Source organism: Calonectris borealis, chromosome 2 (genome assembly GCF_964195595.1).
Source record: "Calonectris borealis chromosome 2, bCalBor7.hap1.2, whole genome shotgun sequence".
Taxonomy (NCBI): Eukaryota; Metazoa; Chordata; class Aves; order Procellariiformes; family Procellariidae; genus Calonectris; species Calonectris borealis.
In genome coordinates this window covers 56,668,998-56,813,176 of record NC_134313.1, presented here as the reverse complement: position 1 = coordinate 56,813,176, position 144,179 = coordinate 56,668,998, and the positions used below count along the sequence as shown (strand labels likewise).

The window sequence follows — 144,179 nt, the reverse complement described above, 5'->3', positions numbered from 1 at the left end:
ACACACACACATGCTCAGAGGGATTTTTTGTTTAATAAATTGAATTCAATTTGTAGCTTCATTTGTATGTGGACAGAAGACACTAACACCACATTACAATCTGTTCTTAACAGTGTTATTTTCCAACTGGAAAGAGAAGGTAAGTGTACTGAAAAATATACAGGACCCTTGTGCACAGAAATGGCTATGGAAAGGCATTATCTTAACCAAGTCACACTTGATTGAATGAATTTCCCAAAGTGAAGGTTTTATTCTTCTGGATTCGTCAGCTCTCCCATCAGTGCCATTCACAGGGCACTATATTACTCTATGCCAGAGAGACTTGTCTGCTTACACAGGCAAAAAATTTAGGAACCACCAATAGCCTCTGTTGTCTCCTATATATGTATACATGCATGGACTAATACAAAACCCCATATATACACACAGAGACTGCCATTAGGTTTTTAAAAACAAAAAGGACAAAGAACAAGCAAGGAAAGTATAACGAAAATAACTTTGTTTTCTAGATGGAAGGGATTTTTTTACTGTAATAGTTTGCTGTTATTCACTTGGTAATTTCTTTTAGCTGATTTTGGGATGCCGTTTCTAAAAATTACAGAGGCTTCTTTTAAATGTGTCCTGCTTACCCCCGTTCTGAGGTGCAGCATTTTAATAGCTAGGAAGAAAGGATTTTCTGCCATTGAAAGCATTTGGCACAAGGCATTGTAGGTGTGTTGGTGTTTTCTCTGATGTGTCTTCCAACCCTTCTCAGCAAGTCTGAATGTTATACTGTATTGAGAGGTAGTGCTTCGTGTCCTGTGCACGCATGCTGCAGAGGCAAGGCCAGGGGAAGGAAGGTATTTGTCCCCTACAGCTTCACTGACCTTGCTTCAGATGCCTAAATTAGACTGCAGATGTCCTGGGGCTCTCTCTGGCCAGCGGGGAGAGACCCTGGGACAACACGGGGCACTTCAGCAACACTCCTTTCCTGCTGTCTCCCGGGAGTAATGCCTCCATCTCTCTCTATCAACCATGGAAACAGTGTCTAGAGACTAACCACTGTCTGAAACCTCTAAGGCAGGTGCATGAAGTTGGTGTCATGAGCACAACAACCTCTTTTGGGTAGGTTACCTGTCTCATGACCGGTGGTTGTGGAGCCTGACAGCCTCCCCCGTCCCGCCCTCCTTGCCTGGCGGGTGAGAGATCGGACCCTCGGTACATTTTCACGCCCACCCACACCTGGCAACACTGGCTTTGCAGGAGGGGAAAAGCAATTTGTTGCTTCTGTGAATACACCCATGACGCAAAGGCTGGAGATCAGGAAGAAAATGGAGCAACATATATTTCCCTCAAAGAGTTGTATCAAAAAAGAGAAATTTTTTTTTTTTTAATGCCTGGGAAGTGGAAATTAAAAACAGGCTATCGATCAGTGAATTTAGGGTATCTGAAACTCCTCTGAGCCCTAGGAAAGCATAAAGCTCTGCCCTTTGGTCTTCTTTTCAGTCTGCCTGGGTAAGCTCACTTTATGAGGCAGCATAATTTGCAGTTACCTTTTCTGAAGCTGTTGCTACACTTCCTGCTTCACTGGAAACCACCTCTTTAGTCATGCATGACGTGACTCCACATACATTGGAGTATAAATTTCAGGCTTTGTTGCTAAACCCTGCAAAGTAGTCCGGTGCGGTAGGCAGCTGTGCCGGTGCAGGACGCTGTCGGTACTGCTGGGCTGCAGAAGACAGTGCTGAGGGTTGGTTTTTGAAGGCTGGTTGGCCCTTGCTGCACCACAGATAAATGCATGGAATCAATGGTGGCAGGGGATGAAAGAAGAATTTAAAACTAATAATGTCAGCAGTCTGCTTTTCTCTGGATTGCAGGGAGGGAGAAAAAACATTTCTTATGTAATTCCCACTATTAAAAAATCTTTATATGAATTAGATTTCCTCTTGGGATATTCAGGATGTTCAGATAACCTAATACATTTCTAAGGAGAGCTGTTTCAGTGCCTCTTTTCTCATCTTTTATAATTATTATTCTGCCTCTTACTTGTACAGAGGAAGGATTATGCAATTTTATAAAAGGATTTTCAGATTTACTCCACATGTGAGTATTAAAGTGTACCTCTGTCCCAATATATCTAGAGGCTCATATCCATTTAAATTTCTACTGAGTTTTTAAATCTTGTTTTTGCCATATATAAAATGGTAAATGTATGTATTCTCATATAAATGCAGGCCCTTCTACAGTCAGTGCAAGTCTTCCTTTGGCTGTAGCTGTTTCAGGTTTTCAGCTCCCATGTGTGTGGATTGCAGAAGCACATGTGACATAATAATATGCATATTTTCTTCATATTTTAGATATTATTATATACTGTTATTTTTATATAATTATTTTCCTACATATTAATTATACTTAATAAAACTGTGCAAGGCAGTCTGAAACACTCCTTGAATCAGAACTGCCGTCTGAGGGTTGTGCAGCAAATTTACCTTTGGAATGTGGTGAAACCATACTGACCAGATAATTAGTTCATTTTCTTTGCTTTCTTTCTTTGCCTCTCTTTATTTACCTTTATTTATCTCCCATGTGGCTTTGAAGCCTCTTTTTTTCGTTGGTTAAGGAAATAAGTATCAATGCTTTTTCTACTTGCGGAAATTATATGCTGTGTTTTCAAGTAATGTGCTGGCCTAGTAAAGTAAAGAATGTATTCAAATCTCTCCAGGATCAACACAATACTTTTTAGATGCATCCTCCTTCACTTAAATGATGACTGTAAGGTTCTTAAAAATATTAACTGAAAGATATGGTCGCCCGAAGATACAGCGTAGTAATAGGAAGTGAATTTATTTATATCCTGAAAAGCTTAAACTGCAGAATGCATATTCTTATAGTAAAATTGTCCATAAACTGTTCTTGAGTTTGACCAAAAAAGAGGAATTTTGATGAAAATGAAGAAAAGTACGGAGAAAATATTGGCAAGTTAGGAAAAAAAATGTTGACATATTTTTCAACCAAAATAATAATCATAAAACCTTTAATCTGAATTTCAAGAGCGTTCAGCTGGAATCTGAAAAAATCTATTTTGAAATGCCACCCCAGTGCATCTTGGAAATTGGTCTTTGTAGGTTCTTGCTGCTTCGCTCACGTAACGGGCTGGTGTTCCTGGCCGGATTATGTGCCCATGGGCGCCCCACAGGGCTGCTGAGACATTGGAATGGATTTTGGGAAGCCACCAGTCACAAGCGGAGTGAGGAAGTTTGCCCACGTGGCAGGTTTGGCCAGTAGCCCCAGAGCAGGAGGTACAACACATTTCAGCTTTAACTTCCAGTGAGGTGTTACAGCAACACTTCATATTAAAATGTTTTCCTTTCAATCAAAGGTTGAAGTCACTAACTTTGGTTAGGCCAAAAAACCTTCCAGTTTTCAAAGGCTTTGCTTGTTGACTAGACTTCAAACTTTTCACAGAATGCAGCTTTCTTTTTGATTTAGAATAAAAATAGATGGAATCTGTTCACCTCACCAAATGTAGCACCAGTGTATTTGGTGATAGCTGGAGAACAAATTGTATAGTCCTGTTGTATATTACATTTACCCCAACCATTTGACCCCTGACTATGTTCTTTCTACTTTGTTCTTGTGCTTTGCCCTTTGTTTTGTCCACATCAAGAATTTTTCTAAGCTCTTTGAGAGCTTCTCTGAGCAATAGCCATAGAAAAGTCACCCTGCCAGGAGAGTATCCTTTTCCACAAGTGGGTCCCACTTTTTCCATTCCTTTCAAGAATGGAATAACCACCAATAACAACAAAAATAATAGATGCATCAAAAGTTATGCTGCTGTGAGACTTAGGATGAGAAAACTTCAGTAAGTACTAGAAACAAGTTTAACATTCTGCATACAGTTCTCTGAAAGATTATATGTCAAAGTCATATCATTTAATATACACATAGAAGTGGTACTGTCGTCATATATTATGAGATATGACTACAGTCCCCGCAGTGTTTCAGCTCCTTTTTTCCCTGTCGTCTGTACAGCTAATATCAGATGACAATGCTGACATCCACCAATTCTTTGCTAATGCCCTGCTCAAGACTAGGGCCAGTGTGTGACATCAGGCTTTCTACCTCCCTCCTGCGCCTCGTGCTTGCTTTCTCTGTCTGGCTCCCTCTCACATGCAAATACATATATCTTTATTTGCCTCTCATGCATATTTCTATACATTCACAGTGATATACAGTCTTTTCTTTTACCAGGAAGAATTCAGAACACCACCTTTAGTCGTGTGAGATAATTTTCTGTATCTCTGAGAAAGCTATAAGGGTCTTGATTGGGGAATGAAAGAAAGACTAAAGCAGTTCAGTAGAAATTCAGTAGAAATTATCTTCTTAATGGTAAAATCTGAATTATACATTAAAGTACCATTTATTCAATGAATTTTATTATTCTGTTTAAAAAGGCAGAGACTTTTATGTGTTTCGTATGCTTTAAAGGCTTATTAGCTTGAGTAAAAGGTTATTATTATTCAATTGAATAATTGAATAATTTTAAATTATTGGTATTGCACTTCATAGTATAACTGCTTTTCCAGATGCATTTGATTATGTCAAACTTGCCTTTTAATCCTCTGTCTGGAGACCATTTTCTTGAATCCTGCACTGTTTCTCACCCTCCGTAGTGGTCTCCTAATGAACACACAGAGTCCAGTCTCACATCTTCCATGTAAATTACTGTGCATACCTCTTCTAGTCAGATCACATCGGAGGCTATCTGGTGTCATATAATCCTGGATACTGATATGTGGAAAATCTTTTCAGGTGATTAATACCATAGGCATCTAATTTTCCTGCAAAGCACTATTGTGGGACTGTAGTATTTATGTGAATGCCAGACTTAAGGATATGAAATCAACATTTAGAAAAGTTAATAACGTGTGCCTAATCCCCTCCAAGAATTATCTGATGGTATTTCTATAAGTAATTGCAGCTTTATTTCTTGTCGCTAATTGAATCACATATTAATTTATTAGACATATTGTTCGTTAAAAAACTTGGAACTTTGCTATAAATCTCATTGCATGGGTGAAATAAATACATGTAAAACTACACATAAAATATCTTTGCATTTGAAACACACATTAAGTAAAAAAAGTCAGAAAATAACTGTGCTTTGGTGTTTTTTACTTGCTTTGTTTGTTTGTTTGCTTAATGTTCCCGCAAACGTGCCCTTCAAAAAGGTTTCTCGTTTGCTAGAAACATAAGATTTGTCCTTGACTGCACACTTGGAAACTGTGATTCCTGAGTGTAACACTGAAATTCGCAATTAAGATAACAAAGGATATGCAAAACAATCCAACATAACAGAATATCAGGCTAGGCAGCCCCGGAGAGGAATATTCTGCGAGCACCGATTCTTCATTGCTGCGTTCAATACCGCACTGATAATGTTAGCGTGGCCAAAGGTGCTGCGTTTGCTTGCATGTCCCTATGAATTACATAATTGTCCGCTGTTACCAGGCTGCTTCCACCTCCGCCGAAGAGTCTTTCCCTCAGCCAGGGGTTGTCCATTAACTTCACTAGAAGCAGGATCAGCCTTCCACAGCCTTCCATAATTTTGAGCAAATTATGTTTTAGAAAGTAATCATTGATTCCTGAGATTTGACATAGGATAGGAAGCAATTTAAAAGTGGCTTTGAATACTCTTAATTAGCTCAAGAATTACAGGCTCATTCCTCTTTTACACTGCCATTACAAGCATTTATCTCAACTAATTTCAACAGAGTTTCTTCTGTTTTACACTGGTGTGAGGGAACAGAAAAAACAGGTTGCATAAATTGTTAACAGCTCTTTCATACTGCCTCTTTATTACCAGATAAAACTTTGATGAAGGACATTCACAGAAGATCAGTTTGAGAAACCACATAGGACCTGACTTTTATGCTACTGGCTGATACTGAAAATCATAGAAATAAGTATTTGTTTTTGAAGCTCTTACTTAAGCCTATGATTGGTCTGATGCTGCTTTTCCTGAAAGAAATATTTCACTTTTAGGAGACGTACTGCCTCCTGAGTAAAGTTACTCCACGGCTCCGATTGCAGGGATGCGGGAAGAGGGAACGGAGTGCAGTTGTTCATCTAGTAACGAGCAACTCCATCTGACAGCCTTCGTTTGAGGGAATAAGGACCCACGTTCGTTTCTCTGCTTTGTGTGGATGCTGCTCCCGGCTGATGTGACACACCGCTCTCGGCATCCTAGGAGGCTCCGCAGGAAAGGCTGCGTGTCTCAGGAGGGGAACTAGGGGCTTTGGGGAAGTTTGGGGTCTTCTTCCAAAGAACTGGGAAATTGCCTCATCGACAGCGATCTTCACCTGTAATTTATAGAGGCCAGCGCACAGCTGTGGGGTAAACAAATGGTATTGAACTGGCCAGTGATATACTGTCTGTGAGCTAATATAGCCCAGGATATATTCACTGCTGAGAGTAAATTAAACGTTTTCCTTGAGATTCACTTAGAGAGCAGTGTTTGTTTATGTAGTGGTTTATCTGCGTATGAAGAAGTGAGCAGGAGTTAAAGTGCAACTGCAATCACATATAGTAAATGCAATTTATATTAATATTCCTCCAACCTAATAGCTGGCAAATACACGTTTCTGCACTTCTAGCAGTCTGCTTTAATTTGTTTCTGTCAAACGAAGAGCAAACATTTTATCACAAGTTTGTTGGGCTTTTTTTCCCTAAAAAAACCCAAGCACATCAACACTGAAGGTTACAGAGGTGGCTATTTTAGAAAGTTTACTCTTCACACACTTAATCAAGACCACCATACTTTACTTGCTTTCCTCCAACCGTTACTAAAGCCATCCACAGTCTTCGATATCCGAGCGTTATGAAGTGGAGATGCGTGGGCAGGAAAGCGCTCCGGTACGACTGAGTCTTGATGACAGGCTTAATCCTAAGCTCAGCGGAAACTCAGTTGTGCTCTTTTTTCTCCCTGAGGTAGTTGAAGAGGACGTCCAGCCCCCCCTCGACGACCTCAGGCAGGGGCCGGGACAAGGGGTTGTGGGCGATGTGGAGGCCTTTGTCCATCGGGTTCCACGCGATGCGTGGCAGCCGGCGCAGCAGGTAGAGGTCGTCCGGGAGAGTCTGTATGGCGTTGTAATCGACGTTTAGTAACTCCAGAGCGGTGATGAAGCAAAGAGACCGTGGCAGGGTGCGTATGTTGTTATTCTCTACGATAAAGATTTGCAAATTGACCAGATACTGGACACTCTCTGCGATGTTTTCAAGCCTGTTGGACCCGAGGTGCAAGAAGTCTAAGCTCCTCAGTGCGAAAATGCAGAGGGGAATTTGCACAAAGCGGTTGTTACTGAGGTTCAGTTTCCTCAAACTTGTCAGGTCGGTGAAGCTCAAAGGCAGTTGCGAGATGCAGTTGTGAGAGAGGCTCAAAACCTCCAGCTTCCTGCACAAGCTGAGCTCTGCTGGCACTTCTGTCAGGCAATTCATATTGACGAACAAGACCTTCAGGTTCCTCAGCAGCCCGATCTCTTTAGGCAGACACTTGAGGCAGTTGCCACCCAAGTTCAGCACTACCAGCCTGTCTAGTTTCCCCAGCGAAGGAGGAATCACCACCAGCTGGTTGCGTGAAAGGTTCAGTTTCTGCACCTCGGGCAGTCCCCACAAGAAGTCAGGCGCGCTGGTCATCCCTTTCATTATGAGGCTCAAGCTGACATAACGTAATCCCCGTTTCAGCAGTGACTTGGGCTCTTTCCCCGAGAGAAGAGCATCTTCCCACGCAGGCAACTTTGGACCTTTCCTCAGAAAAACCATGCTCCTTCGCCCCTCGTTCTTCGAGTGCTCAGTTCCCATAACACCCTGGATCCCTCCTGAGAGATGAAGTGAGGTTTCCTTTCCTTGCAAGTGCTACACCAACATGCAAATGCCAACAGAGGATGACAGCTTGCAGGAGGCGGGAAAGTCAAAGCAAGGAGACAAGGAGGAGCCTGTGAAGTGCATCTCAGTCCACCGAGGCAGTTTCCATAGCTGCTGAGGGAAAGTTTCACTTTTGGGGGCTTATGTTGGTCTTGGTGCAGAGTCTGTAATGAAATACTTGCTCCTGACTTGTGAGCAAACCTGTTCAATTCAAACTGAATGCCACAAGGCAGCTGTCACTGTCATTTGGCCTGGGCTTTATTGGACAGATATGTATCTTCACTGCAAAAAGGTCACAAGGATGCTGTATATAACTTCACCATGTCAGCTTTCTTGGCTATCTGGTACATACCATGGCTGCAGGACAATTAACAAGAATGACTTCAAAAAACAAACAAGCAAGCTGTAGAAGAAAACAAGCAAATGAAGAAGCCATCATTTCAATTCAGATTTAAAGGACATTTTCATGTAATTTTTATTTTTGTGTTCCTGATTTCACTGAAATAGTTACCAGTCCACCAGAAATGCTGGTAAAGACTTTTCATGTGAGTCCTTGTTTTCTGTTTAGTTAAAAAAAAAAAAAAAAGAAAACGTTAATGCTCATAAAAAGCGTTAGCCTTTATATCCCCTTTGTGGTGAAGATAAGCCTCTTTCTTTTCAGAATGGGTACCACCTTCACTGCAGCAGTGACATTTTCCAGTGGTATCTGCGCCCACTTGCATGATTGCTTGCTACCCACGTTGCCAAGTGTGAGCAGTCATACCGCGCAGTTCTGCCCAAATTACTCTGTCCTAAATGTCCTGTGCTACTTTCACACTTATCAGCGAGTTTTTTGGGGTCTGGTTCTTTTGTACTGCAGAAAATGTAGCCACTTGATGTCCCTTCCCCTGTGAACTTTCCTGTCTTTCTGGGCTATTCTGGGGTACACGCAGTCAACTAGCTCGAACTATAAATGACATTTAACTCCGGGATAGAGGGACTGATGGGAGAGGAAGGAAGCAGTGAGATATAATAATACCCGACAACAGCTGAAGCTAGCTCTGCTGATGAAAGGAAATTGTATTGCTACAGGAATATGCAGTGAGTTTAAACTCAAAGGGACCCTAAAAAGGATACGCAAAAACTTCAGGCACCATTTAAACTAGGTGAAAATTGCAGCAAATAGTACAAGACTTTCACAGCTTTTCCTCTCCAGTGGATCTGTGGTGATGGAGATGCTTGGCTGCTGCCTGAGAGATTTGGTGATGGGTGTACCCTCCCCACCACCTCATTTCAGAGAGCCTCACCTTAAAACCCTGCATTAGCTCAGATGCTAAAGGACTATGCATCAAGCTGCGGCTGGGAGTTGGGGTACTCCAGCAACCTCTTTGGAGTCAATCCCCGCAGGCCCTTCTTACTGCCAAGCACTGCTCAGTCTCTTTTCAGTCTTGGGTACCTCATAGAGCTGCACCTGCTTGGGAGGAGAGGGGAGAGAGGGGGTGTCCCTGCGGTTGTGTCTGGTGAGCGGGGTCCTACAACAGGAGACTAGCCAGGACCACAGCGCAAGATGGTGGCAAGCTGAGCGAGCCACGCAATTAAAACTTGTGCCTTAAAACAACTGGACCTGAGGCTGAAATATTGCATTCCCTGGGGTGCCTGGATGAGCCTGAAAAGGGCTGAGGCCAGTTGTAGCTGTTTGGTTAGAGCGGGTTGGCAGCCTGACCGAGAGTCACAGATCCCTCCCTCGCAAGCACTTTGTGCCAATATTTGTCAGTTTACAAACAAACATTATATTAAATCCCACCGCAGCCATAAGCTCTGACTCAGTGTTCTTGTTAACCATCACCCAAAGGCGCTGCCCAGCGTGGCAGAGTGAACCCTGCCGCTGTAGGCAGAGGAGCTGCTCCACGGGGGAGAGGAAACCCAGCAGCAGGCCAAGCTCGGGACAAATCTGGCCTTGCAGGACAGGGGGACCTGAGGCTAAAATGTGGCCCTTCAGCCCAAGCAGGTGGAGAAGCAAAACCGAGAGCCTTTCACGAGTCCTGACTCTGGGTTGTCTGCCCAGCTGCTGTTAAAAATGCACCTATTATCAGACAGCCTAAATGGATTTGAACAAGGCATACCCTTCTGCAGCGGCAAACGCGAAGAGAAGAAAAAAGCCTTTTAGAGAGCATTGACAAAGTTAGGCATTTCCCTTCTTTTAGTCACACTGCTGGAACGAGGAACCTGCCGCAGCTCTGCCCAGCGGCCAGCGGCCCTCCCCTCCCTCACCACGTCCCCACGGTCGCTTCAGAGTGCTTCCTTCTGGAGGTCACTTCTAGTAACACACGAAAACAAAAGACAAAGGAAGCACAGTCTCCCTCTAGCCACAGTCTGGCCAGATATTTTTGGATGAGAACGTCGTCCCCATCTCCAAAACGCATTAGAGTTCACTGCCTGGGGACTTGGCAGGGCCCAGTCCGGCCTCTCACCACAGAAATCCCCATTTCCTAACAGCGTGACTCAGCCAAAGTGCTCTGTACCCTTCCCTGCTTTTGCATCACGCCGCCGATTTGAAACTAAGCCTGTACAGTCTGGGTCGGGCTGTTGGAAAGCTTCACCCGGGGCTCTCTACCAAACGAAAATGCTTTCGTCTCGCAGCATCTCCTGCTATTGCATTGCCGTATCTCCACTGCCTGTCAGGCGGCAGCAGCAGCAGCAGCAAAGAGGATTTATAAAAGAAATTCCACATCTTCAGCTTCCATCATCCAGTTCCCTTCCTGCCTCCGCGAGTACCGTAACTGCTGCGTGAAGGAAAAAAAAAATAACCATTTCCTTTTCTTTGTTCTCCAACAGAAAAACAGGCTATTGAGCACGCTTGCAGTTGTGGAGACGGGAAACTCTGAGGTAACCAAATCCAATTCCTCTCATGAAATCGGGAGAATAAAACCACAGTGGCCTCATCTGGACATCTCAGGAACTAAATTTCTGAACAAAAATAGTCCCTTATCTGTTGGTGTCCTGGACTGGTTTTGTTCAAAGACTTTTCAGTTCCCTTTTCTCTGAGTTGCCTGCTGCCCTGCCCCGCCCTGCCCTGCCCCGCCCTGCCCCGCCCTGCCCTGCCCCGCCCTGCCCTGCCCTGCCCCGCGCTGTGCTCTGCCCTGGGGACAGGTCCGTTCCTCTGGGCCTCCCTTAGGCAGCTGTCGACACAGCCTGGCAGAAAGCAGAAATGAATTTCACGCATGCAAGTTTGGCAGGGGAAAAAAAAAAACCCAAATCGGTGGGATCTACATGATACAATGTAGCTGATAATTGCTTCGCGGATTAAACAAAACTGTTAGTGTGCTGGGGAAAAAAAATGACCTAAAACTTGTTGAAGAACTTTGTAGTCTAACTAATGTAATAAGAGAAACTACACTATTAGCAATGATAGAAAACTGTTAAGCTGACAAAAATGACAAGCTATATTTTCTGACGTTCTTTGACAATGCAAATGATTAGATTTTTTTTTGAAGGAAGCAGGATTGTCAGCCCTGAAAAAAATGTAAGATGAGTTCACAAAGACCTGGAATTTTAAAATCTATTATCTATGGGTTCTTTTATTTGCCTGCAGGTTTGGAGTCTCTAGAATACACTTGGGAAGCATTTTCAAGCTTTTCTCTGCAAGCTTTTTGCAGCTGGGCAGCGGGGCTGGACAATTACATTGTTTTTAAATAAAAGTTGAGATCATTACATAATTACTTTTCCATAGGATTTGAGCTTTTAAAGAAATATCCGATAGCATCAGGCTTTTAATGAAACCATAGCCATCTTGACACACTGAATTCAAATTTTGTTTTCCTGCAAAACCAAATTCTGTCATTGTCTTTTAAATCGGTGAGCATACAATAGATACCTATAGTTTCATCAGCATATACCTATAGGTTCATAACTGATTTTGAAGCAAATTTCATGTTCTCTTGGAGTCAAAATCTTATATAGTTCCTCTGGCTCAGCTTTATTAAAAAATATATTAATGCAACAAGGAATAGTTTAAATCTTTAAGCATAGCCTTTTCTAAAATGCTGGGAAGTCCAACCTATACCCTTTTGGAAGAAATTTTCATTTTCATTCATTATCTAAGTGTTATAATAAACATCTGACTAAACAAGGATGCAGCAACTACCTAACACTTCACGTGACAGGAAGAATGCTTTGGCTAAAAAGGGTTAACTTGTTTCAAGTTCAGCAGAAAGCAACAGTCATGCCGGAGAAATATTCACTACAAATACAACTGCAGCCACTGAACCATCTTCTCTTGTGCTGTTCCTTTCCTCTGAAGTAAATAAAGGGTTTTAAAAGTGTCAGTGCCATGCAGACTGTCAAAGATATCCTCTGGTCTTAGTGCTAAGGAAGCAAATTTTGTAGGTTTTCAACTACTTTGTACTGGTTTGTTGATCTTGCAGCTATTCTGAAATACTAAGTCAAATTTCAAAGGTAATTTGAGATTTATGAGAAGTGACACAAGACAGGAACAATTCTTAAGGCAATTTCAGATTTCCTGTTAATTTGTTTTTAACTATGGTGCTGTTAACAGCCTTTAATGCCTCTGTGTCCCTGGAGCTTTCCTGGAATGTTTTATTAAGGTCCCATGTGGAGCTTCTGGATCGCCTCACCCATGAAGAATTGGACCTGGAGGTGAATGACTGCCTGTGCAGGGCCTCGCTTAACAAGAGCTTTGGCAAAGTTTTTCTGCAGACCTCTTGACAGAAGACAAGCTCAAACTATCCATAGTACAGAATAAAAAGAGAGAGATTTGGTTTTGTGTGTGTATGTAGATTAGAAATGACAGGCTCTATTCCTCCCGATAGTCAGCGGCTAGCAGTGACTCTCATGTTACATGGAATTACGGGAAGTTTTATTTCTTTTCTGCAAACTTGCAGTAGTATTTTGAAATTCCAGAAAATGCATAAATGACTGGTTGGTCAGCTCCTACTCCTGCCACAGCCAAACAGGTGATCTGTCTGGCTATATTAAACAGAGGCAACCCACGATCCCGCACTGCGGTACCACCCGTGTCCTCTGGGGCGCCGGCTCATCCCACGCCCATGATGGTTCTCCTGGGCACCACCAGAAACAACTTGCCTTAGGTGCTTGCCCACTCCTCTGCAGGGAAAGGAGAGTTTAGCACATGGACGTGCCCTAGGGCACACCATCCCCCTGCAGGAGTACGCCGAGGGCCCTGTCCTGCTTTAGTTAGGCATCTGTGCACAGCCTCCGTGTTTCAGCCTTCTCTTCCTCTTACGGCCAGTGTGGTGACAGATTTGACACCGTTTATAAATGTATTTGAAGTCATTGCATGGAGGATACCACTGCACCGTATAGAAAGCATTCACTGTTCTATTATTCATCACTACATTTATGAACAGTCACATCTACATTCATAAACACCCATAAAATAGCTGTACCTGCCTGTTAGCAATATGGACGTTTGCTAAGTGCTACTTGTGGTCTGTGGCTTTCTGAATCAAATTGAAAAAATTTGGAACAGATTCGCCAAACTGGACAAAGCAGCTTTTAGTATAACTGCTGCCACATCACCTCTGCCACAGGTACTTTTTTTTACAGAGCTCTTAAAAGTCATTTTGTTACATTTTGAATGCATTATAAGAAAGAAAACAGCAGTTCTTGGGAAGTAGAAGAGAGAGCCTGAATTCTCCTTGCCTAAATCTAACCTGATCCAAAAAGAGGTGTTTCTTGGCCTGTCTCACAGAAGGAGTCAGATTATCTAAGTGTCCACCACATGCTTATGCGGTTGGCCTTCATGCAGAACGCATCGATACTTTCCTTTCTTTCTTTCTGTCTTTCTTTCGGACTACAACTCCTCCCAGACTTATTTCAGTGCCCGGAGCAGACTGAGTTCAGCTGCCTGTGGTGCACAACCCCCAGCTCTCTGAAGCATCCTGTGACCAGGGGCTACATGTCACTCTGGGATAAGGGAATATCCCCACCTCTCCTAAAGCCGTTGCTCAAATTAGCAGGGTTTTCTTAAACATCCGTGGGTACAGAGTGTCCAAAAATAAGCATGACTCTGTGGTCTGCTGGCAGAACTCCCAGTCCCTCCTCCAAAGACTGTTTAAGTATTTTGCATTTAATGGCTCACTGTAGTTACCTACTTTTCTGGAATCTGAAAATCCATGCTCTGTTCTGGAAATAAAAGGCAGAGATGACGCTGAGGGTCCCGAGCAGAGCAAAGCATTTCCATGGGGTCCTAAGTGTAGTACCTGTAGTTTAGAGACAGATGGGATTTAAGCTAGACCATTAATTCAGCATTATCTAGTAAGAGTCTTACAGACTCTCCCTGCTCAATCTGCCAATATGCTGATTTTGATAGACTGTTTTTAAAATAAGTAATTCTCTCCAGGCATTGTTAATGTCAATGTGTCTGTGTCCTGGCTCCATGGGGTTCTGCATGCCACAGTAAAGACCAGGCGACTGAACGTTACGTATTGCAAAGTTCATTGCGGCTGTGCCAATACCCCTCTTTTTTATTCTAATCGTTTAAGTGTGTTTGAAAATACTGTTGTGTCATAAAGTCTTAAGGGACAAAGCCAGAGGGAAGTTGTAAACTTATTTTAGAAATAAAATCAAACACCAAATGATCCAGTTTTTCATACCTGATTTTGTGTTTAAAATAAATGCATGCTTCTCCAATTGAAAGCACAAGCCCTTTTTATCTTAGTGCTCATGAAATTTGGCAAATCAGTACTGCAAATCAACGTGACCCAGTGTGAAGGGGTTTAGGTATTTCCATCCAGAGTCCATTACAATAATGATTGCAAAAAAGAACTTAGGAAATAATTCAATCAAAGCTGCTGTGGAGCCTTAATCCCAGATCCATGACTCTTAGACAAATTTTACTGATGATAGAAGAAACTCTGCATTTACCTTCATATGCCTGATAAATGATAAAGCAGAATCTAATTAAAACTCCCTAAAACACATGTCTCAGTTTGGGAGTTATCAGAGACATTATCAAACGAAAGAGCAGACATCCCTCTAGACATTTGAAGACTCAATGCTGACAATTAATAGGCTGACTTTTAAATTTCCAAGATCTAACTTAAGGAAACATATTGGATGCTTAGCTTCAAAGGGCTTGAATGAACAAATAAAACTTCTCAAGCAATCAGTAAAGCAATGCGTCTAGGTATTATTCGTATGATAGTGATATTTGAAATCCTATGAAATAATATGGGTCACTGCACGGTCAAACAAAGGCTGGTGAGATCTGAGTCAAGTTGCATTTAAGGGGAGCTAAGGGCATCGCACAGAGCACAGCCCAGAGGCAGAAGATATAGCCCAGTAGGTGAAAAAAGCACACGAAAAGCAACTTGCATTAAAAAATTACCTTAAAAGTAATAAAATAGAGCAAATCAAAGGGAAAATAAGATCTTCGAGCTCAAGTGCAGGCAAAAGAAAAAAGAAAGGAGAAGAAAGGCCCACCCATAATCATCATCCCTCTTATTTTACAACCTCTAATGAGCAACTTCCCAATAGAGAGAATCAAACATGAATCTGTTCTGTACCTGAACGTCACAAGACATTAATTGTGGTGTACAGCCACGGAGTTTCAGCACTCATTGGACTGTGGGAAGACAGGATATTGTAGTTAATGATTCCACCTGAGGTGGAACAATGGCACATTCGGCAGCCGTGGAGGTAAGCGGAAGGTGAGCACCGATGCTCTGATGTGTGGCCAGGTCAGATAACAACAAGGCAAGCTTTTCCAAAAAGGCAGAAAATGATGTGTGGCTTGAAAGGAACGCAAATGGCAATACTGAAATTTAAGAATGAAATTAAAACAGGAGGTTGGATTGGGGTGAGCAGGGCAAGGGGTTCAAGTACTCTATTTTTAATCTTATCTTTCTGGACCAGGGAAGATGACAAGCAATATTTGCAGAGGATTTGAAACAACAGTGCCAGCCTGTGCATTTGTCATGAAAATTTACTACACGCAGAGCTCAATAAACTGACGATATGATATCATATCATGCCTATGATACGGTTGCTTGTGAGATCTGGAGACTAGACCTGGTGACCCATATTGTCTCTTCCCATGCTGTGGTCTTAGATCTGACCTCCTCTCCTGCTGTCTTCCACTCCCCTACACGTGCGAAATTCAGGAGCCTGGGTTCACAGGCCACTGCGTTCACATTATCTTTGGTGCTGATCTACACGTTTTCCGCCTCACTGCGTTTCATTTTTAGTTTATTGGATTTGAACAAATGTAGGCAATCAGAGGAAAATGCAATTATAGCAGAGTTGCAGCCAGTTGTTTTCCAAGTGATAAGAAATCTTATCTGTAGCCAGGGCTGGGTGCAGACATAACCTGGGCTGGCGGGCTCAGAGCGACGTGCTGGCAGGTGCTAGCAGAGGGTTATAGTCTATTTCCCTCCCTCATCCATGGAAATGGATTCAAGTTTTCCAAGGCTAATGAACTTTGCTAAGCCATTTCATGAGTCCAGGCTGAACGTACAATGCGTTACAAATGTCTCGAGTCAGTTCGGCAATCCAAAAATGAATATACACGCACAATCTTCCTGAGGTATATTTAACTAGCAGCCTGGAAACCACCAGTGCTCTATGGGTTTAGACAGGTAACATTTCAGTAATATAGACTTTGGCAGCTTCACTTTAAAAGCCACTGGTGGAGAGCAGCAAGAAAAATATTCCTTAATTGCTGTTTTTACCTATCCCTCAAATGATGGTGTCATGATACTGGAGTAATATTGGGTAATATATGGTGACAAAGGAACGGTGATATTCCCCCAGTGATAAGGCAGGGCGAACATTTGCCTGCAGCCACCTGTTCTTGAACTTCTCTAACTGCACTTTTTCACTCTCACTCTGGAGCAAACTACGTGCAATACAAGTGGAAAAGAGAAAGTGCTCTTCCTTGGGTGGAAACCGATACGGAAATACTGAACATTGTCTGCTACCTGACATAAATACTGATCTAAAAATACACCACCTTCCACCCAAACCCTCACTTTACATCATAAATGAAGTATAAGCAGACGCTAGAAAGATTGAAGCAGAATGTCTACTGAATCTATGATTAATAAGCATGTCAAGTTTTATAACAGCATCCTTATGTGGACACAGCTAATGGCCTTAACATTGCTTCCAGAATCAAAATTGAATGGTTGAGCAGACTTAGCCTCAGGAAGGCCCATGGTGATAAGGGAACCATCACAGAAAATAGGTGTACACATTTTTCAACCTGTCAAGTGAAAAAAATCACAAATGATGATAAGTCAAGGATATGCCCTCGCATATATGAGCTGTACGAATGTTTGTGCCGAACAAGGCTGCCTCCTAAACAAGAGGGAAAAGGTGAATGTAAGCAACAGAAAGCTGCATGATTATCCCATAAATTACATGCACCCAAGAGCAATAATTACTCTGAATCAGCATTTAAACAGGGAGGGCATTGTTTTGTGCTGCTCAAAGCTGCTGTAAATTGCTAACTCTGTAAGAAGCACAGGAAGAAAGAAGCCCACAGGTAGGCGCGGCAAAAAGGAAGCCACAAATTTGGGTAGAGCAACACACGGACTTAAGAATTATGTAGATTTTTTGGCAGGATTTCACCTGCCAGTGTTATCAAAGGCTGTAGAAAACACCTCAGGCCAGGCAGGCTGTAGCTGCTGAGGATTAGGAAACTAAACTGGAGGAGAGCCTAAGGACCTGCCAATCTGATGTTAGTTTGCCTTCCTCTGAGGCACCTGCTGCTACCTTGCTGCGGAAGACAGGACTGAAGGGACTGTGCACCAGCCAGGTCTCATACAGAAAGACTCAGATGCCAAGTGTATTTTTTTCTGTTTCTAATTAGCAAAACGATGTGTACAAGTATAGACATGGGTAACTTGTGAAGCACTGGACATGGCACGTCGTCTTTTAATATTGATAAATCACTGATGTTCTCCTGGATCAGTCTTCTGAGAAGGACAATAATTGACTAGTTATGGCTGTTATTTGTGTCAGCCCAAACTCTCCCCAGTAAATCTCATAAACAAATCTTAGCTATTACTATAATGCTTACATGCTTTATTAGTTTTCAAATAAATGCTTTGAATAAAAAAAAAAGCTGTAAAGGTAGAAGTCATAAATTAAGAGGAATTCTCCATTAGCGGTGGTATTCAACCATAACATGTCCTTGCAAAAGTGGTATCCGGATAACTTATTGAACTATCCAGGCAATCACTGAAAAGCATTGGAAGAGGAACTGTCATTTGAGTTGTCTATGTGCAGCATGAAACATCTGCTGCAAAAATGATAACTGAGATTCTGTTGCTATGTAATAAGCACAGCTCTGCACCACTGATTTGTGAGAGTATCAGCTGTGATAGACTAACAGTCTCTCTCATTTCACAGCCTGGCAAACTTTTTTCCCACTTTGCTTTTGTTAGGAAAGCCTTTCCCATTCCCTCTGTGTTTTTACCACAGGACAGAACCAGCGGCGTCCGACAGCGCTACAGAGGCAGTATTTTCCTAACTAGCTTCTGAAGGGCGGTTGTACTCTCTGATGCAAGCAGGTCTGTATTTCTTCCACTGCTATATGTACAGCTTGTAGGGAGTATTAATTTTCACTCTTACAGCTTTAAAAAAAAAAAGGAAATAGAATTAGGTGCGACACAGCAGCAATAATCCTCAGCCTCCTCCTGATGTGCTCCACGGGGAGTCCTTCTCAAGCCACCCATGACCATAACTTCCACGGCACAGCTCAGCTGAGGCGTAGGCTTTGGCAGCACCGCATTTGTGACGGCAGGGCTCCAGTTCCTGCTCTGTGCTGACTCGAAGGCAAGAGAGGCCCCTGATGAAGACTTACTCCCTGAGGCATTTAGGCAATTTGGGGGCTTCTCATACAAGTGCTGACAGATAAGCTTTGTTTCAGACATGAAGGATACAGGCGATACAGTGATACAGCGAAAAAAGTTTTTTTTAAAACAATAAACATAGTGCTAAGTATTACTATGATCTCTGGTTATATCTCTTTGTAGGTGGCCACTATTTTCATAAGGTATAGAGCTACACTGTGTATTTCCAGCACAATTATTAAACTTCTTATGTTCTAGACTTAAATAACATTTTTATGCAATCCATTGCATTTAGATAATTTGAGAACACCTGTGACTGTGTGAAGGTATTTTGTATTCTGGGGCGTTAACCAGACAAAAATATTTTCTAAACAACGGGCCAAATTCAGAATAAATGTCAGTCAACGTTGTTTATTTTGGAAGTCGCACCTGTTGATTCTCAGCTGGAATGTGACCCTCTGGCTTTGCATCTTAAACATCCACACCTATCTCAAAGTCAAAAATGAGGAAGCTTTCTTACAGTTTCTTATAATAACGTCATTGCATCCCTTCCCTACTTCTGACACTAGAAAGAGCTCTGTCTACTGATTAATAGAAAACTATGCCTGAACAGCTAATTTCCTTTTATTTAAACTCTCTGTTGACATTTTAGTGGCAAATAACTGTACAACATCCATGGAATTTGTTCAGTTGTTGTGGCAGTTAAGACAGAAATGTATGAGTCTCTACATCTTCATTGAACAGAGATTTGTACACACTGCTGAAGTTATTAAACGTACATGATATAATTTATTAACTGAAAGCCCATTAGTTCCTGACAAAAGCTAGGAAAAGGAGTCGCAGTATAAATATTTAAAATATTAATTCAAACACTTTTAAGGAACATGCAGATGACACTGGAGTATAGGAACCAGGCTTTGTATAAGGCAAGATTTGTTTGTGACATTTCTCTTCTCTAAACCATTGAGCATCCTAGCAGAGCATAAAGGAGCCATTGAAATACTTCATCAATTATATAAGAATAGCTACTGAAACATATGTACAGTTCAGTAGTTGTGATTTTATTGATTGCCTCAAATGATGATGTGATTAAAATATGCCAATGATGTGTGTTTTCAGGAAATACTCAAATTCTGCTTGCATTCAGATTAGAAAAATGAGACTTGAAGCCAGTTATAATACTGTGGCGCATTGTGAGAATATCTTTTATTCAGAGAGATGTTGAAACTGGGATCTTTAGCATCACTTAGTGGCTTAGGGTACTGCCCACCGTTGGCTCTGACTGTGTTCCTTTGCTCTTCCAGCTGGACTGGGACCGCCCAAGAAGCATGGCCACACGCCTTTTTTTGAAAAGCTAAAAAGCCACGGCATGTGCTTACTTTCCTGTTTGCAAAACAGGTGATGCCATTTGGAAACATAGAAATAAAACATTCATCTCTCTGCGAATGAAAGGTGTTGAGCGGGTGTGCTTTGGCCAGAGAGGGGCATTCAGCTCCACAAGCAGCATCTGGCCTGCCTTTAAATCACGTCCTGGTTTCAGCTGCCTCTTCCTCCTCTGCCTCTGGAGGTGAAGAAGGCAAAGCCTGGGCAGAGAGAGACAGGCAGCGCAGACATGCTCTGTCCGGTGGCACAGACGTGGTTGGGAACCTGGTAGGTGGGAGCAGAGCCGTTGGGTACTTGTTGTGACCTGGAGCTTTTATTTCGGAGGCGTTACTCCTGGTTTAGCCGTGCAACTCCCAGTTTATGTTCCATGTCACACTGACGGATCCCACTTTGGTTTTAAACTGGGTGCATTTCTGCGTCTCCAGCATTTCATCTCATTCCAGAGGCGTTTAGTTGGTGTATGGCTACCACTACCCCGTACGCTAATCTGCTCATCGAGGCATTTTCTACCTCTGCCCTGTGAAATCTTGTCCATAAAGTAGAAATTTGGGATGTTGACTTTTCAGAGAACAGGGGGAATCATGATAGCAGAAATATAAGTGCTCCAAACCCATTTCCTCACAGTGCCTCAGTCCTGATTCAAAAGATCACTTTTAGAGATAAAAGGATAATTCAGTCATCATTTAGTTTTTCTTCCTCTGAGACTCCCAGTCAGGAATGATTTATTGAAAGTTGTCATGATAGCTGTTATGCTTCAGACATTCTTGGAAAGGTTGTTTCGTAATGCGTAGCCAATTCGCATGGGCACAAAAATGAACTTTATTTTAAAGACAGGTGTTTTAAAATATGTATCAGAGAAAAAAAAAGACACTTGAATTTAAATTGAACAGCAGTTAGCTTCTCTAGATAGTCTTTTTTTAGTAACAATTGCCTATTAATTATTTACTGCTAGCAAAAGATTTGATCTCAAGCAAATTCTTTGAATTTTGTTGGCTTCGCTGCAGTTGCTGCTGCAAAGTCTGGCACGTAGTAATTCCAAATTCCAGGCTCAGTTATTCACTTTTTTTTCCTGTGGTAAAGTTCAAACCAACTTTAATGAGAGATTTGCTTTAGGAAGGGATGTGGAATTTATTATTTTGTCAGTATTACACCATATTACACAAAATATATAAAAGTTAAACCCGTTACCTTGGCAAAGCAATTAAACCCATGAACTTTGAAGGCGTCCTACTTGTCAAATGCAAATAAGCTAGTTCAGTATGGTACCAGGAGGAACTCAATATCAGAAATTTTCAGGGAATAAAAGGCTCCAAAAAAGTTGTTTTTCTTTGTTTTTCAAAGAGATGAGGCTAATGTGGCATTTAGATGAAGCAAAAGATAGATATTATGTCCTTAAATGTAGTGAAATGCTATAGCCAAGAAGTACCCGTTGTACTCGCGTTAATTTTCAACCTCGCGCATTAGCTCCTGCACCCACCCACACCTCTCTCCCACCCACACTTCTGCAACCTCCTCTGGACTCTGCTTCTTACAGAAATGCTGTCAGGGGAACAGTGTGTGAAATAAGCCTGATACTGTCAATCTTCAGGCACTATATGCATGCTGAGGACATTCATGCAGCCAATAAGTTACATAAGGCAGATGCAAAATAAACGCATAAAACTCACGCTTTATCAACTAAGCTAATGCTAAACTGTTCAGGAGCAGGAAAACTCCCCTACAGACAGCCTGTCTCATCATTTTTTCCATCAGAGCGACTGTTTTGTCCGCCTGAAGCATCCGGAGCTGGCCAGCCTCCCGCCGAGCACCGTCAGCAGCGGCCAGCAGCAGGGTCTGTGTAAAACTGAACCTGGGTTTCCCATTTGCTTTGTGAAAGGTGTGAAAAATGCAAAAAGCTTCCAGTAAAGAGGAAGCTGGTGGGCTCTGCTTTGCGAATACAGGTTGCATTGATTTCATTAGTACGTTAAAGTGGGTGTTAGTAGGAAAGGAGTTAAGGTTTTGACTTGCAGTTTTACAGTGCCATCCAGTGGCTATTTTAAATGACTGCAGAATAAAGTCAGGAAAACTTGGAGCTTACTGAAGATTTCACTATGTAGAAGATTTTCAGATTTGAATGAAACAGAATCATAGAATCATAGAACAGTTTGGGTTAGAAGGGACCTTTAGAGGTCATCTAGTCCAACCCCCCTGCCGTGGGCAGGGACATCTTCAACTAGATCAGGTTGCTCAGAGCCCCATCCAACCTGGCCTTGAAGGTTTCCAGGGATGGGGCATCTACCACCTCTCTGGGCAACCTGTGCCAGTGTTTCACTACCCTCACTGTAAAAAATTTCTTCCTTATGCCTAAATCTACCCTCTTGTAGTTTAAAACCATTCCCCTTTTTCTTGTCGCAACAGGCCCTGCTAAAAAGTTTGTCCCCATCTTTCTTATAAGCCCCCTTTAAGTACTGAAAGGCCTCAATAAGGTCTCCCTGAAGCCTTCTCCTCTCCAGGCTGAACAATCCCATAAGAACATAGGTCTTAAAAGTGAAATTGCATTAAATTGATTAACTATAGTTTATATTTGCTGTTTTTAATAATTAACTTTTTATTACAAGTATTTACTCTTTAATACGTTTTAAGTACTTACTTCTCTACTTTTAAAACAAATGTATTATTTGTATTAGTATTAAAAAATTTGATTAAAAACCCAATTAAATATCCTGTAAGAACACAATCCACCAAGGCACAGCCTTGTCACAAATAACTTAGCAGTGTCTGAAAATTGAACCGGTGCTAAAAAAAAATCTCATTAGGAAATTCTTAACCTACAAGTTAGTGATCTGGTTTGGGATTCAAAGTTTGTTTTTTTTTCCTGCAGGGTCTTGTGTTTGTGGTTTCATTGTCATGCCAGTTAATTGAGTCTTGTGTGTTGTTTGTGTCATCAGTTTACAGAGCTTATAGAGTACTTTGGAAATATTATAATATAAAGTATTCACCAAAAATCACTGTGTAAACTCTATGTGCTGACTAGTTTATTTTATAATTGGCTCATTTTCAGTCACTCTTTGATACAGCAACTTTCAATCTTCTGTAGTTCCTGATATTTTATCAAAAATCTTGCACCAATAATAGCTATTTCTTCTGTTCCTTGATAGCATTTATAAAAGAGTCTTCAAAAAAAAGAAGTTTGCTTGGTTGTACTGTGCATGCGATACCAGTCAGGGTTTGGTTTTTTCCCCTATTTTTACCAGTGAGAAAAACTGAAAAAAAGAGAGAAACCGATGGCTTCATGGTCAGCTCAAGATGAGATACAACTGAGAGATCTTCAGGCTGATGGTGCGGCTTGCCAGAGAGGTGCACGTCCCTGGGAGTACCTGCGGCGGGGTCACCTCGGGCTGCACGATAGTGGAAGAGAAAGGGGAAGAAGAAGGGAATTTTTGCAGATGGGGAAGAATTTTAATTGCCGCTCACAGGATGGCACCTTTGCCTGCTCCTTGCAGATGACCAGAAACGTGCAGGGAGGAATCCAGGAACGGTAAATACAGCGCTGCAGTGTTGCTGCAGATAACCATTGACTAAAGCTTGATAATGTTTTCATTTGTTTAACCACAGGCATTTCTTGATTGAAGTCAGTCCAAGATGAGTAGAGAGCTCACCTCCTAAGCTCTCCCATCATCAAACTGGTCGGCTTTGTGTTCGTTCTCCAAAACAAACCTTTAATTAGAATTAGCAAGGGTGTTTACACAGAAACACTACCTTAGTAAATACAACCTGATGATCCATCCATCATGCGTATAATATTTACGTAGACACAGTTGTCTCTTCTTGCTATGCAATTCAGATTCTAAACATTTCCTGTATCTCATGAATTTTTAATTATAATTCTTTTTAAAGTGGAGCTGGTACCTCGCTAGATGTTAAAAAATGTTAGACTGCTTCTTCACTGAAGAGCGTTTGTTTACGCAGCACAAAAGAGACAGCAAATGCTACTGTCAGGTTCAGTAGCATTTAACGCTGACTTCGCTACGTAGATAGCTACATAAGTAGAAAGGGAATCAGAAAATAAGTTCTAGTCAGTGCAACTTAACTTGACGGTAATTAAAATAAGATTGCCCCATAAACTTTGTCCTTTTGCCCATATTTATTTATTCATGAATTAATAGGGCATCTGATTTCCCCTATTTTCCAAGTCAGGCTATTCGTTCAACACAACTTAAAGGCCGATTCCATAACTACCTGTCGTTAGTTCAATGTAAGTGTATTTAATTTAAAAATCATACACTTCAAATAATGCAGAGTTAGTTTTAAAGATAAAACATAAGTGTTACCTCAGCTTCCATTCTATATATTAATGGTAATGTTTGAGTAGCAGAGGACCTGTCTAAACAGCATTAGAAAGGTGAAGCACAGAGATTTCTAGACTACATTGTCCATTTTTACCCACTTGTGAAAATTCAGTTGAAATACATGTAAGAGTACTCATCAGGTAGTAGGAAGGCACATTCACCTGCTTTTATAGACAGGAAGAGTTAGTGCTGGTTTTGAAATTATGCTCCCTAAACCTCACATTAGGACACTCTTACTGTTCCTCAAATTAGGAACCTGACATAGTTTTTTTGATTATTATTTTTTAAATGGCTTCTGGTTTCAGTCTTAGGCAGGGCTAATTTCTTGAAAATTGGAAGCAATATATTATTCAGTTTGCTAATAATGGCTTTACAGATAGATGTAAGGCACTTTCTTGCAATAGTAGGAATGGCAGTTAAGATTAAAAAATAGCTCGCGTTATGCACAGATTTCCTCCCACATTAATAAAGTTAAATTGCCTCTTGAATTAGATTCTATGGCAAATTTCTATAACAGAAGCTTAAAGCTGACATCAAATTCCTGTTTAAGTGTATAAATAAATGACTTCATTTTAAAAGCTACAGAAGACAACTGGAGATGTTCATTGTTCCACAAGTTGGACTAAGGTCACGTATTTAAGCTCTTGGCTTTCATCTTCTGCTTTCACGAAGTTTTGTTTCTTGCATTATCTCTAGATATTCTACAAAAAAAGGTGATGAAACCTTGCTAATCTCACATCAAGATGCCTTCTTTTAACACAGATTTTGCATAGGCAGGTATATGTCTCTGGGCAGCAAAATCTTGGCACTTGCTGTTAAAAGCTCAACCACTGGAACAACACTGACGTCCTATGGATCTTTTCCCAGCTGCATACCCGACAACACTTGAGAAGAAATGCAAATTCACTGAAGAAAAGATCAGAGGGTATGATTAACTGATTAACTTCTATTTAATATTTTTTGCAAAGTAATAAGGAAGCAAAAATTAGTCACAAACTTTAATCTGCTCTCACAAATTAATTATGGTTTAAAAGTATGAGCTAAATTATTTTATAAATTATCTATCCATTCAGAACTATCTGAGATGTTAGGAGCACAAATTAAATGCCATTCAGCTTGCACATCTCTGTGAGGGCCAAGTTATATTCTCTCCCCTTCCTAATACAAATTTGGAAGTGATGGGTTTGGATCCTTCAAGTCCCACAAGTCCAAGATCAGTTTGAAGATGATCAGTAAGATTTTTCCTGCTGTTAACACTTGTTCTTCATGTTATAGATGTCTGTCATGAACTTAGCTGTGGCTGTTCTTTTGGCTGCATGGGTTACTGGAGCCTTCAAGCTCTTGCAAACAGTTCAATCAAAATGTAAGGAAAAGTCCCATGCCCAGACTGGGAACAGCATTATGGAAGGGTTGTTGCTGATTACCAGCAGTGACGGTATTGTATTCCCTATTGCCGATAGTTCCATTTTTTCAACAAAAGAAAAATTAATGTGAATTCACTGTGATTTTTGGGGAGGAATATATTCGCCATAATACAGTATACCATCCAATCATTCCTGTTGGACAATAATCACAATTTCCAGCCTGTGAGCTGTTCACAGAAAACATGCTGAGTCTTGCCTTTGACACTATTAGTGTCAAACACTATTAGTAGGAAAACAGCAGAAACCAATCAACAGAAAAACATCACCACTTATTTTGCAATGTGGAACCAGTACAACTCTATTAACCTATTTCCAAACCATGCCACCCTTTGCGGGCATGGCTTCCTGCTACCTGGTATCTCTTGCTACCTGCATCTCCTGCTTTGGTAGCCGTGAAGAGACAAGAGTTACAAGAAGTGTCTTCATAGTCAGGTGCCTAGGCACGATCCAGGCATGTGATATATTTACTACAATATAATGAGATAGTTCTGTATTTAATTTCAAAACAGGGGGTCTGGGGCAACTATGCTGCTTGCATTGAGCCTATGTGATGCTGCATGAAAGCAGGATTCCCAGGATGAAGAGATCTAAGAATTACTATCTATATTCCTCTTCTTATTAGTATCTTATTATTAAAGCACTTTTATTACACTATTTGGTGTTGTGCCTTTCTTTTTGAGATCAGGGAAGGACCCTGCACATCCCCTGTGCAAGAACAGCCAGTGATCGTGCTTCTGTGCTCTCCTAACTCCTGCCCACATCTCCTTGGCAGAGCTTTCAGCCTCTTTGCTGCGGCCCCCAGTGCCTTGTCACCAGCAGCCTGGCAGGAGGCGGCTGGACCCACTGCCTTTAGCAGCAGGCTACATTATGGCTAGTAATAGGAGGGGGTGACTGGGTATTCACAGCCCCTTGAAAGCCTGGAGGGAAGGGTATCACTAAACCTAGGTGCTGTCAGTGTGAGGGATGTGGAGGTGCATGAAGGTGGGGGCATGTGCCAGGCATGCGTGATAGCCCGAGCATTAAAAACCCTCTGTGTTATGGGACTTACTGTTCTGGGAGCAGAGTAGGAATTTACGGTTTCCCATTTTCTTTCTTCTACACCCCCTTTTTAGCATCCAGACTGTCCTAGAGAGCCTGCTTCTCTCCAAAGCCAGCCCTCCTCTCCGGTGAGCACTTAAGTCCGGGCAACTCCTGAGGTCAGCAAAGCCCGTACGGCAAAGCAGGCAAGCCCTTGAGGGACCCTGCGCCCAGGGGCCAACCTGCATGGTGCCTTTTCTGGCCAGGCGGGAGGCATTCCACCCACTGGAGCCTTTTCCCCTGCCCCATGACAGCTCCATGCAGGCTGCTGGAGCAGCTGTTTCCCAGGTTCCTCTGAAACAGCAGATTTCCTTTAATCCTCGTGGAAGCCTTTGTCATCTCAGAGCCAAATTACCGTAATATAAATTTCAAGTTACAGCTTGAAATCACTTTCAGGAACAGAAAGGGCAAAGACTTTTGCTGCCACAGCGGAGCATCAGGCTACCAGCCGAGGAACACCAGGAGGGACCTGGGAGCTGCCCTGGCCTACACCGCTCCTTGGGTTGCACTTCCAGCCCGTCAAGCTATAGAGGTGGTTTCTCTGTTGAGAGGAAGTTGTGGGCAGGGTGTGCTGTGAAGGGCCTTTTGCTTTGAATTTACTCCTCTCTTTGGTCTGTCACAGCTCAGATTTATTAACCTCTGGACGTACTTTTCTGAGGGAGGGAGAAAAGCACTTGAAGGGTTCTGAGGAACAACTGAAGGGTTATCTAAACCAGCTTTTAGTAGCAGCTGAATGTTTATTAGATGCAGACAGGCAGTTTACTGTATTGGTTTTTTCCTCCGATTACAAGTGATAATTATTTCCAGAATGCTTTTTCAGAACACTTGGGTGGTGCTTATGAGATAATGAGGCAGAGATGCAGAATGGATAACAAGTGTGTGCAAAAAAGCCCAACAAAAACCAGCTAAAAATTAGAGACCCCTTGTTGTACAGTACAGCTATTGATAAAAATCTTATTTATCCATTAAATGTAGTTCTGGGTGGGATTATTGACTGGTTATACCAGTGTACCTCCTTCTGGTTACTATTCCAAATCCCCTACCCCGCTTCCAGCAGATATTGCGCCAATGGTGTTCATAGCGTAGAAATGCCCCAGTAGGCAGCGAGGAGAAAGGATCATTGGGTGGTAAGGTGGGATGGTGGGACATGCAAGTTATTAAATGCTATGGATGAGGAAAAACACGGCACTGCTGACAGCGATGAGTGCCCCTGCTGCCCTCCAGGGTCAGGAGGTGACCTCATGCTCCTGAGGGGCCTGAAGGGAACCTGCCATTAACACAATAGCTCTGCCTGAAGCACAGCAACACAGACAAAAGCTGAAAAAACATATTTGGTGTTCACTTGGAGTTTACTTAGGTGCAGGATAGCAGAGCAGTTCCATTCAGACTCTGTGTATTTGGGCTTTCTCCAGTTTGAATTCTCCCAAACCTCTGTTTTTGCCAAAGGCAATGTTTTTATCAATAGGTTGTTATGCACAGATGGCTAGATTAACATATTCACTTTGTGCTACATCATCCTAAATATTAGGATTTTCCATTCCTTTGCAGCTGAAACACTTAGTCCTTAAGGCAATTCTAATTCATGAAAGTTGTTGAGAGAGAAAACAAGATTTTAAGAAGTTCCCTATAACCACATCTCTGAGTATTTTCTGGGTATTTAGAGATAACTTTTTTCTTGTCTTACATAGCAAATTTTTTTTTGCTTTATTTTTGAGTAAATTTTAATTAGCAAAACAAGTAAGTGTGAGGTATTCAGAAATTATCCTTCTTAAAGTTTGTGCCATCTCTGTCTTTCTTTTAAGTGAAGTTGGAGCAGTAGCAAGTTAATTGTTTTACAATGTGAAAGTCTCCTGTGCTATTTTAATTTGCATTGCTACTATCTATGTTAAGCATATATGATACAGTAGCGCTCAGAGTTTCAGTTTATGCAGATGGTTTTTGGGGACTGTATAAACATGCACGAAAGTGCAGTGCCCTAAAATGCTTTCATTCTCGCACACATTTCTTGACTCATTCAAGTTCTTGCTGTACCACAGCATTCCATTTTCTCATTGGATTAGTTTGTCAAAGACTAAGAAATTTCTAATCTTCAACTTATAATACCTGATGCACTTGCTCGGTGTAAATGTGCAGTGGAGTTACACTTGCTTAAGAAGCTGAGATTCTCATCTAATGGCATAATCATTCAAAGCTCATTAGAAACCTAGATCAGGAAAGACTTATATTAACAGTGCTATGTCTTGAACCAGGGAGCGTTCTGATTGCCTGGTACTTCACAATACCAGCAATGAACTGTGGAAAAAGGAACGATAGAAACCACAGTAATCCTCTTCTCCAAGAGGTATATCCTCAAATGAAGTTTTAGGAGAGTTAGTTTTCTCAGGGAATGATTATAATGGACACTGAACAACTGTGATGTAGTCCTGCAGACTAGTTCAATGTATATATTTCATTTACAAGTTGTATAGAGATGTTTAGTTAAACCATAATAATCGAGTCAGATGATAAAGTCCAGAGCTGGATCTCAATATACATTCTCTAGCTCTTGTGCAATATTCCGATGAGGATGAATGCGTGTAATAATGAACTGGCACTTATTCATTGCATGGATGTAAGAAAGTACTCTTCAGCTTGCTGTAATTTGAAGAAACATTTAAACCGATTATAAAGCTGTAAACTGGCAGGACTTTATGCTGCACAGATGCTCCCTCTTTCTCTTTCCTTTGTACTTGGCTCCCAACTGGTACTTGCGATCCTGCACAGAGGATTCCTCAACCTGACCTCTATGATTTTAGAACAAATGATACTTTGGCTCTTGAAATTTGTTGACTTTTCTCTCCACAGATGTTTTGCTTTCCTCCTCCTTGCCTGTCCTGAAATTTAAGAAGTTCCTGGTGTGAGCAAAGGACGGATCTGTTGGAAGGGACAGATGTGGATTGTTATTTATTTGCAGGCTTGAAGGCCTTTGATAAGGTTTTATGGCAGAAATTTTTCATTTATCTCCTTGACCCGTAGATTTTTCCTGCTTGTCTGTGTTTTGAATGTAAACATTGCTATGCCTTCTCAAGTATAACTCATAAATCTGAGTTATATGATAAGAAATAGCTTTATTTTATATAAAATATGTAAATTACTATTCTCCTGAATTTCTTTACCCCAATCAATAAAAACAACTGGCCAAGCAAGCTGAAGTCTGAACTCCGCAAACAGCTGCCCCCAATTTGAAGAACGCACTTGCAGCCTAACTCTGCTCATGTAACTCGTACATATTATTGTATTTTGAAATATGGTTTTAAATGCAATACCATACAGAGCAGCACAATGTTTTCCGAAAAAAAATAAGCAGCATGCATTCTCAGCAGGGATTCGCATTTGAGAGACAGTATCTTTTGACTAAAATTCCCCCACCTCAACCAACTTATTTTGGGCATACAGTCCTTTTCCCAGGAAAACATCGTTCCTTGCTGCAACTTACTTGAAATATTCGTTAAGGAGTACAGTAGATATGAGCTCTGCGACCTGACAAACCTTAAAATAGGAAAGTCTAATGGGAATGAACTTTCCTGAAGTATGAAAGAAACATCTCTCATCTTGAGGAATTTCTACAACCAGTTTGTTGTGTTTTATGCTAGTTTCAAGAGGTAGCTGATCATTAAAAAGTTGCCAAGACTTCCTATGGGACAAAAGTAGTCAACCTCTCAGTTCACCAACTGGGGAGAGAACTCGCTTCATTTACAAACATGGCTGATTTGCTGTGTTGATGTGGAGCAGAGGCTCGAAAAATATCAGCACGGGCATGAAGTTTCAAAGTTAAGGATGACAAATTTACAAGGAAAGCCTCAGAGGCTGATTTTTTTTTTAACACGTGAAAATACCAGCCGGCTGTATAGGAAAGCCGCATATTGAATTAGCTTAGTAATGTCTTCTCTCCCCACGCACTTCTACCTTCTTATTTCGCATATTCACCTTTCCCTTCTCCCCCTCCTTGCAAAAAGTCCCAGTCCATTAATTACAGCTTTCCAGAACTTTTTAGGCACCGGTCTCGGGCTGGTCGCACCCCGCGCATCACCCGCAACGCGCGGCCGGGGCTGCAAGTGCTTCGGGGGCGGTTTTGCGGGGACGGACACGTGTGGTGCGGGGTCCGCGAGCGTGTGAATGCGTGTGCGTGTGCGTGTGTGTGTGTGTGCGTGCGTGTGCGTGTGAGCGAGCCCCCGGCGGTGCGGGCGCGGGGCGGGGCGGGCCGGGCCGTGGGCGGCGGGGAGCATATAAGGCGGGCGCGCTCAGTGGGGCGGGCAGCGTCCCTCCCGGCAGCGGCAGCGGCGGCGGCAGCGATGGGCAGCGGCGGGCGGCGGCGGTTGCTGGTGCTGCTGGTGGCGGCTTCGCTGCGCTGGGAGCTGGGGCAGGGCCAGCCCCGAGGTGAGCGCAGCGGGGTGCGGGGCTCGCGGGGGTGCGCACTGCTTGCAGTGCAGTGCAATGCCTGCAGAGTTTGTTTGCAGCCGCGTCCCGGGGCAGGCTTTCGCCCCCGCGGGGTTAGGGGAGCCTTGGCGGCGTGCCCCCAGCCCCCGCCGGGCAGAGCCGGTGCGGGAGTCGTGCTGTGCTGCAAGGGGAGCCCCGCGGGGGGAGGCGGGCTGGGGTCCGGCAGTGCTGCCCGCCTCGCTGCCACGCTTTTCCCTACGCCCCCCCATCCTTTCTCCCTCCCCTCATCTCCGCGCTGTGCGGCCGCCCTGCCCCCCTTTCCTGGAGCCCTTTCTTCTCCCTCGGCGGCGGGGGCCACTCCGCCCGGCCGCCTCCGGGGCCGCCCACTCCCTTTGTGGGAGCCGAGAGACGCCGTGGAGCGGCAGAAACCCGGGGGAGGGGGCGACCCCGGCGGCACGGCCGCTGCCCCGCTCCCCGGGACAGGGGGGAGGGCTGGTGGGCGGCCCGGGCCCCCAGCGCCGCCCGCCCCGTCGCGGAAGCCGGGGCCGGAGCCGGGCAGGGGCCGCAGCCCCGGGGGTCCCGCTCCGGGGAAGGGAGCGGAGCAGGCAGACCGAAGGATGCCTCATGCTGTCGCTAATGTAAACCAGATTAAGGTCTGTTATACGGGGCGAGAGGGGATCAAAACCACTTTCCAGGCATGAGACAGTGGTAGCAGGAGGATGTAATAGAGATAATTTACGAAAGTTTTCTTCTCTTTTTTTGCACGTGGGGCTGGCCGGTGTATTGCAGCAGGGATACCGGAACGCTCCGCGGCGAGTTCTTGCTTTGCGAATAACTTCTATCACACGCATCCTCTTTGTTCGAAGTGCAGTAGCTTGTGTTTTCCTAGCGAGCCTGAAGTTAGCGAGCGACTGCAGCTCACTCTTCGTTACTGGGTCAACAGTAGTTGACTCTGCGGCGTGCTGGGTTACGAGGGAAAGCACTGGTAGACACCCGATGCTCTCACCTTCGGCTTGATTCAGCTCCTGGTGGCGTCAACAGCAGAATTTCTACTGATCCCTACTCCCTGCACACTAGTCCCCAGCCGCATTAGGTCTCTATTAAAAAACAAAAACCGAGAATGGAAAATGGTTGGCATATGTTGTGCAGATGCATGACTTGGTTTTCTTTACGGTGAAGTGTGGTGTTCAAGATGGATGTAGGGTGGCAGATTAGCATCTGGATGTTTACACGCTGCAGTAAAAGTGAGTGTGTTTATTAACATCATTATGTGTACAAAACTTTATCCTTCAGTTAAGGAGGACAAAATCAAGCCCAAGTAAACTGCTGAGTCCATATATTTCAACTTGTAAATAAATACGCTTCACCTTAGTTATGAAAATTCAGTCTTAGAATCAAATAAAAAGCCAGACAAAATGATGCAAAATTTACTTTTCACAATTTTTCTTTGTAAGGTACCATCTTACACACACCAAATAACCTTAATTCACTATTAACTCCTATTTGAATATGTATGTTAGCACACAGTTTAAAAAGGTAGGAATTTTCCTAAAGCTGGTCAAATATAGGTCAAGAGTCCATACCTTTTTTTCATAGAAATTTGCAATGACCACACTGCAGTAATCTGCTGCAGCTTTTGCAAATAGTTTAGTGCTGATATTCCAGCTTTTATATAGCCTCACATTGTTAGAGGCATCTTGATAAAATGCATATTTTTACATCAGTGATGGAAGATACCAGTATATTTGATTGCTTCTAAGCCACCCCTCCTGGGGCTATTTAAGTTCATAATTGTATTTTTCTAGTTGAAAGATCAGGTCAGGAGACCATTATTCCTATTAGATGAAGTTGATAGAATTTTTGAAGGCACAGTCATCGGAGGAAGCAGTGAGTATCAAACCCCCCTCGTGGGTAACTGCCTTACAAAAACCAGAACTCGAGATAAGTGATCCTAAAACAATGTGAAGAATGTGATGCAGATTAGAATAGCCATGTTGCTTTTGCGGAAAGTAAACAACTGAAGCTCAAACTTGTAAGCATCGATGTAAAAATACAGTTTGTGGTGAGGCTGGAAAGATTTCTCAGAGCCGTTGCAAGAGCATTGGAGAAGTTTGGGGGAAAGGTATCTTGGCATGCCCATGGAGAGTACCTTGGTAGAACTCTCAGCATTTTTTGTTTTTCTGTTCGTTCCTGCTTTTGTCCTGTCAGCAGATGAGGAAACTGGAGCATACAATGGTTGCAAGGGTCTGTCAGAAAGTGCTGAAGTTCGATCTAAGAAAGAGAAACACAGAATAGTAAAGTCACTGCACTGAACAACTTTGAAGGTTAATGATTGGTTCTTTCAGCCTAAAGATTAATATCTACATACCTATAAAATTTAGTTGGTATTTTAATTGCAGGTGTTTTGTTAACGTGTCCTCATCATGTTGAAAAGTTGGGTTTTCAATTGAGTCTTTTGTATCCACTAATGGAGTAACTCTTCATGAAGCATGTATCGCTAGTGTCTGGACCCAGATGAGAGTTATTTTACAACCTCAGAAGCAAATAGCCATTTCAGAGGCTTATGCAGCAGCTTTGCTCGGCTGGAATGCATTCTTAATTATACTGGAGGTAACAGTGATACAGATCTACAAAGTAGAAAGGGAAATCAGTTAATGGTTTTGCACACTATTGCCTATATTTCATGAATTTGATTCTGCTACTGTCAGGTGATTTTTCCATAATTAAAAAAACATCCTGTAAATGTGTGGTAATGGTAACTTTCAAGGCTGTAGTTGCAGACTAAATGTTTCTTCAGCTGCATCTCGCCTCAGCTTGTTTTTGTAAGCTGGTGTGCGGTAGTAGCCTGCTCTGTTGTTCCTGCCTGGGGTTTTGGAATCAATAGTCTTTGAGTGCTGATGCTCAGGGGATTGAATGGGCCCAGGAAGGTGCCTGGGGTGCTCCATCTTGGCAGAGCTGAACACAGGTATTTCTCACGCCTATCATCATTTGGATTTCAAACCTACCTTGCATTAAGAATCTGGTTTAGTAAGTATGCTTAGGCTATGACCAATACACGAATTATGACATATGGTCAGCAACCACATTTTTTGCTGGAACATAAGTGATATGGTTTGCTTATAAATCAGATTGGTAGAGCACTTGCCCAGGAAGTGGGACATTAACCTAAATCTCCTTAGTTTGAGATGGTTTGAACCCACATCTCCAATTTCTGAATAGAGTGCAGTATTACCAAGTTGCTCTGACAGGTAATGCAGGGGAGGGGGAGGCATGTACAAAATCTCTCCTAAACCTCTGTTTGAAACTGAGCTACTGTGCAGAGAAGAATGCACATTTAATGGGTGCAGAAGGAAAATGGGCAAGAAAAAAAGCTGATGTTGTAGTTGAATCATTAGGGCACTCAAAGATGGAAGGAGACTCAAATTGCAGGCCTTCCTCTTTTTTATTTACTTGTCGCAAGCAGCAATCAGGCATCTGAATTCAGGAGAAAAACTTTTTTTATTGTACCTGTGTCTGCTGGTTTTTTTTTTTACTGGGTCACTGTCCTGGTTCCGGCTGGGACAGACTTAACTTGCTTCCCAGTAGCTGGGGGTGTGCTGTGTTTCGGGTTTGGTATGAGAGGAGTGTTGATGGCCCATTGATGCTTTGGTTGTTGCTGGGTGGTGCTTGCACCGGGGACTTTTCGGCCTCCCATGCTCTGCCAAGTCCAGGGGAAACTGCGGGGCGGGGGGAGGATAGCCAGGGCGGTTAACCCAGCTGGCCAATGGGGTATTCTGTACCATGTGATGTCATGCTCAGTATAAAACCCGGGGGGGAGGGGAAAGGGGCTTGCCCCCCCCAGTTTGCGACACGCGGTCGGCGAGTGGTGAGCAGTTGCATTGCGCATCGCCTGCTTTGTATATTCTGTTATTGTTGTTACCATTGTTATTATTACTGTTCTACTTCGTTTTATTTCCATTATTAAACTGTTTTTATCTCAACCTGCGAGTTTTTCTACTTGTACCCTCCCGATTCTCTCCCCCATCCTACCGGAGGCGGGGGGGTGAGCGAGTGGCTGCGTGGTGTTTAGGTGCTGGCTGGGGTTAAACCACAACAGTCACTCGAGCCTGGCACCACTCGGCAGGATGACTGTGCATCCCACTTAGTGGAGAAGGACCTTTTGATGCTTAACTGAGGATGGCGAGTTCCACGTCAGAGGTGATGTGCTTTAATTGTAGGTGTGACAGCATTTGGCAGGAAGGCACTTCAGTCTTTTTTTTTTTTTTTTTTTTTTTTTTTAGATCTGGTCGTTAGTCTACAAGCCTGGATAGGTAGATCTTACTTGCCTCGCTACAGCCTCACGCATTCAAAAGTGTTTTGTGCGTTCGTATAGTTTCCTCTGACACTTTTGAAACTGAGAGCCAGACTTCCAGAATCTACTTGGATAACCATAAATCTTTGAAGAAAGTCTTCTTACACTTTCAAGATGAGCTGAATATTGCATTCCCAGATGCTTTCTGCATGGGATGAAAAAAACGTCATAGGTACTTTGCTATACTGCATCGTAGGTTGGTGTATGCTAATGGCTTGAATAGAGCTTTTTTCCATCCATCTTAAATACCAGACTTTTCATGAGATCTGCCACAAAGAGTTAAGTGATATGGGAAATGGGAAGGTTTCTATCCCCTGCAAAGTTTGTCTTTATTTTTAAATATTTTCCTGTAACATTTCTGCTGTGCTTCCACTGGTGTGAATATTGTTTCCTGGTAAGAGAAACCTAAAGTCCCTTGAGACTTGTGGAAAACTTAGAGGCAGTGCTGTTTGCAAATTGCAGTGTGAGGCAGGAGGCTGATGAGCTAAAAATATGATAGGAGTCTGAGGCAAAATCACTTAAAATTGTGGTAAGCTGAAAACTTTAATTTTTGGCAAAAATGGGCAGAATGGTATACTTGGCTTAAGTTCTCACTTTTCCCCTGGGTTGGAAACCTCGGTTACAGTAAACCTATACACCCCTTGTGTCTTCATCGGGTTAAGTAGCAGGGCCACGAGATACTTATTAACTGTCCACGCTCTATTTAACTTGTTAGATGATGTGATAAGTCTCATGTCCACACACACAAAGGAGCACTGAGGAACAAGGTGGAGCAACGCCAATAATGAATGCAGAGAAATGAGCCCCTGCCAGGGCTGTCCCAGGACAGCCATCACTGACTTATGGGAGCAGCTCTCCAGAGCTTGTGGGGTGGTGGTGGTGGCTGTTTACAGAATTATGGGACTCATTATGGGATGCAGGGGAAGAACATTTTGGGATTGCACAAGACTTGTTTTGGGATGAGTAGAGGAAGTGTCAAAGACGGAGGTGGGGGGAGAGATCAAGGTGGTCTAGGAAAGAACAAGTATGAGGGAGAGGGGTAAGACGTTAAAGGAGGCCAGTTGGCTGTAAACAGGTTGCGGGTCAGTATGGTTGTCTCTCCGTGCCCCGTACCTCATCAGTACATGTCCTGTAATGATGTACCTCATGTCCCATCTTCTTATTAAACTCTGTTTCTAACTCTTCTCCTGGGTGAGGGAGTCTCTGTGCTGTGTGCATGGAGATGTAAGTGCCAGCCACCGGAGAGGGGACCACGAGTCACAGGGGCCTGCATGTCTTGGGTGCCCGTGGCTGGAGAGACCGGAGTGTGTGTGTGTTGTGTGGGTCTGTGTGTCAGTGTGCGATCGCCAGCAAACATCAAGCCAGACCAGCTAGCCAGCAGGACGGGAGGCTTGGGAGCCAGGTATCAAATCAGCCGTAATTTTGGGATGGATGCTGGAGAGACCAGAGAGTGTCCAAGTTGGCTGCTAGAGGGAGCAGGAGATCCAAGGCAATTACGGGGTAGACCATGGGATCTGGGGGCCAGCCAAGAGACCCGTCTGCATGCGTGTGTGTCTGCGTTGGGCAACTGGTGACGAGAAGATCCAGGGCCAGCTACAAGGTAGGCTGAGCATCTCAGCCAGTAACTGGAGGGATCCATGGTGGGTGTGTATTGGGTGCGATGGGGGTGGTCGTGTGTGTGCAAGGCAGTCTGTGGACCAGCGGTTGGAGTGGGGCTGTGGGCCTCGGGGGCTCACATGCCCAGGTGCCAGCAACAGGGGAGATGTGGGATCCAGGGGCGGGGACAGTTACTGGATAGACTGAGTGTCCAAGTCCAGCTTCCTTCCAGTGAAGGAATCCACATTGCATATATATCTGTATATGAATATATATTTTCTACTTAAGGTCTTTAATCCTGATCAGCTGGAACAGGGAACAGGATGAGACCATTGGTGGTGGTTGCATTTGTGTGTTTCTGTCTTTGTTGATCTATGCTGGCTGTATGTATATGCATATATGTGTTGCATTATGTGTGTGTGTGCGGCTATGTATGTGCCCGTTGGGAATACACGCTCAGCTTTACTTCTGGGAACATGGAGCTGCAGCAGCTGCCTCTCTGTTGGGCTGCAGGACTTGGCACACCCCAGCAAAACTCTGTAGAAGAGCAGATGTAATTCTGGAGCTCTGGGCTTTTGTTTTCTCTGACAGAGTTTGGCTGTTGAGGCCTTAGTGTAATGGACTTAGTTCTATATAGTACTCTATAAAAGTCAATTTTAGGTGACCTGTCCATGAAGTTACCTCAAACAGAGGCCACATTGCATGTCCCCAGGAATGCTGACTTTGTGGGTACCATTGTGTTAAAATGATAAGGTTCATAATAAATTCATAATAAGCAACACATATATTTTGAAACCTTTCTTAAATAGAAATGGGGCTCCATCATGTTAAAAGGAATTTGTAGTGTAAGAAGAGTAACGTAAAAGGTAGTGGATCTCAGCTAGGTTTTGCTAATTGAGGTCTGACTTAAGGATTGGGAGAGAGGCAGAAAGAACCATGAGAAATTTCAGTTTTTCTAGTGGTCTGCAAAGAACATCTTGGACGTTCTGTGCGGAAAACGTTGTGTTTGGCCTTGATTAGAAAGTCCTAAATTTAAAATCTGCTTTGTGGTTTTCCCTCACTTATTTTAAAAGAAAGTTGGCACCAACAAGCCACAGACTATTTTGTCTTTTCTCAGAGTACAAAGGTATGTGACAGAGAAAAATTCCATGAAAGCATTCTAAGTAGACTGAAGATTAAGATAAAAAAACATTTGTCTGTCATAAATATTTTCTCCATTCCCTGAGGGCTTAGAAAATGCATCTCTGGAAATTCAGGACTATCAGTGTGTGTTGATCAGTTGTTGGTATTTACAGCAGTCTCACACAGGATCTTCAGGTGGGGTTTGCTGCCTTCTAGGTCTATTTTTCTGTCCTCCAGGCATCGCTTCCTGACCAAACAGAGGAATACTGTGTTGGATACGTTTTGCAAGATGAGATTGATTAGGTCAGCTTTCAGGAATTGTGATTTGTTAGTTGGCATAAACCTTAGGTGCACATCAATCAAACTTCCCATTTATATATGCTTTTAGATACTTAAGTGATATCTCAGAGGCTGTGTACAGTGCCTCTGGGCACTAGGATATGGGTACAGCTCTCTGGCTTTGATGTTTGAGGTGAGTGCTTGGTTTGCTTGTGGGTCAGAGCAAAAAAAGATTAGGTATATCTGTGTTCATTCTTCTTTACTTACTTTGCTATTTAAGGACTTTATTTTAATGATTTCTCAATCATTCTGTGTTTTTTAGAGGGGAAAAAACTGCTTTTGCCCTGAGATGTAATTATTTTATACACATTTTTGCATATTAAAAGCTGTATACATCACAATTTTACAGGAAAACTAGAAGATTTATTTTGTAGTTACAGTAGATATGCATAGAAGTGTAAGACTATAAAAATACTATCAAAGTATAAGCCTTCAATATCCTTATTACAAAGATATGTAGATGCACATAATTTAGACTTCCCCTCCTGATGTGAAACAGCAGTTACAATTCCCAAGAAGTTTTCCCTTGTGTTCCTGGCAGAGCAAAACAGACTTACAGGATGCTTTGGTTTTACCCAAAATCTGATTTTTTTTTTTAAGTCTCCCTGGAAAATCGCTGCTGCTCTAATAGCCATGTGAGCTCAGAGGGCTATTGGAAGGGAGGGGGGATGCGTGACAGGCAGTCTCACCCACCGCCCTTTCCGCAAGTGGTCCAGCCTGCAGTGGTCCAACCTTGCAGGCTGTGTAAGGCAGCAGCTAATGTGGGTTGAGGGGACTGAGTTGGTTTGTCTTGTCTTTTCTGGGCTTTTCCTACCAGGCAAGGCCATGAAGATCCCACTGCTGCTTTGTGTAGGCAGAGTAGATTTCAGCCTTTAGCAATTCCTTCTGTTTTATCATCTTTAACTTGTTAGCTTTTGATGATTTTTTTAAACTGTCATTTAATACAGTAACAACTCCGTCAGAGATATTCCCTAACCAATTCTTTAAGATTAAAGTTTCAGATTTGAAAGTTGTTTTGCAAGCATAATGTAATTCCTTTCTGTGAGCTCATTTATTGTGCTGTGAGATCCAGCCCCCCTCTTGATTCCCGCATGAGAATAAAGGTTAAAAAGCTGTTTAAGAAATGGTCTTCCTGAAGTGGAAACTTTATTTTCCCCTTGGCTCTGCCTGCATTTTACTGCTGTTTTGCTCCAAAATGACCTTGAAGATAGGCTTATGTCCACTGCCTGCTTTATCATATTTGTATAAGCTTTTATTTGCTGAAAGGCTGAGAGGACAGTGCAGGACCTGTATAGGTAATTCGAAACAACTTCTATAGTCTTGATTTGATTATTGGATTACTATTTTTTTCTTGTGGACCTGATGAAGCAAGAAGTTTTTAATAGCAAAATCCTACCTCTTTACAAATCAGTGGCACAAGTCATGCTGACTATATGGAATTCAACCGTTAAGCATAAATGCAAACTGGAGGTAGCACTGATGCTCGCTTATATTAGTATTGATAGTTTTTATTCAGTTTTCTGAAAGCGCAACTGGCATTTTGCCTTCTGTCACAAAACTCATCTGATCAAAGAACTCTGTAAAGAAATGTTTGTGTGGGAAGGAGAGGAAAAAACCCAGTAGCAGCTGGCATTTCCAGTGCAGTTTGATTGTGGCCACATGCCACCCTTCCAGGGAGGACTGGAGCGGGGGTCCGAGTTGTCCCTCATTTTGTGTATGTGAGTGCCAGCAGAATGAGCTTTGCAGCCATGGCACAAGGCGGTGGGCAAGCTGGGTGCCCGGGAGGATGGCAGGCTGGGGAGCCTGGCTGCACCCGCTGCTCCTCCGCCACTCCCTACCCAGGGCGGAGCTGCTGCCAGGCTGGATGGAGCCTGGCCAGTCTTCTCTGACTTCTCAGGGTTATTCCAGATCCATCCAGAAGTATCGAGACAGTGAGTGAATCAATGAGAGTCTAGCACAAGCTGTAGGTCTGTGCTTGAAAAAAACAATTAATCGAATTATACCTTCCCTGTTTCTGGTTGTTGCTTTATAGAAGTGAGAAAACAGCTCCTGAAGGCGCTTTGCTACTAATAAAACTGTGGAAGAGAGTCCACTGTTTTTTTCTTGTCTAGTTTTCCCTTACAAACGTTTGTCATTCAAATGCATGAATAGCTAATGTGTGTTTTGTTATTCTCCATGCCACACCATTCATATATTTTACTTGCCTTTACAGTGCTGCCTTTTGTGCATATCCTGCACTATTGTAAGAGGCAGGGCAAAAAAGGCTTGTAACTGTGTGCTAACGCCTCTGATGATTAGGTTGTTTCTACTTTATTGGCTGAGAAGGGCTAGATAACAGAAGTTTGAAGTGAAGGTTCTTTGAATTGTCAGGATCTGTGGAAACCCTGGTTTAAATTGGGGTTGTGAAATATACGCTGTTGAAATTTCTAGGATTCCTTTTATTTGCTTTAGCCTGTAGAGTCTCTAAAATGTGTACTCAAAGACTTCTACTAGAAAATGCCCTTTAAAATATGCCGAAGAGAGAAAAATTTTGATGGGAAAATGAAGGATCAAGTGAACTCCACTGACTTTGGGAGAATTGCTGTGAATTTACATTTGTCTACAGACAGTTGTTAATTTATTCCTTCGGTAGTTGCTAACTAATGCGTTGGTTCGGTAAGGCTCTTTTTTAATTGCCAAAGTAGCCCGATTTGCTTTTATGGGGTAATATATCTCATTTACAGGATTAGGAAAAACGTTTTTACAAACAGAAAGCAAATCTGCCATCTATCTTAAACTCCATGATTTGTGAATAAAACTGGGTATTATCTCACTAAAAGTTGATCAGAATTTTACAAACCATATTTTTTTTTGCTAATGCAAAAATGTAAGCTTGTTACTGAAATGGACTTTAGAAGTAAACATGAATTTTAAGCTAAAACTTACAGGAATAAGTCCTTCCAAGCTCTATCCCAATTTATCTTCCCTGAAGTAGGTTTACAGTGTGTCTGCCAACGTCCTCCAGGGCAAGTTTATCATTGCTAAAGGCATGCAGCAAATGCAAATACTAGAGTCAAATGGATGACTGCTCTTTACTTGAGAGTGGTCACACAAGGGACAGCTTAGTTTCTTGCATATTTGTTAATATTGTATGGAGGACATTTCTAATAGAAGAAACAATTCTGCAAAGTACAGTGCAGGTTTTCTGTGAGGTGGAGGAGGCTGCTTTTTGCAAGCAATGAGAAAGAGATGTATGTGGCTGGGCAGGGAACTTCAAGATGAATTGCATGATGACTGAATGAGAATAGATCTTTCCATAGTGATGAGTGATAGTATAATATCTGAAAGCAGCAATGAAGCTCTGAACCTCTGTACCGCCTTTGACACGGTCCCCCACAACGTCCTTCTCTCTAAACTGAAGAGGTATGGATTTGATGGGTGGACTGTCCGGTGGGTGAGGAATTGGTCGGATGGTCGCATCCAGAGAGTAGTGGTCAACGGCTCAATGTCCAGATGGAGACTGGTGATGAGTGGTGTCCCGCAGAGGTCCGTATTGGGACCAGTACTGTTTAATATCTTCATCAATGACATAGACAGTGGGATCAAGTGCACCCTCAGCAAGTTTGCAGATGACACCAAGCTGAGTGGTGCAGTTGACACACCTGAGGGACGGGATGCCATCCAGAGGGACCTGGACAAGCTTGAGAAGTGGGCCCGTGTGAACCTCACGAGGTTCAACAAGGCCAAGTGCAAGGTCCTGCCCCTGGGTCGGGGCAAACCCTGGTATCAATACAGGCTGGGGGATGAAGGGATTGAGAGCAACCCTGCTGAGAAGGACTTGGGGTACTGGTGGATGAAAAGCTGCACATGAGCCAGCAATGTGCGCTCGCAGCCCAGCAGGCCAATCCTATCCTGGGCTGCATCAAAAGAAGCGTGGCCAGCAGGTCGAGGGAGGTGATTCTGCCCCTCTCCTCTGCTCTGGTGAGACCCCACCTGGAGTCCTGTGTCCAGCTCTGGAGCCCTCAGCACAAGAAAGACATGGACCTGTTGGAGCGAGTCCAGAGGAGGGCCACAAAAATGATCAGGGGGGTGGAAGAAAGGCTGATAGAGTTGGGGTTGTTCAGCTTGGAGAAGAGAAGGCTCTGGGGAGACTTATTGTGGCCTTTCAGTACTTAAAGGGGACTTATAAGAAAGATGGGGACAAACTTTTTAGCACGGCCTGTTGTGACAGGACAAGGGGTAATGGTTTTAAACTAAAAGAGGGTACATTTAAGCTAGATATAAGGAAGAAATTTTTTACGATGAGGATGGGGAAACACTGGAACAGGTTGCCCAGAGAGGTGGTAGATGCCCCACCCCTGGAAACATTCAAGGTCAGGTTGGACTGGGGCTCTGAGCAACCTGATCTAGTTGAAGATGTCCCTGTCCATGGCGGGGGGGGTTGGACTAATGACCTCTAAAGGTCCCTTCCAGCCCAAACTATTCTATGCTTCTAAGCAGTAGGTACAAATCAGACTGCTGGTGGACAGCTATATTATTGTGTATCTTGGCATGGATCAGAGGTTGCCACTCTGATGTTTAGCTCCAGTGGATACGTCAAGTTGCTCAGAAACTTTTTACTGTGGGTACTTGGTGTAAGGATGTGCTGTTGCTGTGCTGCCATGGCTAATGGTGGTAATGGACAAATCCAAGTTTGGGTATCCCTGGCAGGCTGAAAATCCTGCTGTAGTGATAGGAAAAGAGGGTAAGAAGGGGCTTCTCAGTGGTGCAATGTCAGGGAAGAGGTCAGGATGTTTGCTCCAAAGAAGAAAAACCCTTCTGTATGCCACAGAGTACCGACTGATGATACAGTTTCTCTCTAAAACTTGAGCAGCCCTCCTCATCTCTTCTGTTCTTAAGGACAATGGGAAATAAGCTGCCCACCCTGGAGCTCTACCTATATGATCGCTGCATTTCCCACAGTAATCAGCAAAAACGTTTGGGGTGTTTCAGCGTAGGATCCAAAATGTGCCTTGCAATTTTTTTAGTGTCACTGTAGCATTGCTGAATTTTAAATTAAATTACTTGAACTCTCAAGTCCCGGTCTTCAGGCTGTTAGAATTTTCTTTAAAAATTGCCCTTTGGCCTGAAATGCATCATTCTTGTTTTCAGGCCAAAGGCAAAATACTTTCAGGACACTTGATTAAAATTCCATGCGGCTGGCTGAGTTACTGAGCATTGATGGCAATACAGAAGAGAACTTTTAAAAAAGTTTGCAATATTGGTTTTTTTTTTCCCCTCTTTATTTTTGTGTCCTTAAAATTACACTTTTTCCAGAATTTATCCTATGTGACACAAATGCCTTTGATTTTCATGAAGGCATTTACTGTGAAATAATAAAATGGGGGTTTGAAAAAGTGATGAGGATTTGAAACACAGAAAATGAGCAGTAGGTGTAACAGCTATTAATATTTTTAAAATAGTTGCAATATGTGCCCTGTACATTTGTTAACCTGTATGCCTGGAGACCAGCAGGTGTAAGTAAACAAAGCATGGTGATTTGCAGTTTTACTTTGTTGCCTAGAGTAAAATGCCTCGAAAAAAAGTAGCAGGATATATTTTACTTTTTGCAAAGGGCAGGAAGCCACCTCTATAGCACGTTGAACAGTTGGTTGTAACTGGAAAAAAAACCTACAGAGGTTATTTCCCAATTAACCATTTAAATCAGAGATTGCAAAATCTTGTCAGTAGAGATACGGGAATGATCAAGTTTTGCATGTCTTCAGTGTTACACAGTTGCAAAGCCTTTCAGCTCCATTCAAGCCGGAGGAAATGCCCTCCCTTCTACCCAGGAAGATCTGGCAGTGATACAGGGCTGTATGTGCCCTGATAATGGCTTTGTGCCTGCTGGAATGAAAAAGTTTTTCTTCTGTGTCTGAAAAAACCACGTCTTTGTAAAACGGGAGAGCTGCTAGTTCTGAGATGCCAAAAACTCTTCAACTTGAAATAACTTTTGTTCATTAATGGAAAATTTCCGCTTACTTTAAACAGAAATTTGACTTCATGTAAGGCAGCTGCAATTTGTAATGTTAAGATAGTGCATTGATTTTAGGAAAGTGAAAAAAAAATCATTTTTTGAAATTGGGAAAGTGAAATCAATTTTGGTTTTATATATGGCTGGTGAATAACAAGCTTAAACGAGCTAAGTGAAAAATACATTTTCAAGTTCCTTTGTAGTACAGCTACTTGCTGTAAGACTTCATTTATGATCACAAGGAGATGCCAGCTGCCTCAAGGGGTCCTTCTTTATGTTTACACAGGAAAAGAAGTCGTAACATTTTGGTTGTGATACTGAGTCACAGTACAGAAGTGACTGGGACCACTAAACCTTTAAAATTCTTCTCAAGCTCAGGTCTCTTAGACTTTGCAAGTGATAAATATAAATTTAGAATCAGGAGAGAGCTAATAGATACTTGGGTCATAACTTCCTACTTACTATAATAAATGATTCAGTGTGAAGCCTAAAGCTGCACATTTATGCATGCAAATTCAACTAGGATTAAACCCAGACAGGATTTTCATTTGCAAGGAAGACGACTGCCTCAGGTTGAAAACTGGTGATAGGAAAGAAGTGCAGGGTGAGCTGTTATCTGTTGAGGTAGTCATAGTAAAAGTGGTGGTGGGGGGAAAGGCCACTTTAGATCCAACACCAGTAAGAACAAAAATGTTCTGTCTTGTTGATATTGGGACACATCATAAGTGACAAATGACTGAAGTTCCTAGTCTTTGACATGCCAGTCACACTGCCAGTACTACTGTCATATTGATCTAAGCTAATACTGTGTCTTAGGCTGCATATAAGCAAAACTGACAAGATACTGAAATATTTAATAGCTGTGGTTTGTATTTACGTCAGGTTTGAGTGAAAATCGTCCCCAAGATTAAGGTCACTTCAGGGGAAAAAAGCTAGTGTAATGCTAAAAGAAAGAATAACCCCCAAACCAACAAACACAATGATGTAGACTCCTCAACATGTAGAAAAAGCTGTGGGTGAACAAGAAAGAACTCATTTCATGGTCTGGCAGGTTTGTTGTTCTTTGGCAGCCTGCCCATCTGTCAACTTTCAGCTCTTTTGCTCTGGTGTAAATGCTGTGATAATTTCTAGGCATATTCTTGAACAGGCCAACACCATACAAAAAAAATCAATATGTGCAAGACATGACTTGATGGAAGAAATATTGATTATACTTTGAAAATGCATGATATATAGAGAGTACTCACGAATTACCCACCTCTTATATCCGGTTGTACTGTCTATTGCTGAAAACTAGCATGAAAGCTAGTTTTCTTCTTTTCTTCCTACTGCCCCTTAGTTTGTTCTGACTGAAAGAAAGCAGCAAGTTACCGCCAATATTGAAAGTATTAGAAATTCCTGTGATAAAACATTTGGTCCTCTTTTTTTATCCCCAAGAACTCAAACTTAAATTTTTTTGCCTCAGATCCCTGAAATTTGTGAAGGACCAAGCCGTAATACTAGAAACCACATTCAGGGATGTGATGTAAGCTATTAAACCTATTGTATTTACCAATGATTTCTATTCTCTCAAAACATTCAGCGGAAGGCTGTCAAGGGTGATGTGCCCTCCTTTGGAAAACAAGGTAGCTCATTTGTAAGAATTTCTGGATGGGACTGAAAATCAGTTGCTCAAACTCCTTCAGTGTTAAGAATTTGCATGCTGACTTATGTGTTTGCATCCTTATCCTCTCTACTTCCAATCTGAGTACCTGTTTTGTGACATAGTCTCTATATGATCTACATCTATGTTTGCAAGCTCTGAGCATGAGAGGGACTCGGAAGGTGGGACATTGTAGAGTTTGCATTAGCTAACTTGTTAACACTTAGCTTCATAATCTAAACAATATTGTTTTAGTGTTAGTATTTAGTCTAAACTAGTATCTAACCCATCCATGGTGTTAAAAACCTCAAGGCTTTGTGTAAGAAAAAGTTAGTTACTGTGTAACTAACAGAGATGACGGAGCTTCAGTTTCTTGTGCAGATGTATTAGTATTGCTTGGCCTTCCTTTTTTCTAAACATTTAATTTGGAAGTCTGGGTTTTTTTTGTTACAGACATTTTTCAGTGAGTTTAATAATTCCCTGATTTTAACTCTCTATCCTTCCAATACTGCATATCGGGAGATTTAGCATCTTGCAATTAAGAGTTAATTAAAGACTGTAATGCTTTCCTCCCTCTTCCTTTACCTTAGTTTTCCATTGCCTTTTATATTTTGCATGCTGCTTCTTACACTTTGAAATTTAAAATCTTATTAGGATTCAGGTTTTCTGCCCTTTTTTGGAAAAAAAATATTTTGCCTTGTTCAAATTCTCTGCTACATTCTGGCCATCAACCTGGCTATTTGCTGATGTTTGAGAGTTTTAAGGAAGACATGCAAGTTATACCAGACTCTTGCTCTTTAACATTCACAAACTATATGGAGGACAGCCGTGGTGGGAGAATAGTACAGCTGATGTTCATTCTTGAGTGAGCAAACTTTTGCCTTCTGTGTTTCCAGTCTGAATTTGACAGAATGCATCTTTATTAATTTGCGGTGTTATACTTCTCTCCCATAAATTTCTAAGCACTGAATGCTAATTAGCCCATCATCTAGCCACAGGCAGACCACAGTAGGTAAATGCCTGTTGCTGCGGTATCCTGTCTCCATTAGGCTCTCATTAATGCTGAGTGCCCAAAAGCAACAGCAGAAAATGTTTGGCACAGAAGCCCTTTGCCGTTTGGACAGAGGAAGGGGCAAGGTTTGGTCTTCTGTTTGTGCTCTAACAGCTTGCAGGGTTCAAGCAGAATGGTTTTGGTCACATTAACTGCTGTAATGGATTTTTTGTTGTTCTTTCTTCTGGTGCTCCAGTTGGATTGTTTAAGTGTGATTTGCAAAAGCTTTACAGAGTCAGAGCTGTAAAATAATCAGCAGATTGTTCTGAAAGCAAGTGTTTGAGTATTCAGCAAATGGCTGCAGTGTAATCTGTTTTACAGATAACCTGAGCTCATCCCAGGACCTGATATGGAGTATACTTCTCTTTCATGATTGACCAGGCTGCAGTATAACAGAAAAGGATCTTTTATTTACCTTGGTGTGAGATGCAAACCGAACTGTAGTGCCTTGAAAAGAAAGCAAAACTTTTATTCTCGGGTGTGTTAAGAAATTATTCTCCTCCAGTTGGTGCTGATGAGATCTGAGGAGCTGCACTGTTGGAGAGATGCAAACTGCCAAGAATTCAGAAGGATAAGAGGTTTAGAAAATTGACTGTGGAAAGACTGAAAGGGTTGTTTACTTAGTCTAGAAAAGAGAAAAGAGTGTGTGGTAACAGCCTTTCAGGTAATCAAAAGCTGTAATCAAGATCATGAAAGATTATGAATGCAGCAAAGAGGACTGACAATTTGTAACTTCTAAAGTGATAAAGCACCAGAGTAGACTTGTCAGGGATGGTGAGGAATATCCTTCATTGGAAGCTCTTGAGAACAGACAACTCAGTATGTTTTTATATTGAAAACTGATTGAATTAAAAAAACTTAATCTTGCCCAGCTAGTATTTCTGATTGACACATTAGTCAGCTTTGCTCTGCAGTATGAGAAGAACTAGAAAACAGGTTTTAGGAGAAGGTAGTGGTCTGTCACGGTAATGAGGTTTCATTTTAATCTGAAATAGCTTAATCTAAACATTGCAAATTAAAGTTTGCAGAGGTTCTGCTAATAAAACCATACCCCTTAGTTAGCTCCTGTAAAGTTTGTGTTGTGCTAGCAGAAATTCTCCTCTGTGGGGCTACAGAAAAATGAGTGATCAGTTTTCAAAATGATTTCTACCTAGTGGCTTGCTACCTAAGCCTATTGGGTAAGTTGTAGCTTTTCAAATGGGTCAGTGCTTCAGCTAATGCATATTTTTAGGCAACATCTCCACAAAATGGATTATAAAGTGGTGTTTTACCACAGATTTCTTGCTGACTCTAAGGACAGGGAATTAGTACCTTAATTCCTGCAGTTAGAAGTTAGAGATTTCAGCCCCTTTATTTTAGGGAAATCAGCCTGGATTTTACTGGTCATTACAGGATAGGATTCTGATGAAAGTGCATAGAAAAGGTTAAGCTAGGGACATTCACTGGTGAAATAAAATGAGAGTATATCTGTTAAGCAGGCAAGCAATCTAAACCTAGGCCCAATAATTTCAGGGCTTTTATTTAGTAAACTCATTTAGTCCAAAACTTGAGCAAGACAGAACAACTAAAACTGTGCTATTGAAAACTGGCTGAGAATGTTATAAAGAATGTGACATCAACTTCTGAAATACTGTTACATGTTTTATACATTCTAATACTCTGTGACATTTTATTACAGTTTGTCCTTCAACCTTTGCATTGTCTGAAGTGCATCGAACTACCCTGAACAACTGTCACTGTGTCCTCTGTAAATGTTTTCAGTAAACGGAGAATCTGTTGCTTGTGGGCAAACTTCAGTGTTGCCCGCTTGTTATGAACCTCTTCCGTTTTTAAAAATGCTAACTTGCAAATGAGATTAGACCCTTTCAAGTATTTCTGTGTTCTGAGAAATGGCACAATAAAAAGCTCATTGTTAACTGCACACATCAGCTCTGTTTTTTAAGTTGCATCTACTTTGTTCACTTGCGAATTACTGCTTTATTACCCTCAGCACAAAAAAGCCAAAATACTTAAGGAAAAATCGAGCTGTTGCTTTGCTGAATGCCTCAGAGTTGCTCACTGAAGTCTAGTTGGGAGTCTTCATTTTATACACTGAAGAGCAATCCAGAAAACATTATGTCACCTTCTGGACTCGGTTCTTGGCTTGCTTCAGATAATCTTTTGTCTTCATTTCCCATCAGTTTTTGTCTTCTGATTTCTTGGGGGAAAAAAAAAAAATCACCTCCCTAATTTATTCAGCTTTCTGGGATATCAGATAGATTAATGAATCTGGATTCAGAGGGAAAGGTGTCTTAAATGTGGCCTTCCTGTAAGAAGTTTTGCCATCCTCACTGTTGTTGATCAGGATACCAAAAACTATTATCATCTTTATTGTGCTTATTGAACATATTGCTGGCATAGTGACGCCTATGTAAAGCAGAACTCTCATATGTATCCTTCTGTTTGTACAACTGTGTTTGTAAAAGAATTGAATTTAATCAGCTATGCTTTGCTAGGAAGATTGTTATTCTGAGGAGTGTCTCCCTTCACATGCCATCTGTAAAAAGTGAAGAAGTACAGTTTTACCCTCTCGTCAGTCACATTGTGAGAATCCATACAGTCAAACATGGTCAAAAACACAGACAATGTGTGGATTTTGCCAAAACGCCCAAATCCATTTTCCTTCCACCTGAAACAGAACAGTGATGAAATACTGTTAATTTCCTGAGTGAAAAAATCATTAATCGGGAATGGAATTGGGGTTTCATTCAGATCTAGCTGTACAGAATGCAGCCAAGGGTCCTAAACTGAGGATACTTTTTAAATAAGGGAATAAACATGTCTAAAAAGCCTTTGATAAATGGCACACAACTGCATGTGGTTTTCATATTTCCATTAGTGATGTGTATGTGCTGTAGTCTGAGCATGGAGAGTAAGTCTAATGTCTTTGGAGTGCACTGATGCTTCTGTACATGGTCAGGCTATCCGAGCTAGGCAAAATGTTCAACAAGTCCAGGACGTGTCAGATCCACAGTGCAAATACTATAGAATAGATTTGCTCATGTGCAGTAAATCACATATATCCAGAATGTATGACAGATGTGCACTGGTCACAGTTGGGAGTTGCCAGAACCCTGGAAATGTCCCAAATCCTTGAAATTCTTGGTGAAAACTTCAGGGATGCTTGGTAGTCTATACGTAGAACAAAATCAATTAGCTGAAAAAAACTTACAAAACTATGTTGAATTAAATTGAGTCCCCAGGGAAGATGATGGTACTTATCTCTGTAACAAGGAGCTTGTGAGGAATTCTGTAGACTTGTTTTCAGGTAGAATAATTCCCAAAGGAGTGTAGGCCACATGATCAGCCATAAACTTTACAATAGAGGGATAGCTCTCCTGGTTGCAGACATCTTTTTACTTATGCAATGATGTATCTTTATCCATGACGACTTCGTGTGAATTGTCAGCACTTTGAATCTGCCCAATAAGCTGCATGCTCCAACTATCCCTGTTCATTCTGAAGGATTAGAGTCGATAGACATATTGAAGCACATAAAATAGAAGTTGACTGCCTCATCTACCTAAAAGCTCTTTGCCTGTCTTCCTTTTCCCTGGCATACTGCATGCTGACCACCTGTTCATCATTCAAATACATTACAACTGGCTTCATTATGAACAAGAGTGTTCCCTGACTTCTGGTGAAACATTAATGCTATGTCCTTCACCACAAGGTCTGCCTGCTGAGCTATACATACAACAAATCCATCTAACATTTGAATTCTTCCTTCTCATCATTTCTTTAAGAATCGAACATTGTAGAGTGTGAATGTGACAACATTCTGCCATGTCCACATTGCAGACACCCTTATTAGGGATTTGATTCCCTCTGCTTTCTCTGAGCTTGAGGTGTTTTGCCCCTGTAGGAAAGCTCTGAATGACATAATTCTGACAGTACCCACTCAGGCTTTCAGTTTTCCTGTAGTGAGTTTTGGTCATGCATCTGGCTAAAACCAAGCCCTTACAAACGAGAGCAACTTGCTTGAACATCTAATGAAAACATTGTGCTCCACTTTTGTGCTGAGCTATAGTGAACTAGTTGTTATTCTTTCTTAAGGTCAAATTAACATCTATACACTATGCATTTTCTGGTATTGGGCGGTGTGTGAATCTCTGGTTTGGGGCAAATGGGCAGCTGAGTAGCTGGAAAAAATCAAGTCAAAAGAGTTTACCTTGCCATGAAAAGAGCTGGCCAGCAGTTAGAAGTAAATGAGTTTAATTTAAAAATTCTTCCAGCTTTTCTCAGGACCACCATAATCTCTTGCAAAATGCTGAATAGTAATTCCCAAGCAGAGATGGGCTCGATGGTGGAAAGATGAAGTAGCAAGCACTTACCTGCAAAGTTGGCCGCAAGATATTCTAACAAATAGAATATAGTCAAGGAAACTAGGTTAGCAAGCTGAGAAGTCTACTACTGAACTCTGTACGGATCCATATGGATCTGTTGCCATCCATATGGAGAGATCTCAAGGCTCATTCAAAGTTACGATTGCCTAATGTGATAATGGAGCTCAGTGAGGATTTTGTATGTAGCACTTGCCTTGCTTTCTAGTGGGAATAAGTATGATAAATCCAATTCAATCAATCATTTGTGCTGGACTTCAGCTAGCAAACTGTAAAAGTTACATCAATGTCTTTAAGAATGCAAATATCATTTGCTAAAAGTTCAGTTTAATAATATGTGGTATCTTCTGCCGGAGTTTTATGTCTGTTATGGCTACTTGGATTTTATAGCAGGATATGATGACAGTCACCTGTGCATCTGTAAATGGCTCATTTAAGTGATGATTCTGTGGTTGCTCATCTTTTTCATACCTACCTCTTCCCAAGAGTGATAAAAATATATTTTACCAGATGGTTTTATTCTTCTCTTTGTGTTTTTTGTTGTTGTTGTTTTGTTTTGGTTTTTTTTTGTTAGAGGAGCATCTAAGCTCTTGAACGCACAATTCTGAGTACCCAGCTTTTCTTAAGAGAAGATTTTGCTTAAGAACATGCTGAATGACTGAAGAGGAACAATGTTCTGTAAAGATGCAATTCATTAAATTTGCCTCTATTCTTCCATTTTGTTTATCGCAGAAACTTATTATTTCTTAATAAATCAACTCCTACACTAATCTCAGTCTCCACTGAAATCAGTGGCCGCACCTCTGCAGATTGCAGAATTTGATTGCGTTAAAGAGAATCAGAGGTGAATGTAATCAGGTAGGATTTGCAGAGATGCAGTACCTTGCAGGGTGACAGCTAACAACCTCTTGCTTTTTATTTGGACCTGGGGCAAAACTCCAGTGCAACTCAATTGGATTGAAATGGTCCTTCTTATCTCTGTGGGACCCAGAAAACTCATCATGAGACCTTAATGTTACCATACCATTATTCATTTCATTATCAATCAGTGAATTTATTAGAAGGCAGTGAGATGCTTGGTAACGAGCAGACAAAAAGGCTGAGTCCAGGATGAATGGTACGGTGACTTGAGTTTGGGGTTTTGAAATGAAGCTTGGCCAGCACAGCACAGCACTTGCCATCAGCACTTTTTCTTCAGAGCTTCGCTATTCCTTTGGCACAAGTCCGTTGACTGAAGGTTATTGTAGGCAAATTATGTCACTGTGATAAACGACCCTGGAAAGAAATGGCAGGGCTACTGTGTAACGTGAGTGAAGGTAATGAATGACCTGGGAAGTAATGGATAGCTCTTGAAGACTGGCTGATAGGCGCCTGCGTGAACAGTAATGAATACTGAATGCAGAAGATTTTATATCATTGGAGAGTAATGTAAAAGAAGGTACCCTCTTCCACCAGTGAGCTTTCTTGTCCAGTAGGAAAATGGAGGGCAGCATTTCTGCTTTGCCTTCAACTTTAGGTCTGGAGCAATGCCCCACCCATGCTGCATGAGGTGAGAGAAGGCTGCGCAGAAAGCACGTTACTGGCAGAAGAGCCTCACCAAAGTGGTCAATCGGATGTCTTCAGCATCCTCGTCTGCCTCAGATTTACTTATAATGAGAACAAGGCATCTGAACTAGTCTGGATTTAACTTAAATAAAGTCAGGATTCAAAAAAATAAAAAGCTCCATCTCCCTCCTGTTAAGTTTTGAGTGTAGCACAACTGAAAACACACAGTTTGTTATTTATACTGTGGTGCAGAGGGTAGGATTTAGCCACATTTTCAATAGCTGAAGTCAAGGTTTAAATAGCAGTAAAACTTTTCTTGAGGCTTTCCAGGCTAATGCAATTACTGGGCAGACAAAGACACTTTAAATTAAAGGAATATTGAATTTTGCCTGGTTGAGATGGACAGCTAAGAAAAATGAAATATTAAAATTACAATCTTTTATGATGTATGTTGTAGATTAACGAAGTAAAAGGATCCATATAGTTTTACTAGTGAAAAAGGCATATATTTTCACAAATATGACTGGAATTTTTTTTGTGTTCAGAATTCCTTATAACAGAAGAAAAATATTAAAAACCCTTTCAGAGATGTGATTTTAATACCTCACTATTGCAACAGTAGCAATTCTTGCGGCACTGTTAATATGCCATACCAAGGCTCTAGCTTTGATTTCAGCCCATTGTGTTTAATCTCTACAGACAGGACTCTCTTTTCCAAAATTGTTTCTCTTTTTCAGAGTTGCTTCTGAGTGGAAATGGAGTATCTCTGTTATACCATAACCATGCAAGAGATAAAAGCTTTTTAGCTCAGGAGGGAAGGCTGGAAACTGATAACCATGTTGCTGAGAAGCTGTGCTTAACTTCTTTCTGTTGCATGCAGCATTCTTTAAATTTTATTGGTAGCCTTGAAGCCAAAGTAAAACTTTACTCCTTTTAGAAAATACTAAGGATTCCCAGTCCGGTAGCAGTAATCTTGAAACGCTTTGTCTGTGGTTTCGTTATTCCAGCACACAAGAGCAACACCGTTTGAAAGTTCGGTAAAGCGTTTGTGTGAAGATTAATAAGTGGGAAGCAAAACATCCCTTAGACTTTACACTGGCTGCAGAAAAGCCCAGAGCAAAGGTCTAAATCACAGTCCTTAAAACTTGTGAGCCCGGATCGTGTGGTTCGGGGTGGTGGCGTTGCTGCCTTGGAGAGCTCCAGTTAAATGTCGTTTTCCACACCAGCTGAGTGCGCGCTGTACAGTTCCTCCTCGCTTCTGGCAGCGGGCCAGTTGTCCTCCTGGTTTTGATCAATTCACAATGTGAAGAGAAGGTTTAGTAACTGGAAGAGTTATTTACTAACTCTTGCGTTCCTCAGCAATACAGCGTCGAAAGGTGGAGTGAAATAACAGGGTTATTGCGGTCAAGGTGCCACGAGGGCCGGGGGCACCTTGAGGGCCATGGGGGCTCCCCGTGGGGTCTGTCAGGGCAGGGCCTGGCAGCCAGGGCCTGTCCCACTGCCCCAGCCAGGAGCAGGGCAGCCGGGGGCACCGGGGCAGCGCTGGGCATCGGGCACCTCCCTGGGGACAGGCTGAGGTCGGGCAGGGACGTGGGCCGGTGGGTGGGCCCAGCTCGGGGTGGGGGGAGCCCTGTGGGGAGCTGGAGACCACCCCTGCTGCGGCCTTGCTGAGGTAGGGGCTAAAGGCCCCGGGGGGCTGAAATGGGGTCCTGGGCTGTGGCGGGAGGAGCCCTAGGCAGTGGGCAGGGACAGACAGGGCTGCGGTGCCCCAGGGCCATGACGATTGATGTGCTGGTGTCAGTGTGGTATGATAATCTTTTCACAAAATAAATTGTTTTCATTGTATTTTTCTGTATCTCTGACTTTAGGCTAGAAGCTTGTCATGAAACCCTGTAAGTTCAGAGACCTGTCTCATACCCATGTCTGTGTTGTGCTTGCCTTACGATGTGGGTGATAATTGTTACTTCTTTCAAGGCCTGTTCCCTGCCATTTTGAACCTGGCCAGCAACGCTCACATCTCCACCAACGCCACATGTGGGGAGAAGGGACCGGAGATGTTCTGCAAACTGGTGGAGCACGTCCCGGGACGGCCCCTGCGCAACGCGCAGTGCCGCGTCTGTGACCACCGCAGTGCCAATCCCAAAGGCAAGTTTCATGTGGTTTTGTTTTGGTTTCATTGGCCTGTGTCATTCTTTTTGACTCTTCCCCATGAATACAGGGTCAAATACTTTTTACTGTTAGTCTCTCTACTACATGAGTGAAAGTACCTTTGAGCAAAGGGCTGACAGAAAGCGTGAGCACCTTAAATCACCGTTAAGCACTGCAAAGTCCAATAACAGCCTATTTGTCTGGGAGTAGATTTCAGCTTTTACTTTATGACAGGAAGAAATTGTGCTCAGTGTGATGTAAATGTGCTGGGTCAGAGAAAATGCAGTGAGATGTATTTTCAAGAGATGTTTAATTTTTGCTTTAAAACAGAGCAGCACCCAATTTCCAGTGCAATTGATGGTACCAATAACTGGTGGCAAAGTCCCAGCATTCAGAATGGGAGGCAATACCACTGGGTCACCATCACCTTGGATTTAAGGCAGGTAAGTAACATTTAGGTGAGTGTCATTTATTGTATGTACAATATAAGCTAATGCAATTTATTGCAGTTCTCCTGTGTTTAGATGGTAGGATATTTAGCAGTTAGCCGATTAGTAGCACGTAGTTAAACACAGAAAGTTAAAGCTAATATGAACTGATTTTAAACAGATGTGTTTTTCAATTGTTGTTCTAGAACATCTTGGAGATTTCATTCCTATCAGACTGGAGTGGAAGTGACTATGTTTGTAAGCATATAGGTCACAGGTTGTTTTAATTCATGGCACAGTAACAATTTATATGTGTGGATGAGTGTTTACACACGCATTCCTTCTGTCTTGGTAACCTTCCTTTGCCTGACCCTGCTTCTTTTCCCCAGCAGTCCTCTGATACTGTTTTCCTCCACCTTTGATTTCATGCAGGTTACTTGAAGTCTGGATTATCAAAGACTTATTTCAAGTAGCAAACAGTGGTTTCAGGGTATTGTCGGAAGTGCAGTTTTTATATGTGAGGATGCATCTGTTTCTGTTTATTAACTATAACTATCAGCCTGTCACCTGATCATTGTACAGTTTCTTTGTAAAAGAGTAAATGATTTGGAGTAGGACATGATAGAAACATTTGACATTTACTGTGAGAAAACAGAGCACGATATACTTCCAAATATGAACTCTTTTGATCCATAGGTATTGTAACTCAGATACTGAGTTTCAGAGAAGGAGAGAAAGGTGACCGGAGGATTATTGTATTAATATCAATTATCTCACAGTAGATCTCAAGTTAAACTATTCTGTTTAAATTTCTCAGTATTTTTTCATATTTACATTAAATATGTAAACCTGTTAATGCAACGTAACGGTCAGATTGAAGTATAAAATGTCAGAAAGTTCAATTGCAGGCTCTCCAGAACCCTGGAAACACAGACTTTCCTCAGTTGAGGGATATCCTTCAGGACTAGAAAGCAAAACATGCATAAAATGGGGCAAAGTTAATGTTGGTGAAAGAAAAGTTGATTTGCCACTTTCTGTGCTTTCTTTCTGACTGATTCTGATTACCATCTTGTTGGAAGGAGCACTAGGAAGAAATGTTCTATATTGTATCTTCTATGAACTGTGGTTGGAGGTGCACAAGAAGTTGGGAGGGGACACAGCTGGGACAGCTGACCCCAACTAACCGAAGGGATATCCCATACCATATGACATCATGCTCAGCAATAAAGTAGGGGGAAGGTTGGCTGGGGCCGCTGCTCAGGGACTGGCTGGGCATCGGTCGGTTGGTGGTGAGCAACTGTTTTCATTTGCATCACTTGCCTTTCTTGGGTTTTATTTCTCTCTCTTTGTTATTTTCATCATCATCATCATCTTATCATCATTATCATCATCTTATCATCATCATTATCATCATCTTATCATCATCATCATCGTCTTCCCCAGGGAAGTGGTTGAGTCACCATCCCTGGAAGTATTTAAAAGATGTGTAGATGAGGCGCTTAGGGACATGGTTTAGTGGGCATGGTGGTGTTGGGTTGATGGTTGGTCTCGATGATCTTAGAGGTCTTTTCCAACCTTAATGATTCTATGATCTTATTTTATTTCAATTATTGAACCGTCCTTATCTCAACCCACAAGTTTTCTCACTTTTACACTTCCAATTCTCTTCCCCCATCCTGCTGGAGTGGGGAGTGAGTGAGCAGCTGTGTGGTGCTCAGTTGCTGGCTGGGATTAAACCACGACAATAATTTACTAGTTTGTCTGTTAGACATGGAAGAATCAGAAGTCCTCTACCCTGCTCCAAGAAAAGACAAAATAATTTCTGAAGAAAATGTGTTTTTCTTGGCTTTTTCTTGTTGTTTTGCTTTGAACAGATCTATGCGTTGGCCTATCTAAGCTGTTTGAAAATCATAGCTCAACAATCCATTTTTAACATGGGGATGCTTCGAAACTCTGGAAGAAGCTTTGTTACTAAGAAATGCATACTTGAGGTGTACATTTGGTAACAAGCTTTTGCAAGATCTCTAGACCCTGCTTGAAAGTTATTTTAAAGATTAAAACAGAAAGTTTATCTTTGATGTTTTAAAATGAAGCATAGGTTAAATAAGTGCCTAGTTTGCTCTTTAATTAGAAAGCAGAACTGTTAGGAAAATAATCACAGGGTATCTTTTGTCAGTGACAGAAGATTTGGATAGGACTTTCTTGTCGTTTGAAGAGGTGGCTTTGTGTTTGGTTTGTAAATGGACAAACAGGAAGGAAAAATGAAGGAGGAGAGAATGCCTTAGTTTTTATCGTCCTAGAACATTTTCACTTTGGAAACAGACCAGCTGATCTGCCCTCTAAATCTTTTATTCTGCAGCCTTAGTGCTGTTGATGTTTCACCAAATACATATCTTTCCTCTCCTGATACACGCCCAATTTCACTAATTCGATTTGAAAAGTTTCCCCCAAGGGGCCTTTCTTCTGTGTTTTCCTTAGAGAGTTTGAGAGAGAGAGAAGGCATCTAGGACTATGCAAACTGAATGTAAATTACTGCTCTGGGAGAAAGGATTTGGTTAATAGAGATCGCTTGAAGTCAATATGTTATTAGAGCTGACTTGGTGTGCTTACTTTAAGCGAGTCAGCACAAGTAAAAAGTAACAAAAGAAAAGCATATGAAGGACCTTAGTGATTTTAGTAACTGTTTACTTCATAAATTTGCTTGAGAATGAGTTAAAATACTCTTCTAGGACCTTTAAAAGTATTCCTGAAAGTCAGTACCTGGAACTATATGTGTTGCAGTATATCTTTAGCATTGGTACTTTTTATTACATTTCAAGCTTTGTGCATTAAATCTGTCAAGTAGCATATTAAAGTAAATATGTCCTTTAACTTTCCTTGCCACAATATAGAATATATTCACACCCTTTTGTGATGCGAAGAATGATCATCTAGTCATTATTTCTGATTTTTGAGTAATTACCAGAAGTTCTAGCAGTAAGAGGAATGGATTGTTTCTTGGTATTGTTACCAATGTACAGTTTAGAGATATCATCCAGTAGTGGGGTTGGTGAATGCTGGAACATAGCTTTGGCTAGCAAATACGGGGAAGCTTTCCTTAGCTGGTGAAAACTGGCTCCACTCCAATTTACCTTAAGTGAAATTCTGGCCACAGTCTGTGTCCTGTGTCCTGTATTTGGCTGTATGCATCTCTTGGCTCAAAGCTGAAGGGAGCAGAGGATATTCTTTCAGCTAATATCCTACCTTGCACTTAGTTTGTTTAGTCTAAAAACAGCTGGACTGAAGAGCAGTTTGATGGAATCTCATTAAGAAAAGAGGGCTGGCTAATGAAATCACTATCGAAATTACTGTTTTGATCTTTCTCCTTTGCAGTTTCTGTGCTATTTATAACTAATGCTAAGTATTTTGTAAGGTTAGCCAATGGGTACGTCATGATTTTTTAGCTCGCATGGATCATAAGAACTAGGTACATATATTCTGGTGTGCCTTTCAGTATTTCCAGGACCTAGATGTATGATAGTCTTTCCTTTTTTTTTTTTTCTTTTTTTCCACCCTTTCCATTAAATGTATGGCAAAGATCCAGAGCTGGGGAAACAGTAGTTTAGCAATGAGGTGTACTATTGATGTACAGGATACCAAGATTTGATTTATGACCTTGCGCTTCCTACACTGGCAATTCTACAGAAGCAAAATGTGCAGCAGCAGTTTTAGATAAAAACAGCATTTTGCCTGAGTTTGACTCCTCTGGACAGCTACTTTGTGAAATTATGAATTGAAATAAATGCTGACTATTATAAATGTCAGCAGTGTGCTCGAGCCAGCTGTAAAATATTTCTCTGTCACACCATTAAATGAAGAATATTTTCCTCAGTTTTATTACCATGCTTCACACTTTTAAAGATATTTAAGGGTACTTTGTACTAGACATAGCAGAAAGGCACGACTTTGTATATCACAAAGTTCTTGAACTGTAAAGCAAGACCAGTTGTTCTTGGAAGACCCATAGTATCAAGTTGAGGAAACATCTCCACTTGTGATTAAGTTGTATCTCATGAATATTTCATGAGTACTGGATTACCACTCAGAGGTTGATGTAAGAGTAATTTGTAGTTTCTGCTATTAGAAAGTAAAAAATATTATAATATGATTTGTACAGAGCTTTTATCTTGAAATTAATTGGCAAGAAGAGATTTCTGTAAGGACAAATCCTTTGCTAATGTAAAAAGATATTATTCTGTTGACTTCACTGGACCAATGCTAATTTATTGTATGTGGCAGGCTTCCTTGAAAGCCTTTTGTGGCTTCGTAAAACTGATGATGCAAGATTCAGGGTGCTCATCTCTACATTCTTACAATACGCTTCCTGAGTAAAATGAATTTTTCTTCTATTCCAAAAGAATGGTTGCACATAACGAATCAAAATCTTAAGATAATTCAGGAGACTAGAAATTCTTCTGGGTTTAGTGTATTTTGCATTTTTAACATCACAGACTCCTCAGAGCAAAATATCGCAAGCAATTGCTAGGTCTCACAGTCTCTAATAAGAGCCTGAAGCCATCTTTATCCCTTAAAAAGACATTTCTGTGAACAGGATAGGCTGATACTCAGAATGTCCCTTTATGTAGCCTTCTACTCTTTGAGAGTTTGCACAGATTAATTTTAGACTTTTTGGACAGTAAAACGAAATCTGAGAAAAAGGGGCTTTTCTGGTAATCAAGTTTATATGTGTTGACAGCACTGAACAGAATGGATTTTGCAGTTTCACTTAAAATGCGGAGTATTTTGACAAACATACTCGGCTGTTTTTTAGATTCCCTTTCTGCGCTCATTCTGAAGGAAAGATTTAGCTGAATTTATAAAACTAGGAGGAACCAGTCTGCCAAGAGCCTTGTGTTCCTCCAGGCTAGTTCATTTTGCAGCCTTCTGCATTATACGGTTTACATTATGCCAGTGTGATTTCAGTAAAGTATGCAATAAGACACTGAAAGTGATCCTGAGGTCCTAAAATCATACCCTTCTTTCAGGTTTTTTCAAGGTCAGATAGAGTTTGGATTTGAATTGGGGTGTAAATTTGAAGTAGCAGTTGGTACCTCCATTCTAAATAGGTTAAACATTTCTGAAATTTAGGAAAAAAAAATGTGTTGGGACTCATCTTTAACTTCACTTTTGGAGCCTGGGGCTCAAATACTCATAGATACGAGAAGACAGAATCTTCCCTTATCATTGTCTCTGTTCATGTAAATTGAAAAGTATAACTGGGAGTCTTTAACCAAAAAGACTACCAGGAAAACTGTGCTGCCAGGGCATGTATCTGTGTGCATTGTAGAGCACTGACCATGCCCCTGGAAACGGGGACTTTTGGCTAGCATCTGCTGTGTGGCCACTGCTGGCTGAGTTTACAGTCTTAGGCAAAAAAATATGCAAAATTTGCTGATGAATGGGAAGGAAGGGTTCATCTGTAAATCTGTTTCAGGAATAATGCACTTGGTGTTGCTGGACCTGCATTCAGGTAAACAAGGTCATTAGAAAGGCTAAATAAAGCAGAAATGACTTGTTACGTTGGTATTGCTGCTACGAAGAAGAGGTTCTTCAGTACAAGTTTATTTGGCTGGTCTTTATTTTACAGTCGGGATTGAAATGCCTGTAAAATGACACTTTTAATCTATGGCTGCTTGGGAATTGCTAACTTGCTTTGGCTTGCCCTTTTTGAGCCCTTGTAGCTCAATAAGGAAATGAGTTCTGGGAAAGCTATACAGTCAAATTAAAGTGTACAAATCATTAGCTCTTGCCCCACAGCTCAAGGATATCACGTGGCTGGTTGGTGGACACTGAATGGGTGTGGAAAGTGGTAAGAAACAGCCTTTGGTGATGTTCAAACCTGAAGAATTTATAAAAATGAAAATCTGTAACAAAGTGCTCTGAGGATGTTGGAAAATCAGCTTTTGCATTACATGGAGTTCCTGGTTCAGATCCATTTTGGGTTGCAGAGGCTGTGGGATATGAGGTATGCGAAACCTCTACCTGCTGACATTCCTTAAAACATCTTTGTCTGCAAACACTGGGAACACCTTAATCCCTTCCTCCAGATTTATTCCCTTGCTTGAGAACATAATCCCTGAGAATATAACTCCTACTGATAGGTTGTCTTGTGACTTCTTGACTGCAGGAGCATTTATACAAAATCCTTTCATTTCTGTATTTAACTTAGAGTATTTCAGGTGCTGACAAATTTTCCTGGTGTGGCTGATATTCATTATCCCGTGAATTTAGCTATTAAGTATTTTTGGGTACCTGTGGGCCATATGTGTAAATGGAAGAGAGTTGAGAGGATCTGGGGGGAAAAGGCAGCAATGGTTTTCTGCACTGTGCATACTTAAATGTTTATAGAAGCATTCACTTATTTTTGAATGCCTTTTTTAGGTTTATAGTGTCAAATGTTTTCATTTCAGCTGTTGGTGAACTGTAGGCATGCAGGAAAAATCAGTCCCTAGATGTCTTGAGTACCAAACATGGCTGCTATTTTTCTGGAAAAATGTTGACTTGAAAAGATTTAATTTGCTGAATTGTGCATTGAATATATGCACGGTTGCTGTGAAAATTTTTATCTTTAATTGGCTTTTCTCTTCACTCCCCCCTCACTAAGAAACTTGATATTTAAAATAAATTTAATTTGCATACTCTTGTGAATATCTTTTATTTCTGCAGCAGTGGCTGCAGTTAGTTTGTGATGAAGGATAGCTCATTGTTCCTAGCTGGAACTGGATTTAAAACTAGCTACATCAGCTGCAGACTATAATGGGTCTTGAAAAATCTCAGTGTAATCAAAAGTAGTCATTTGTTGTTCAGCCGACTGTGTAATAAGTAGGGAAGTAGTTTAGTTGACGACAGCAAGCAGAGAGGAAAAATAAATAAATAAAAGACACTGTTATTGAATACAGAAATGAAAGGATTTTGTATAAATGCTCCTGCAGTCAAGAAGTCACAAGACAACCTATCAGTAGGAGTTATATTCTCAGGGATTATGTTCTCAAGCAAGGGAATAAATCTGGAGGAAGGGATTAAGGTGTTCCCAGTGTTTGCAGACGAAGATGTTTTAAGGAATGTCAGCAGGTGGAGGTTTCGCAGACCTCATATAAAAAAAAAAAAAATAAAAAAATCACTGGCTGGGGGCCAGTGACTCCCCGTCTCTTACTCTCACTGTATTTTGTGATCTGCCCAATTGTATGATCATGTTTGTCTTGACTCAAATCTGTGCAGTTGGGGGGTCTGGAAGCTTCCAAAGAGTTTTTAAGGAAAATCTTCTACCATGGCATTGGGAAAAATTGGGGTTCCAGTCTTGCATCTTTTATGCATTTGAGAAAGATGATTGACTTTAAAGGAACTTGGTGGTGCATAGCTGTTCCTAAGCTCCGTCAATAAAACTTCCTTAGTTTTAATAGTTTTCTGCAGTTCTCTCCTGTGTTGGAGAAAATACCCATACAAGTGATTCTTGTCACACACAAGTGTCTTCAGTTTAGGAGTACTGAAATGGCGATACCCCAGATTCTTCTTGTGCAGTGCAAAACAGGTATATAACTCAACTACCGCTAACTGAATCAATGAAATCAGGTTGTATTTAGGCAATACAGTTGCTTGACTTGCAATCTGCCCAAATTCTGTTCTTTTCCCTTTAAAAGCATGTATTTTAGCATTTTTTTCAGTTGGAGCTTGTTGGCATAATGTAAGTTTTATTTAAAAGGGGCTCTTCTCTTTGTGGAAGCTAGATTATAATTCTTGGTATTCACTTAACTTTGATCAAATCTTAAGATTGTGCTGAACAACAGAGGATTCACAGACCCCAAAGAAATTTTATTTCTACGATGTAAGTCTGTGACTAGACAGTGGGCTGGCTTCTCTTTTTGTTTACTTCTGCTTGCATTGCTGAAATGTCATATAAATCAGTAAACAAAATCCTCAGTTTGTGTAAATTTTCATATTTATTGAAACAACTGGAAATGTTCTGTTTGTATGTACTTGATGTCCCAAACGATAAAACTGGAGTGCCTGAAAAGAAAATCAGACCAAGTGAATATCATGTTTTAAGTTACGTCTGATTTTAATCAAAACTGAGGTCATTTGACTTTTTTTAAGGTATTAAATCTAGTAAGTCAGAATTTGAAGATAAGTATCACCAATTTTTTTTCCTTCTCAAGTCTGCAAGATCTCCTAAACGAAGCTCTGTTCACTTAAAGAATGTTTTGTTTCAAAAGTAGTTTCCTGAATAGCACGCACAATGCAATTACTGTTTATCTCTGTGTGTTTATTTCCCCATTTGACAAAATCAAAATCTGCTTTTATGTGGCAAGTGCTATTCTTGCTCTGGCTTTAATCTGTATTGTAAAAAAAATCAAAAAACAAACAAACAAAAAATTAAATCTAAAATGTCTGAAAGAACTGATTGTGGCCAAATTGGAGCTCAACACGGTATTAATACCTCACATTCAGACAGGAATTATGATGATTATACCAGCCGACCAGGCAGTCTGCTCCAGTGAGAATACATACCTCTGAGCTGGTTGAATAATACAGCATTTTTCTTTCATCTAAATGTGGCTTGATATAGTGCATGTAAAACATTAAACTCCTATAAGAAGTCTTATCAAGTTGCAATGACAGCCTTTTTAAGTGAGGTGATGTAGTAGGTATTAGGTAAGGAAGAAGATAGTAGCTTTGCAGTAAGTGCACTTCAGTGTTAGTGTCTAATGGTGTAGCTAGTTGGGGGCCAGTGCAGGTTATCTAGCTGCCATGACAAGGTCATTTAAAAGATGATATAAACTTAATTACTGCCCCACCTACTCACAGAAGTGCTGAACAGCGCTGTTGTGTGGATGGGGATTTCACTCTGGACCCAGGACTGTTAAAAAAATAGTCAAGATACCTGTATAGCTTAGAGAGTACACATCTTAAGAGTTACTATTCTTAAATAAGGTTATCATGCTTATATTTGTTGCATTCATCTTATTCATCTCTGTGTTTTCAGCAGTGTCTGTAAATAGTCTTCTGCTTAAATAACTTCAACACAGAATGAAAATGGAATGCACAGAGATTTTTTAATATAGGGTGTAAAAAGCTTATCAGAAATGCTATTACTGAGAGGATTAAACTCCCAGCTAAAACGTGAAACAAAGAGTTGTTTGGGCTGCGGCTGTTTTGAAAGAAAACCAACCCGCTTCTTTGAAGCTTTCAGTGGTTCAGAAAAGCTAAATAGCACATGGAACATAGAAAGAATGTATACCCAGGTAATCCTGAAATGTACAGTGTAGATATTACATTAATACAGAATGATGCACTGAATACATTTGGTCTTTTTTTAGTCACATAAACAAATGTTTTGTTGTAATGTTCACAGTGTTGACAAAAAATGATACATATTTCTGTTAGTGAAAGATTAGACTGGCCTTTTGTTAAAAGTTTGTGCAAAAATTTTATCCAGAGTCACTGAACCAAATTTTACCCTCTCCCCAGGCAAAGCATACACTGCTTTTAAAATTTGAGTTTAGTATCCAATTGGCTTCTAGCGGTCTTTTACAGCATAATGAAGTGTTAACATTTTCTTCTTGCATTTTTTTAGGTCTTTCAAGTTGCATATGTCATAATCAAAGCTGCTAATGCTCCACGACCTGGAAACTGGATTTTGGAACGCTCCATAGATGGCACAGAGTTCAGACCATGGCAGTACTATGCAATTAGCGATACTGAATGTTTAACTCGTTATAATATTACGCCAAGAATTGGGCCGCCAACTTACAAAAGAGATGATGAAGTAATCTGCACCTCCTATTATTCCAGACTAGTTCCCTTGGAACATGGAGAGGTATGTTTGTTTTTGCACTTGCGGTTTCTGAGTAAGGACATGGACTGATAGCAATTTACAAACATTTGGATTACAGTTACAGAGTTCATTGCCCTCAGCACTACCAGATGATCTGTTATTCTTTAATGATACTATCTTTACATCATGTACCAGTATAGCAAACTTTTAAATGTTGGGATGAAACATGTCTTTGGGTCTACGTATTCCTGTTACTAAACTCTTTGTTCTCTTTCTCTACATAATTTGATGGTGGCTATTAGCTGTGAATTATTAGTTGCTTTATCCTGAAGGACTATAACAGAGGCTCTATGTTTTGCCAGGTTTTTCATTTAATAAAGAAAACCCCTGTGTTAGGAACACCTGGTTTTGTGAGATAGAGCTGCAAACATTGTTGAAGTGCTCGGCACAGCTGGAACTCCTAAACAAGCCTTGGCATTGTTTCAGGGATGTAGCATAATTAAAAGAGCTACGAGTTGTGCAGCCTCACTGTTGTTTGTTCTTTCTTTTAACAAACTCTATTCATGGTACTTGTGTAATTTATTACATTGAGGCACCCACATAATGAAATGATACATTAAACCCAGCAGTTATTCTGTTGTGAATGGTATAATGTAAGAGTGATAATAAATGCAGCGTTATCCCATGGAGAATGCTAGTAACTCTTGGCTTAATAGAAGCCAATATGTTTTTATTTCTTGGTTAAAAAAAGACTGGAGTGTATGCAGTGTGTCAAACTTCTTCACATAAACTTAAAACTATGTTTCAGCAAGAAAAAAACAATGAAGTTCAGTAACATCAAGTCCCATTCACTTTAATCAAGTGTTTATTGCAGTGATGTAAGCATATCTCAGATAAGCCCCACAGATCAGATGGAACAGACAAAGAAACTTAACACGTCTCTCCACACAATTAACCAAAAAGGCCTTAGATTGACTCTGTACGAACAGTAGCTCTTGTAATGTATGTCTGATGTCTGATTGGCCATACAACTCCAAACCCAGGAATGACAGAGATTCAGTTTAGTAACATTTTTTTTCTCATATATTTTTCCTGATATACACAAAATTAATTGGGTGATATTATCCAGAACATTGCTTTTTTTCGGAGTGCAGTAACATAGGAACATAAAAAAATGACAGAATTAGATTGCTGTGTACTACATAAAAGCTGTCATTCACAAAGAACAGGCTGCTCCTTTATAGCTGGAATGGCAGACAGACAGGAATATTCCCTGCACAGAGTATCTAGTGAATCTTGGCACCCTTTGGAAAATACATATATTTAGTGCTTTTGTAATTGGTATTAGTTTTTTTCAGTGGAAGCAGTGCAGTGATATTTGAGTATTTGGCCAACAATTCTGTCTTATAATTCCCAGCAGAAAACATGACTTCTGAATGAATATGTTGCAACCAGTTTGCCTAGAGAGAACAGACTGAGATGGGGTGGGCATGTTCAGTCTTCAGTTGCATAAAACATGGGTACAAAGAGGAATAATCTGTTCTGCATGTCTGTGACAGGATGGAAGAAGTGGTTTAGAGGAAGACATGGTTTAGAGATTAGGAACATTCCTAACAATAAAGCCAGAAAGGGCTAGAATAGACTGCTTTTGAGGATTGTAGAGTCACCACCAACAGTGGTCTTCAAGAACAGCTTGATCAAACATCTAACAAAAGTCTAGTAAATCCTGCTTTGGGGTAGAAAATGGACTAGAATAATTCTCTGTATTTCTATGAGAGCTGAATATTGTATAAGGTGATATTAATTTGCAGGATTAGACCTGGAAAAAGTTTTGGGTTTCATAACTGTTATTCTGCAGTTGAAAAATGGATGATGGTTAGTTTCTGAATGGGCTACCAGAAAAGCGAAATTCTTCAAACACAGTATATTAAAATATTTAGAAGAAATGGTGATAGCCTATAAATGGCAAAATTACAATGTTGGGAGTGTGAACTCCATTACCAGTCTCTGTTTGTATGTCTTTGAAATAACACCGTTACTGTCTAGGAAGCCCCTAGCTCCACTACAGAATTAAGATTTTTTTAAAAAAATAATAATAAAAAAAATCTTTAATGTTTAGAAATATTTTCAGAGGACAGATTTGACAGTACTGGACAAAGTTGAAACTATAAATTCAAGAGTAGTGAATGAGACAAAATTACTCTTCATAAAAAAAGATATGTCATGCACTCCAAAAGGTAGCTGATAAGCCCAAAGCATGACCTCTTATTTGTTCTGGACATCAGGTGAACTGTTTAACATTTGTTTGTGGCCTGTAGGGTCTCATTTTTCAGTTTCCTCCATAAAACGGAGCAGGAGCTGCCTGGTCATATGAGACTAAATCCTTGTGTGTTCCTAAGTTGCTTTGGAAAGAAGGAAGGGGCTGTTGCCAGAATAAATTGCGCAGCTCACTACCAAAAGCCATATTAGTGGGGCCAATTGGGATTGTGCAAGAAAGATGGAGGCCAGATGGGTTCGTTTGTGGTGGCAGCCCCTTGCTTTCAATTGTCATCTGTGTTGTGGCTTCCCACTGCGCTCTCATATGAGTGAGTATTCCTTGCTGATTGGGCAGCCCTGTCCCAGCAAGGCATAGGATTAATGACCCCAGACTGAGCATGTGTGCCATATTATGTTTTGCAATAAGATCTTTACGAACTGTGGAGGAGAAATCTGCAAGGACACACCACGCTTATGGCCAGAGTTACATGTTCTATCTCAGTAAGGGAGAGGAAGGAAGACTGGGGGAACTAAGGACTAGCTTGTGGTCCTGTTTTCCTCTTTATGCTATCTCCACGGAGACTTGAGACTATGATAAGCTGAGAGTGGTGGTTTCAGAAGTGTGTGAGTCAGGAAGCAGGAATACTACCTGCAGATAGAGGGTGGGGAAGAAATAAAGAATTCCAGGTAGTTTAACATTTCACTATCCTGAGTTGTTGGAAAACAAGCTTAAGTTCTATGTTTTTAATTCTCACACAAAGATGTTTGTTGTTACAAATGAATCACAATTATGTTTATGATTAACCCAGTCCCTCTTTCTAGATTCACACGTCACTGATCAACGGTAGGCCTAGTGCTGATGATCCTTCACAAAAGCTTTTGGAGTTTACTTCTGCACGATACATCCGCCTACGACTGCAGCGTATTAGAACCCTTAATGCTGACCTCATGACTCTCAGCCATAATGATCCTAAAGAACTAGACCCCATTGTTACCAGAAGGGTAAGCTCATTGTTCATAAATGGTATTCAGTATGATTCGATGGGAGAGCCTTTTCTGATCTATTTGAGGAGGAAGTACTCAATCCTTGCCTTCACAAACAGAATTATTTTGATAGGTTGTTAAATAATCTTGCCTTCCCTTTAACATTATTAACAACAATACCTTGTCAGAAAGAACTTTGAAAAAGTACTTTTTAGAGATTGTTTTTTATTTGTTTGCTTTTTGTTTTGTTTGTTTGTGAAAATGATTTATGCTGGGACCAGTGTTTATGATGCTTTATCAGCAAAGTAAAAAATATGGTTTGGCTGATGGAAAAGTCACTTGAGCTTGCTCTTAATGCAACTGCAGTACCTTATCTGGTGTATCAAGGATTTCAGGACCCAGTGCTCTGATTCATAAAAATAATTTTTTTAAAACCTTGCCATTGTGAGTTTTGATGACTGCTGAGAGTTTTCTTCATTTTTTTTAAGGCTATTGTAATCAATTGTTTTAAAGCCCATGAATTAATAATAAAGCAGAACACTCGGATAGAATTCTGGGGAGTATTAACTGATCTTTACACATTTCATATTGAAACTGGGGAAACTGAGGAACCAAGCAGTTAGGCTGACTTCTTCAAGCTCTCACAGAAATTCACTGTTGGAGCCCCTAATAACATTACCTACCACGACTAACTTTTCTGCAGTATTTATGCTTTGTATTTTGCCATTTTGACCCTCTTCTTAATTTGCCTGAGACCCATAGGTTAGGAGATCAGTGACTTCAAGTTTTTCTATGAAGGGAGGCTTTCTGATGAGGACAGAAGAATATGAGAAGTGTTTCCTCTTCCCCTCCCTTGTAGCTATTTGCCTTGAAGAACATCCACAGGCAACTAACTCCTCCCTGTGCAGCAACAGGACTCTTGCAATTTGTGGCTTCTCTGATACAGGCAGTCCTTGTGCATTGACACTGCTTCTATGAGGCTGGATAACTGGGTACAGAAGGGAGAAAGGAACTTGGGTTTGGTCAGGGTTTGGTGGGTACTTTGAAGGCAGCCCCACTCTTACCTCAGTCATGGAGGTACCCATTCAGCTGCAGCATTTCTAAAGCGTAAAATCTGTATGTTCTGCTTGTTCTGTCTGCCCCGTATGTGGGAATTGCTAGTGTGGAGACTGCAAGTACAGACTATTGGACAGCAGCTCCTTCAATTTCAGGCTGCACACAGCTGCTATGAGCCATACACTGTGAGTTTTAAGAAAACAAGACAAAGGAGATGAAGCAGGGAATGCAGTGAGAAATATAGCTCTGCTTTTGTCCTCCTACTTTTCTCAGTCTGGACCTCCTTCTCTGTAATTAAGGACTTACTGTTCATAAGTGCTGGAATGTTTTTTTGTCATTCAAGCCCATAACATTTAAAAAAAAATACTAAACATAATAAAAAATTTAAAAACATAAAAAATTAAGGATGAAGTCAGACGCTGGTTTGCTCCAGCTCCAAGATCCTTCAAAGAAATAACAGTCTAGAAATCAGCATGTCTGACCACCCAAGGCTACCTCCTCTTCCTGAACCAGATGACTGTAGGGTTGTTAGGTCTGAGAGTCTTGAACTCTTTCCTTTAGAAGTATCCTCAAAAAGTGTTTCTTTTTCATTCCCCTGTAGTACATACTTCCCGGGATACAAACAGGCCAACCATGTTGATACTGCAGCTGTAACTAAACCCAGATGGTCATTTCCTGCTTCTTCCTTGCCTTGAAAATTAAATCCTTTCCTTATGTATGTTGCTTTTGCTCACCACCTGGCAATATTAATGGATTGTGCTCTGCTGTATCACCAATTTTTAAGCTAAGAATTTAGAATAATTGTAGAATAATACACTGCATACACACTAGTAGCAAAGAGCTGGTCTGGAAGCGAGTGCACAAACTGGTTGTAAGAGAGGGCAGAGTTCCCGTTTTAAGAAAGCATACTCACTCCCCAGACTGAAATTAAAATATAGCAATTTGTTAGACTTCATGGCTTCTTACAGGGTGAAAAAAGGATTTTTTTTACAAGTAAATTTTGTCTGAGGTCACATTTGGTGGTCTTTCCTGAACCTGAGGAATTGTGCATACTTATCTAATGTTAAAAGTCAGTTATTGTTTCGTACCAGTGAGGAAAAATATGGGGGGAAAAAAATTCGCAAAATGGAAGGTTTCCCCAAGTGGCAAAAATTCAAAGCTTCTTTTATTTTCTTGGCGTTTTTCAAGTCACTGAATAGTCGAATGCTGGTATTTTATTTTCCAGAGTAAGGGGGAAGATGTAAATACATGTAAATGTCTTTTATTCATCCCTTTTTCAACTTTGTTCTTTGTAGTACTACTATTCAATAAAGGACATCTCTGTTGGTGGCATGTGTATTTGTTATGGCCATGCTCGAAGCTGCCCTCTGGATGAAATCACAAAGGTATTCTTTAATCTCATTGATTTATTTTCACAAAACAACTTTTCTAATTTAAAAAAAAAAGTACTTTGCCTAAGGAGAATGAGAAAGAGGAGGCTAAAAGAGCTCTTATGATATGGTGCACACAAATATTTGCTGTAATTCTCTTCCTTTTCTGTGTAAGCATATCTGGGTCGCTGGTAATGTAACTTTCTTGAGGGAAGCTCTTTTTCGTTGGCATTAAATTTAAACAATTCAAGGGGCACAACAAGAAATAGTCTCTCTTGCAACACGGGAGATTTGTCCCTCCTGTTCTAGAAAGGCTATTCTCCAATAGTTGATATAGTGTGGTTGAGCAGTCTAATGCTAATGGTGGGGTATTTGTGGGTCTTGACATTTTTTGGAGTAAGTCTGATATTAGGCAGACTTTTGGCAACATTGATTAAATTATCCATTAAAAAATATTTCAAGAAAGCAAATATTTTGTTCTTAGAAATTGCAGTGCCAGTGTGAACACAACACATGTGGAGAGAGCTGTAATGAGTGCTGTCCGGGCTACCACCAGAAACCGTGGAGACCAGGAACCATTTCAGCTGGGAACAAATGTGAGAGTAAGTATGCACAGAGGTTTAGATAGTTTCATAAAGGCTTATTATGTTCTTGTTTGAGGTTGCTTTTCATACAGACTTACACTAATTCCCAAGAAAAATCCACAAACTATTAACTGTCTTCATGGGATTGTTTAAAGGTACAGGACCTACTTGTAATCATAACTGTAAAGTTCATTTTAAATATTCTATCCAATATGACTCCCTGGCTAGTGGAGTTGTCATGTCGTAAAGCTTTCAGAGTCTCTTTTTCAAAGAGACTTGGGGATTTATTATACTCCTGTAAAAACTAGCAGATTTGCATCAATCATTTTGTTAGCTACTTGAAATGCAAATTTCTTATGTTGATCATAAATTTTGTCAGATAAACAACTTTGTTCTGATAACAAATGTTTTGAAAGAAACTCCTTATTGGCCAATTACATTTCAGATTGTCTGATAGATTGATTTAAGCTGTGCCAATACAGCTGAATGTGTTGCTAGGGCTAGTTAGTGCATTTTGTCTCTTCATATTGCTAATGCATAGCACAAGCCGCAGACAATTAAGAACCTATTAGATAAAATTTGCAGTTGCAAATGGAAAAGTAGTCTTTTTAGTTGAAGTCTTTACACAAGTCTTAATGTTACTCTTTGGAAAGTAGGTGTTTATGACTATTTGGACCAAAGTATCCTCTAACCTAAATCAAATTTATACTTGTGTACTGGCATTGTTGACTTCTCAGACTTTTGTCTATAATACACATAAGAGAAGAATTAGGCAGATTTTTTTCTGTAATGCAGAGTACAGAAAGTGAAAGAACAGCTATTGGTAATAGCACACATCACTATCAACATCAGTCCTGACAGGATTGTCTTAGTGACATCTACAGAATACTGTTAAGAAGGTGCTATTAAAGTTGTGACAGTGGTTTTGAAATGTGCTTACTTGCTAAGAAATATAGTGTATCAAGACTGCTGAAGCATATAGCATGGCTAAAGGCAAAAAAGCACACTTTTGAGATGAGTTGATATGCTCTTCTACTTACATTTTCCACTTTGAAAAATGTCTGGTTTATAGGAACTGTTACACAATATAAATAAAAAAATTGATTTCTTTTCCGTTTCTTCTCAGAGTGCAACTGTCATAACAAAGCAGAGGATTGTTATTACAATCAGAGTATTGCAGATCAGGAAAGAAGTATGGATATTCATGGCCAGTATACAGGAGGTGGCGTATGTTTAAACTGTTCTCAGCACACTACTGGGATCAACTGTGAAATGTGTGCTGATGGATATTTTAGACCACACAAAGTAAGATTTGGAAAATACCATTCTAATGTTTTGGTGAATTACAACATGATATGATGATGTGTATTGCAGCTCACTGTAATTAATATAGATATTTTTATCAGTTACAGAATAGCTAAAAACTATAGAGGTTTTTTTTTAATAGATGACATACCATCAAAACTTTCAGAGAAAAACAAAATGCTTGTCCAGTTGTGTGGGAGGGCAGGTCAAGCTGTTGGAGGAGAAAAGAATAAGTGAAGATGAAACTTGAAGTCCTAGTGTGGAAATGTAGATTTTCTGGTAGGAAACCCATTTCTCCTGTAGATAAAACTCTAAAAAGTGCCAATATTGAAGTTTCAGTGTCTTCAGAAGTGCCAAAATTGTGTACCGTCCTATATCAGCCCATTTCAACCAGTGTTAAAAAGGACCATTATATGGTTCTAAGATCAGACTCTTTGTCTCATGAGATGTTGCAACAAATATTATTCTTCTTCTTGACATGATTATTGTAGAACATGTGCTCTCTGAGCCTGTGTAATTTCCAGTTTATTGACAAGTGTCACTCTTTGGAAAAATGTCCTGAACTCCACAAGACATTTGTTAAGATGTGACAGAGTTAAACATACGAACTTCCTGCAATGTTAGAGGTCTCTGTATAATGAGACATACTGAAGCTCTTGCTTTGGCAGGTTCATGCATATTTTGGAAGACTCATGCTTTAGAAATCCAGTGTAAATTGGTGCAGAGAGCAAGGGTGAGTCTGTAGCAGTATGGTTAGACAGCAGGTACAGCTCATCCAAAGAAGTAAGCCAGAGTCGGAGATTGTCCAATTCACTTGCTGTAAGAAGCATTGAAGAAAAGACTTCAATCAACTCGTAGCCGATAAATGTGTATCTAGAGGTCATTACTGATTTGCTTTACATCTGAAGCACCTCAAAGAAAAATTTTCTCTGAAAGAAAATAAAATCCCTGCCATATGAATTGCATTGCCTTGTATTTCAAAGATATATAGATCATGAAGTCAGAATGAATCTTCATGAGTACATAATCTGTCCTCCCATTGAACACAGAGCCAAGGATTTCTTTCATTTCCTTCCTCTTTGAACCAGAGTATCTTTGCAAAAAGCATCCATTCTTGTCTTAAACATCTCAATAATCTTTGGCAAACTATCACAGTGGTTAATTGCTATTACATTAAAAAAAGTCTACTTAGGCTAAATGTGTTGGGCTTCAGCTTCCAGCCATTAGTAGTTACTATACCTTTGTCTGTGCTATTGAAGACCAAATTTTGTTCCTGCGTTTCAGTTTTTCCTAGGCTGCAATCCCCTGATCTTCTGTTTGCTAAAATTAAACTAGTCCCTTGATCTATTACTGCATATTAGCTTTTCCAGTCTTCATTCGTATTAGTTCCGGTGATCCCAGACGAGAAACAGATGTAACTTGACTTTTCCCAGTTAATAATTTGAGAATTTGACAGAGAACGTTTGTTTCATAGGTTTCTCCCTATGAGGATCACCCCTGCTATCCCTGTGGCTGTGACCAGTTCGGCTCTCTGAGTTCTGACTGCGTTAAAGATGAGCACCATTCTGACTCACAGCGTGGTAAGGAAGTGGGAAGCACCTTTTCTCTAAACTTCAAATCTGGCTATACTTCTGGACATTGAAGTCTGAGAGAACACTATCTACTTGTGAATGGCTGCCAGTTAGGTACCACTTCAAAACAATTTTAAATATTTAGGAAGGAGAGGTGAGGCATAACATTCTTCCAGGATTTTAAGGTGTGTCAGGTCCCTGAATGTGTTCTTGTGTGGGGATGGTGGGCTCTGACTATGTAAAACAATGTGAAGGACTGAGATCTAACACTGTTGTTTATGAATGCTGTTACAGCTGTCACAAAATCCATTTTGCTGCAGTTTCTGTGCATCTGGTACTCTAAACATGAAAAATAGGTGGTGAGACTGACATGCCAAGTATCTGTGTGGAACATAACATGGAGCGTAATAAAAAAGGAATGTTAAATTACTTGCACCCTCTGAGACATCTTGAATCCAGCCTACTGCCTGCTCTTATTTATTTGTTTCTCTATTTTTGCTTTTCAAGGGACTTGGCCAGGACAATGTCAATGCAGAGAAGGTTACACGGGAGAAAAATGTGATCATTGTGCATTTGGGTACCGGGGCTATCCAAACTGCCTGCGCTGTAACTGCAGCCTGATTGGTAGCATTAATGAAGATCCATGCACAGAACCTTGTCTTTGCAAAGTGAGTATTAAACTGCCATTTTTGTTTAAAATCATATCTGTGGATTGATTTGTAAACCCCCTTTTAATAAGGGAAACTACTTCATTAACTGGAGAGATCACTTCTTTTATACAAGGTAACCTGGTGTAACTGTACACCTGACAACCTAGAACTTAAAATTACTAACTATTCTCTGTACTGAAAAATATGATAATTTATGTTAAATAGTTCTGTGTGTTACTGATACACCATTTTCTATAATAATTGGCCAGACTGGCATTAAAATCAAATAGTAACTGCGCATATGAGTGCAAGGGAGAATCACAGAGGGAATGACAGTATGCCTAGCTGGGTTTGGTTTTAGGGATGAGCTGATATTCTCTTCAAAGTCACTGATTTCTTGTAAAGAAAGGATGTGTTTGTAACATCTGCTTTGTGTGAAGAAACAGCATGAGTTTGGAAAGAACTATTGGAACAATTACATTAGATGTATGTATGAAATATGATTTAACTATTTGATTACAAAATACAAACCATAAAAAAATGTTAAAAAAGAGAGCAGTTTTGCAGCCTTTTTTTATTTTTTGGTAAATATCCAAACCCCTTGAAATACCTTGCAGCTGTATATTCTGCTGAACTTTATTACAAAGCTGTGTGTCAATATTTAAAGAAGTTACACTTAATTTTCTGAACCAAATGTTAGCTAGTAGTTTATGTATTTGTTGCCAAGTATGACAGTGTACAGGAGCCAAAAAAAATGTGGTTTGTTTGACAATTTTTCTGAAATTTCTTAGTCCTTTTGCATAATTTATCTGATCCAAAATATCAAACATATAAATAACCAGAGTCTGGAAGAAAGAAATAGCTCCAATGGCCAATTTAAATACAAAAAAGGAGATACAACCATTTTGCCTGATTTTGAGCTAGAGTAACGTTACATCAGCCGATGCAGCTAACTGGTGAAAATTTTGGTGTAAACTGGACGAGAAACTGTCCCCTTATAGTGCTGTCGTGAGCATGAGCCTGGCATACAGAATTTTTAGGCCAGATCACTGAGAGTGTGATCAGCCAGTAGTCCACAAACAGAGGTGAAAGGAAGGAAGGAGAAAAGTTGTGTGCTCCAATTATCAAATGAAGGAGACAGGATTTCTAAGCCTATGCAGTCTCTGTGAACACAGTAGTGCAAGCTATTCCTTTTTATACTCTGAATTTCATAATATTGGATCTTTTGTGAAACACAGCTCTTGACATCTAGTCATTGGGTAAGATTTTTATTTTTCATTAACAAATAAATAATAATTTCTGTCTAATCATGTTACAGAGACAAAATGAAATGAGTGATCCAAGTGCATCCTGAAGACTGAGAAATAAAAAAGCTGAAAAGAGCATACAAATATTGTTTCTGTAAAAATCCAAGATTTTAAAATCTCATTATCTCAGGAGGCCCTTTGCCTGAGGTTTTTCCTAAGTTTGAATGTTAACAAATAGAAAGCAGTCATCCTCAGCCTTTGAATCAAAGCTGGGGATCATAAATGTTTAATATCGTTTGCAAAAACAGTTTGTACTTTGCTTAAAAAAGCACATAACCTACCTGTTTAGGGAGGTCTGTAAAGTTCTCTTTGCCCTTGTAGTGGAGTTTTCCCGTAGTGGAAAAGGTTGAGATAGGGGAGTCATGTGTGTCCAGGTCTTGTCCTGATATGAAGCTAAGACATGATCAGAAACTTGTCCCTGGCAGTGGGAAATGTTCTATATCTTACTGTGTAGAAATACCCACTGAGATTTACTATTTATACAACTTCATGGGCATTTACCGAATGTTTTGTCTACTGGTTTGCTTGTCAGCAGCAATTGTCTAAACTTTTTGAGTAAATAACTACATATTGTCTGTACAGATTTTACAAGAAAAAAATTGGGTGCACTATTTTGGATTTTTTTTTTCCCTTGTAAATTCTACATTGAAAGAGGTATGTAGCAGTATGCTCTGAACTCCCCAATTTGCGTGGTAAAGAGGCAGCAGGCCACTGATAGGAGCTAAAGGGGTGGAGCACCACTACTTTTGGAGTAGGAGTTTCTGGACCTTAGACAGAGCATATTAGGATGAAGAGCTGGCAGTTAGCAGAAGTGTATGTGGTGTTCCTCCAGGAAGAGGTGGCAGCAGTGGTGGGGATCACAGTATAAGTATTAATAGATGGTTGAGGAACTGTTCTCTTGAAGTTGGCTGTGGTAGCTCCAGGAGCCTGGCCTTAAAGGTGACCTATGCTGTATGTAGACTATTTGGATTCAGTAAACATGGGAACTTTTCTCCAGAGCAATCTACAAATTCAAGCCACAAGAGAAGTAGACTGGCAAACTGGCAGAAGCTTTTCAAACCCTGCCCGAGTGCTGAAATTTCACTGCAATAGAGCCCTTCCCAGCGCATGTTTAAATTTTGATGAACTGGCAAATTCTGATGAATTTTTCCAATCAGTTTCAGTTTTAAGCTGAATCTTATTCAGTAATCCTGCTGTGCTGAAATCTGTTTTCTTTTATATCCTTCTGAATGCTGTTATGCCTAAATCCCATCTAATCCACTGTATTTGTTACCATAATAACGCTGATGTGAAACGAATGTTATATGCCATTGACAGGAAAATGTAGAAGGTGAAAACTGTGATCTCTGTAAACCAGGATTCTACAATTTGCAAGAAAGAAATCCTCAGGGCTGCACAGAATGTTTCTGCTTTGGGGTTTCTGATGTCTGTGACAGCCTAACATGGCCCATCAGTCAGGTATTTATATGTTTTGACCATGACCTAATATTCTTTCCTCAGGCAGCTGCAAAATGTACTATATTTCTCTTCGACATGTGCCCAAGTTAACTCCAAATTCTGGCATGTGTCTCCTTACAGAGGAATGGATTTTCAGTGTCATTTGGCAGCTCTGGGGTAGTCAACATGTTATCCCAGTGCAGGCTTTGGCCCCACTGGCTTGCAGTAATACCAGAAGCATTGGGTAGTGGAGGCTATGATAATGCACTGGAAAAATGCAATTTTTTCTGACCTTGTGCTGTTAAAGTTTCTTTGCGTATTGAAGAGATGAACTCAAATCTGTTTCCTTGGTCTCATACCTATTGAGCAAGGCTAGAGTGACCTCTGGCAATATTGCCAATACTCTTTCTTAGAAAACAGGGTGGTTATAAATATCACTGTTTTCTGAATAGACATTTCTTGAGGCAGGGGGCTTTGGGAACACTATTTTTCCACCAAATTCCTTCCATGTCTTTGCAGAGCTAGTCACACTTTAGTCCCCCGTTTTTTGTGCCAATGAAAAGAGAGGAAAACACATCAAATTGACTGAAATCCTAAGATGCTTGTATAAAACTCAGTGAGAAGAACAAAGTTCTCTCATGTTGCTCCCTCTTCTGGGACTCTGGATTTAACTTTCCTCCAGCTCAGCCCTATCTATAAATGGGGACGATAGACCTCAAAGCCCTTGAAGTTCTGTAACTCTATCTCAGGGAATTACATAGGTATAATGCTAATTTTATTGGGAGGATGAAAATCACACCCATTGTATTTTTGTTCCCATCTAACAGAGGGGTAGAGACAATCCTAGTCTGAAGTGGCATGTATTGGATGTCAGACTGGGCTAATGAAAGTGTTACAGATCCATCAATTCGAATGAATATCTAAGTTTAGTGACTGCTTTCTCAGTGACACAAAGCTGACTCCATTAATAATACTATTCTTTCTTGCAGATATCAGACATGACTGGATGGCTTGTTACTGATCTGTATAATGCAAGGAGCGTGCAACCTCAACGAAGCCAATTTGATGGGCCCCGTCAAATAAGTATTAACCACACTGAGGCTGTGAAAGTGCTGAAACATACTTATTACTGGTCAGCACCTGAGTCGTATCTAGGAAATAAAGTAAGTTCTCAGCTAGAGTCAAAACTCCTTATAGTTTCTCTATTTTAATCATAATGTATTGCTCTAAATACATAGTTTCTGTAATTAAAAATTTACACATAAACCCCAGTACCAGGCTTCTCAATCTATCTCTGCTCTTCAAATCACAGTGTTCCTGGCCAGACATTCCCAGTACCCTCTTCTAGCTCTTTGAGCTCATTCATCTCCCCACTTTCTTCTCTGCCTATCTTTGACACAATATAATCTCTCTTGTTTTCTCTTGACTGTTACTAACTTAAATGCTCACATTCCCCATACTCTTGGCTCCTATCCCAAAGCTTGCACCCTTCACACCTTGTCCAATACAGCAGACAGGACCATTAAATTCCTTTTACCTGCCTCTTAGACATCTCCCATTTCACATTTATTAGTTTTCAGCCATCTAGTCTTTAATTTTTGCCCTGGTTACTACCTAAAGCTCTGGATCTCCCATTTTTTTGCAACAGAATCACAGAATAGTTGAGGTTGGAAGGGACCTCTGGAGGTCATCTTGCCCAACCTCTCTGCTCAAGCAGCGTCACCTAGAGCAGGTTGCCCAGGACTATGTCCAGAGAGCTTCTTCTGAGTATCTCCAAGATTGCAGACTCCACAACCTCCCTGGGCAACCTGTGCGAGTGCTTGGTCACCCTTACAATAAAAAAGTGTTTCCTGATGTTCAGAGGGAACCTCCTGTATTTCAGTTTGTGCCCATTGCCTCTTGTCCTGTTACTGGGCACCACTGAAAAGAGCCTGGCTCCATCCTCTTTGCACCCTCCCTTCAGATATTTATGTGAATTGATGAGATCCCCCTGAGCCTTCTCTAGGCTAAACAGTCCCAGTACTCTCAGTCTTTCCTCATACGAAAGATGCTCCAGGCTCTTAATCATCTTAGTGGCCCTTTGCTGCGATCTTCCTGGTATATCCATCTCTCTCTTGTACTGTAAAGCCCAGAACGGGACTCAGAACTCCATCTGTGGCCTTACTAGTGCTGATTAGAGGGGACCTTGCAACAATTATTTTTGGTCCAGTCTCTTTGCCCCTGCAGCCCCGTTTCTTAGTATGGTGACACAGTAAACGAAAACAAGTCTCAGAAGTGTAACATTAAGGAGTAGTTGCACAGGGCAACGCTCACTCAAATCCTGTTCTCTTATTCATTTAATATAGGTCTAAGTCCTAGTACTCCTCTTTGACTTACTTTGAAGTAGTCGGCAGCAGTTGTGAGGCTAAGGAGCCTGAAAGGTGGAATATGGAATGTGAATAACTCCAACATGCTGTGCCCCTTGGCTAGGACAGTAGTGTAAATCTCTGCTGTTTGTTGAAAGTCCTGTAGGTGTTTCACTGAATGAGGGCACTTATCTGAACCATCTGTAGAGCCTTCAGCTAGGTTTCCCCACCTGCACAGCAACAAGCCAGTGCTTGTCCCTGTGCTGATACACACGACATGTTAAATTTTCCCTGGAAAGTGGTATTTGTAAGCCTTGTACTCCTGTAATTTGGACATTGTACTGTCCCATGTCACCACTTTGTGTTGGCTGGAGGTTATTGTGTTGTTAAGACTTTGCTTTTTGTTATTTCAGCTCACAGCTTTTGGTGGAGACTTGAGGTATACCGTATCTTATGACATTCCAATGGAGAGTGTGGACAGTGATATAGTATCTAGTGTGGATGTCATCATTCAGGTGGATGTTTTTTTTTCAGCTTGTTACTATTCAGACATTATTAGGAATCTATGAAGCGGTTAAAAAAAGGAAAATAAAATAATATTTCTATAGTAGTAGTTTTGTCAATTTTAGGTCCCTTCTTAAAAGTCACTGCGAAGGTTTTGTTACTACTCATTTCTCTGATTTTCTGATCCATTTGTCTGAAATTGTAGGTATACAATACTGGTTTTAAATGATAAATACCTAAATTTTAACCTATGGGTAAACGGGTGAGGTGTTCAATACCAAATGTACAAAGCTCTGTTTACAAAAGAAACAATAAGATGGAAGGACTTACATTTATGAAACAGATGAGTGTTCTTGCTGATTGGTTACTTTTCTAGATTTGTGTTGCAGTTAAAAAATAAGGCTCTATCTTGAATCCAGACACTTCCAAAAAAAGCATTAGTTTGTACTTAGCAGTAGAACAAAGGAGAAAAGAGATTCTGTTTTGTAGAGGAGTTTGATTTTTGAAATTTAATTTAATTCTTTTTCCAAAAGAAAATCAAGTATTTCTGGAGCCTCTGAACCAAAAGAGAATGGGATTATAGTCTTCCTGAAGCCATGGAAAATGCAGACCTTTCACTTACTTTTTTTCTAGTGCAAGAAGTCTAGTTTGATTGCCTCTTTTCTGTGTTACCTGGATGTATATCTGACACTAAATGTAATTGCTTAATAAAATCTGCATGCAAATATGGAAAATGTTTTCTCTGTCTTTCAATTTCAGGGTAATGGGCAGATTTTGAGTACAAGAGCAGCAGGCTTGTCACTGCAACCATATGAGGAGTACTCTAATGCAGTGAGATTTGTATCGGAGAATTTCATAGACTTCAATACAAAAAAAGCTATAGACCGGGAAAGGTTGATGACTGTTCTGGTAAACGTGACCCATGTTCTGATCAGGGCCAACTACAACACTGCCAAAAAAGCCGTATACAGGTGAGGGAGATAAAATATTCAAGTTAATCTATATACTTCTATTATTTTTGTGCATATGAAACACTATTCGTAGTGGCAGTGTTCCTGAATTTTTACGTTAATAATTTCTAGAAAAAAAAATTTTTTAATTGAATTTTCTCAAGACCGGTCTTGTCCCCAAAATACATTCATGTGGAATGTGTGGAAAAGGGCATTTGGTTGTTTTAAAGATATCTGATAGCAGAAACATTGTTTTCTGCTTTAAAGGAATACTGCATAAAAGCCTTATTACAATGGCTGCTTTGTTAGAGCGAAATACCTCTGAAACTCTCAACAGTATGCTTATTTTGGTATGTGGCAAGTTAATCCGTCACTGACTATTGAAAACCTGCCAGTAAAGACGTTGGCTGTAATTTCTTTTAATGTCTGTTTGTAGATGTTACTGATGCTCATTTCTAAGGGAGTGCTTAATAGGAAAATTGGGCTGGAACGAATTTAAGCGGTCATTCCATAGTTTCAAGTCTCCAGGTTATACAGGAATAAAGTCTTACCTCTCTCAAGGGAATCAGTTCCAGTGCTTCATAATTTATTTACTTAATTCCCTTAGCCTCACCAATAGCCTTTCTTCCTCATTCCCTAATTTGATAGCATGTCACGTCAATAACATTGGGCCTGATACCAGATTTGCTTTGTGCCCTTTTGTGCCCTTGAGGAGTTGTGATATTTATGCTCATTTAGGGATAGTGTGTTCATCTTTCTGGAATGTTTGTAAAGATTTATTTAAATCATTTTACCCGTGGCTGAGAAGATTTTTTTCTGCTGGAAAATGCCATTGTTTGTAGTAAGAGGTTTTGCTTTGTTCTGTTGTGTGCACCAGAAATGAACTGATGCTGTTTCTAACTACTTACCCACCTGTGATACGTGTCTATTTTAGACATGGTGCAGTAAAGCTGTCTTATTTCCGGACAGCAAAAGAAGGCTGCCCCACTGATATACCTCTAATACCATGACAGAGGGGGAAGGTTTTGTTTAAACTTCTCCACAGGAGAAGAGACAATTGTAGTAACAATAATGATAACAGGAGGAGGGCACATCTACTCCCAGAATTGCAAATGCAGTGGTAACACTATGATCATAGTTTTTTACAGCAGAGATTTGTGCCTGTTCCTCAGCTGTCACTGCCAGGGAGCAGCGCTCAGCAGTGTTACTCCCCTAGAAGCAAACTATCCTGTTCAAAATCAAGTTTGAGGAAACAAATGATGTGATGTTTTCATGCTTGATCCTAGGCTAGACTCTGTGACCCTGGATACTGCAAGTACAAATATTATAGATCTTTCTTCAGCACCAGATGTGGAATTCTGTGAATGTCCTCAAGGTTACACAGGAATATCCTGTGAGGTAACCTCTTACAGTGTTTTATGTATGCAAAATTATCTCCTATCTGAAAGGATCTAGGTTTTAAAGGCAGGCTGCCTTTAATTATACTGCCATAAAAGTGTATGTTCTGTGGTGAAATGCTGTCTATTGTACTGTACACAATCCTGTAGATATTTTCTTCCAAATACACTAAATGAGATATTAAACTTATTTCTTGAATTCTATTTTGTGGCACTAAAAGATGATGATACACTTTAGAACATCAGTGTTGCAGAGGGAGCAGCTGTAAAAGCTCTGTGAAGCTATTTTGAGCTTACCTTACTTGTTAATAGCACTTTTCCTGGATCTGAATCGTGTACAGTTTATTTCTGTTTTATGTCATTAGGTTTATGGAGGCAATAAGGAATCTTAGCAGGGAGGAATGCTAGCCTTTGGAAGATCCCACAAGGGTCAAATGTGTCACGCAAGGTGGTGTCTTATATATCTGTGAATAGAAGATTAGGGAGGCAGAGCACCATCTGCAGAATAGCAGGAATTATTTTGACAAATAATTTCAGTATGAAGCCTTGTGCCACAGCATCGTTAATGATTCTGCAGAGGAGGTAGAACATCTGTTTTTTATTGTCCCATAATAAAGAACTTCACATATTCAACTGCACAAAACTTAACTTATGTGCCTCCAGGGGACAAAGGGCTGAATCAAAGTTTCATGGAGTTAATTCTTATCCCCTTTATCCAGCGCAAGTAAAAAACAACGACCAGAAAAGAGCTGCAGTGACATCAACAGAGTTGAAAGAGCGCTCAGTCACCACAATATGAATGAGTCAGATGGTGGGTGGTCGGAAGTGGGCTCTTTGAAAATGTTTTGATGTGTACTTTTAATACACATAATGCTATTGCTTTTCCCCCCCTCTGTTTCTTTTCAGTCCTGTCTCCCTGGGTACTACCGTGTGGATGGAATACTCTTTGGAGGTATTTGTCAACCCTGCAAATGCAATGGGCATGCAACTGAGTGTGATATTCATGGTGTTTGCTTTGTAAGTCATCCTTCAAAGTGTTTGTGTTTTAAGCATCTGTTTAGGAATTAGGAGAACATTTTGGGTGTGGGAGACAAGTTCACAGTGTAGGTAAATTTCAAGCTATGGATACCAAGTATTTATTTTTCTTGCTTTTCATTGTTTACTTCAGAATATGTTCAGGGGGCTCCATTAAAGTGTTCTCCAATAAAGGGTTTGTTGCAATTTACCATTTCAAGTGGGGAGTAATCAGAACTAAAACAAAAATGTCACCATGGCAGATAAAAATCTTAACTTTGCTTGCTGCAGGTGACAATAAAACTTTTCCTGAAAGGAACAAAATTAAACAATGTTTTGGGTGAATATTTGTTTTCAGATATATGTGCATCTTCCATGACTGACATCAGTGGAAATTACACATTACCTTCTGAAGAGACAATTTAGCTCTCATATCTCTTCTGAAATTTAAAGGTCACAGAAATACAATGGCTAAACACCAGTAAGAAATATATAAGAAGTTTGTTACTGCAAATGTGTGCAATATGCAAAATATGTTTAAGTTTGTGTAGAGTAATGTGGCTGATTTCATGGTGTAAAGTATATTCTAAAATGTAGGAAGGAAACGATTAGGATTTGTTGTTACAACTCGTAAAAAACCCCACTTATTTTTAAAGTTCTACTCTGTTCTTCATGGCTGTCTCCTTGAACGTTATACTGCATGCAGACTCCTGCAGGGATCCCTCAGGGGCTGAAAAACCATGAAGAGTAAATATGAAAAGCTTTTTTCCATGTCTCACAGGCTTGTCAACACAACACAACAGGACCTTTCTGTGATCAGTGCTTGCCTGGCTTCTATGGAAGTCCATCCCAAGGAACTTCTGAGGACTGCCAGCCTTGTGCATGTCCTCTGAGTTCTGCTGCAAACAAGTAAGCTGCTTACATGAGACTTTCTTTTGCATCTTCAGCAAAATCAGAAAGTGAAATAAAGAAAAAATGTCATGAAATCTGAAGGAGAGAGAAAAGGACTTTTTTTCTTCCTCTTCATTTGAGCGTATCTCTTAGAAACATTTTTTCCTGGTAGACAAATATATAGACTAAGCTAAGAAAGGCTGAGTGAACTGGTGCAATTAGTACATGAAGGGTAAAAGTAGTATTTCGACCTATCCTTGAACTTGGCAGCAAAATCACTGTTATCTTTCATGTTTCAGAAAACAACAGAAGGACAGAAGTGTTGCATGTGAAAAAGAGGAGCTTGGTACAGAAATTGGACAGATTTGCTAGAAAGAGGGCCAGGTTTTTAGGAAGTTTTAAAATCTTCCTTTCCTTTAAAAGAAAAAAAACTCAAGAAGAGTTTTTGAAAATGATAACCTTATTTTGACATTTTGTAATGTTTAAGGCATCGATGTTAATCTAGAAAAAATTGCAATTACATAGTTATATAGAAAGGTATATGGACTTGAAGGGGGGACATTGAATGTTTGTAGAAGTCTTGCGATTCTGTATCGATACTGACTGCCATAAATATTGTTGATAGTTTCAGTCCTACTTGCCAGCTGAGTGAAGGAGGTGGAATTGTCTGTGACAACTGTCTTCCAGGCTATACTGGTTCTCAGTGTGAAAGGTACATACACTAGCTTTGGGTAAAATATCTGCATTATTGCCATCACTAACTGTTCATCATCCTACCTGCCTTGAATTGTTCATACCACATGTACAGAACATTCGTAATAAAATTTTCCTTCCCATTTTGTCTTTGCTTGTAATACAGAGACACTTTAGATAAAAATTTAATAGGAAATACTCCCTTGTGTGGGGAGAGTGTTTGACGTGACTGCGTTCCAGCTGATAAAGTTTTTAATCTCTGGTGCAGGTGTGCTCATGGTTACTATGGAAATCCACTCATGCCTGGACAATCGTGTGCTCCTTGTGAATGCAATGGCAATGTAAACCCTCAAGAAGATGGCCACTGTGATACCTTCACAGGACAATGCCTGAAATGTCTGGGGAACACAGCAGGTCACCACTGTGAAAAGTGTGCTGATGGGTACTATGGGGATGCAGTGATTGAGAAAAGCTGTCGTGGTAAGCTGTTATTATTACTCTCAAAATTTAAAGAACACAAAAATGTGGTGTAAATGTAGCAGAATGGATGAGGGGATATGCACCTTTGCTGAAAGAGTCAATCTTCAAGTTGTGAGGTGGCAAATGCAGGTTGAAAACGATGGGGTTGGGTTAGCCTGAGGAAGGAATGTATTATGCTAGAGTCTGACACTTCATATTCCTGAAACTTATTGGCTTGCTTACACTGTCCCTCCAGTGACCTGCTGTAGATATTTCCTACTTCTGAATGTTAGATATAGGGCTGGAAGAAACAAACTTCCCAAACGTATCTATTCACAGAGGTATTTTTTTTATCTTTTAGTCCAATGTGTTGTACAGGTATTACTGTAGTATATTAACATCTATGGGATATAAATAGGTGAAACACACATTATTATTATACCACATTTGGAATTCTGTATAATAATGAATGCATATGCATATAGGTAGACATTAATAAAGTTTTTTTAATTTGGTTTCTTTCTGTCTAAACATAAGCCTGTGCGTGCCATGTGAATGGTTCCCTTTCGAGTACTTGTCATCATGAGACAGGCTTCTGTCACTGCAAATCAAATGTGATCGGAGAAAGATGTGATAGGTGCTTGGTAAGCAAATATTTACCTGTTCCTAATACCTACATTTTCTTGTATCTTGGTTTTCCTGTTTATCTATAGATATTGATTAGAGCAGATACAGAGCATAGCAGCAAATATATTGAGGGGAGAGGTGACCTGTTGCTGGAGTGGAGACCAAAGATTTGTCTGCACAGGCTTCTGCGGTTGCAAATTGCTCTGCTGCGCTCTTTGCAGATGTGAAGCTATATAGTTGATTCAGCACCCTTCTGAACAGGGCTGTTCAGGCTAGTGCTGCGCTCACTGACAATGTGCAGTCATGTTGGCTTCGAAAAAACAAACTGAACACTGCTAACAGACCTGAAGGGATCTTAGTGCTGTGCCACTGCAAAATGAAGTCTGAGTGGGAATATCTGAAGAATGTGGTTGGTGATAATAAATACATCATGGCTGAATGCCAAAAAGGGATTCAGCTAAAAGACAGGCCTGTTATAAGAACAAGTAGATATTCACTTGTGATACAAACCAGCAGTTTCCAGCCTTTGCTAAGTGTAGAACTGCCTCAGAGACCAGAGCAGGAAATCTGTGCCCAGCTACTGCCCTTGTGCCAGCTCAGCTGAATGCCTTTCAATCCACATGTACCGTAGGTCACTGACCTGCTCTGTTCTGGTCTTTCATTCACATTCACAGAAATCTGTGCCTGGTCAGCATAGCCCACCCCCACCTCACAGAAGTCTTTAAACTAAAATAACCTCAGACTTTAAAACATAAAGTCTCACTGATGAGATTAGAGGACCATGAGAGCATTTCAGCGTTCACTTTTTCACCCAAACGCATACTTGCATATAGCTGGGAACAGTGAAGAGAGAAGGCCAGGGAGTCCTTCCACAGCAGTCACACAGTGCTGACCAATATTGATGCAGGTCAGACAGAGGGAAAGTAAACAAGAGAAAATAAGAGTGTACATTGTATTGTTTTCAAAAATTTATGAAATATAGTTCAAATATTAACTTCCTGTCCAACAGAACGGTTATTATGGCCTACTTACTGAGCTTGGCTGCATTCCCTGCAACTGCAGTCAATTTGGCTCAGTCTCCGAGGACTGCAATCATCAGGGGCAGTGTCACTGTGTACCAGGAGTGGCTGGAGAAAAGTGTGATCGTTGTGCTCATGGCTTTCATGCGTTCGGGGATGGTGGCTGCACACGTAAGCTCTAATCCATGATCCTTTCAGGGTTTGTCTGGAATTTCTTTTAGCAATATATTTTATGTTAAACTTTGGCAAAGGTCAGTTGTTTTGATGATTATATGGAAAAATCTGTAGAATGGTCTCCTAATACTTTGATTAAGCTAGTGAACAAAACATTTCTTTGATTGCTTATTGTGTGGTTCCTTGTAAAAGGTGATGACTATGAAATAACAACTCATAAAGGTTGCATGAGAGAAGTATTGCATCCTCAATAGCTCCTTTGTCTCTTTTTTTACAAAAGCCTTCAGTCCTTCAGAGAGAATAAAACTTCTTTTTTTCTGCATTCGTAAAAGCTAAGAGCTACTACCCTTACAGATTTTTACCTTGTTTTTTCATTTAATTCTTAAAAATATATTTTATGCTTTGATAAGATGTCATTGACTATTTTCCCATCCTGGGTGTGTACAATTTTTAGTCATGATACAGAGGAAAATGTTAATCCAAATGGAGAAGATGCTGTCAAAAAAACTAATTTATCATGTTAATAAGATGCCCTTTTCAACACAATATAACTGAAGGAATGCCTACCTTTTCTCCAACCTGACAGAAACTTTTCTTTCATGCCTCAAATAGCATAGTAATATGAAATCTGCAGTGAGATTATGTGATAGGATTATGTTTTGGAACATACATAGTGTCTTTACTAAGAATCAAAGATCCCTTGGGTACCTTTAAACATTTCAGTCTCGAAAATTTTGTAAATGTTACTAAAACAATTAATAAAACCACTTTTCTGGACTTCTGCTTTTTAGCAAGAGTAGTATTACATTTTTTAAATAGACAAGTGCTTCCTGCAGCAGTTAGTTATTACAAAAATATTATTCACTAAGCAATTCTTGAAAAGTACCAATTCCTGAGATTAATCCTTTCACCTGCTTGAGAACATTATCATATCTCCTGCTGAGTTTTGTATCTGCTATAATAGAATATTTTTTCCTACAAATTTACTCTTCTCCACAATAATTTTGTTTGGCTTTGTTGATTCCCCTGTGGAAATGCATCACTGCTTTTTAAACCACCAAACAGGCTATGTCAAGAAGGGGCTTTTAATAATGGGCTTTTAATAAAAAGATAAAATGTCACTGTGGTCACAATTTGTTTCTCAGTGATTAGGGATGGCAAGGAGTTCTTAGTGGAATGGATAAACTGTACTGCATAATTAAGAAAAGTAAGACTATCAGTGACCTTGGAGTTTCTTCTCTGTAGCTAAAGCAAGGATAAAGTTAATCATTTGGTCCTATTTCTCTTGCAGCCTGTGACTGTGCTCATACTCAGAACAACTGTAATGCTGATTCTGGCCAATGCATTTGTCCCCCTCACACTCGGGGACCAAAATGTGAACTCTGTGAAGAAAATCACTGGGGACTGTCTCCTAAACTTGGCTGCAAGGTATGGTAGGCTGGCCGAAAAGCCATAGCAAGTTAAAAGCAATTCACCTTATACTAATGTCAGAATTGGACTCTTGTTTTGAGAACCTCAGTCTTGATTCTCTGTCTCAAAATGTTAGTGCAACATGCTCACATTAAAAAAAAAAAAAAAAATCAGACTGTAAAGTGTTTCTTGAGGAACCTTCTAAGAAAGCTGCCTTTGAACATACTGATCAGAGTGCCTATTCTGGATAGGTGCATAGATCATATTAAAATTTTGAAGTGTGTATTCTAACTTTTAAATGCTTAAATTGTGATATTAAAACAGATTTATAACAACAATTGGCAACAAGGAACAGAGTTTCTGTGCTAACCAAGGAGTGATGATATTATGGTTTTAAGAACAATGAAATCTAGCTTATCTTGAAAGTCACTGCATGCTTTTTTCCCGAATATTTAAAATTAAAACGGTATAAGGTAGTTAATGTTTCATGAATGGAAAAATGGTAAGTCCCATTATCTCAGCTTAATATTTATGATTAAGCAGTAAAATGCCAACTCAGTGAAGATCCAAGAAGTAGCAACCATTTACGCAATTAGGTTCATGCAGTAAATTCCTGACAGGTATGGCATTGGGCCAATCTTTATTTTATAAATGTTGAGATTTTAAAAAGCCTCTGAATTACATGAATGTAATGGGTAATTTCAATGGAGAAACCACAAAAATAATCCCACTTGATAAGGTCTGTCATTATATGCAGTAAGTACTCGACAAGTATAAGTATCAGCCAAATTGTTTTCTTTTTTCTCTCTTTAATTTTTTAGAATAAGGATGATAAAATAGTGCTATAATAGCTCTTCAGAGTTTACCATCTTAGTGATTTGTAGCAACTTACTTGGCAGCTGGTCTTTAAAGCACTGCTTTGTCAGCTACCAGCTACTGTCATTCTTACCTAATGTTCTGCAAATACAGTGTGCTGGTCCCTGTGCATTTCCCTTGAAGTGTTGCTTTCATAGGGTGATTCCACAGCACTTGCCAATGATCAAGTTTAATTAAATATGTAACTGCTCACTCTTGCTAAGTTGCTTAGAATTCCTTTTGGTTATAGCATCACAGCAATCAACATGAATTACTTTATGGTATTTTAGTTACTTTCTTGATGCAACAAACAATACTGTGATCTGCAGGTAACAGTTCCAACAGAGGCTCCCCTGTGCTGAATAGTCAGCTGTGGCAGGTTGAGATCCCGTGCAACGTCTGCTGGCAAACCCTGGAAAGGCTCTTGCATGCTCTCTACATGGGTGAAATTGGGGAGATGCTATCAGAAACCCAGCTGGTCTGTTTTTGCAACACAGACTGCATTGGTGGGACACTTCATCTGGCTTCCTTTCTTGCAGTTTTCTTTATTCAGCATCCATTTCTGGGTGCAGTGATGGAGCAGAGCTGTAGTCATGTTTTGCTTACAAGTGTGTTTTCCTTTTCAAGTGTGCTGCAGCTCTAAGGTACAGTTAATTGTACCTTACAATCCTTATTTATCTTTATCGCATATAGATAGAGATTGAAGTACATGTAAATTATTTCTGTTATTATGATTCTTAAAATAGGGTTTGATGTTCAGAGCTGTAGACCTTTAATGGTATCTGGGAGCCAAAGTTGTTGACTTGTTTGGTCATAAAGTGTATTAGACTAGGCAGTGTAGTATCTAGTGCTTGCTGCTAGAGTAAAAACTGTTTTTAATGCAAAGAGTGTACTAATGGTGAGCAGCAAATTTGTGAAGAATGCTAAAGGACATAGTGATGATAATAGATTTTGTGGGTCTTTGTGTAGAGTGCTTTACAAGGTAAGGCTTTTCATCTCAAAGACAGATGATGAGGAAAGAAGACTGAGGGAAAATGCTCACAGTCAGGTAATGATAGATGGAATTTACTTTTGCCTGCACTGTTAGAAATAACCACAGAGCAAAACTGGACTTGTTAAGTAACCACAGATATGAAATTAAGACTGAAGATTAGATCCAGTCTGCTTCAAAAAAGAATGACAAATTAAGTACATCCACTTTGCATATTTGTAATAACAGGTTCATATTACTGATTGCATAATGAAGGATGGGCTCTGCCAGGGAACAGTATTACTTTGGTACAGAGCTGCAGTGCATGCTGATCTTCCCACCTTTGGATGCAATGAGATTCTTGGTTCCTCATCAAATAGTAAATGAAGCTTAAGCAAGATGTAGACCCTATTAATGCTCCTTGAAATCTTAAAAGAATGTCAGTATTAAGATTTTCCTTTCTATCATATTTATAGAATTATTGTACTTAGAGATTTCTTTCATCCAACATTTATATAACATTATTTTAATTTACTTGCTGCACTCAATACATAGTATTTTAAATAATATTTTTTGGATTTCTTTTTCTGGAACAGTTTTCTTCAACTCCTTTGATTCCCAACCCAGATTTGGGAATCAACAGACCTTCTTACTTTTTGCCATTCACTGTTTACTGGAATGCAGTTCTTTGTTCAAATACAAACCAAACAACCCCATTTCTATGTGGAAGTTCTTCCCTTTTATTGTTGTATAGTGATTGTTGACAAACATTGAGTTTTAAGGGCCACTCTAAATTTACTGTGCTGTTTCTGTTGTAACAAAATTGTTTTTAAATATCTGCTATTTATGAACATTTCTTCTTTTCATCTAAGGCTTGTAACTGTAGCGACACTGGTTCAACCAATCTCCAGTGTGATGTATTGACTGGTCAATGCCATTGCAAAGTTGAATTTGGAGGACAAGACTGTTCCAGGTGTGCATTAGGCTACAGGGACTACCCAGACTGTGTTGCCTGCGACTGTGACTTGAGTGGAACGAAAGCGGAGATGTGTGATGACACTGAAGGACTTTGTGGTTGTGAAGAAGAAACTGGCATCTGTACCTGCAAGGTACTGAAGTATTCAGACACTTTTGGGACAGCATTGGGGTTTTCTGGTCATTTATTACATAAAAGTCATGGAAGGTGTAGGGCTGAAAGGACTTCAAAAGGCAATCTGCATCCCTTTGAGACACCTAAATCACCCCTAAAGGTTTTTCTGTCCTAGCACTAAACAGGTCTTATTATTAGTCAGCTGGGTTAAAAACTGCCAGGTGAGGTTCCCCACTTTTGACAGACTCAACACAGCTGTAGGCAGAAGAGATAGCAACATTACCAACGTGGCATTGTTATTTCTGTTCTCAGAAATTCCTGTGATAATACTAGACACTTTGTCTTTCCTACCTCCCTTTGTTTTGTTTACGTAGCCAGGTAATTTTATTTCCAGTTTGTGGTCATAAAATTATAGTGGCACAGTACTGTAGTTCTCTTTTAGACAGAATTCCTGGAATTTGATGTGGATGTGTGTTAAGAAGTCAGGATCAAGACCCATTGTATGCCTAATCACAAAAAGTCATTTCTAGCTGAATAATGCTGAATCCTTGGTAAGTTTACAAAACAGCCACTGTACATCTGATAGAAAAATGACTGGTGTCTTTCTAGTCTTGTACAGGATTTGGCGTATGTCACGATGGTGGTCTCACTGCAGTCCTAAATTCAAATACATTGCATTTGCTCAATGTAAGATCCATGTCTTTATTGTCTATTAAGTGAATTTCTGTAACCACATCATTCTTGTAGTATATTCAGGGTCCTCTTTTTCATGGATTAGCGTTGTAAGGTAGAAATGAATGAGAATGCATTTGTCTTGCTTTTCCTTTTGCTCCTAGATTTTTGTCTGCCTCCTTCTGAATAGGACAAAGCACTGGCCATGAGTTCTGGGACAAAATTTTTGTAAATGTTGTTAAATATATGAGAATGGTGCTAGTGACTTCAGTGTCACTACATTTCTCTGTATGATGTAAATGCCTTCTGATACCAAGAACAATGCTGTATGAACCATTTTTAATAGTACAATTTTTACATGTTTTATTTATCCCACTTGCTTTTTTCTACAATTGCATTTTGCCCTGCGAATAGTTCCAGTAATAATAGTTCATAACTCATATGCATTATTTCTTAGTTGCTATTTAAAAGGTTTTTTTCCTCAGTACACATAGAACATTGGAGATGAACCAGCTGTAATAGAAAAAAGTACTCTGATGCAATGAGCAATACAGAGAAAATGTTTCTACCTCAAGCCAAGGAAAACTATTCCTTCATAAAGTCTAGGAATACTTTGCTGCAAGAGTTGCACTTCTGAATGCAGCTTACATTAGTTGATATCATCTTGAAATTACTGAGCACACAATCTCTGATAAAAAGGTTGTTTTTTTCTTAACTTAAAAGCATAAATTCCCTACATGCTCTTTTGGGAATGAATTATTTAATTCTCTGTGTAGAGATAGATAGACACTTCTACAGCTTCTTCCATCCTAGATGTGAAAGCATTTTAAAAAACTAATTAAATGTTAAACTCCAGTGAAAAAGCTATTATAGTCTTATCCTCTTTATACAAATGGAAAAAATGAAATATAGAGATGTTTTTTCTGCTCATACACACATGGTTTTATTAGGTTTGGGAACAGCACATTGATTCAGATGATATACCCTGCTCTTTTGAAAATCCAGGTGATAATGATAGGAAGAAACCAATAAATACAAAATGGAGAATCTCAACTTTTTTAAAAATGTAGTTATGTTGCAAGTTCAAATTTGTTTCCTATGCTATAACCAAAGGCAGTGCTTTAGAATAACTCACATATATTGCTAATAGTGAAGTCTGAATTGACTGTCTTGTATAAAAAAAGGAAACATTAAATGCAGAGATTCAGTAGTACAGCTTTTTCTGAAAAGGGTGGGGATCTGTTCTTGAAAGACTGAGTGATAGAAAAGAACTTACTTCAAGGCAACAAATGTATGCCTTCATAGGTTTCTCTCCAGTCTTCTGGTTAAAGGTGCCAGTGGGCACTGACTGTAGTTTTGGGTGTTTCTTCAAGTTGGACTTACCAGTTGGGAATTGAGTGCAAAAACAGACACTTGGGAGTAGCTCCCCTGATTCCTATTCATACTAAGCAGTTTCTTTGGCTTTGAGAGCCCTTTTTCCAGATGAGGGAGGGGTGGGAAAAGATTCTTCTGTCTTGAATGGAAATGTATAGCTGCTAATTTTTGCTAGAAATTCAAATACATGAGTTTAGCTTGAATGTTATGTATTTTTTTAAAAAAAAAAGCATTGGAAAATAATGAAAAAAAAAATGTACTGCATAGTAAAACAAAATAGATACAGTAATTGACTTCCTGTTAGGTAGTTTACATAGCAACTAGTTTTTCTTCCAAGAAGAACCATCTTTCATTCAGCTAGCAAAGTAACATGAGTGTGCTGTTATGTTTTTTCTATTTCCTCCAGGAAAATGTATTTGGTCTACAATGCAGTGAGTGTAAACCTGGAACTTTTGCTCTGTCTGCTAACAATGCACTAGGTTGTGCTCCGTGCTTCTGTTTTGGAATTTCCACATTTTGTTCGGAACTAGAAGATCATGTGAGAATTCCTGTAAGTAAAGTGACGTAAATATACAGACACAGTTTGGTGTTATCCTCATGTTAGGTAATACACTGATGTGCCTAGGGTTGCATGTGTTTCCTTAATCAGACTGAATGTAATTGGCTAGCTTACGGAGGCAGTGGCATATGGCGGAACAAAAAAGAAAACAAATGGTAAGTGGTTATAGTCTTATTTCTAAAATCTTGTGTTTCACTCTTCACTTTTTAAAAAAAATATTAAACATGTTTCCCAATTTTTTGGTTTGGACATTTATTACTCTAAGGTGGACTATTGACTGTCTCAAAGCAGCTAAAACTGTTAACAGTATATTAAACTGAGATACAATATTTTTGTTGAATGAATCTTTTGATCTTTGTGTTGCAGATAACCTTAACTCCAGATCAGTCCATTCTGCATGTAGTAGCTCAAAGTAACCTGACTGGAACAGTGGAAGGAGTATTTTCGCAATTTCCTGATGTTTTACTGGATGCTGCCATAGTCAGAAAATACTTAAATACAGAAACATTTTACTGGAGGTTACCAGAGCAGTTTCAGGGAGACCGGGTAAGATCATTAAATAATTAGAATGGTTTATAGATAAATTTCTTTATTCTCTAGTAGTCACTCCTTTATTGTGTAATAGTCACTTGATCACATTTTTCTGCATTAGTTCTATTCTTGTAGGTCATAATATTATAAACGTTCAGTGACTGAACTTATTTATAGCAAGCACAAACAATATATTTACATTACCCTTTCCTAATGAGTTTTTTCTTGACCCTGTAAATTGGTAACACCCCTGTTTAACTACCATGTTACTCTTCAGAGATCGTATTGGGGAGAAGAGTGATGTATTCAATTTTACTTTAGAAACCTGAAAGAGTTTTCAACCTTGACGCTAGATTCAGTATATAGATCATGGAATCTCTCTTGCTTAGGAATTAAATGAAAATTGAGTGCACACCTTGAAAGGGCTTAAAAGAAGAAACCAAGACTGCTTTTTAGAAATACGCATTTAACCTTGGTGCAAAAACTGCTGAGTTTTAAGTCAATTTTCATGTTTTATTGCCAATTCTTCAAAGAACTGACAATTTTCAAGTCTTCCAATGATGTTAAAGTATTTTCAACTAGTAGCTCTAACCTTGGAATAAATAAAAGTAATAATTTTTTATCCAAATAGCTCATGGCCTATGGAGGGAAGCTGAGATATACTGTTGCTTTTTATGCTTTGGATGGCTTTGGAACCTCAAATTTTGAGCCACAGATTCTAATGAAAGGAGGTCACACCAGCAAGTTGGTCATCTATGTAGACATTCCTTCTCCAGAAAACGGAGTGAGAACTGACAAGGAAGTAGAAATGAAGGAGGTAAGCTAAAACATTGGTGTGGAAATATTTCCTTCCTTCTATAAGCTTTTATAGAAAAGCTCTATATATTTAATAAAATACTTTGAAAAATGCGTATCTGATTTCAAATAGGCTGTATAAATAGAGTGCTTGGATTAAAATGCATCTCTTTTAGGGAAAAAATGGCTGGGAATATCGTGCTGTAGCAGCAAATAACATTTTGACATCATTTCCTCTTTTGGAAGTGCTGAAGATGTTGCTGTGGCAAGCTTTTCAAACACAGACTCAGATTTCAGTGATAAATGACAGGCAGTCAGGTATTGTCACTCTCAGGCAGTCTCATAATTTTGTAGCTTGTATGTTACACTCACAGCCCAGGAGCATCACATCTTAGCCTAGCAGGAGCAGTAAGTTGCAGTAGTGCCCACCGGACAATTTCAGAGGTGATAACCATGACCACCTTTGGTCTCTGGGACTGTTAGCTGACTAGGGCTAAGGTGAGGTCTAGTCTCTTTTCTTGACAGGAGGCAGGACACAGTTACAGCACAGTTGCAGTTTCTAACTGCACATAAAATGAAGTCCTGGTCTTTTGGCTGTCTGGGTTCTCCAGATCTAGCCAGAAGAAGCTGTGCCATGAGGCCTGGACTGCTTTCCTGTAGAAACTGGTCATGGAAGTTGAGTGCAGGGAAGGGGAGGAGACGAGAAATGATATAAAACCATGTCTTGTTCTAACACGGAGCAAGATTTTGGATTTTCTGGGACCTAGAGTTTAGACATAGTCACCCTGACTGCGTTTCTGAAAGAACACATAAGGAGGAACAGTGTTACCTTGAAGTGTGCTTGAACGCTCATGGTTTTAATAATATGTGTTATGTTTCCCTAGGATTCTTGGAAGTATTTTAATTCTGTGTCTGATGAGCCTGTCTTACGTTCTGACTTCATGTCTGTGCTAAGCAATGTTGAATACATCCTTATCAAGGCAGCTTATGGCCAAGGATTACAGCAAAGCAGGTAAAGCAATCTCTGATTGCATTTACTTATTATATTGCATTTACTTATTATATTGCATTTACTGTAATTTAACCTAGAAATAGTCCCAAATGAGCTACGCAGTAAAGATTTAACTCAAATTAGAGAAATTTCCAATTTCCTATTTATGACTTTTGTTCTTCCTCTGATAAGAAAACATTTATGACCTTTAATGGCAGCAGAATCCCTCTTTAATTCTTTCTGTGAAACACTAAATGTCTCTGCTTACTTAGAAAAGCCCATAAAGAAGCACAGAGCCTTACAGGCTGATGCAGTGTTCCGCAGGGTGGGTGATATAGTTAGTTGTTTTCTAAATTATTTCTTTCCCATCTTATTTTTATGGGTATTGAAATTTTTGTTTGTTTTTTCAACTGAAACACATGATCCCCTGAGTTCTTGGGTTTGTACCAATCTAGGTACAAATCTCTCCAGTAGCTTTTTGCACTCTGGGCAGTGGTAGTAAAATATTCCCACCTCAGAATGGTAGCATTTTACTGCCATTTTGAACAGAACTAATCAGAGGAGGAGATGGGATATGGTCATTGCATCTGTCAGTTTGGAAACTAACAAGACAAGCAGAGATGCATCCAATGAAAACCCAGTATCTGTACATCTTCACAACTGTGAAGAAGTGTGGTTCCACCTCTGGATTTGGGACTATTTTTGATTCACTGGCCCTCAATTATCTTTTTGTTAGCTCTGTCCAAAAATCTGTGGGACAAAACGGATGTATTTCTGTCTAGTGTTCCTGAGGCAGAAATACATACTCTTGCATGGTGGGTTTGTCAGGTTTTGCAGAACAGTGGGAATCAGCCTATATTACTTTGAAGTACTTCTGATTTGTTTGTTGTAGGCCCTGAAATTCCATAAATATGTAAAGACTCCTCAGATTTTATTGAGATATTTGCACGGGGAAAAGGGGATCATGGGAGATTATGTATGGTAGCCCTGACCTTGAAGCATAAAAATGTTTGAATCTCAGTTTTGATGCTAGGACTTCTTTAGATGTTCACACTCTCTTCTGCATATATCTTGTAGAATTGCAAATATCTCAATGGAAATTGCAGTGAAGTTTGAAGAAATGCATCTAGGCAGAGCTAGAGCTCATCTTGTAGAGCAATGTAGATGTCCTGCTGGTTATGCTGGATTGTCCTGTCAGGTACAGAATCGTTGAATTCTATTTGTGTGTCTAATAGTGAGATGATAAAAAAAGTTACTTAAACGGCTTTTAAAATTGTTTGTAACTGTTGGTAGCCATGATCATATTTTTTTTTTTTATTTTACTTCCCTTACAAATAGAGCTGCGCTCCAGGATACTACAGGGGAAAGCATACAGAACTCAGTGTAAAAGAGCCTCACACTCTGATAGCACCTTGTGTGCCATGTCAGTGCAACAACCACAGTGAAACCTGTGATCCTGAAACTGGAAGGTGCTTGGTATGTACAATTTATACATTTTTCTGTTGCTTTCACCTGAGCGTACAATGGCAGTAACCTATGGAAAGAGTTTCTGGGAGAAGTATTTGGCTGTGTGCTATTTGGATAAATTATAATTTCCCCCCAACTCTGAAAAATGGAAAATTTGAGTAGTATTTCCCTTAGGGATCATTCAGTAAAATTATCAAGCTTTTTGGGCTTTTTTTTTTTTTTTTTTAAGATTTTCCTTCAAAAATAACTCATGTATGAGTTCAGTTTATCTGTTTTTCTATGAGATTTTTTGGGCTTCTGTCCTTGGTCTGGCCAATGTCTGCTTAGTCACACAAAAAAGTAGTAAAGGAAGCAGTAAGCCATACCACACCACAGACTAGGTCAAAGTCAAATTCTTTGTCTCTCAGGAAGAGAATCCTCTGGGCAGCTTTAAGTGAGGCTTTTTTAACTCCCAGAGACTAAAGTAGTATAAGGGTATGCCTCAGCAAAGTTAATTTGTTCACTTCTCTCATTTTATCCCAAAGGTTGCAAAGAGGGGCCAGATCTGACTAATACATTGCCTCTCTCTTGTGGGCTGACAGCCCTGTGGACAGCAAATTCTCAGCTAACCAAATAAGGCACATTAAGTCTGTTCTCTGGTATGGCTCAATATTCTTTCCTAAAGTTTTTTCAGTAGCTTTGTTTTCCCAGTGGTGAGTTGGTTAGTTCAAAGTCAACTTCTGCTGAATTCATTCTTGAAGGCAGTTTTTAAAGTGAGTTTCTTTAGTCCTTCAGGCTTTTGTAAACCATTCTTTTGCTTTCAGGTTTGTCCTAAAGTATGTATCTCATGAGTAAGAACTACGGTTCTCCTTTCTACAAGGCCAAAACATAGGTCTTTCACACTAGGGCATACTAGTCAATCTTCCTCTCAGCTTCTTGTTGCAGGGGTGGCAAGTCACCTATGTGTTGAGATGACTACTTAGACATTTCTGGCTGAGTAGTGTAGGCAAAAGAGATGGTTTTCACCTCTGGCTTCTGCTCCCATACAATAGCGGGCTGCGTTGCTACTGCTTACTGTCTTCAGCTAACCTCTAAAATAAAAGCACTTGCAAGAATATGAATCAAAAAAAAGGAAAAAAGAAAAAAAAAAGGAGAAACTGAATTTTATTCACTTAGGGGACTAGTCAGTTAAATTATGTTTATAATACCTATTTAGTGTTATAATATTAATGGCTGTTGATCAGTACTGTTGACAAATTAAATGTAGTGTCTGTGAATCCTAACTGTGGATCGTCCTTGGTTTATAGCATTCAAACGCGTTTGCTGAAATATTGAAACTTATATTTTTATCCAGGTATCCTGTTTAATTTTTCCATCAGTTGTTTCTTTTTTTTTGAGGATTTTTTGCTTTATACTGTGATTTCCTGGCCTGATTTGGATTAATAGAAGCAGAAATATATAAAACTTAATGGAAATTTAGAACAGAAATTAGGTCAGCCTATCTGAGGGGGCATTCACATAAGAGAAAATATGCTGGCATTCTGCTTATTTTTGCATAAAAGGTTCCTCCACTCAGAGAATGCTGACCAATGGGTAATGACATTTAGAGATAGTTGTTGGAAACTGTATACATTTATTGACTGGGGGGAAGATAAAGTTGTTCGTGTTATTTGTTGTTGTTTTAAACTGTCTGAATTCCTTTTTGTGTATCAGAACTGCAGAGATAACACAGTTGGTGATTACTGCAGTGCTTGTGCCCCAGGCTACTATGGGAAAGTAATTGGATCTGTCAACGACTGCTCTCTTTGTGCCTGTCCCAGAGCCAACCCTGTTAGGTAACCAGAACTTATTAAATCCGATGTTCATTTTAGCATTCCGGATTTCTTGTGCTGTATGTCCCACCTCCTACTCCCCCCACACTATGACAACAGGAGTTAGTTATCATTACATGTCCTTAATTTTTAGACATTTGAAACCTATTTTAGTAAATGGAGCTTACATTCTGAGTTGTTCACAGCTAGCGGTAATTCCATGAGGTTTTAAAATAAAAAGATTAACTGATGGATAAGTCATTTTTTTCTCTAAGAGTAGATCAGCCACATAGAATGTTTTATAGATAATGGAGTAAGTTGCTCTGACGTGTTTCAGTTTCAAATGTGGGTTTGTTTCTCCATTCGAAAAACAATGCTTTTGCATTTACAAAGGTTCAGGCCATCTCCAGTCAATGCAGGAACTTTTCATGAGATCAGTCCTAGGGTAAGAATGAGTACTCTTTTGTTTGAAATTTATATATCTGTTTGGTAGAGGAACAGTTAACTTCATATTTTGAAAATCAAAATGCTGTGCAGGCTGTTTTTTCTCCAGAAGTTTGAAAAGCATATCTGTTGTTTGCTTTTGAGTAATTGAATCAGAATAAGAGTCTAGTAACTCTGATGTTCTCATGCAAGTCTCAGTTAGAAATATACTATAGTCATATCATGCAGCATCCATTTTTCATTGTTTTATCTTTTAAAAGGAAGGCCATAGGTGCTTTAGCATGTTATACAGTAATGGAGCTGCATTGGGAACGAAAACTTTTTAAGAAATAAAAATTTAAAGTACAAATTCTAGAGCACTGCATCAGATTGAGCAGAGGATGCTGTCGCTTAAAACATTTAACCTGTGGCTGAAGGTGTTCTCTGTCTTTGTATGGTCTTCCATTTATGTGCTAGCAGGTATTTGTTTATCCTTCCTCCAGTTTTAGTCCCACTTGTGTCCTGAAAGGTGTTCAGGATTACCACTGTGATGCTTGTCTCCCAGGATATGAAGGACAGTACTGTGAAAGGTGAGTTACACATGATGTTCCCATTTATCCCCAACTCCCAAGGCCAGTTTGATTAATATGAGCCATATTTGTACTCAGAATAGATTATTCAGTGTTCATAAATAGATATATGAACGAGTGCTCAAGGACTTAGAGTGATTTGTTAGTTACTGTTAAGAAGCCGTTAATTAAAAACCTATCAGTGATTCTCAAAGTTAAATATAACATCTAATTTCATGAGGAATATCTGCTCATGTTCAGTGTCCCATTCCTCCCTGTGTAGGTGCTCCCTTGGCTATTATGGTGACCCTCAGCTTCCCGGTGGCAGCTGCCATCCGTGTCAGTGCAATCCAAGCGGATCTGTTCATGTTAATTGTGATCGTGCAACTGGCCAGTGCCTCTGTAAGCAAGGCGTGACAGGACGGCTCTGTGAGGAGTGTGAACCGAGACATCTTCTTGTGGAAGATGAGTGTGTTTGTAGGTGGTTTTTAAATTGTTTACTTTCCCAATGGGCTTTGGTCTGTTCTGGTGATATTTATGTGCACATGGTTATTTCTTGAATGTTTTTATGATGTCAGGCCCTATTCTTTCTATGAAAGGGAAGAAATCTTAACAACTTAATATCTCTGTAAAACAGTGGGGGTTGGACTAGATAATCTCCAGACGTCCTTCCAGCCTCAACCATTCTGTGAACACGGAGGAAACTACAGTAGAGATCATAACAACAGACAAGCAATTAATCCTTAAAATGGCTTATTCAGTGTTACGGACAAGTTTAATACTTTTTTGCTGTCTGTAGCGTACCTTTATTTATTTGAAAATATTGAATTCCTATGTCATTGACCCTTTGGATGCGAGATTGCTGTAATAATATTTTTGGAGTTATCCCAGGTATGTAGGCATTCTCCACCAATAATTAGTCATATAATTCCTTATGAGAGGGTGGATAGCAGAAAGACACAGCAAGTACAGTAATCTGCTTTTACAATTAATTGGGATTTAGGACTCAGGTTTTGCTTTGTATAAGTGAAAAAAACTCTCAAGGAATAAATGGAATTACACCACACTAGGCTTGAATTTCCTGTCTTCCTATCCTGTTTGAGTGTCGGTGGCATCACCCTGGATTTATAGCAATATAGCTAAACAGGCTCAATAACCTTATAATACGGCAAGCAGCTCAAGCAGGATCAATAAGGCTTGAATGTATGCTAACCTAAGGAGACTGTGTTTGGAATAGGTCCACTCTGGGGGCAGGAAGGGGAGGGCAATGCTACAAATCCCTATATTCGATTTTTTTATACTTAATCACTCTCAACTCAAAAGGTGAAGGCACATACTGTGTAAATAAAAATAAATTTTAGTATTCGGTGGCTTCTTTTTAATACTAATATTGCTTCCTCCTCTTAAAATGGTTTATTTAGCTTGTGATGACAACTGCACAGGAGTTTTGTTAAACAGTTTGGATAATCTCAACAAGGCCATACTTTCAGTGAACCTTACTGGTGTTGCCCGTGTGCCCTATGGGATATTGTCAGAGTTGGAGAATGCAACAAAACATCTGAAGGTAAAATGAACGCACAGATAGTAGAAATACTTAGTCACACCTTAAAATCAAAACTTGCAACCACTCACAAGTGCCAGTAATTTAACAGAAGCCCTCCTGAAGTTTATGGCTTGAATGTGTGTAAGTGATACCAGATTAAGACCGTTATGTTTAGAATAGAAATATACCTTAAGTTATTTAGCTGCCTGTATTACTTTCTTTTCATTTGTTGTACTAGCATTTAAATAAATGGATGAATATATTTTTCAATCAGCACTGTGATTATTGAATGTGCTATATACATGTGCTTCACCTGGATTACATGCATCGCTAAGACTGGCCCAGACCTACTGAAAGCAAGGGGAATAATTTTCAGCAGTGAAATAGAAACATCAGGCCAGGTCTTTTCCCTTTTTGGTCCCTTTGCTAAAGAGCTGCCAAGGCATAGATCTTGAGGCTCTTCCCCTGGAGTCCTCCCCTAGAGTGGTAGGCTGCTTCTCCGTTAGCCAGGGTGCCTGGGATGCAGCGGTTTGCTTTCCTTTTGGTTGTGTGGCAGTCCAAGTGCCTTACTCTGTCCTCCATCTCAGGACACAAAAGCCAGGTAGGATGTTTCAGTGTTGGACACTTTCAGGCTGCTTGTGGCAAACTTTCTTTCCAGCTCCTCTCCCCCTTAAACAAAGCGTGAAATGCCACATTTTGTGGTTCTAGAAGGTCATTTATTGTTGCTGAGGATTAAGTTCATGTGGTCTCTGCACAAAGCCAGAGATAAACAGAATCCTCCCTATTTCATGACCACTAAAATATGCACATTTATTGATAAGAGTCTGCGCAGCAATAAGTCAAGCAAAACAAGCTGTAAGACAGAAACAAAGCTATCTTCTTTGTATTCCACCATATCACAACAAAATCAAAATAATGTGAGCCGCCTTGTGCTGCTGAATTCGGCAAATTAAGAGTTTGAGTTAAAATGTCTTCTATTTAAGATGTAAGGCAGACTGAATTCCAATCAATGTACTTCAAAATGTTAATAATTACAATATCTGAAGGCAAACTTGATTAAATTACATGTTTGTGCTTCAGCAGAGATAGTCTTGTCATTTAGGTTTTTTTGCTAACCTTTTAGTTACAAAGCTTCAGTTATGCGTCCCTTCCTTTATGTCATAAGGCATAAATGTACTGAATAACGTTAATAATTTAAGGATACAATTTACTTGCTTTCTGTAATTGTTTTGTGTTTGTATAGGAGCATCATCTTCTGGGACTATAAACATTATTCAATATGTAGCTTTTATTTAGCACTTTAATTATAAAACGAAGTCAAATCTTATGTAAAAATAAAAGGAGTTTAAGTTTCTCCTTTAGTAGTGCATACATTTTTTTATATTAAAATCAAATCAAAGCCGGCTGTCACTCTCTTGGAAGTAGGATGCTAAAAGTGATATAAAACCTCTTGTGACTATGATGTCATTTCTGTTCATGTAAAGCCACAATGTTCTTTAAACAATTTAATCTTGAGGGTAAGTTGATAGTCTCGTAATTTTTCTGTTTGGAAGAGGGTATTCCCCTCTTTCTGGCTAATCAAAGATTATCTTCCCTTTTGCCTTGTACCAGAGTAACTGTAGCTGGAAGCTAGAAAATCCCTAAATTTATTTATGTGAATTACAGATCTTCCCTGAAGGGCTGTCCCCTGTACTGTATTGTGTCTTGCCTCATGCTGATCGCTCAGGAACTCAAGTATTTCCTCTTTTCTATGCATCAGGTGTGGGTTTTCCAATAATGAGAAAGTTATCAAATCAGACAGTCTACTCATTGCTTCTGCATCTCCAGTCCATCTGAGGACTTTAATAGTTCTGTTTTTCTAGTTAAAGCCTCCTGCTTTACTCCTTCTGATATACCTAGACATACTTGCTGTCCCATTCTGGGTTTTTGAACTGGGCTTTTAAAGAAACCTTGCTGTGCTTTAACCCAGGAAGCTCAAGAGCTTCAGCTTCTGTTTCTCTTTCACTTGTTCTTTCCTCATGCTGAGGAATTTCCATTTGACACAAGGCTGTTGGATAATCCTGTGTATTCTTTAAAAGGTTAGACAAGATGATACTTATTATGGTATTTACAATGGTTGGCTCTGAAATATCTGAAATCTAAAAATAACTTTTCCCAAACTTGCTCTCTTTATAAGAAATGCCTTAAGTTTCTTTGCATCTTTAGAGAAGTGGTATTCTGTTGCAGGCCTTGACTGTATCAAATATGATACGCTTGGGTACAATGGCCTATTTATTGCCATATAGAGTAGTTTTGAGGTGACCTTGAACCCAAATACAACCTATTATCCTCTCTTATTGGTGAGACGATCCACAGGGCTGCTTGTGTTACCTTACCGTGTCAGGTGGACCAAAATCCTGAACTCCTGAGTGCTGTGCACTGGGTTTTGACATGGAAACAGAGCTCTCCAGGATCATCCTCACAGATATACCCTAGATGCAGCTGTTTTGACAAGACCAACTGCTGAAACAGTAGCAGCTGTGAGACTGGATGGAAGCATTTAATTTGATGGGCCTTGGAACTTCTCAAAGTAGCTTACTTGGGCAGCTCAGTCTGTGGTGAAATTGAGAATCAGGAAAGCAGAAATTATGCTTCCTTCTTATTACTGGATTGAACATATGACATGGCTGGATGCTTGTTTCCTTATTTAAAGAAATGACACACTTTGTTGCATGAACTACATTATGTTATTACTTTATGTCATCTTACGTGCTTTACAAATCAGTCATTTAAAACATATAAATAATCTAAATAGTGTGCATAGTTATTTTCTTCCCAGAACTTTTCCAGACACACAACAAAGTCTTTAAATTACAGTGTGCTGTTTCTTTTTGTTTTTTATAGGGCTCTATAGTTCCTAGAGAAGATCCAACTTACTCATTAACTACAGCAAAAGAAAGTCTTCTGAGTTTATCAGGAGGAATTGATCAGTTGCATGAAGAGGTAGGTGCTGGCTTCTTTCTTCTTAGCCTTTCTGGAGATATCCTTTGATATTTCATAGTATGGTACATAAACTCCAAAGAGCTGTTTAGAAATTATTTTAAATCTGTAGAATTCAGTGAAGGAATTCAGTCCATTCTGTAGTCTTTCTCAGGAGGCAAATTAATTGGTCTGTGTAATTCTTCTGTAAACTACAGTGTTTTATGATATTGTACAGGAGATTTACATGGTTTCTGTTAAAGTTCAGAAACTTTTTGTACTGTGATCATTTAAGGCCCTAAAACTGGAGAAAGGGAGATACTTTCTTCTCACTGGTTTTAACATGTGGAGCTTACTCAAAATTATGTCATAGCTGAATATTCACCAAAAAGTCTTTGGTATCTATAGTATTGTGATTAAAATGATCTCAGCAGAAATAAATCTGTCGCAAATCCACATGAAAAGTAGCCAACATTTGTATTCTTTATTCAGTTTTAACACAAGAGAAATTCTAGGTAGAAAATTGACGATAGTACTTCAGCCATTAGATCTCATTTGCTGTCCATATGTACCTATAACTTTCTGACCATGTATACATAATTTAACGAGGTGCTTGCACTAACGGTATTGTTATTGCTAATAGTGATGTATCTAGAAGAGTGATTTTCTTTAGATACATTAATTGTACCTAAAAAAATAAGTAATGTTTGCTTTGTTAAAGAAATAACTTTGGTAATTATGATCTTATTGGTTATTAAAATAATTGGTAACACAATTCTTCACTGATATCAGAGGATGGAACTTTCAATATAATTAAGGCATCTGCAAGCATGGAAACATCAGAGATTTATGAATCAGCTAGGTCTACCTTATCAAAAAACATTGTTTCCTCTCAGAAAGTATTCTTAATATTGGGGAAAAAAGTGTAAAAACCATAGACAAATGTAATGAATTAATCAGTGTTTTAGAACTGTCAAAGATTATCTCTGATTTTATTCTAGTCATCTAGATTTTTGAAAAAAGCTTGGAAGCTTAACACAATGACTCAGGAAACCAGCAATAAAAGTCAAGAACTGACTGGATTTATTGACACAGTACATACAACCATCAAAGGTATCCTGCTTTTAAGATATTTCCACTTCTTTACAGAATTTAGAAGGGTATTTCCTTCGCAACTCTTAAAGAACTATTGACATGGAAAGTGCTGCAATTTGCACAGGGTGTTCACATATATTCTTTTTTTAATGGTATGACTAAATTGTTTATTCTCCTATTTAGTACTTGCTGAAGTTGCTATGTCACTAAATGAAACACTGGGCCTGGATCTCCCTCTGTCAAATGCTACATCTCAGAGCCTGCAGGATGATATTTCTGCCCTTTTGGATGCATTGTGCAAGAAAGATTTTGTTCAACAGCACCATAATGCTACCAGTGTCCTAAAGTAAGCCTGTTCTACTGAAAACTTTATTTCGCATATGTCTATACTATGCAATACTGCTTTTTGGAGAGATACCTGGAGAAACATTTGCTGTAATAAGAGGCCGTGTAATGGATAACTAGCCCAGGTAGAGTTATATGAACTCTGAATTTGGAGTTACATGATCTGAAGATATTTGGGCATCCCACATGATACTAATATAGCCAAAACCTGTTCATTTGGATGTGATACAAAATGCCCTTGCAATAAGTGAAAAGACTCACTGGTTTCAGTTTGTTTCAGATCTGGCCCTAATACACATTTCCTTGTTGCTTTTGGCTAGGAGACATAGAACTGTCTCAGTCAATTGCAAGCCCAGGTCATGTCAGGTCTGCTGACGGACGTGATTTATTGTCACTGGAATATGTATGACATAGATTTGCAAATGGAACCAAGACATTTGTTTCAGCATTCTGAGCCACTGTTTAGGATTGTATTCCATTGTCTTGATTTGTCCCCAGTTAAAGGCTATTTTAAAATGGCTTTTATGTTCATTATTAGTGCTTATTGCCAGACTTGGCAGTATAAAACATTGACTGTTCCAACAGTCAGCAAAATTTTTGTGCAGCTTCAGAAATACTAAGTATTGCTCTAGCCCACCAAAAGCTGTAAGAATGTTAACATTGGCTTCAAGGGGCAAAGATTTAGACCAGAGTGGAATATTTCTGAAAATTTGACTTTTCTTTATTAAGTGCTTTGGATTAGGCAGGATAGAATGTTTGTGTTGGTAGCATGTCTGATTCTGTTCAACAGACTCCTGTGCTTGTTCTTGTGCTGAATCTTAAATTGTATAGAAGCTAAATGGACGTGAAAACGGACTAGAAATGCATCATTTATTCTTATATTTATTAAGAACTTCAAATAGGTTTTTTTGTACTTACAAAAATGTCTCAAAATGTCCTGTTGCATAGTAACAGAATGTTCTGACTTTCAACATCAGCTTTTGAGCTGTTATACAAGGCATTTGTAAATTAACTTTTTCAATTATAGGCTCTGTTGAAATTTCTGCAAGTTCTCTGATAAGTGTCCTTTGACAGATCGAAGAAGAGAGTTAATAAGATTTATAAGATTGTTTGCTTTGCAGAATTTATCATGCAATGCAGCTGTAAATTCAAAACTGATTTAAATAATCAGCTTGCCAGTCCATTTTTCAGGGAGCAGAAGTTACCACATGGTTCACAGTGGACTGAGCTTGTGATGACATACTGTTAAGCAACATTTGTAACTAAGGTCTTCGCACATTTGCCACGTAAGACAAAGTTCCCAAACAATTTGGAACATAACCTTTTTACTCTACACTGAAAGAGAAGCCATTACTGTCTTGTTAAAACACTTTCATTCTTGTAACTTTTTTAAGGCTATGGCTTCTGAGTGTAAGGACTGTGAATTATTAGTTTTAGGAAATACATGCAAATGCATATCTGCTGTTCAATAAGGAATATGGAAGGTGTTTTGCTGTGTATAAACTAGGTTTCTTTTGCTTTGGCTAAAGATCTATATGATTTGAAATAAGATTAAAAGAGACAAACATTTATGTAAAAGTATCATTACAGGAGTTGCAGTGTGCAGCGTACATACTGAAATGAAGAGAAATAAAGGAACAGACTTTCAGGATCATTTTCAGTTCAATTCCTTCAATACTGGAAAGTGTTCAAATGGAGCTGGAAATATTCCTAAATAGAACAGCTGAAGCAATTAACAACTGACAAATTTGGGGGGATTTTAAATTTCCCAGATAATGTCTGTTACTGATTAAAAAAGATAAGTGCAGCGATTGCTCATTTCAGTGTTCATTTTTATAAGGCTATTTATTTTTATTTGATATTTAAACTTTTCAGGACTCTTGGGTATATGTATTTCAGTTCTGGTTACTAGTTTCTTTCCAGTGTCAATTCTCATAACTGATGTTTTGATCCTACATTCAACATATGAATCACTACAATTAAGTTATAAAGCAGTCCCAGAGGAACGTTTCTTAGAGATTTTGATGTGGGGGATGTCCCAAATTAAGTCCAAGCAAATGTGATTTATACTAACCCCTTTCCCCTCTAGGCACCATATACAAAGTTTATGAACTGTGTTACTACCCTCTCCCCCAGGCAGTCATCTTTTTGTGTGGTAAGACAAGTGACTAAGCTACCATGTGTGTGTATGCTATTATAGAAAAATATTGCAGACTTTTGTAAGAAGATGCATTTAAATTAATTTCACATGACCCCATTTTCTCCTCAAAAAATCCATGCCTAAGTTTCTCCTTCGCCTTTTATTTATTTTGATTCCTCTCTTTGTTAGAGCTGCAAAAAATTTGTTGGTCCACGTTCAGAAAGAATATCTTAAACCCCAGCAGGAGCTTGCTGAACTAAAAAAGGATGCAAGCCAGCTCTTATCAAAGCACAACAGCAGACTGCAAGATGCCCAGGACCTGGTGAATGAGGCGCTCGCAAACATCAATGAGACCAGTCGCTTGTTTCCTCTTATCTCTAGCAACCTGGCAGAGTTGAATGTAAGACTGGACAATCAGTGTTGTTGCATAAGAAATATCAAATATGAAATTGTGTTTAAAAGCTGCTTTTTAGACTTTAATAAAATTGTACATGTTTGAACATGTTAATATATGTGATACCTTAAAAACTCAAAGGAAACCAGACCCCTTTTTGAAAACCAAAAAATGATTATGTGTTATGTGAACTCATCTGCACTAGTTGACTTTACAAACTACTATAACACACTTGATTTATGCTATAGGACAAAAAGCTAAATATAAAGGAAGGTGAAGAAGTCTCGACCATGCTCATTAAAGAAGGGAAGGTCCTAGTGAATGCTGCTGCTGCTCTTGCCCAAGATGTAAAGAACTCTACATCTGTAAGTTCTTAAGTTTTAACATCCTCTTTGACACTATCAGGTGTATTTTGCTATTGAAAAAAAAGAGGAAACCATTTTGTTGTGCAGAACCTGGAGGTCCACCAGGATGGGTTAGGCCTATGGAGCACCAAACTGCGACACCACGTGGATGAGCTGGTGATGCAGATGTCTGTGAGAGGAGTGCTTGACCTGGTATACAGAGCCGAGGACCATGCCACCCAGTTCCAAAGACTTGCAGATGCACTAGAGAGGTGATAAACTCGAGAAGTATGAAATCGAGAGAAATTTACAGTAGCGTCAGGTTTAATTTAAATAGGTAGTAGCTTAATCCACTAAAGGAATTCCCTGCCTGTGGCAGGGGAGTTGGACTAGATGATCTTTAAAGGTCCCTTCCAACCCAAACCATTCTATGATTCTATGATCAATTTTTATTCCCCATTTCATTTCAAGTGCTTTTTACTTTTAATGCAGTGTGCCTTTATTAAATGATATGGAGGAGGTTGATTAGTCTCACGTTTCATGTGGCTGACTTACACAGTAACTAGTGAATTACTAAATGCTCAGTGAGTATATCATGGTATGGCTTGAAAAGCTTCTGGTCTGTGTATGAATACTTCTTGACAATGTATCTCTGAATCTCATCAAGAAGCTGTTCCTACTATGCCTCCATTATTGTTGCTTTCAAAGCATCTTGCAGAAATGAGTGAGTTGCAATCTCAAATCCACTCAAATGCACTCTTAGAATTTGAAAGTTGGGAAGTCATTCCAGTTAATTCAATGGAAATTAATCTTCTATCCCAAGAATCCTTCTAGGATTCTTGCTGGTTTGTCTTTTAAAGTCAGTAGATATGTGTTAAAAGTTAAATCATACCAGATTTGAAAATTTACATGTATTTTAAGTTTGAAAATGGAAAATTTTGCTCCAAGTAACACTGAGCAACTTTGCTGACTTCACTGCAGCCAGATAAATTCAATTTAATACAAAATGGCTTCAGATGCTTATAATTTCCTCTTAGATTCTGATTTCTCTACTTTGCTTTTGAGGAACGTGTTTCTGTTCTGTTCTGTTTAGGCGATGTGATTTGTTTGTTCTAAATGACTAAGCGGCTTTATAAATTGAAAAACCAAAAGGAACAAAATAGAAAAAAAAAAGATGAACAAGGACAAAACAGAACAACAAGGAATAAAACAAAAAAAAAGATGAAAACCTTCTCTGAACTGATTTTTTCCATTCAAAATAATGAATATAAAGCCCCTTATGCAACATAGGGCAAGGTGTGCTCATTTTTTCAGAGTGCATCATGTATTCTAGAAGGATGTGCATGTTGTAACTGAAGACATAGAACTTAGTGCTTGATTAAGATACTCTCATGAAAGCAGAATTACTTGTTAATTCTCTATTTAGTGGCCTCTCTAAAGTAAGAAATGTGACTCTGAACACAACTGCTGCTGTCTTCACCCACTCCAGTGTTAAAAGTGTGATTGAAAGAACAGAGAGTTTGGCAGATGATGCATCTAGAGTTGTGAATGGCCCGTTGGATTTAGTAAGTATCAATATTAGTATTTTAATTAACGTCTTTCGCTTTCTCACTTTGGAATATTTGTTCTAATTGTTTTTGCACTTGCTGAAATTTGAGTCTTCTTGATGGAGGCATGTATGGCAGCCTGTCGTCCCAACTAGCATATACTGTATCCTGAATTTGTACTCCAAGGCAGTAATGGTATCAGATTTCCTGTTCTGTTTACCTTGCTTTTCTCTCTGCCACGGTACCATTTCACTATTTTTGTTTGTTTGTTTCTTTAATGTCTAATGCATGGTTAGCTGGACTGGACTTGATTCTATGAGTGTTTACATCAGTCATCGGACATGCATTCCTGTAGAACTTAAGTTCCCAAGCCTCTGGCGCTCCCTTCCACCTTTGGAATTATTCAACTATCTCCTTATTTGACCTGTCCCTCTTCCATTTCTATCTAGCTATTCCCAACCACAACTATTTTGCTTAGTCAAGGACATTTCATAACAGAATGTATGTTTGTGTCTTATCTGCCATCCCTCTGCCTTGCAAGATTATCAGGTTGTTATTGAAACAGTAGATTAAAAAGATCTGACCAGTTACCAGTCTGACCTTATTACTTTCATATTATTTTATTTCCCCCCTTTTATCTCTTTCTGCTTTTCCTGATTATAAACCCAGGGAAGGAATGGGCTATATTTTATAAGTGTCATGCACATTATGCCTGGAGAAACAAGTATGTGACAATGCATTTATATGATAGTGATCAAAATAGCTAGCATGGTTTTATGAGCTTGTATCTTATTTTATAACACTCTGTCTTATTAAAGCTTTGTACAGCATGAATCCTTCAAGGTAGTTTTCTAGTTGGAGAAATGGATTAAAAGAACACTTTAAAGACTGGGATTTTGAGATATCTCACTTTAAAGTGCTCAATGCTGGGAATTTTGACTTAGGCCTGGAACTAGGATTACTGACGTTCCAAAAGGCAACACTGAATCAGTAGCAGTGTTCCAACTAGAATTTGGTAGGCTTTGTTTCACAGTCATCTTTTTTTATTATCTCACAAAGAGATTCAATGTCACGTTCTTGGACAAATGATTGCAACTTGTATTTTTTTTTTAATTGATGCTTAATAAGGTAATAAATAGAATATCTCATAAATAATGAGAATGTTCAGTAACTTGAAGTAGACATCTGCAGATACTTAAATGTTTTCAGCTGAATTTCTGTTTTTCATATGTGGCAACTGATGTCTGTGTTTTTCAGCCAGAGGAATCTCTCAGTCTTCTTGGAAAAGAAACTCTGCTGCTTAGCTCCAAATTTCAGAATGAAGCTAAAATTCTGAAGAAAAAAAGTGATGGTCAGTTCTTTAGAGTTCACATTTCTGCTTCTATTTCTTTTTGTATATCCTGTTTTGTGGTTTGTTTTTTTTTTTTTAATGTGTTTTTTGTGTGTGTGTGTGTTTGTTTGTTTTTAAATGAACATAAGCTAAGATGAAGTACTGCATATGACTATATGTGACTATATAGATATTTTCATACAATTAAGATTAATGTATTCTAGAGTCACGTAGTATTTCAGTTTTTTGGGTAAGAATATAATTTTTCTCTGTAAACATTTAAAAAATTGGCCTTCACTATACCTCATTTACCTCCAAGCAATAATTTCTTTAAATGGCTGTTTTTCCAAATGTTATGAATTAAATCATTAGGGATTGTGCAGTAGACGTAAAACAAATAATTCTTGAAGAAATCCATTAATCCAATTTTATCTAGTAAGTCATGGATTACAAAAGTATGTAGGATGGTATATTTAAATCATAATCATTTTTGCTTGTTCCTTCTACACAGCTGAAATACAGTAACAAACTGAGCTATTTTTGTCTGTACAAAAATGCCTTTTGGCTCAGAGTCCCTCTATAAATTCCAAAATCCTTTTGTTTTTTTATTACTCCAAAGATACCAGCAAGGCATTGAAGTCTGCACCATGGAAGTTCAAAAGCATTTTGAACACAGACTTTGTGTAGGAGCAGAGGCTGTCCCTAAGGGAAGTTTTGGATAAAATCGGACAGACAGTGAATGTTTCACAGAGATAAACTGTAACTGTAAAATGGTCTTTGCTTTTAATATCAATGGCTTTACAAATATGTATACATTTTATGTAATTCAGGTGGACAGAATACATACCTTTTTTGTTCCTTCTGTTCTACATATTTTTATTTCTAGTGAGATGATTCTGCAAACAGATCACAAATAAATAAAAGAAAAACGCTTCTTTGGCTCCTGTCAGATATAACAAAAAGTGAAGAACATTATAAAAATTATAAGAGTTCACAATCATGGAATCATTTTAGTTTATAGCCTTTTCCTGACTATGTTTCTACCAGTTCAGTCATTGTAAAATGCTCTTTCTGTTGAAAAAACCAAAAAAGTTCCATTGATTAAATAAGTGAATGCTTGTTATCCCTATACATAGGATTTGTGTGGGTTGTGTGGTATTTGTTTATGCGTAGAAAAATCACGGTTATTTCTTCTAACAGGCCTTTTATTTGGATTGAATGGGTTGAACAAAAAGGTAGAAACGATTCAGGAAAGTACTAATAAAATTGTAAGCCAGCTTAATGATTCCCTGTTGACACTAAGAGCATTGCCTAATGGTAAGTGAAATTTATATTGACATTCTCCTTATTACAGAACTGTCTAGTACAGTTGTAATAAAATCCGGTTCATTGTCTGATTGCGGAGACCTAGCAATGAACTATACTGGAGACTCATTTAGCCTCCTCCCTTACAAGGAATATTTTCCATTTTTTTAGTAAACCCATGAAACATAACTGGATTATCACATAAGGTCTGTAGTCTGATTCCCATTTCACACTGCTGTAAATCAGGAAAGGCTCTGAAAACAATATAATTACACCGTTATGAGAAGAGAGTGAAGTCCTAGAATATTTAATCCCACATGGAGAGAAACTTATATATGGAACTGTGAGGTTTTGCTTTCTTTTGATAGCTTGTTTCAAAATTGTTTATACTGTGCTGTGAATTTTATCATCTGTGTCTAAATGTTTTCTTGTTGTCAATGCTGACTTCATTTAACTGACTAAAATGTTCTTTCTGTGCTTTTCCAAAACAAAAGAATTCCCCTTTAAAAAAAAAAAGTCATTATTTTGGATAAAGGCAAGACCTAGAGTTCATGGAAACTAATAGAGAAAATGTCTTTGAAGTTGTGAATAAGAGGGTGTGAAATACTTTGCTAACCTTAATAATGTTTTTTTTAAGGTAGAAAAACACTCATAAAGACCGCCTGCCTGGGTTGTTGGGTTGTACTGTATGTCCAGATTAGAATGCTAAATCCAAAGCTTTAAAATACCCATTTTACAACTCAGGCTCTTAAGGGTGATATTAATTGTAGGATGCTAACATAAAGCTGCACGTTGAAAATTAAGGCATTAAAATCATAGGACTGTCCTCCTTAACTCAAAGCTTAACGTTGTTTGATTTCAGTTTTGTTGTTACATTTCTTGGAGTTTTTTCTTTTATCTGGGTAGAGATTCATGCTGGTGTTGCCCTCTGTATAGGGTACTGGTGCTGAAGAAGGATCCCTGCAGACCTAAATCAGGCCTTTTGTGCCAGCTGCAGCATCTTCCCACTCTTCTGGGCACAGGGGATGTAAGGGGCAGGCTGAGATTGGGAGTGGTGCACTCACTATATAAGTGATCATAGCTCAAAGCAAAGGGTGTAGTAGACCTTCTGCCTCACCAGCTTTCTGTAGGGTTCAAAACATAAGTCTCAGGCTAGTGACTCTGGGTGCCAATAGTCAGGGAACTTAAACACTATGAGCCTGATGTATTCATATAATGTTCCTGTTGGGATAGGCTGAATCAAGTTCCCCATCGCTGCATCCTGTGTCTGTATTGTATTCAGAGCTGGTCAAGAAAAATAAAACATTTTTCCTAGAATTCAAAACTTGGATTAATCAAGTCTTTTGATCAAAAAACTTGAAAATCTAAACCGACAAGCCTTAATTCAAATTGCTGTAAATTCTATTATTTATATATGTGTGTAATATATTTTATTATTATATAGCTCTGTGTGTGTGTGTATGAACAAACGTAACTACATCTATAGCTATATCCATATCTGTATCACCATGTTGGGAACATTTACCATGTTTTTTGTTCAGGGCCATAGCTGTGGCCATTTTCCAGCTTAGTAACTGGGCAAGAGGAGCCTCCTGGCACTCCAGTTTCACAGAAGGCAAACTTCCCACTCTGTAAGCCATGATGCATTCAACAGTTAAGCAAAGTTAGATCACAGTAGGTCTTGGTTTGGAGCTTCCCTCACAGACTGAAGAATACAAACAAAAATATAACTCTTACTATGAAAGAAACGTAACTGACAGCATTTCTAGTGTTTTAACTATGTAACTGTGTTGTCATGAAGCCAGGCATTTATTGCTCCCAAGTATATATGAAACCTGTGACTTTTTTTTAACCTGGGAACTGTGTTTCAGATACAAGGAAATACATGCTTGAGGTGAAAGAGCTGGCTGCGTCTGCAAACACTAGTGCTGTGGTGAGTTTAAGTCACTTTGGGGATTTCAGTCAAAAGCTGCTGAATACATCTTCTACATTGTCCCGAGTTAATGACACATTGAGGAAAACTAGTGAACTTATAACTGATTCATCAAAAGCTGGTAAGTTTGCTGCTTCATTGCTCTTTAGAAATGTCACTGCTTGCAGAAGCAGTACTAATATTCAATTTTAATAGGCATTAAATATGAGTCTGATAGACTGAAAGTTTCCTCCTAATTCAATAAAAATGTGCTAACTTTTTAAAAGACCTCTAGAGGAGTCACATGGGATACCCTTAAGTATGCATATTCCTTACTGATATTTAAAATTGCTGAAAACAAAATGATCAGAAACAGGCCACCTTGGCTAAGTATTTTAGCAATAAACAGTACATTTCTCTTTCAACCTGCCTCAACATTTCGTTTATGTTTTGGCAGCAATCACAGCTGAAAAACAAGTTAAAGAAGTCGAAGCACAAGCAAGTCTTTTATTGGATAGGCTGAAACCTTTGAAAATGCTAGAGGAGAATCTGAACAGAAACCTGTCTGAAATTAAAGAGCTCATCAGCCAGGCCCGCAAGCAGGCAGCATCTGTAAGTTCCATCATCCCAGACTTAACGGCTTCACTTTCACTTTTATCAGGGAAGTCCTTTGAGATAAAGAGCCTAAAATTTACTGTTACAGTACCTGGTTGTTCGAGGGTCTCACTGAAGTCCAAGAGCACTGACTGATGCTAAAAGCATACTGGCAGGGCTGTTGGTACGTTTTATAGTTTTAGCTTCAAGTTTCTTATTGCATTTGTGAGTTTGTCAGAACAGCAAGGCAGTAATTTATTTACTATTCTCTTTTGTTTCCTATAAAAATAATGAAATACAATATGTCAGAAAGCAATCAGAGAGATAATTTGGTGAGAAAGAGACAAGTGAGGGGATGGTGCTGCCATTTTTTTTAGGACAGGATGTTAATTTCTAAGCTTATTTAGAGATTGATGTAGAGTGCCTCCATATAACATCAAGTATCATTACAAATTTTTTAACAAGAGTGTTGATTCTATCAATAAATTTGCCATCTATGCCCTGCCATGTCCATATGTTCGTCTTTGCAAGAAGCTGCTGTGCATCCAGAATACTTTAAGACAAATAATATACTCGTTTTTAAATCTCTGCACCTCCCTTAAAGACAACAAAAGTGAATCAACTGTATTATGGACCTTATTAAACTGTGAGGGGAATATGAAAATGACTTGGCACTCAGTAATTTTTGGTATGCCTTTGGCTTTAGTATGGGTATGTTATTGTAAGGCTTAGGGAGGTTTTGTTTTAAAAAATAAAAGGCTTTCAGTTCTTTTTGCAGATCTCCTTAATTATATGGTTATTGCTTCTCTGTCACAGTCTACTGAAGCTTAATGAATCCACTGCAGAAAAGAGGGAGTAGTATTTTCTGAAGTGTCATAAACCACAGAGGTTCCTGGCAGGGTGAAAAGAAGTATTAGCAAAATCCCCTTCTCCAATTTTGAGAGTTTGTTCTGTTGTTTTGTAAACTTTTACTAGAGGAGAGAAACTTTATATATCTGTGTCCATACCTGTATGCACATGTATGCTTCATGTATTTAGTTGTTACAGGCATATTCAATGAAGTTGATGAAGTTAAGGATTTTCTGTGTTAAAATGGATTTTCTGTCATTACACTACCAAGCTCCTTGGAGTTTGGCTGCATTTAGCTTGAACTGATGTCCTATTCAGTATAGTAGACAGTGTTCAAAGGAGTTAGTGGTAGTCAACAGGAATATGAATTTCTCTACTCAATCTTAAAAAAGTTTAACGTGTAATATATTCAAAAATGTGTTTTTTGAATAATCATGTAAACTGTGTTGTAAAACTTTGAAATAACCAGAATTATTGGAGGCTGTCTGCCTTTTAAATGATTTTAAAAAAAATTTTTCTCTCAACATAGACTAAAAAGTATGTTTCTTTTTTTTTTTTTAGAAAGGTTTTGAATTTCTGTATCTTTATTTTCTGATATTATTACAGTGGCTTTTACTGATATATGGGCTTCTGATCCAAGATTTATTGTTATTTTCCGAGGTATTTGAATAGTTTAATTTACTGGCTTCAAATCTCCTAATTAAATGAGAGAATTATGACGGATTTCATTCTTTTCAATTTGTGCATCTCTTTGTCAAGTGATACCTAGGAGATTGCTAAGATCTAACCCAAGTAGCAATACTTAGATTGCGTGAAAGTATCTCAGCAAATGGCTTGCCTTTGTTGGTCAGAAGCTAACTACATATTTCAGAAATATGTGCTGTGTACACTGAGACTTGTTTAGATTCCATTTCCTCCTTTCCCCAGATTAAAGTTGCAGTATCAGCAGACAGAGATTGCATTCGTGCCTACCAACCCCAAATTTCATCTACGAATTACAACACTTTAACACTCAATGTGAAAACTGCTGAAGCAGATAACCTCCTTTTCTACCTGGGTAGCAATGGAAAGGTAAGTTTCTGGCATACATTTACTGAACGTGATGGTAGTCAAATGTTTTAAGTGACCATGTATATGTTTTTTTGTACTTGATTTCAAACTAAGTATCCAGGTGAGACCTCTTGCAGACAAATGTGTTACTAGGGATGGAAATATTTTTGTGCCTTAGATGATTCCAGAGATCCTCAAAGGTAAAGAATAAAAGCACCCGATTCCGTAGCATTGCCTTTTGTTCATGTCATGAAACTCCCCCTTCCTTTTCCCATGCTGTGCATTAACCTCGTGGAGTGTGATACTCTGTGTGATGCTTTCACATAGCATGCTGGCGTATATCAAGCGATTTGCCTGGTATCACAGAGGAAGTACTTGAATTTGGCCCTCATGAGCGTGGTGCATTCACCCACTTGAAAAGGAGCATGATGGCTCACTGTCACATAGCCCTCCTCTTCCTTCCCCCCTTAATCCTAATAAATGCACAGCTGCTAGCTCCTTGTGGCACAGTATCATGTGACAGTACTTTTTCACAGACTAGTAGGTCACTTCACATACACTCAGAAGTGCATATTTCTATATGTCTAAGTGTGTGTACATCACATGTTTTTATATATCTATAAAGAAAACATTCGCCTACTTGTATATAAGCTGAGATTTTTGGTTTTATTAAAAGTAAGAATGAGGAAAAACTTACTGGGCCTGATTTTGCTAAAAGTCAACTGCTGTAATATGGGATGTAGGGACATGAATCTGGAAAGACTTCCTCAATGTTACATGTTAAAATACACAAAACAGAAACTACATTTTCGATGCCATGTATTAGAATAAGCCCTGCTGTTTTTCAGACAGACTTCCTTGCGGTGGAGATGCGACGTGGTAAGGTAGCTCTTCTTTGGGATTTGGGCTCTGGATCAACAAGAGTGGAATATCCTGATTTTCAAATTGACAACAACAAATGGCACAGAATACATGCAACCAGGTAATTAAAATGGGAATGGCATAAATGTTGAATAGAAAAATGGATTATTATTTTTTTTTTAATGAGATGGCTGTACTGTAGAAATGTCCAGCTAGTGAGTGAACTTGGCACAAACAACACAAACCATCTTCTGAGTTTTCTAGTGACAAGATTTTTCTTGTCCTTAAAAAAAGAAGCCAATAGCATGTGTTAATTAAGCCTGCTGATTTCTAAAACTATTTATTAGTATTTGTACTTGGCAGGTTTGGAAAAACAGGTACACTCAGCATAGAGGAAATGAACTCCAGTCAGAAGCCTTCATCTAAATCTGCAACCTCTCCAGGGACAGCCAGCATACTGGATGTTAACAAATCAACCCTAATGTTTGTTGGAGGACTTGGAGGGCAAATCAAGGTTAAATTCTGAGATCAGCATTCTGTAAAATGTTTTTATCATGTTTGAGATATACTTTTGACTTAGAAATCATTGCATGAATTGGTTACTTCATCAATAAATGGCAGATACACAAAGCAAAAATGCTATGGGGATATTCTAGTATCCTGAAGTTAATTTTCCCTGGAAATTTTTGCATAAAGTGTTAACCAGGGCAGACTATGTGTGCATGCATGATGCATAGACATTACACAATGAATTTGTTTTTTGTTTCCTTCTTCCATGGCTTCTTTTAGTTTGCCATTGTTATTCATGCTGTGAGGCATGTAAGTAGGTCAAGGACATTGTTATTTTACTTTTTCACTTGCTGCAAAACTAATCTATTATGATTTAAATGATAATTGTTAATAGTTATGCTAAAGCATGTTGTTCTTTTATTATGATTTATATCTAATGAAGTTAGAGTTCAAGGAAAACATCCAAGCAAAAATTTGGCTGCAGAATTTTCAGAGTACTTAACATTAATTGTATTCATGAATTATTTCTTGTCTTACAGAAATCGCCTGCTGTTAAGGTGACCCATTTTAAAGGGTGCATGGGAGAGGCATCCCTGAATGGCAAATCTATCGGTCTTTGGAACTACATGGAAAGAGAGGGCAAGTGCAATGGCTGTTTCGGAAGGTATTTTGTCTCACTCTCTTTTTTGTAACAGATTTAGAGTAATTTACATCTGTAATATCTATTTCTGTGCTAGCTAAAAATAATGAACTCAGACATGCAGTGTTTCATTGATCATTAACTTACAGTTCTGAACATGCTGATCTGAACGTGCCAGTGGTGTCAAATAATTTCATTGTATGGAATTTTGTCACTTATTAATCACTTTTTCAGAGGAGTTCTATTGCTGTGGTCTATTTTGTGCATTGAAAGTAGGGACTGCCAGTGAACCAAACTATTTTGGAATGTTTGCTTTCCAGTAATTTCCAGCAAGACAAATATAGTCTTTCCTAGGATGAGAAACAGGGTAAAACATTCTTATTAAAAAAATCTATAGCAAAACTGTAGCCACCGAGCTTGCTACTGTTCTTGTAATCATTGTGAAATGGGATTGCAGACTGTACTATTTTTATGTTTAAGGAATTGAAAAGAAATATGCTTGACCATATTCCCTTTTGCAGAATGTTTCATGTAGAAACAGCAGAGGGTGCTGCTTGATTGTATGAAATATTTTTTACAAGTATTATATTGCAGGGAAAGGGGCTAATAGAACATTTATTGTAAGTGCAATTATGCAAAACATTTTCTTAAATGCATGACATGTTTTGAGTAAGAGGGTGTATGTTGTAACAATTATTTTTTCCCGTAAGAAATCATTGGGTTTTTTCCATACATTAGAGAAGAACATTTTTTATCTTGTATACATCCTTCCCCACGGCTACATCATGTATTGTGAGATTCTGTAATGAAAGTGGCCTTTGGCTGGAATCCTTCAGTTATTCATAACATCAAGATTCAAGTCTCTTTCCACACTTTCTAATCATACTGCCTGGGAGCTGCACTAACTGATCTAACTTTTCTTATATTTTATATAAAAATGACTGGAAAACCACAAATCTTCAGTTAACATTTTTAACTGTGTTTTCTACTTCCGTAGCCCACAGGATGAGGACACATCATTCCATTTTGATGGCAGTGGATACTCAGTTGTGGAGAAGGCACTCCGCTCAACAGTGACTCAGATAATAATATTTTTCAGTACCTTTTCACCTAATGGGCTTCTTCTGTATCTTGCTTCAAATGGCACTGTAAGAAAATGGATCAGATTCTTAAGCTGTCAAAAACTATGTTTAGATCACTTGATGGTTTCTTGCTTTCTTTTTTGTTATTTTTCAGCTTACATTTATTAAAACAAGTTATTATCTTTGTGTAGAGTATAACCTGCGATTGACATCATAAGCCAAAGGAGTAAAGACAGGAACCCTAGAGATAACTCTTTAGAGCAAATATTCACATATACTAAGGGCAAAATTAAGCAATGAAAAGAATTCTCCATAATTTATTTTATTTCTAGACTAAAATTAATGATTATTTAACTAAAGGCAAGAAAAAGAAACAGTGGGGACAACAAACTAGTTTTGTTCAGTTGGAGGAGCCTTTGCAGAATGTAAAATCTTTTGGAACTGAGCTTGCAGAAGGACAATATAATATTGAATAGGCGTATTGAATTAAATCCATAAGATGGGAATTCAGTAAACGGAAATAAATTAAATTAAAACTCCCTGCAACAGCAGTATAACCTAGACCCATCTCCAGACCTTCATTTTCATATGCAGTGTACCGCATACTTAGCTAGTGGTTTTCTTTTCCTGAAGGAGAACAAAGCTTTGTTTAGATACAAATTGTTTCAGAATCACTGCATTATTCATTTGCTTTGTTATGTACTCACTGCCTGGATACATTGCACAATGATATCTGACTTAAGTTTTACAGTGCAGAGGGGACACTTTTAATACAATTCAGAAAGTCTTTTTTACTGTGTGAAGAAGCTCTTTGCTTCTTGCAGGAAGAATATTGTAGTGTTTGATCTATTGTAGTGTTATGCTAACAGTCAAATCAAATTACTCCCAACTTCATCCAAAAAAAAGCAAATGTGACATTTGTTATTTAAACCTTCCTCTGCTGAGTAATCAAGCCTGACAATACATTTAAGTAAGAATAACAACAAAACAAAACAAAATTACATCCTTGTGAGGTACATGTAACTTAATTTTCCTAAACATAGCAAAGATAAGTGTCTTGGGCCTAACAAATAGTCTAGGTACAAGACTTACCAAACCTTTTTCACACAGTAGCCCAAACCTGCCAAGGATACATCCTTTCGAAAGATTATATTTCCAGGAATTTAATATGTCTTTTGTTTGGTTTTTTTTGTGTTTTTTTGTTTGTTTGTTTGGTTGGTTTGTTTTTTTTTCCTCCCAGAGAGATTTCTTGTCCCTTGAGCTTGTTGATGGCAAAGTGAGACTGACTGTTGATCTAGGTTCAGGACCTCTTGCTCTTACAACAGAAAATTGTTACAACAATGGAACATGGTATAAAATTTCATTCAGTCGGAACAAGAAACAAGGTAGGCTACAGACTGAGAAAAACACGTGTCTGCACATTTACAAATACAAATATCTAAAATAGCCACAGGGAACATCACTGCAACCAAATTTGGTCACTTCCAATGCAGTTTCTTTAGCAGCCACACCTATGTTACTTTGCTTTTAGAAGGAGAGCAGTGTGAATCTTGTGCTTGGTTTGGCACATTTTATAAAGAACAGGTAGTGCAGAAGCTGCCAGACAAAAGCATATCAATGGTCTTTAAAGTGCGAAAGATCTTTTTCCAAGTCTGTATATCAGGGATCACGTTTTCTGTTCTGTGTTTTAATAGTACCTAGTACAACAGTATTTGGGGCCCAAGTTTGGGAAGTAATGCATTACAAATAATATGTGTTAATAACCATAACATATATATATTTTCCTGTAGACTTCCTCAGATTTGGTTTTGTCAGAGAAGAATGAATGAGATTAACAGAACAGCTGGAAGTGCAATAAATTACTCATTCTAAAAATAAGAAGATTGTCCATACATGTTTGAGTCAGTGAATACATTTTCCTTTATTAGAGACAAGATTGCCAAAATGGAAGAATGTGTCTTTGTGTCCTTCTCCAGATCTTTACTCTCTTTTCTTTGCAGGAATTTTGGCAGTCATGGATGCATATAACCTTAATTATAAAGAAACAAAGCAGGGAGAATCTCCTGGGGTTGCCTCAGACCTGAACCGATCTGATAAGGACCCAATCTTCATTGGTGGGCTCCCAAGATCAAGGACTGTGAGGTAAAGTGTCTTCTCACTTTTCCCCCTTTGCAAAGACTCTTGTAAGTAGAGGGAAAGACTTTAACAAACTCTGCTGCAATCTCCACTGAAATTAGTGAAAATCAGTGAAGTCTGAAGTCTTGTTTATGGCCATGTATACCACAGAATTACCTGTCCTTTGCCTTCAAACTCTAATATGGTGCTGTCCTGGTTTTGGCTGGGGTAGAGTTAATTTTCTTCCTAGTAGCTGGTACAGTGCTGTGTTCGGGATTTAGTATGAGAATAATTGATAACACACTGTTTTAGTTGTTACTAAGTAGAGCTGACACTAAGTCCAGGACTTTTCAGCTTCCCATGCTCTGCCAGGTGCACAAGAAGCCGGGAGGGGGCATAGCCAAGAAAGCTGATCCAAACTGGCCGAAAGGATATTCCATACCATATGACATCGTGCTCAGTATATAAACGGGAGGGAGTTGGCCGGGGGGCAGTGATCACTGCTCGGGGACTGGCTGGGCATCAGGTGGCGGGTGGTGAGCAGTTGTATCACTTGTTTTTCCTGGGATTTGTTTCTCTCTCTCTCTCTCTCTCTCTCTCTCTCTCGTTGTTTTCCTTTTCATTACAATTTATTATTATTATTGTTGTTGTTGTTATTTTATTCTATTTTATTTCAATTATTAAACTGTTCTTATCTCAGCCCATGAGTTTTTTTACTTTTGCTCTTCAGATTCTCTCCCTCACCCCACTGGGGGGGCGGGGAGGGTGAGCAAGCAGCTGTGTGGTGCTTGGTTGCCAACTGGGGTTAAACCACGACAGGTGCTTTTCAGTGGTAGGTCTGACACTGCAGTTCAGATCAGAGACAAGCTTCTGTTTTTCCCATCCATGGGTGATTTCCAGTACAGCAGCTGCCACAGCAGCCACCTGCTCTTTGTGTCAGACTGCAGCAAGCATTCAGCACTGCTGCCCGGAACGATGCTCCTTTGATCTCTACCTGTGTGAGCCTTGTGTTTTCCAGCTGGCATTTATGGGCAAAACTGCGCTTGAGGATAAAAGTTCTACTTCAGAAAAGAATTCTTGTAATTCGGTTTTGAAACTTGGAACAGAGGAAAAAAATTGTGAACAGATCAAAAAAAAACATTACAAATACATATTTTATAGCATGTCTCTAATTTATACTTTTTGTATTGCACATCCCTGCTGAACTTGTAAAGTCACATTTCTTCCAGTGGCTTCACTTTGAAAGGATAAACATGGCAAAAGAAAATCTAATTAAACTGTCTGCATGCTCTTGACAATAAGGTAAATTCCAGGACAATATTGGTCCCTGCGCAGTTATTGCAGAGGTGTAGACTTGTTAATCTTAGCTGGCATAGCAGCCTGTAAGGGATTATGGCAGGACAGCCTTAGATTTCTCTGACTTAAACCTGGAATGATATTAGGCATCCTCCAGACTTAAGAAACGAAAAAGAATTGCTAGGTAGTAGAGAGCTACAGTTACCCTCTCACACAAAAACCATTACATTTCAGCTGAAGAGTCACCTTAAAGTTTTGGAAAACGACCTGACCTGGCAACACAGCATGACACACTTGTCTGTTTCCACTTGGGGACAATGTTATCTGACTCTTTTTTAAGATCAAAATTAATATCTGCTAAGAGTAAAACCCAAATTACCCCTGTTTTCACTTGCATTGGGCTGACTGCATTCTTTAAAATAGATCTCTCTTTTTCTTGTTGAAGAGAACTTAATCTTTTCTACCAGGAGATTCCAAGTACTACTCCTTGGAAAAAAAGCCTTGTTTTGTGTTTCAGGAAAGGTCTTAATAGTAGAATGTATGTGGGATGCATCAAGAATCTGGAAATATCCCGTTCAACCTTTGACTTGCTTAGAAATTCATATGGAGTAAGAAAAGGCTGTGTATTGGAGGTAGGAGACTTTTAGGTTTTGTGACCTGATATTTATTGTTATTGAACAATGAATAGTAATGTTTGTGAAAGAATATCGTGAGTTGAAATGGGTTTATCTTGAAAAATTCTAACATAATCTAATCTGTACTTGTATTTTTTTTTCTTACCAAGCGCTATGCAGGGAGAAAGTCAGTAATTATTTCTCTTCTTCATAAAATAGCCTATTCGTAGTGTGAACATCTTGAACAATGGATATATTGAGTTGGTACCTAAGTCCTTAAGCCCAGAATCAGAACTGATGGCAACTTTTGCTACAAAGAACAGCAGTGGCATCATCCTTGCTGGACTCAGCAGGGGACTGGAAAAGCGACGACGTAGACAAGCACATTTGGCAAGTACTGAAAACAAAGATTTTTTGGTTTTGTTTTTGCCATTTTTATTTTGTAATATCAAGTCAGGGTTTTATGACTGTAACTTGCAAAGAATGAGAAAGAAACATTTATTTGGCTTAGGAAGGCCCAAATACAGAGGCTAGGTGGAGAACAGAGGATATTCATTGTAGCAGAGGAGAGGTAAAGGATCAGTTAGCAGAGACCTATTACGGTTACTAGGACCCAGAATGCTTTTACAACAAGGAGGAAAACTGCATGTGAAATGCACACAGAGTATTACTTTCCACTTCTGTTAGTCAGAAGTAATTATTGAAGGGTTTGAGATGAACAGCTATCTCATCTGGTGGACTGTTTTGGAGCTCCTGGAATCCAAGGACAAAGTCTTAATAGGAATACCTGCCCCTTCTTACTTCCTTCCTCTAAGGGGAGGAGTAGGGGAGTGGTTGTATAAAAAAACTCCAGCATTTTAACTGGAATTTTTATCATGACCAGAGAAATTTCCAGCTTTCATGTTTTCTGTTACAAGGTTGTGCTCTCTGAGACGTACTGATACATGCCTACTAGTCTTTGAGTTTCATTAAAAAGTTTGTTTACAGCAAAGTTGGAGGTAAATTTTTCCAAAGTATGTTCTATTTAAACACTGAATGAGTGACAGGAAATTGAGTTATCGTTAAAAATTAATCGTCTGATTAAATCCACAGCCCTTCTTTTCCATCATGCTGATTGATGGTCATCTTGCAGTGCATATTAATGCTGGAGATAGAGCAAGTACTAGAAAAGTAATTCTTCAGTCTGCTAATGGAACATACAGTGATGGACAAGAACACTCTGTCATCCTAGTCCGGAATAAGAGGTACATGTGACTGCGAACAGTACTACCTGTTTAATTATTGTATGCTGTTGTCAGTTCACTGCGCTCTCTGAGGAACTGCCTTTGCTAGCTCATTAGGTGGAATAATCAGGGCTGTGTTTTTCTGCTGTTAATGAAGGTGTTCTGATTTACATGGTAATTGTATACAGCATACAGCCACTGATGAAGCTGTGGTTAAAAGCGCTCAAAATCTCTAGACAGCTTGGGCCATTTGAGTATACTAAATAGTATTAGAAAAAAAATACAACTATCAAAATAATTTGGAAAGATATCGATCAAAATAATTTAGAAAGGTATTTGACAAAACTCTACATGTTAAAAATTATCTAAAGAAGAAGGTCTTCTAGTTTTAAGACATTGAAAGGATTATCAAAGTGATGGAATATTTATTTCTTAGAACAGGACATTTTTGAGGCTGAAAGGAATGCTTTTCATTTGAAAATGAATATCTAAGGCCCTTGTTGAATGTTTTCCTTACTTTATCTTTTTCAGGATCATAACTGTACAGGTGGATGAAAGTAACCCTGCAGAATTGAGGCTTGGTTCATCAGCAGAAATGAGCCCCATGAATATTTCCAACTTCTATGCTGGTGGCATTCCAGCAGGAGAGGGCATCTTAGGGCTAAAGATGGCTGGCTCCTTTCATGGCTGTATCAGCAATCTTATTTTTAATAAGGAGTAAGTCAGAGGGCTAACTGCCCTGTTTTTGAAAACCTTTTGAAACCTTTCCACTGTTTTGGAAAACTGTGTATCGTAATTATTAATTGTAGTTTGTAATCTCTTCCATGACATTGTCCATTTGCCTGGTTTTTAACATAAGACAAGCATGATACTGATGATCTGGGTGTTACAACAGGCAAAAAATGGATATTACCAACTACATTTCCAAATAGCATAAAAAATGTCTTTAATAATGTATAGAGACGCTGCACAAAATGCAACTTTCTCTACTCTAGTTTCATCTGCATTCACAGGCAGAATGGTTTTCCAAGAATATTGTCTATTAATATTGTTCTATGGACAGATTATTTGCCACTTCTCAATCTTTTTGTCCCATCATGCCACTTATTTCCCTTTCTCTTGTTACTAGTGAAAGACCCTGTAAAATAGTCTCCTTGTGCTTGGGAAATGTAGGGATTTGGGATTTCACCTCTTAAAATGTAGGTTTTTTAAACACAGGCTTTTGTATTTCACCACTTCCATGAAGTATGAACATGTGGATATGGACAGCTGCTTTTTGTCAGAGAAGCCTAAACCAGCCATACAGCCTGAAGACATTGAGATTCAACCTGAACTTCAGGCTTTACCAGTTCCCCTGAGGCCTCTTACAGATACAAAAAAAGTATGTATTACAGCAAAGCTCTATTGCCTCTTCTAGGAAAGTGTTTAACAGCAAGATGCATTTTAGCTTTGTGGAGAATTTTCAAAGTATGAACTGTGTATATTTGCTTCTTCTATGGTACGGAATGGTTCAATGAATGTGGATTTGAAATTATTATTTCTCATAGAAGACCTGTGATATAAACCTTTGTTAGTAGGCTGTTGGCCTTTTGGAAGGGAAATGTTGCTAGGTTTATCATTGTTCAGGCAGCAACACTAAAAAAGAAAAGAAAAAGTGGAGTGATAATCCCCCAGCAGAAGGACTCGACAGTAACTATTATCTGCCAAAGTGGTTCTGTGCTGAGATTTGCATTAGCTGTGCAAATCAGCATTCACATTTTCCTGGTCACACACATGCAGTCTCTGCGCTGTGTGAAAGAGGAGGCACAAACCATTCCAGAGACACACAGTGTGTGAATGCAGCTTGCATGGCACCTGTTTCCTCTCACACAGTCCCTGTTCTCAAGAGAGAAGGCAGCATTACTTCTCTCCTTCTGCAGCTGCACATCTTTATAATGAAGTGTTTCCAAAGCATCCCGAAATCATTTTTCTGTGGCAACAGAAAGCAGAATTTTATACAACTGTGACTATAAAAATAAATAAGATGTCCTCCTTAGAGCTAGAGTATAGCTTTGACTCATACTCTGTTACTCAGCTCTTCATCCCCCAAATCATAACAAAAATGTGCGTCCTCACTAAATGGGAAAATATTTCTACCAAGTCCAATAGATTTTCACACTGTACAGAAATTGTACTCCGTCTTCCAGCATTTGTTATCAAAAGGGCTATCAATTAAGACAAATGGTGAATGAATACTTCTCAAACTACAAACATTTCTCAGTAGAAAAGACCAGTGCTTGTCCATGAGACATAGTTTAATCATTAGAACTAGTTCTTTTTGAGCCTAAAGATAGCTCAGAGTGATTGGGAGTTTAGCTAATTGATGTTGCTGAATACTTTGTAGTTATCATGTGGCTCAGTTTTGCTCCTTACAAAGTTCTGCGTAGGCCCATTGCCATTCAGCACTTGCTGGTCAGCACTTGATAGTATTATTCTTAATAAAGTCCTTTCATTAACAGGTAGTTTGTGCAAAAGATGAGCTACCTGATCATGTTCAAGGTGCCCATCAGTTTGGACTTGCCAAAGGCAGCCACTTGACACTGCTCTTCAATCACTCTACTGTCAGGAAGAAGTGAGTATATCCTGAATCACACATGCACACCGTGTGTTATCTTGTATTGAGCTACAAAAACCACAGTGATGGTTTTCATGAATGATCACTGCATTACCAGCTTTGAACACAACCCTCACTTCAGATTTTCTGTAGGTTCCTCATGGAAGAAGGTATCACAACCACTGCAATGTAATTAACGTGTCTTTCCCAGGTTTGTGGTCATGAGTTTTAACTCATGGTCAGAGTTCTGCATTTTTTCCCCTCAGACTTAAGAGCCCCATTTACCTTTGGTAAGTATTTTGATTTCTGTTTTCCACATACAGAGCTCAGCTGGTCCCTGCTCTTTTGACTGATGCAGATAACACCTCGCCCTCTCCTCTGGGTTTTCTGCAATTGCACCTTCCATGTCTGCTTTACTCCCCAGGTCACTGAAGGAGCTAAGACTACTGAGAAGAATCATTCTGTTGAGACTTAATGTGTGATAGCCTCTCTGCCACTCTTATTTGTTTGAGAGGCTCCCAACAAGGTCCCCAAAACAGCCTGCAAGCCACTTGTGTATGCTTCTTTCAACTCAGGAAGCCTCTGCAGGCAATGAGAAAAGAGCCTTTTTTGCTTCTAGCCCTTGTGTTGTAACTATTGAACATTGCAGAGGATTGACACTATGTAGTCTGAACCTCCATAATAAATGGCTCAATCGGCTCCTCTACCTTTTAAGCTCTCTCTGTTCTCAGTTTGCCCATTATATCATAGAATCATAGAATCATTAAGGTTGCAAAAGACCTCTAAGATCATCCAGTCCAACTGTCAACCCAACACCACCATGCCCACTAAACCATATCCCTAAGCGCCCTCATCTACACGTCTTTTAAATACCTCCAGGGATGGTGACTCAACCACTTCCCTGGGCAGCCTGTTCCAAGGCCTGGCTACTCTTTCAGTAAAGAAATTTCTCCTAATGTCCAATCTAAACCTCCCCTGGCGCAACTTGAGGCCATTTCCTCTTGTCCTGTCGCTAGTTACTTGGGAGAAGAGACCAACACCCACCTGGCTACAACCTCCCTTTCAGGTAGTTGTAGAGCGCGATGAGGTCCAACCTCAGCCTCCTCTTCTCCAGGCTGAACAGTCCCAGTTCCCTCAGCTGCTCCTCGTAAGACTTGTGCTCCAGACCCTTCACCAGCTTCGTTGCCCTTCTCTGGACACGCTCCAGCACCTCCATGTCCTTCTTGTAGTGAGGGGCCCAAAACTGAACACAGTATTCGAGGTGCGGCCTCACCAGTGCTGAGTACAGGGGCACGATCACCTCCCTACTCCTGCTGGCCACGCTATTTCTGATACAGGCCAGGATGCCGTTGGCCTTCTTGGCCACCTGAGCACACTGCCGGCTCACGTTCAGCCAGCTGTCAGGCAGCACCCCCAGGTCCTTTTCCTCCGGGCAGCTTTCCAGCCACTCTTCCCCAAGCCTGTAGCGTTGCCTGGGGTTGTTGTGACCCAAGTGCAGGACCCGGCACTTGGCCTTGTTGAACCTCATACAGTTGGCCTCAGCCCATCGATCCAGCCTGTCCAGGTCCCTCTGCAGAGCCTTCCTACCCTCCAGCAGATCAACACTCCCGCCCAGCTTGGTGTCATCTGCAAACTTACTGAGGGAGCACTCGATCCCCTCGTCCAGATCATTGATAAAGATATTGAACAGGACCGGGCCCAGTACTGAGCCCTGGCCGCCAACTGCATCTAACTCCGTTGACCACAACTCTCTGGGCCCGGCCGTCCAGCCAGTTTTTTACCCAGCGAAGAGTGCACCTGTCTAAGCCATGAGCCGCCAGCTTCTCTAGGAGAATGCTGTGGGAGACAGTGTCAAAGGCTATATCCCAGCAAGCCTGGCTGATAGTAATGGATTCCATCACATTATCCTGGAATTCGTTCCTTTCTTGGGGCAATAGGCAAGCTTGCAGTTGCAAACAGCTGAGCTTGTCCCTCTTAAAGCCCAGCTCTCTCTGTGGCAAGCACTTTTTCTGTCTCTGACAGCACTGATTTTTATTATGAAATACGTTATAGGTCATGCTTTCTTGGAATCAATGCAAATTCTACTTTTCTGGCCTTTGTAATAATAAATTTCCTTTCATAATAATAAATTGGTTGAGACTGTTCACTGCCTCCAGAAAAGCTTTTTATCAATGCAGAAGAAATATATTTCAGTAATACTGAATTTTTATTGTCTAGACTTTCTGTCCAGCTGAATCTCAGAACCTTTGCCTCCAGTGGCCTTATTTACTACATGGCTCACCAGAACCAGGTTGATTATGCAGCCCTACAGCTTCATGGAGGACAGCTCTATTTCTCATTTGATCTAGGCAAAGGAAAAGCAGTAGCTTTTCACCCTGCTGTTATCAGTGATGGAAAGTGGCATACGGTAGGTAGTCACCAATCTTGTACTCCATTTTCTCTTCTCTGGAGTTACTGGGATGGTTTTTCCCTGCCTTTCCTGTATGCTTTCTCTGTTGCAAAGGCAAACGGGTTTTAACCCAATCATGAAACCCTTCATATAACTTGTGTTTGAGTATACTTATTTCCTTTTTAAATTCTCATTAATTGTGCATCAATTCCAGCATCCAACTACTGTCAAGTATCTCAGATTATTTAGAAATAAAATAGTTCACCAACTATGTAATAATAATGGTCATCTTCACCAGAGAAGGACCCAACAGAGAGGTCTAGAAACTCTTTTCTGTGGACTTTTTCCACAGAGAGCTTTCCATGCACTATGTCACGAAAGACCTGAGTGTGTGACAGGGTGAAAGAGATTTGTGAGTGCACAGTTTCTCCTTTCTCCTACTTATCCTTAATACCTGAGCATGTCCTAGCAGCTAATGCTAACAGGGAAGCATTCTTTTTCCTTTCCTTGGTTGATGCAACATGAGAAAGGTAGACATTTGAAATGAATGGAGGCTGGAGGGGGAGGACTTGGCATAAGGAGAGTTTGAGAAGAAATTATGACTACAGCTTTCAGGTGTCACATAGAATTCAGGGCCTTCTGTAAAAGACTCTGTCAGCCTCTATTAGCCCAGTTCCTCTGAGGAACTCCCATGTTGCTGCCTCTGGCTTTCTTTGTGAGAAACGACTGGTGTCTGCATGAGTTTTAAAAGCAGCTCTGACTACATTATTTTTCCTTAAGGCAGGTGAGGATGACTATTCATCCTGCTAAGCTTCCCTTCCCTTGTCCATATGTGAAGCCTTAACTCCAGGAAGTGGCTTCTGTGGGACAAAGTGATTGATGACACAAAGCTGCCACCTCTCCTAGGTGCCTTGGGACTCAGCAGAGTGTTATTTTTGCTTTTCATATATAATCAGCAGAAGAAAAAACAGCAAAAACTAACATAAAGAAAGCAAATGTGAACTTCTGTCAGAGAGCAATATCACAGTTAAGCTCTGTTGCCTGCCCTGAAAGGAAGAACACTCTAGGATTTACAGCTGCGTGTTTAAAATTAAATATACTCACGTAAAACTCATACTCACACTATCCACTTTTGAACAGATTCCATATGAGACCTGACCTACCTTTACTACCCAGGACATAAAAACACGAACTTGAACCCTTTTTTTGGAGATTAAGACTGAGTCACACCACTTCACAGCTGAGGGTGATTGTTGCTGTAGCTCTACAATCAATTTAAGCTAATACACATTGCTGCCGAAAGAAGCACTTCTTCTTTCCATTCTCTACCATCTGTTCGTAGCACTTTATCCCCTTACCAACCCAAATGTTCATGAAACCTCATGTTGAACCTGGTCAGGATTCTGAGAGGGGCTAAAAGTAACCAGGGAAGAATAAATGGCTAGCTGACTTCAAATAAAGTCCCTCATCTGCACGTGAGTAATTGCTTTAGAGCAAGGAAGGCATAGGGGCATGAATGAACAAGATGGACAGAACTGGAAAGCTTTTTGGTCATAGCAAATTCAGCACTGCCCATCATAAAATTACAGCGTAGGAGTGTGCGCTTCAGAGAGCTAAGATGGTTCAGCTGGTGGGCAGCGCAATAATTGCAGAAGACCAGCACAGTACTCCCCTCTTCAAACTCAGTGATGTACTCATATCCTAAGGCAATAAACTAGTGGTGTTAAATAATGACTGTTAAGACATTGAAAGACTTATGCAGGACAACATGCAATCATTGTGAGCCCTTGGGGAGGCAAGGAAGCAGTTTAGCTGCTCAGATGCATTCTGAAATGGCCTCAGCCTCACAATGAATTTCAAGAGGATGCCTCAGTACAGTGTGTCAAAGCAATCTAACCGCTAAAAAATTGTCTTGCTTACTTCTATGGCAAATGATGACTAGGTAATTGATTCAGCTTACTGATTCATGTTTGCATGCTCTCATTTTTTCCAGATAAAGACAGAATACGTTAAAAGAAAAGGTATAATCATTGTGGACGGACAGGAATTGGTAGCAGTCAGTGCTCTGGGAGATGGTAGCACTTTGGATGTGGAGGGGAAGCTGTACGTGGGAGGACTCCCCTTAGACTACGTGCCAAAGAATCTTGGGAATGTAAGAAGGTTTGGGGTGGTGGGGCATCTCTGACATTTTGCAATACTAGAATGAGTATTGCATCAAACCCATCTAATTCAGTATCCTGTCTCTGACAGGGGTGAAAAAGAAGTACTTAGGGAAAGAAACAACAAAGAAAGTAATGACCCTTTACCAGATAAATCTTTCCAGCTTTCTATGGCTTAGCGACTCTAGCTAGAGCTTGTATGCTTGTGTTTTAGTAATAGCCCTTTACAGATTTTTTTTTTCTTCAATCAATCTCTCTGTTAAAAATGGATAAAGAATATAAATTCCTGTGTTCCGTAGTATAAGGTAAAAATATGACCTAGAATCTCAAACATCTTGGTACCTGAGTCCCATTGCATTTAGATAGGAATTAGATGCCTTAAATATCTCTGAAAGTTAGGGTTTAGCTGTCTGAGATTGAAACATACTTTTTACACATGCTTTTAGAGGGTAGGTTTTTGTCACCTTCCTCCTTGTGCAGCCCATTATCTCAGGGAGGATTCCGGTGATGATAACAATGTTTCTCAATTCCTGGGCATACTTTCTTCACCCATGCTTTTTAATTGGGTAATGGGCTAACAAATATTTTAATACTTTTAATCTGTAATTGCTGAAAATAATAATAGTGAGAAATCTAATGAATCTTTTTCCTGGATAGAACTCTAATGATCTATACTTTCAAAATGTAGTACAAAATCTTGATTTACTTGTTAATTTGCTGAAGCATGTTTGGAATGTCTTTAACTGTTGGGCATATCCCTGCTCACATTCAAGCAAATACAATTCTTTCTATATGTTATAGAGAGTGTATACTGTGTTTCTGAACAATATTTATTTTGACTCTAAGACACTATATGCATTTGTAACCTTACATAAATATATGTAATAATAGAAATGTAGTTACATAAATATCTTCGATCCTGCTGTGTTTTGTTCAGAGAATTTTTTATTTACAGTAACATCAGGTGTATCATTAAGAGAGCATTGCAGCAGTTTGTATTACACATTGACTCTTATATTTCAATATGCTTAGGTGACTCACAGTATTCCTGCCTGCATTGGTAGCATGACGATTAATAGCAAACAACTGGACAACGAGAGCCCTGTCTCCATCTTTGCTGTGAATAAATGCTATGTAACAGTGCAGGACGGTACTTTCTTTGATGGGAGTGGCTTTGCTGCTCTTGGTAAGTGTCATTAAATGAAAGCAGTACCTTACTGAATTAATGTTAATGAAAATGTACTCTTTTTGGGTCTTGCTGGAACTGTGTGTAATTAATTGACTCCTCACACAAAGAGTGCATGGCCCTGCATATGTATTTCTAACTGAGTCCCTTTACTCCATACGTCCAAAAGTGGCTGTTTCTACAAAGGGCTATCTTCCACAAATGAAAAAGCTAATGATTCTAGCACTGGGAAAGAAATAAACTACCTCTTTCTTCAGCTAAGAATATGCATGTTCATGATGTTAAGTTAAGGTCTGTTAAAGGGTATGGAGACAAAAGGCGTAGGGGATTTGTGAAGTAACGTGAAGGATTACATTTTTGTTACATTATTGCACCAAGGGAGGTTTAGATTGGACATTAGGAGAAATTTCTTTACTGAAAGAGTGGTCAGGCCTTGAAACAGGCTGCCCAGGGATGTGGTTGAGTCACCATCCCTGGAGGTATTTAAAAGACGTGTAGATGAGGTGCTTAGGGACATGGTTTAGTGGGCATGGTGGTGTTGAGTTGACGGTTGGACTCATGATCTTAGAGGTCTTTTGCAACCTTAATGATTCTATGATTCTATGATTTGTGCTCTTTACTGTTTCTTACAAATGAGGTAGAATGCATTAAATCTAAATTAATGAAAGAAAACTTATTTGGGAATTTATCTTTTCCAGTATAAAATGTGAATTATGACTTTGGAAAACTTACAAGGTCATATCCCAGCAGAGTAATTAACAAGATTTTTAGGCCTTTTAATGACAATGTATGTATTGTACTTTGTACTGTGGGTTACAAGTCTTCTGTTAGAGGCTTATAACTTCTTTTCAGTCAGAGAAGGTTACAAAGTCCGGTCTGATGTGAATATCACACTGGAGTTTCGTACGACAGCGGTGCATGGCGTTCTCCTCGGGGTCAGCAGTGCTAAGGTTGATGCTATTGGACTGGAGATTGTAAATGGCAAGGTAGGCTGCCTTGTGCTGGCACACTCGTTTCACAAGGCTTGCTTAAAATTGGGAGGCCAGAACTGTTGGGTAGCACTAAATAGACACCAGTGAAATGTGATGGAGACAAAACGGCCTGAACCTAATCCCCACAGAACTAGTATGGGACAGACTTTCAGTCTCAAGTTTTATCATCATCATCATCATCATACGATAAAATGTGAGAATAGCAGAAGTCACTGGAACTTTTTTGCCGTTTTAATTAGTGTAATTTATGTTAGTCTGCAGCCACAGTGACCTTGTACATACCTTGCATGTTAGACCAAATATATACCTTTCGTGTAGCTTAATACTTTTTCTGCTGTAGAGCTACACTTGTCCTTGATAAACATATTATTGCATGTACAAAGCACGCTGTTTTGTAATCTCTTCTTCAAAATTCATGAGCAATTAACTTACTCTCTACTTCTACTGGCCATTATGCTCCATAAACCTTTTACCAATCAATACATAGTTCTCCACTCGTCTCCTGCATAAAAAATGCTCTTAAGTATTTCCTTTTCTCAGAAATAGCTCATTTTTTATTCAAAACTTCCTAGCTAGAGACAGTGTTAAATATCGCTGTTTCTATGGGACATACTTTCTCAGTACATATTTACATATTAATCCTCACCACAGAGTTGAGGAAATGTCTACTGCTTTGAAAAATAAATGCATGAAAAAAATCAGTGCATGTAATGGCAATGACAAGTGCTTTCAGTCCATTCTCCTTCTCTTCAGTTAGATACAGTGGATCTTCTTTCAGATCTGAAGTCTCAGCTTCTGTGAGAAAATGGCTTGATTTGTATTAGTAAGAAACATTGAAATCCCAAGTGAAGTATACCAAGCTAACCCAACGGACCGTTGCATTGATAGATCTAAGTCTTTCAGATTTTAAAGATACTTCAATAAGGACACACTCTATCCATCAAAGTAAACATTAGCTTTGCATAATTACCAAACATTTATTAAAACGGAAATCTCTGCACCAGCATGATTGTGCTTTTATCTAGGCAAATTAGTTCATGTATTCTTACTTTATATCTTTATTGGCATCTGGCTGTTTATACAGGTTTTATTCCATGTCAACAATGGAGCTGGCAGAATAACAGCCACATATGAACCAAGAGGCACAAGTAGTTTGTGTGATGGAAAATGGCACAAGCTTCAAGCAAACAAAAGCAAACATCGCATTTCACTGATAATTGATGGGAATTTGGTTCAAACTGATAATCCCTACATCCAGTCAACATCTGCAGATACGAACAATCCCATTTATGTTGGAGGCTATCCTGGTAGGTACAATAATATTTCTCTTCCCTTCTCTCCCTCCTGCTCTCACTCTCTCTCATAAGAATGACTCTTAACACATGTGCTCTCTCCTTCCCTCCCTCTCTCCCTCTTCCCCCCCGCCTCTCCTCTGACTCATGAAGTTCATGATTGAGTTATAAATCATAGTTACCATTTTCCACATTGTCGCTGAGATCACAGCATATTAATATTTGTGTATACTGTCTTTGTGGAGGACTGCAGTTAGCTGTTGAGTGTGTTAGCAAGATCAAGTGAACTCACATCACTTTCCTACACAAACCTGCTCCTTCGTTTCTGAGAAGGATTTCCTCCACATGGTTTGTCTTTTACAGTCTTTCTCAGACTTCGCAACGTCCCTGCCTGCATATGTTGAGGTGTGGTTCTCTTGCAGTCAAATTCATATCAAGGCTTCCCTTCACATTCATCTAAGTAAGGTTTCTATAGTGCTCTTCTCAGCTTTATTTTTGCTAATTGTTCGTGTCAGGGGCTGTGCAGGCAGAAGTCAGGCTGCTGCAGATGAACATTTATTTCCCTTGTCCTGTGCAAATCCCCTTCTGAAGTCTGTCAATCATACTACGATGGTAATATAAAAAGACAGTAACACAAAAAATATATAATTGAATTACTTTTCAATTAAGTTGTGCAACTCATTAGTTGATAATTTGAGCCAAGACAATGTATTCATTAAGGGGATTGAATTTCGAACATCATGAGTTTGGCGTTTTTGCAGGCATGCTTTTTAATGAACACATCAGTGCTGAGAGTGAGTAGGTTTCTATGGTTTTGAATATTTTATGCTTTCAAACATAGCATAAAATGCCCATATACATTTGTCTCTGAAACAGCTGTTACATTTTATCAGTTCAGATATTTCCATTTGTATGAAAACAGAGTGATGAGGTCTGAAGGGCAAACTCAGCTTTTAAATATTTGGAAGGCTTTAGGGATAATAGCTAGAAATGTTATAGAGCCTTCTGTTGGACAAGGTTTTGGTGCTTTATGAAAAATATATTAATGCTAATTAACCATATCTTGATTAATATTTAGTCTTCCTCGAATACCAAAGCGGCCTTATCAGCATCTGGTGAAGCCTTTTTTTTTTTTTTTTTTTTAAATAGGGTGATGTGATACTACTTGTTCTTTCAGTGCTTCATCTGTAAAGAGTAGGGTTCCTAGAGAAGAGAGAAATTTTTCAGTTTAGTTGAGTACTGCAGAAGTGGAATGAATTGTTTCACAGGTTGTATGGAAAAGAAAGAGTTGGACTCTCTCCCAACCTCGTATTTTGGTTTGCCAATGGAGTCCATGACTGTGTACAGCTCAGCTGTTGCTTCGTATTCTGCCAGTTTCAATTTTAACATGGGAGACACTTACGTAGAGTAGCTTTCTCCTCTCTTTTCCCCTCTCTTGTCCCCTGGGACAAATTATTTCTGCAAACTCTGCACAAGTTATCTCAGTGCATGGCTTACGCTTGAAGGCAGCAGGGACTGTCCATGGCAGGATGTCCTGAATCGTCCAAACATGAATGGAACTTGGTGCTCCTCAGGTGTTGGTTTTTTCTCTCATTTGGGAGGGAGGGAAAGCAGTTGAATAATAACGTGGATCTTTGTATTGTTTCAGTTCACTGGAAATAGATTCTACATATTTCACATTTGTTTTTCAGCTGATGTGAAGCAAAACTGCCTCATGAGCAAGAGCTCATTCCGTGGCTGTTTGAGGAACCTCATGTTGACCAAGGGCCAACAGGCAGAATTGTTTGACTTCAGCAGAGCTTTTGACCTGCGTGGAGTCTTTCCTCATTCCTGCCCTGGGGCTGAGCACTGAACTGCAGCAAAGCCTGTCTGGACTGAGAGAGGGTTTTTTTGTTGATCTATTATTTTTCATTCTCATTTTGTAATGAAAAGAAGAATTGGTGAGAGCCTGCACCTCTTTGATTTTCTGGTTGTTTTCCAACTCAGGTCATTTATTTTTTTTTAGTCAGAAGCTCTATGTCTGCATTTTAACTAAACGGTTTTAAACAACAAATACCTCTACTACCATGTTAATGGCATTAATTGGGTATTTTTCTTTTGGGAATTTTTATTAATCAGTGTTTACAGTATGTTTTCTTTTGATTACTTGACAGTATTTCATTTTATTTTGTGTTGGTCATTTTATAAAAAGGTAATAATTTTGGACCACATAATAAAACTACAATAAACTGTGCATTATTTCTTGTAGTTCAGTTGTCCATACATTTCAGTTAGAAGAAAAAGAGCCAGAAGGCTAAGTAGTGAGAAGTACAAGTGGATAGAGTCCAGCAGAGGGAGCAGGAGACTAAAGGCATGATTTTGAAGGTCTCAGATTCAGAGTCTAATGAATAGAATTTTCTTATTTATACTTTACATGGTAGCTCCAATCCCTTTTCCTTCTGCCTTAATACCCGATGCTTCTGACCCCCATTATAGCCACATTGTCTGGGGGGATTATGTTCCTGTGTATGCTTTCCTGTAATCAGCTGCAGGACAAGCAGCAACTCCACAGCACAGAGACGCATATGAAATGTTGTGTTGCTGAAGGAACGATTTGGGTCTGGCTTGGGAACAACTGTGTATTTTGGCAATGAGAACTAACGCATCTTTCTTGGGAAAACAGTATTTCTTACAGGACACAGAGAAGCACCTTTGGTGCTCTGCGATTCCTAATTCACGGGCCAGTCAGCAGTTCTGTCTTCACCTTTTTCTACTGTGCCTGTCTCTGTTTCCAGTAGTTGCGCTTGCGCCAGGTTTGGGGGACACGCACTCGATCTGACTTAAGTAAGGACATCCATTCATCAGCTGGCCAGATCATTGAGCAGTGACAACCATGTCTCGTACTTGAAGATGCATCTATAATAAACATAGTTCTTTACAAGTCACTTCCACCTCCTTTTTTCTTTTTGAACTAGCAGTATTTTTGTTTGGTCCTTACAATTTTGTTTGTCTTTTAATACGCATTTTTACCATTCGTTCTAAAGTCAGTTTTGCTCTATATATTTCATACTAGTTTAAAAAATACTGGCTCAAATGAAACCCCAAAGCAGTTTGTCATTGATTTCAATGAGGTAGGATTCCAAGCAGTATCATTTTGTACCTTGCATCGAGGTAGTCCAAGAGAAGAGCTCCTGGAGCAAAGAACTGCTCCAGTTGAGCAAGGATGGCAGAATGTGGTCCTTTGTGTAGCTAGCTGGTCAGGTGCTGTAACAACGGAGTTGCTTTTAAGACAGATTCACCACTGCTTTTTGCAATTTCTGTCACCTGCTTCTATCCGAAAACCACGTGTTTAGATTTCAAGAGCTTTCTCTGTTGGTATTGTTTTTATTTTTAACATGGATACAATACAATGGACACATTCTGCTGTACAAATACACTTACGTGGGGGCTTGCTTCAACAAAACACATAACATAATGAGGATTGTAAAGGAAACGTACATACAAACATTTTGTGTTGATTAGTGGCATCGTATTATTTTCCAGAGAAGACACGCATTAATGGAAAGCTATTGAAAAAATAAAAACGGAAACACAGGATATTTGTATTTGTTATCTATTAACCCCAGGATCTGATCTCATAAGGTTCACATTACAAACAGTAATTGAGGCAACATGGTTTGGATAAAATTTCATCCATATCCTGAAATATGTCTTTTAATATATATTTTTTGGTTATTTCCAAATTTTGCCCCATAGAAGGAGAAACATTTTATCAATGTCAAAGAGTAGTGGAGAGGTGAAGTTAATAATAGAAAGTTTTGTAATACTAAACCTCTAAGCCAAAATTTTTCCTGGAAAATGCAGTGTGAGGTAGTTAATATTATACATAGACATAGACACATTTGCACACACGCACACATTCTGATGACATTAGCTGCATAAACAGGTTGGAGCATGCCAGTCTGTTTCCAATACCTACTTCTTGCAATGCACTCTGTCTCTCTCTGTGTGTTCATATGCAAAATGCTGTCTTTGTAGAACCATGGAGTACGTAAATGCTTGAGGAATCTTTGGAGTTTGCTGAATAAGTTTCTTCCTGCTTGCTACCACTTCCTTCCTAATAGCTTTCCACATACGTTGGTTTTTGTTAGGTGACAATCCTATCATAACTTGGTTTTGACTTCAACTGCTGTTAGGAGGAACAAAATTCCAGGTGCCCCCACCAGCATTTTGAAATATAAGGCCTAAAGTTGAGACCTCATATTCAAAACTGTTGCAGAGATTGTTCAGTTTGTCTGCTGCATATTAAATCAAATTAGTGTACCACTACAACACAAAACAATTTAATGTGTAACAGTATTAACCACAGTACACATGGGTCATTAGTTCCATTTGTATCAAAAAAGAATTTTGCCATTCTGTTTCAGAGACAGCAGGTATTTGGCCATGCTGTAGTAGTCTGGGCACCGTATGTGGAAATCTAGTTCATCTGCTAATATGCATGTCTTATAACGTTATAGGCAATTTTAGTATAAAACAAGTGTTTACAGGATGGATTTAATTACATCAGATTTGGCTTTCCTAAGTTGCAAAGTGGTAAAAGGTGAAAGTCTTCCAAAAACTCCTTCTGTCCTATATGGAATACAGTGAGATTTATTTCAGAAAAAATTTTGATTAGGTCTTCACTTCAGGTCCAGAACATGCTGAGCAAGTGACAGTGTGAGCACAGGGGTGCTCTGTACTTTCCCTTGCACAGCCATTGAGAACATAGAGTGAAGTGAGAGGGCAAGACAGAGGAGGTCAATGTATTTGGAAGTACTGTAGAAAGTTACCTCATTTGCTACGACATTTCAAATTCTTTAGTTAATGTTTAGGCTTTCTGTATATCATAAAAGCTCTTTCGTTGGCTATAAATACAATGATGCTTAGCATTTATGTGATGCTTTTTGTATTCAAAGCACTTTGCACATAAAATCCCTTTGCTGAGTTTGTCCTTCCTAGATGGATGTTTATAACTCCTGTTCTGCTCGGGGAAGTGTTTGGCTGCATCTGAGAGCAGAATTTAACTCAACTAATTCTCATGTTACCTTTATAAGGAAAGTAGTAGTCCTGTTTTACAGCTAAAAGAAAAGGGCAGCGTAGCAGAAAGAGTTGTCTGTTGCCACAGAGGGAACTAAACAGAATCAGGAACCAAAGCACTTGACAAAACGTTTATGCTTAGTCCTATGAACGAACCACAGATCTCTCATATACTTAAAATAAATAGTTGTCAAAATAAGCAGTGTATTTTATAATACAACTGTCCTGGTCTTAACCTGGCTGCAACTGTGCATCCATTAGTGTTAAGAAAAAAAAATTGGAAAGTTAAAAATTTCACCGTTTAAAGAAAATGAAAGAATAATGTTGCTAAATGTTACCATTTTTTATCTCAAGAAGGTAAGAAAGACAGGTGGGGTCTGCCCTCTGTAGACATTTTTGTTGCTGGTAAAATTACTGATTCAATGTTGATTTCTTTTACTGAACGCTAACAATGAAAGTTAAATACTGGAGAACACAATTAACTTTGAACCAGAAGTGGGTTTCTAGAATGTGAAAATCTTCATCACACAGCTTCAGCAGAGCATCACAAATTACAGGTTTCTCTGCAGGACAGCGTACTTTGTCTTCACCTGGAGGACTTGGTTCAGAACGCTTTTACATTGCTACCTGGTAAACAGAGCACCAGCTTCTGCCTCTCTGTGTGTCCAGATCAGGAACAAAACCCACTGCTCAGATTGTGGGTGAATTCGTTGTGCAATATCGTCATCCAATGACGGAGACATTGCAGTGCAGTTGAAGACGTTAGTTCCCATTTTTTGTATAAGACCAAGATGAAAAAAATACTTGCCACTTTCCAGAGACTTGTGATTTCCCTACTCAACAAACATGCCCTAGTTCTGCAAGTATAGCCCACACCCAGAGGATTAGGTGAGGAATGGTGCTCACCCTTGTGACTGGCT

The 144,179-nt window shown here is 39.5% G+C and overlaps 2 protein-coding genes across 2 annotated transcripts; one reads left to right on the top strand and one right to left on the bottom strand.

Annotated features, from left to right (window-relative positions):
- Positions 1-6,942: 6,942 nt before the first annotated feature.
- LRRC30 (leucine rich repeat containing 30) lies at positions 6,943-7,986 on the bottom strand. Its single transcript, XM_075140674.1, is given in 1 exon segment — positions 6,943-7,986. A coding segment is annotated over 1 exon segment (1,044 nt).
- Positions 7,987-55,286: 47,300 nt separating this feature from the next.
- On the top strand, positions 55,287-140,434 carry LAMA1 (laminin subunit alpha 1). The gene is made up of 62 exons (XM_075140777.1): positions 55,287-55,512; positions 55,846-55,958; positions 65,554-65,796; positions 68,833-69,012; positions 71,346-71,435; positions 71,905-72,022; positions 73,131-73,309; positions 74,784-74,889; positions 75,388-75,548; positions 78,155-78,295; positions 79,264-79,437; positions 81,033-81,134; positions 81,883-82,094; positions 83,360-83,471; positions 84,377-84,487; positions 85,266-85,393; positions 86,001-86,087; positions 86,337-86,548; positions 87,065-87,171; positions 88,164-88,344; positions 89,639-89,775; positions 92,455-92,691; positions 95,125-95,268; positions 95,644-95,823; positions 96,440-96,625; positions 97,488-97,615; positions 98,672-98,792; positions 98,933-99,070; positions 100,754-100,875; positions 101,778-101,864; positions 102,127-102,320; positions 103,265-103,407; positions 106,270-106,368; positions 107,346-107,457; positions 107,623-107,785; positions 110,114-110,324; positions 110,567-110,683; positions 110,771-110,934; positions 112,089-112,227; positions 113,467-113,560; positions 114,740-114,856; positions 116,716-116,898; positions 117,214-117,368; positions 119,127-119,270; positions 120,098-120,231; positions 120,474-120,624; positions 121,160-121,284; positions 122,258-122,408; positions 123,583-123,727; positions 124,343-124,484; positions 126,271-126,385; positions 126,587-126,757; positions 127,460-127,611; positions 128,122-128,307; positions 128,809-128,971; positions 130,089-130,201; positions 132,401-132,590; positions 134,566-134,724; positions 135,764-135,917; positions 136,770-136,903; positions 137,994-138,216; positions 139,893-140,434. Exons 1-62 carry the CDS (start codon positions 55,287-55,289, stop codon positions 140,051-140,053), a joined length of 9,267 nt encoding a protein of 3,088 aa, XP_074996878.1. The 3' UTR covers positions 140,054-140,434.
- Positions 140,435-144,179: the final 3,745 nt, after the last annotated feature.

Coding starts and splice junctions, on each gene's coding strand:
- LAMA1 (XM_075140777.1), top strand. CDS start 55,287: ATGTCTGTGTTGTGCTTGCCTTACGATGTGGGTGATAATTGTTACTTC. Junction 101,865..102,126: donor GAAGGACAGTACTGTGAAAG/GTGAGTTACACA, acceptor CTCCCTGTGTAG/GTGCTCCCTTGGCTATTATG. Junction 126,386..126,586: donor GAAAAGGCTGTGTATTGGAG/GTAGGAGACTTT, acceptor TTCATAAAATAG/CCTATTCGTAGTGTGAACAT.